The sequence below is a fragment of the Platalea leucorodia genome, assembly GCF_965183815.1.
Source record: "Platalea leucorodia genome assembly, chromosome: 9".
Classification (NCBI taxonomy): Eukaryota; Metazoa; Chordata; class Aves; order Pelecaniformes; family Threskiornithidae; genus Platalea; species Platalea leucorodia.
Genome location: NC_138831.1, coordinates 47,422,573 through 47,566,751, shown reverse-complemented (window position 1 = coordinate 47,566,751; position 144,179 = coordinate 47,422,573). Strand labels below are relative to the sequence as shown.

The 144,179-nt window shown below is 39.7% G+C and overlaps 2 protein-coding genes across 7 annotated transcripts; both read right to left on the bottom strand.

Annotated features, from left to right (window-relative positions):
• Positions 1-37,308: 37,308 nt before the first annotated feature.
• On the bottom strand, positions 37,309-91,881 carry LRRC28 (leucine rich repeat containing 28). Of its 6 annotated transcripts, none has more exons than XM_082322399.1 (10): positions 91,815-91,881; positions 88,810-89,038; positions 84,164-84,204; positions 81,473-81,510; positions 80,572-80,709; positions 57,857-58,084; positions 51,298-51,400; positions 47,527-47,702; positions 44,737-44,896; positions 37,309-41,790 (listed from the first exon to the last, which is right to left on the bottom strand). In XM_082322399.1, the coding sequence occupies exons 2-10, from the start codon at positions 88,975-88,977 to the stop codon at positions 41,718-41,720; spliced, it is 1,125 nt and encodes a 374-aa protein (XP_082178525.1). In that variant the 5' UTR covers positions 88,978-89,038; positions 91,815-91,881; the 3' UTR covers positions 37,309-41,717. The 6 variants fall into 6 exon arrangements, with proteins under 6 accessions (XP_082178525.1, XP_082178526.1, XP_082178527.1 ...); XM_082322400.1 differs by having other exon boundaries at positions 57,857-58,063; XM_082322401.1 differs by lacking the exon at positions 47,527-47,702.
• Positions 91,882-118,876: 26,995 nt separating this feature from the next.
• SYNM (synemin) lies at positions 118,877-142,877 on the bottom strand. The gene is made up of 4 exons (XM_082321777.1): positions 142,000-142,877; positions 135,706-135,830; positions 127,946-128,019; positions 118,877-126,425 (listed from the first exon to the last, which is right to left on the bottom strand). The coding sequence occupies exons 1-4, from the start codon at positions 142,783-142,785 to the stop codon at positions 122,611-122,613; spliced, it is 4,800 nt and encodes a 1,599-aa protein (XP_082177903.1). The 5' UTR covers positions 142,786-142,877; the 3' UTR covers positions 118,877-122,610.
• Positions 142,878-144,179: the final 1,302 nt, after the last annotated feature.

The window sequence follows — 144,179 nt, the reverse complement described above, 5'->3', positions numbered from 1 at the left end:
TGCTCTTACAGACATGGTTTTCATCTTCCTCCTCAACCAGAGTATACATGCTTTCTTCAGAAGAAAATAAATGTTATGTACTTAGCCTTAATATTAACCTTAAAACTTCAGCTATTACAGTTGATGTTTATTCTGCATCTAGTACCAAATTACGCACACAAGCATAATTTGGGGATCACTGAAGGAAGAAAATCTAAACCACAGCTCTTGTTAATTCAAGACCAAGCACTTCTGTTTGTATCAACATGAAGTAACCACGAATATAAGAACTGTAGCTAATACTGTTTTCCTCTCATCGTCTTAGTGACCTGAAAGGTTCCTTCAGAGCATTATTATTTAAGAAGTGGTTCAATGGAAGAGTAACTAGTTTTAGAGTGTATACTACAAGAGTCAGAATTGAGGGACCTAGCAATAGCAAGGAAAGCAAAGCCATTTCCCCAGCACCGTTTCTATACCCTACCACCAGTTGTTTCTTTTTTCCCGGTGCACATTTTTGCTCCTCCATCATCAAGATTGAAATTATCATTCCGTTACATTGCTATAAATTTGGACCAGTTCCATGGACTGCTGATAGTCATTGCCTCCAAATGCCCCAGGGATGCGTGTTATACTGCGTGCTCTTGTGTGGCTCCTTCTAAACAATGTATAGCTGATCCCTTTCTTCATGCCAGCTTGCTCGTGAGCCATGCGGCGGTGTAACGGTTCCAACTTCCTTCTGCGTCCTGAAGATTTTGGCTCGAGTCTTGCTTGTTTGCCATGAGAGGCTTCCAAAATAAGAAACACATTCACTCCTGCTCCCTTCTTTTCACATGGTTACATTTAAGTCTTTCTTTTAGCGCTTTCCTCTCATCGCAAGGCTGGGAGTATCTGATGTCTTACTGCTCATGGAAAATATAATTTATGTACTGTCCCAAAGATTTGCTCGCATTTGAGCTTTTCTCAACTGATCTGACTTTATAGCCTATAGCTTTAGGTGCATCTGATGATTCCCTTTTTTCCCCCTCATTGTTTTGGTTCGTTAGTTTTAGCACTGCTGACACAAACAGTGCATTTCAAAAGGCATCTTTCCTGTGGGCTCTGTTTACTCATTAATGGGGCTAAGTGTCATCTGAAGTCCTGGGTGACAGCTCGCTTTGCTTTAGATTGTGGCATTCCCCTGTGTGATTTATTGCATCTGAAAGAAAGCACAGTTACATCTGTAGGAAAGTGAAGAAGAGTCATGGGAAAAGGGGAGTTGTCGGAGTTCTGGCTGCGAGGGGGACTGGGGAACTTGACATTTAGGTTCCTGCACAAGATGTAATTTCCAGCTGAATAGCTCAGGCACTTACACAGCTTCACTTTGGCCCCAGCTGTGCGCTAAGTGCAACCGACATCTCTCTTAAAAGCCGCTCACAGCAACCTGACTTGATGTGACTGTTTTGTTTTCAGTAAAAGGCAGAGGAAAAAGTTGCTTTAGTAAAGTAAGTGATAGCCCACACGAACTGGATTGGAATATTTCATCCAGGCCACTCAGAAGTGAACCAAAGTAGCTGGGAAAATGGCAGATGAATCTGACAGCTTGCAAATAAAGTTTTACTGGAAACATTGCACGCTGAGTCGATGCTTCTGGTACTGAGTTATTGGTACAACCCCAGTTCTTTCCAATTAATCACATTTTCCTCAGTTTGGGATTAATCAACATGTCATTTAGATGTATTCTCAGACAATAAACAATATGATATGGATGTCAAACTATTTCAGGTCAGACTGTTTTCTATTTTTAGCTTATCTATTCTGTTATAGGACTAATGCCTCAAATTCAGAAAAGGCAAGCATTACAAGGTACGAGCAAAATCCTGACTCCATGGAGGAGGGTCAGCGAGAGTTGTGCCATTGACCCTACTAGGGCCAGGATTTCACCTGATGGATCTGTTTTAATTAAAGCCTCTTCCTGGTCAAATTGTTGTTCTGTCCTCAGTAACTGAGAGAGTTACTCAAATTCCTGCTTTTAAAATGCTTTAATGTTCCAGAAAGGTTGCAGATGGGGGAACAGAAGAGCAGGAGAGGGTGGCTACATGTTTTGAGTGAAAGGTAAAAGAGGTCCCCAATTCACTGCACCATGATACTGCCTAGTACACAGTACATTCTTAGTTTTTGCTGTGGATCCTTAATATCTTTATGTATCATTCTAAGATAACCACAACTGAATTTTGTGTATGTACTTACATATAAACATACTCTTGTATTATACATAGCATGTGTACGTATGCACATATATGTACACACACTGCTTCCTTCATTAATGTTAAATACTAATACATGGTGAAATTTCTTAAGCGAAGCAATCTTCAAAATTAAGACAATAAAAAATTTTAGGAAGAAAAAACCAGCAAAGATATCCATCCAAAATGGAGACAGCCTTTCTTCTTAGTTAAAAGTTGGACTGCCCAAACACATTTTATGTGCCTGCACACCTTCACAGCTCAGTGTGGACAATCAGGGGTCACATTATGCAGCTCCTGCAGAAACTCACAGAGCCAGTGAAGGCTGAATTCAAACCCTCCCTGTCCATAACGAGTCACTGCCATCCAAAACAGAAGAGAAACTCTGGGTATGCCTACAACAGGGATAGCCAACTGGAGGCCCACAGAATTTGGATCAAGCCCACAAAGCAGTTTTCTTTGGCCGCGGAGAAGCTGGCTGGCTCTGCGGCCGACCACGTGGTGTTGCTCTTTGTGCTTGGGGCAGGACGCAGTCAGTTGTGCCTGCCTGATCCTCACGGGGTCAGCTAACCTGCCCTAACTGATAATAAAAAGGGCTTTCCAAATCCCATGCAAGTTGGCTATCCGTGTCTACATGCTTTCCTGCATGCAGACGAAAACTTGCTTTACTCGTGGTCTGAGCTGGCCAGAGCCCTGAGCCCAAGCTAATATCCTGCCTCTCAGCAGGCCACAGTAATTTGGGCATGTAGCACATTAGCTGCAGCTACATGGCTTCTGGTTCTCCTGGAGAGCGGCCAGAGTAAGCTCGTATCTGCCTTCAAACGACCATGTAGACATCGCTTATGTAGCTGGTAGTCAGAAGACCTATGACAGGAGTGGAAAAATACTGCTCCTGCACGGTGGAAAGCAGGAGCGTAGCTTGTGCTTTACAATCTCTCAGTGCCTTTTCCAAGTCCCGGGGATCTTTACTTCTCACCAAGATTGCAGAGCCTGACTAGTTAGGCCTAAAAGTCAGCAAGTTCTTCCGCCTCTGCCAGTGTAGTCCAAACATACAAATGCCCATGCACCAGATCACAAAGTACCTGCCTACTTGCGATTCGATCACTCTCAAAACCGTGCCTAATTTCTCCTATTAAGTTGCCTAATTTCTCCTATTAAGTTTCCTAATTTCCAGGCTATCATTCCTTTTTAAACTGCCCCATTGATTTAGTAGCATCTTTAAAAAGAGCATTAAAATTATTCCCCCTCTGCAGCACTGCTCTGGTTCATTAATTACTTCACATTACCAACATAAAACTTGTAAAGCAAAAGAAAATTGCAGCACTGACTCTCGCAACTGCTATCACATTTTCTGATCCCAGAGTCGGGGACTGGCTGTACTCTGCAGTTACAGCCCCTGCCCTCAACGCTCGCTGCACAAACACACTCGCAGTCATTCGCTGCTTTGAAAATAATTACAACACCACATTGTGTATTAGGGCTCTTTACACTTCGCTCATAAGAAATCTCTTTCAAGCTGTAACAATCTGAGTGCAAATCAGCTTTTAGGGTCATTTTGGATTCTTTTTAGACATTTTCTTTCTCTACTGTCAGAGGAGGAAAAAAACCACGTGGCCCTCTGGTCCCGTTCTTCAGCCATGCAGAATTACTCTCCTGTGTACACAAGCAATAAAAAGGTATCTTTTCTTTTAGAACTCTGCAGATACTGCAGAATAAGTGATGGCTCTCCTCAGCTGTTAAGCATGACGAGCCGGACAGGAGATAACAAGCATCAGAACCACACGCCAATTGATTGTACTTAGCTTTAATCCACAGTGGAGGTGGGTGATACCTCTCCCAGGTGGCATGCTACGAAATCGGGCTCCCAGGAGTTTCTGTGCCTCGTTGGGAGCAGCAGCGCTGAGAGCACTGGAGCCTTGACCCTGCGGTGGAGGGAAGACAAACAGATATTGAACACTCCGGTGCGTAGCCTGGCTGTAGGAGCTGAACCGCTGCTCCGCATCCAGCCCATGCACCAGGGGATTCCTCCTCCAGCTGCGGCTCTGCAGAAACGCCAGCCGCTCCGGCTGCGCTTGCCAGGGTTCACCTTTGCCCCTCACTTCAGTTTCCCATGGTCTCCAGCTTCTTCCCTTTTACATCTCACTCTCAAACCGGGGAGCTTGCAGAGTAAAGTTGAGTATCAATTGACTATTCCTCAGTGTTAGCAAAAAGGGAACAGCGGGGTGATCATCTTCCCAATGAGTCAGTGCTTCTTGCTGGAGGATGCATGACTCACCAGTCCCCACACCGGCTGCCTCCCTCCCCCCTTGCTCTGCCTCACCTCCAGCCTCTCCTATTCCAAATCCCACCTTTACAAAAATCATCCTTATTCCTTAGTCCTTCCTGCCATCACCTTCTTTGCTCTAATAGGCTTGGGGACAGGGAAAACTTAACAGTACTCCTGGTTTCATGTTAGAAAGAAGTGCTATTTGTTTTCACCGCTCAGGTAGATGTCTCCTGGCCCCTCTGGACATGGACGCAAGCTGTGCCGCCACAAACTTGTCTGCAAAGTGACTCTCAAGTGAGGCCTATTAGAAACAGCGATTCCCTGCTCCAACACATTTGTTCTGGGCCACAGGTAAGATCCCAGTATTCTTCAGCTCCCCCCCGCCCCGTTATGATTTCTCAGGGGTATTTCTGTTACAAACCCACTCCACTAAGTAGTTACGAACCTGGATTAAGGAGAAGCTGTAAGTGCTGATTGAACCAAGAGAAGACTCAATGAGCCAGTGTTAGAAATCAAGGAACAGAACACTTTTCCCCCCCATCAGTTCCAGTGCAATGGTGTTCACTTTTTGCTTCCTGACTTTTACAGGGGCCTAGTTATTCTCATCTTACCCACTGGGCTAATTTTCCTCCCAGAAACAAAGTAGTGGCTGCTCGGGATCACACCAGGAAGCAGTCAGGAAGCAAAAAAGCCCCTGGATTTTATGCCATAGGAGGGACAACTGGCTGTAATGCAGAAATGGTGACAGGAGAAGCTAGTGGCCTTTACAAAGGGAAGAAAGTGGGGTTTTTTTTTACCTTTTGGGACCTCCAGAAAATAACAAGATACAACTTTTGGAAATACAAGCTCTTGGATTAATGTTGGGTGCCAGATTTGCAACACAAACATACCGACTCCAACCCAAGCAGGGCTCCAGTTAGCAGCCACCAGCAGCGAGTGTCCCTTCCATCTGCTGGGTGGGGTGGGAGGGAGAGCCCTTACCCCTTTGCGGTGGGGTCTGTAACGGATGTGCTCACCTGGAAAGAGGTCCAGAGAGAGTTCAAGCTCTGCTTGGGACCCCTAGGTGTGACTGCCATGCAGACAGTAACTGCAACATTTGCTGGGTAACGGAGGTGATCTCACCACAGGGAGGGTCTTGCCCTGCCTCAGCCCACGCTGTGTTTTCCCAAGAAAAGACGCAGCTCAGCATCCCGTACTCTTCAGAACATAATATCTTTTGCTGGCAATAATCACATGTTGCCATCCTTAAGAGCAAGACTTGACATTAGCCAGCCAGACCTGGTTTCTCTAGAAAATCACCAGAAAACAGTTAAAAAAAAAAAAAAAAGCCCAGCACATTTGTGTGACTTTGCAGTGAAACTTTGCAATAACCTGAGCTGGACTGCTGACGCCAGTTCCAGCGCATACCCCAACACCAGACAGGATGGACCCTGATGGTGGGGGACCCATAAGAGGACAAAAGCCACAAGATCACCTCATCCAACCCCAAAGCTGGACAGTGGTTGCATGGAGAGGGCATCTGGTGGATAGAGTGATTCAGAGAAAATTCCTTTTTAAAACTGTCCCTGCCCAATGGAAATGCCAAACGGGTAGCAATTCTGCTTGCTTCTCCCTTGCAGTGAAATCTTTTGCCTGGAGCTGATTGGGATTAGCTAGTTACAGGGCAGCATGCATGACACATCTTTGCCACAGCTTGAGTGAACAGAGAGTGCGCTCCTTGGGGCAATCCCTGCCTCTCCCTCCGTCTTGTACAACGCCACGCACACCAAATAAGGCACGGTATAAATAACAGCTCTGTCTCCCTCCTGTTCTAAAATGCAAGCAATTTAAAACAGAAGCCTTTCTTACAGGGAAGAGCAGAAAGCTAGTGTTTTGAAGCCACTTTCTTCACTTGTTAACATTAAGCCCAGCCTTCTGCTCATAAATAATGCATATGGCCTCTTTTTCCTCAATTACACAGTAGCGTCAGATTCCACACTCTGCCTTCCCAGAGTCACTTTCTGTCTCTTCTGGAGACAGCAAGGCCCACTTGGATGTCTGCAGCAGCCACAGACTCATTAGACTTGAAGAGGATCCTTTCCATACACCAGTTAAAAGATACACAACCCCTTTGTCTTGGAGTTTTAGTAGTTGCCCTTTGCTGGACTGAAATGCTGGGTGCCAATGTGTTTACAGTAAATAGGTTTTGCCTTATCCCAGCATTCGTGGCGCATATTCTAAATACACTCCAGGATGCAAAGATGAGCTGGGCAAGAGGGTTGCTGCATAGCTCCTGAGCTGGAGCGCACACAGCTGAGAGGAGAGTGAGTAAGACAATGCTCCTGCAGGCCTGGCAGGGATGCAGAAAAATCAGGGGAATTCAGTTTGTCAGGTGAGTCAAAGATGTGAAAACAAAAGAAAACAACCCCTCTTCCTCTCCTGCCCACCATCATTTTTGATTAATTTAAACTTCACTTGTTGAGATGAGAAGCCAAGATTTCTGCTTTGCTATCAACAGCTTGCTGTCTATAGGTACTGACTCATTACAGAGAGGCTGCCTGCTTTTATGCCTTAAACTAGGCAGCCAGAAAATTTTAGACTGAAATATTGCATGTTATAGATTGACAACATTTAAAACCTAGATGGCCAAGCTACTGATATAATTTCCATACTCATTAACCATGACATCTCCAGTTCTCCCCCACAGCATTCTGTCAGATTCAGCCGGACCAAGAACCTGTCTTAGCTGCCAGAAATCATTTCTTTACTCCTCCATGGATTGGCATCGCCTGAATGTACTCTTACCCCTCAGAGCAAAAGTTTATAGAAATCTCTTTCCCATTTCCCAGCTGTGCATCTTGCCTTCCCTGCACACACACACGGTCTATTAGCTGTCCGCAGCTATGCCCGTCTAGCTGGCAAGCTGCCTGTTCACAAGCTGCTCCAACAATTGCCCTTGAGCATAAGCCAGTGCCAAGTCCCCTCTCAGGAGTTCATGCTCTGTGCTAGCACTAACACGATCGTACTGGATGGCTTCGCCCCGCGCACTGCTGACAACGACCTCTCACGGACCCCAGGTTTGCTGATGGCAATGAGCTCCTGAGCATTTTCCAGGCTAATATTTGCCAGGTTGTATTGTCACAGCCGTCTCACAGACCAGCAATCTGTCAATAGCAGAGTCAGGCTTACAAATGCAGTGTGACACAAGAATCTAGGACTCTTGTAGTTCTTGGTATGAAAGACTGTTTCACGCCTGATGTGACACTGGAGAACAAGCACAGCCACAGAGGCAATAGGTGGGTGCTGGTCTGGCCCAGGAAACCTTATGTGGGCATTTTGAAAGGGAAGAAGTTTAACTGGTGGGCGTTAAAAGGGTGAGCGGCAGCATTTCCAAATAACTTTTCTCACAAGGAGAGGAACTTTACCCACTAACACATCCCGTCTGTGAATGGGAAGCAGCTTCCCAGGCTCCTGCACGCAGCCAGCGTGAATGGCAGAGCATCAGAGGGTGGGTCACCCTCAGTGCTTCACAGCTGAAGTACCATTTGCTTTGTTAAAAACACCCATATGGACTGAGAAAGAAAAGAAAGGAAGAAAAATAACTCTGTAGCGCCAGCCTAGGGTATTCACCTGTAACAGGGCACAACTAAATTCTGGTCCTGACACTGCAAGTGTATGATTGTTGCTACCAAGTGCAACAGCGTCAACAGGAAAAAAATGTTCTCACCCACCTTGTATCTCTCGGGAGAACAAATCATCTCAGCCTGTACAGTCAGCATCGCCACAACACGTGCACCAGGCTATCAGGATGCTTGAGGTGAAGCTCTCGCTAGTGCTGTGTTGCCTCACAAGGCATGTTCCCTGGCATAAGAGGAGCAATATATTAATGGCGCATATCACGTACCATTGATAACTGCTGGCCATCCCACACACGGGCTCATCGTAGGTCAAATTACTTTTGCCGGTGTCAACGTACTCTGCTCATGTTCAACAGGAAATAGTAAAAAGATGCTTTGCTTTACATTCTAAAGCTGGAAAGATGAAAATACATGTACATCTTAAAAATTTTGCTTAAAATATGAAGCCGGTCCAAATGCTTCAGATTGAAGCTGCTCAAAGGAACAAAGAAGAAGTCTTTCCGACAGACTCGGAACCCAGTCAGGAACAATGGGGCTTAGATTTAAAACACAACCCAGAACTGAGTTCTTGCAGTTCCTGGAAAATATGAGTACTGGACTGGTGCATTTTTTTATTCACTATTATTATCTCCCATAGACATTCATCCTGATCTTAACATCTTTATTGTCCACATAGAGCAAGTTTCCTCTCAAACAGAAATGAATGTTCCAGTAAATTTCCTTAGACGAAAACATAAAAATCAAACAAAAAAGGACCCCTTTATAACTTTTTAAAAAACACACACTTTATGTTGTGATTCAAAGTGCTCTTTGTTTCAGTAAGTATAAATACTGAATTTTACAAAGAAAAAAAGCAAAAGTGAGAGAAAGAAAACTTCTGTCATACACGGGTTAAATAACAATTGCAGTCTTAGTTCCAGACTGATTACACTGAGAGGCAAATACTAGGTAAAGTCAGGGTTGTTATTTTGCCTCAAGGACAACAGATCTTTGTCCTGAACCCTGCAGTCAATACCTATAAATATTCTGAACGTTGTCATGAAATTTTGAAAAACCTCTCTATCAGGGACACAAATATAAGACCTTCTGCTTCAAAATTATAGCAGAGTTAAGTTCGAAGCTACAATTCACTTCTTAGAAATGTAAGACAATCATTTTGCGTGCTATTCATCTGATGTAAAAGATGGTTTTGTCTGCATTAGTCTTAAATCCTTTTAGCTGAACTCGTTAGCAATGGAGAGAGGAAGAGGAGCATTATCTTAAAGCCCTCTGCATGCCACCCTCTATGGGGAAGGTTAGACCCTCTCCCAGAAAGAGAGCAATGGCCAGCACACGCGTCCAGGTAAGGGCTCCTGCCCCTGGCTGAGCGGGGAGCGCGGGCACCTCTGAGCCCCCCTGCCTCATCTTTAAATGCGACTCAATACATCAGCCCTCCTGCAAAAATGTTGTGTGACCTCTGGTGAGAGATGCAGTATAAATCCCCATGAACATTTCCTTTTATTATCAGTAAATACTCTTGGATTGGTTGAAATTGTTCCTGCCACTGATAGCACTGATCTCTGAAGAGATAAACATGAGCTGATTGATGACTTGTCTGCAGGATCTATTTCAACCACCCTCAGGCAGGATATTTTCCATGCGGGTAATAATAAATCTTACTATTGAATGTCATCAAATGAAAGCAAATTATGGTAAAAATAGGCACAGTTATGTATTTCTTATTATATAATATTAAGGAAGATTTTTCAAAGATCGGAGGAGCTTTCATTTGCATGCATGGTTTTTGGTAATGTAATCCTTTTGCTTACTTTTAATATATCTTTTTTAAAAGCCTTGTACAGTCAAGCAATGGAAAGAGACTATCTCCTCAAAATAGCCTGTCATGTAGTCAGGCCTGGAAGATAAGTTTCTCATCATGACTGAGACCGAATAAGAACAACGTCCATTCTCAACAGATACCAGGGCTGCCTTTTACTACCACTTTTTACATGATATTTTCAGGTATCACTAGTACTATTTTATACGTTTTATTTGCAAAGGAAGCAAATGGCATCCTTTCTTGTCAGTTAATAGAAAAGGTTTGAGGGGAGAACTGTCACTCACTCTTACTGCTCCCAATTCTTTTCTAAAAATGATTGTAGTGTTCCAGGGAAAAGTTCTACCTTCATAATGAGAACAGCATTGAAAATGCTCATGCCACATTATTTGTGCCAAGCTCAGAAATAAAGATCTAAGCAACTTTCTAGGACCTGTTACATACAATAAAGCCAATGCTTTGTACCAGGGTGGCTGTGCTGCAGAGGAAGGAAAATGTGCAAATCCAAATCTCACATTCAGGATGTAAGCATAAAAAAAAAAAAGAGCTGTGAAGACAAGATTACAGGTGGTCCACTTACCAGATGTTGTATTTCACCATTGTATTATCTGCACAGTATCAAAAAATCTTTGTCCCCAAGTGCAATAAACCAGACAGAGAAAATGCGGAGATACAGGAAAAGGACTAGAGAGAAAAACTAATCTGAGGCAGCATTTTCCTGCTATCTCTGTCCTCAGTCTGTGGAGGCCAGGGAGAGTTTGGGATACAGAGCTTGGGGAGAAAAGTGACAGTGAAAGAAACAACTTCTGGGAGAAGCAACAACTTGGTAGATATGCCCTGTGTGATCTCTCCTTTATGCAAAACCTACTGCTCAATTCTGGGTATAATTTGTGCAGAGCAAAGATGGTGAGGAAGAAAAGAGCAGGAGAATACAACAGAGATGGGAGAGCTGTGTAACTTGAAGGGAACATACAGCTCCTTAGGGATCGGATAATCTGTTGGATATGGCCAGCAAGGCAGGTGGATGATTTTATGAAGACTGAGGAAAGCCAGGCAGGAGTTTGGAGGCCACGGAAGAAGGGACTGGTAATGCCAAAATGTGACATAAACATGGATCTCATGAATGGAACAGCAATTCATTGCATAGTCAATTTGGCATTAATTTGGGGGTGTAGAGCACATGATTAATACAAGAAACAACAAAAACAAATCAGCCTGGAGAAAAGGATAGCAATTCTTGTGATTTCATCGGCCTTCAGGCTGCCATGGGAAGTCTTCCTTTCGACAGTTGAAATGGGGCCTGTTTGCTTTTGATATGAGCCTGAATACCCAGATCAAAATTTCTAGTCTTTCTTGTTATAATTCAAGTACTGCTTTAGCATTCAGGTGATTTCTAGCACCATGAACGTAAGTTGAGCTCCCTTAGAAGGGGACATTTTGCTCCTTAAACTGGTTTGAGCCTACAGACTGCCATCAGAAGGAACACAGACTACACTAGGTGAGCTTAGAGTCCTGTTACTAAAGAGCATCATGTGCTGTAGCTCGAAAGAAGGCACTAAATTAACCCCCTAAGGCAGATTCTCCTCTGCTATTTAGTCATTAGCTTTGTGCACCTGGATCGTAAGAGAGAACCTTCACGTTTGTAATAGAGCTGAGAGAACCTTCACAAAACTCTCCATGGACCACAAAAAACCTCTTAGATATAAAACTGTCCACGGGGAAGATAAAAAGACACCATCTGAAAGGGTGGAGAAGAGAGGTGCTAAGTTCTCTTAGATATCAAGACCACCTTCTATTTATATATATATTGAATCAACAAGCATCGGTGTTTTCCAGGACTGAGCTCATCATACATACTCCTCGTGGGACAGGATTGAGGAAAGCTATCTTTCACCTTGAGCTCGCTGGGAAACTTGCAGTGTGAACAAGATCTGGCCATGCTCAGTTCTTTCTGGGCAGCACAGCCGGAGGCGAAAGCAACTTTCAGATCTCTCAGATTTTGCTTGGACTTCCATATCTTGGAAAGCAAACCCAGGTCCTCCAGACAAGCCTGCTCCCTCTCCGTCTGTCACCATTCACTCACCTCATACAAGTCCAGACAAAACCATGCAAGTACAGTACCCATACCCAGGCACAGCTGCTCTCTATGGCCACATGGGCATGGCAGTAGCTCTGTGATGATACATGGTGCTGAATATCCAGGGACAACTACAGACCAGAAAGCCTTCATGAGACTAGAGAGCCTCAGTGAGGCGGTCAGAGGCATCCTGGTCTAGATAGTCCTATTCTAGACAAGACAAAGCTACTGAAAAACTTTGGCACTGCACAATTGGATTTGAAACCCACCCCAGCTGTGAGCTTCCAGGCAAACCCATCAAATATTTCTTCTTCAGCACATCTGACTAATGCAAGCTGTAAGGTCACCTCTGCTACTAGCTTGTGGCTGAGAGACAGAGGCACTTTTCAGAAGCCTTCAGCATGCGATCTACAAGAAGGGAAGAAATAAAAGACTTTGGTTTATTAGCTTGTTATTCTCCAATCCCAGCCATTACAGGACAGGCGCTATGTTTATGATGGATTCATTCAGAGAACATTTTCTCCCTGCCCACGTAATTGTGCTTCAGACTGAAGCCAAAGCTGTATGGGGGGTTATAAAAGCTGCAAACATTTTTCAGTACCATGTACAACTCGGTGCTTCAAAAATGCATACAAGGAGATGAGCCAGCAATGAGGAGTTGGCTTAGCCTGTAGGAAACTACATCCAGTTCCTCATTGTACCACAATGTTCTCCTATAGCTTCAGCAAGCCCCACATTGCAAGGTACAACTGTAAGAACGGGCAGAAAATTCAGAAGCATTCACACAATCTGCCATTTACTCTTCCAACAAGCAACTTCTGTGTTCTTGGAAGGGTTTATTTTAGCCTCAGCCTGAATAAAATATGGCATTACTCCCTGACCATTTCTGAGCAGCCCTCCAGCATCACTGACACGTACCCGGTTTCCATGTATCACTGTCACCATTTCACCTGCAGTCCATAGCACATCGACCTCATCTCTAATACACATGTATAGTCAAAATCACTGTGCCCACAGGGACCAATTTATTTTTCCATCACCTGTAGCTTCCTTCATTTTATGCAGGAAGAAGCTGGCAGCTTCTAACAAGGAGTGTTATGAATAGCGCGGTAACGCCTTTCTTCATCCCTGTTAAATTTCTCATTTCATCTTGTGAAGTCAAACCCTGGTTTCTGCAAAGTCCCTAAAACAACCTACATTGATTATAATTGGATCTGCAGTTGGACTGCATGTATTTTATCTCCAGTTTTGCAGATTCCCTGCCTACTACTGTTGTCTTCCTACATTTAGATATTTATCCCACTGCCCTAGAGGTTGTTCTGGCAGCTGGAGGTTGTAACAGTCCTGACACAATACACAGGAGAGGTCCCTTCAGTACAAAAGTTTCCTTTCATTCCTGTTTGTACGTGAATTATGGCTTTTGCCTTGTCCCTATATGCATTATCATCCTCTCTCCCTCATTAGGAGCTGAGCATTCAGACAACTGCCAAACTGCAGGGAAAAAGCATGGTGCACAGAATAGAATCCAGTACCTTTGGGTGGATTGTGATTTGTATTCTGTGTTATAGAAGCCAGTAAAAACAAGCCAAAATATCAATTTATGACTTCGGTCAGACCATTTGCATACAATTTGAGAGCACAGTAATTCTGCATTCATGTCTTATGTTGGTGGCGTGTAAGGAATAATACAACAGAATAACACTCAATGAACACTCACCACAACAGGCAAAGCTGCAAATTCCACTAAGATGGATCAAGTCACGGCTGTTGAGGATCGCTTAAGTATGCAGACACCTTTGTGAACTCTATGACAAATTCAGTCTCTTCTCTTCAACTAAAAACAAGAGCCAAGCAAGTTTCATTGGTATGAATACTTCTTACATTTCTGTTACTTTCATTTGTAACGACCAATGCGCATTTCACACTGGGCTTCAGAAGGACAGACGCTGCTGCCCAGCTTCACACCCTTGGCACTATGCTGTCGATAAGTAACTGAGGTCACTTTACAGATGAAACAGTGCCATTATGGACCAGGACACTCTATACATGTTGCTTCACCATGCTGTATTGAAAACCACAACTTTAGAGAGGACCACGGATTTGTTCCCATGTATTTTATACTGCTTTGTCGCAAATGTATCACAACAGTGCTTCATACGGGTTTCTTATTGCTAATGCATCCCCTCATGGGATTATCTAAGTGCTCTTGGTACAAACCCTCTGATAAGCCTTGGAAGCAGCCAGCAGCACATCTAGTGCTATCAGCAACGCGTTATGAAAGGAATGTCATGGCAAAGCGCTGCCGAGTCACAAGACAAAAACCACCCTGGTGTTTACAGCAGGGTAGGGAATACGACATTAAAATAAAAGCATGACAAGGGAAGAGTGAACACTTTGGGGTGGAAAAATATCCAAACCACCTCTAAGCTCCTGGTTCCTTTGTCATCGAGTCAGTACGTTACAGAGAAGATTTGTTTGGAGTGACAGGCTTTTTGTGAAGCTTTATCTTGGCCTTTAGCAGACAGAACTGACAACCCTGAAGTGGCAAAAACCACTTGCCAAGTGCCACATTCAGCGAACAAAGGAACACAACACCATGCACCGAACAGCAAACTATCAGCTCCCAGGGGGAAGTGTCATTTTCACATCCAGTTTGCTACACCAGAGTGGGAGAGAAGCTCCAACTGTTTTGAATTCATGTGTCAAGTCAATCACAGGAACAGATAATATTGGAGTTATATAAAATTTCGGAAGGAACCCCCACCCACCACCTGTAACACTCACTCGCCACTGTCAGAACAGCTCTGTAACTGAAGACAGCACTAAAGAGAAGTCGTCCTCACAGCTTTCTGCAAAGCAGATGATGGGATCATTACAATTCATTTTACATATGAACTAAGGCAGAGAATAAGTGTTTATTTTTGTTCCTAACAGAACAGTATCTAAAAGTCTCCACTGGACTCTGACTGTAAGTGTTAGTTGCTTGGTTTAAGTTTAAAAAACTTTGCACCCAATCCTAGAAACCTGAATTTTCAACAGACTCTGCAGGATCTGCATGGAAGGAGGGAAGGAAGGAAGGAAGGAAATACTAGCTGTCTGCCCTACAGATTTTGCTCCAGCCCTTTTTGCTGCAAGGCCTTGCTGTCCCCCCTAGGGAAATCAAATCAGATCTGTCTAGTTTCCGCCAAGTACCTTAACCAAGTCCCTCCAAATGGAGTGATTTTTGTTCATGTACACAGACAGTATTGCTGGCAGAGCTGGGAAGCGAGAAGTCAAAAGCTATGTTCAGGAGGAGAGTGGGTCCGAGGACCGGCAGCCTCCGTACCAGCAGGCAGGGATGGTCTCAGACTTTCTGCTGAGTGCTGTAATGCAACGAGCTCACTCCTGCCCACACCTCATCCAGCCAAACAGCATTAACAAGAGCTTGGGCATGCACTCAGGAGCTGAGTCTCTCCAACTTTTCTCCCACAGAGAATTAGGAGCTTGCACTAGGGTAATTCCTGAGCCCAGGCAGGAGAGCTTAATGTGAATGGTACCTAACAGCGTTGATACCAGGCACAGACCCATGGTCAGTGCAGAAACTCAGGGCCTCCTGATGCTGTAAGTCTTACCCCTCGATCCTCCCAGCAGCCCTCCTGTCCTCCTTTGTACGCAATTCAGTGCTAAAATCCACGGACTCGAGTTTTACACTCTGCTGTGTCGCAGTACACCAAGGAGGAATCACACCTGCCCTGATTTCCCCATCCACCATTACCCAAATTAAAGCTACGCCAGCCCTGTCCTCTTTCACAACCACTGTGTGAGAGCAAAGAGAGAAAACCACAAGGGGAACAGATGCTGTGGTTTGAAGAAAAAGAGAGAGAGAAAAAGATATCATTGCTCTCTGAAAGCATCCAGAAATGTTTCTATTCAATTCATTCAGGCCTACACAAGATCAGGGAGAGCACAGGACTACTGTGAGGAAAATCTAGGTCACATATGATCACAGCAGCACAGCTGCCATAATCTCAATGGCCATGTGAAGCGAGGACTGCAGCAAGGACCTCTCTTTGCTGATGAGGGCTTTTTTTTTTTCTTTCAGTCCAGTTTTACAATTTCCCCTCATTAAGGTGTATTTTCCGGCAGGGCTGTGAGTACATTGGGTCTTCAATTGGGGTGAAGGATTTAGCTATAAATCCCAAAGATGATTCAGTAAGTGGAATTTCTGTAGGATCGTTTAAATAGTTTATAGGCTGCCAGGCAGGATTTTAACCTTCTAACAGTGACAGGAACAGTGTTACTTTCCTGCTCTTTTGAATGCCAACACATTTCTTAGTTCTCTTTGTTTCATATCTGTTGTGGAAAGATACACATTGCTCCCATTTTCATTAAGGAAACAGGAATCTTATGCTATTTTAAAACACCTGTGAAAACTTCTTGAAATTCTCACATTTGGTGCTCTCTTTTTGTTAAATACACAGGTCAGACCCTGTGGTCCCTTCCCACCTTTCAAACAGAAAAAAAAAAAGAAAAAAGAAAAAAAAAAAGAACTAGGACAACGTAGCCCCAAACCATTACCGTTTTTCTTTATATTTAAACAGACCCTCTGTCACCCTCCCTTCTCCCCTTCTCTACACCTGAATAAAACCAGGATCTAAAGCCCAAATACTGAACACTCCTGCAATTCAGAAGATTAGAGGGAAAGGACAAATGTTCATGGGTGCCATGAAGTTAAGCCAAGCATCTTGGAGCAGCATTCATTGAGGAGCTCTGCCAAAACTCCTTGCACAGGCAGCTGCGGCAGGAGCAGCTGCGCGGCTGGGGAGCAGGAGGAAGCGATACACGGCACGAGGCAGGAAAATCATGCACAGAGGGATCCTTTCGGTGGAAGCAAGGATGTTATAGATAAAGCATTAATAAGGATATGTTCCCCAAAACAAGAAGCCCAGAGAGCAGAGCAACAGGATATCAAATCACCTAACTGCGCAGCGACTGACTCACGCCTATTGTTAGACCTGGCCATTTGTCTCCCAAGGTTTTCTAAGCCTGATGCTGCTGCAGCCCTTTCCAGGCCCTGGGACCACTACAACTGCTTCCAAGCTTAGGGGAAGAGCGGTGACACTTGGGGCTTAGGGCAAGGACTCACTCCCTTGAGTCATGGCTGCTAATTATATACCTTAGTATGTGTTGAAAAGACAGACATTTTAATGCACGGCAGTTGCAAGAGCAAGGACTTATCTCAGTATCTTAGGTAATATGCCTGTTACCAGGGTCTACAAGAAGTAATGTCCCCGCTAGAATATTAAAAAAATCTGATCCTGGCCTGAGATCTTGTGTGCTAGCTGACCCTGGCAGCACGGCCCCTCTGCCCTGGGTCAATCTGCCCCTGGGGAAATTTGGGACGGATTCCAGTCATCCTTCGGAGGCGGCATCGGCCTCTCTGAGATTTGGGGGGCCTGGATGAAACGGACTGTTAATCTGTTCCAATGACTCTTACATGCTCAGATTTTGCAAGTAGCTGAGGAGTGCTGTGCCGATGCGTTAGCTGGTTTGAATTCAGAATTCTAATCAGATGAACTAAGTAACTTTCAATCTAATTAGGAGAACAGTAGGGTTTGTTCTTAATCCACAACCATTTAATCTTCCGACTCATTAGTTGTGCACAGGCTTTATGAATATGTATAGCTGGAAAGAAAAAAAATGCTTTGACCTTGATGAGAATGATAACACACATATAAAGTAGGTGTGCACTCACCTTTCATCACACTGGCTTTATTATGTAGATTCAACAATTCCTATTGCTCTGAATCAGGCTATCGAGAGTTATAGGCAATCCTGCAGCCAATTAGGCATCAGAGTTCTGATGAACCATGGAACCTGTAATGATTAGCACAGTATTTACAGGCAAGCTGCCTCCTACCAATCTGCATGCAAATAAAAATATATCTGTTTTAGAAGGCTGTACCAGGCAATATAACTAGCGCACCAACAACTGGGTTGAGGAAGAGAGGAAATACCTTCAAAGACAAAAGATTCAGAGCACTAAATAGGATTTTGTTCAGGATCTTGAATATATTGTTTCAATACATCGGTGTCATTCCTGCAGTCGCTTATGAAAAACTATTCATACAATTTTTTGAAGAATTTAATTTTACCTACAAAAATATTCAGCCACACTATTTCTAGTATAGAATGAAGATCTCTACTACCAAGAATATTTCCTCAGTTTACGAAATTATTCCATACCCCTCAGAAAAATAAACTCATGGGCAAATTCTCTGATTTTCCACTAATTTCCTGATTTATACTTTATTTCTCCTTTTATTGAAATGAATGGGGGCCCTTCCTTTGACTGCAATAGGAGCAGGATTGCAGAAGCCATCTTTCCTTCGGTCTGTTTTGCTCCTCTTGCATGCAATTACAAAATCTCCCCAAATTGACCTTAACACCTGTCCACACTTTCTGCAATGATAGTTGCATAGCTCCTGCTGAAGTTAGTGGGAATTAGGCCCAAGTACCTGATGCATTTTGGGCACTACACCTGGAAAATATTTCAATACGCAACATTTGTGAAGCACAGACACTGGTTTAGGCTGGAGACAGCCCTAAAGATCAGGGGCTAGAAAAAAAAATCTGCCTCAGGTATCTAAGTGGGACTGTTGTGTAGCTGTTGCTGCAAATCTCCCTCTGGGAGCCGTAACAAAGCTGGGGAGGGGATCAGAGAAAAGCTGGCTCCTGTTCCCTTACTCATTTGAGTTTTCATTCTAGAGGAGACCAAGCTGTCCCATCAGAGCGGTCCAGAGGCAGGGAACGGGGAAAACTAAAGAACAAAGCAAGGGAAGGGACCCTAAAGCCCAGTCAGACAAGAAAGATCCCAAGAAGGACCCCAAATCCCAAGAAGAATCATGTCAGGGGACTGCAGTTTCCTCTTGCTTGCAACAGCTGTGAGGATGAGAAGAAAAATGTGAATCTCTGCTATGTGAATAACCAGGCAAAATCCAGCTAAAATGGGGAGTGCAAGGCAAAGAAGTCAGATGACGCTGTAGACTGACTGGCAGAAGAAAAACAAAGGCTATATTTACTTTGGTTTTCTTCTCCTGTTGAGCCATTCTGTTTCTAGCCGTTTGCTGGCTTCATTGTTATTTTAAAAGCCTCCATGGACCAAAAATTCAACTTGCGTCCCCAGCTTGTGACGTGAGACACTGCAGAAGTGACTTCTTCCCTCAGCAATGAAGCAAATGCCGGCAGAGAAGAGGGCTCTTTCACTGCAGAGACAGCGTTGCCCTTAAGTGAACCAGCATCTACACGTGCAAAGCCTTCACCCCAAGTGGGGAAGACCTTTTAACTTGACTCTGCCAGCATCAAGGGGATTAAGGGTACCATTTAACTCAGTCCAGCTTCTCAGCTAACAGTATCCTTGCACGCACCTCCACTGCTCTTTTGCAGCACTGGGCAAGTTCACTTGAGCCTGCTCTTAAGGCTTTTATCTTTAAAGCCAATGTAGATAAAAAGTTTAGCAGGCCATGGAGATGCAACCTAAAGCTGCCCCTCTAAAGTAACAGGCTCCAGCTGCACAAGGGAACAGCAATAGCCAGTGCCCCATGAGGTCCAGTGCTTTCCCTAAGGGATCGTAGCCAGTGCTGTCCCTGTTGAGCTCGACCTGCCATGTCCACAGCAGAGCAGGATTTGTGCACCTAGCAGCATCCCAAACCCCCAGCTTCTGTAGAGAAGTTGCTCACAAACACCATCGGTCTCCAAAGGATGGTTTGTGCTGGGGTGAAATGAAACAAGTCCAGTTGTTGCGTTTCTTTTTCCCTGTGGAGCAGGTTCAGGCCAAAGAAATTTAACCGCTACTCAGCTGTTTTCTGCTGACATCGCTTGCATTCCTCTCTCTTCTCAAATAACATTTGGAACTCCCTGCCAGATAGTGCAATTTGATATATGCCCTGATGATAGAGGGTGGAGGGGAAGAAAGTACGTTGGTTAATATTTTTCCATTACAAATCTAAACGGCCCAATCTACAGTTTAATCTGCAATAAAAACAGCAATTTCTGAAGGCTGGGTTACTGACTCGGGGCCAACACTTGTACCTGAAACCTTTATACGCAGATTAGTTTTAAGAGGTTGTGATAAAATTACTATCAATAGTATTTCCAAGCTACAGCTTTTGAAACCACCCAATGAATTTTAAGCCCCAGACTCTTGGATCTCAAGACCAGATTTATTGTGCTCAGAGCCATTCAGCTGGCACTCAATCACAGAACCAAAATCCTTATTCAACCCCGATGAGATTTTCCTTCCCAGGTACCTCTGAGATCCTTCAGTATTGGAACGGATGGTTTGCCTTCCATGAACCCAAGTCTCAGTGGGTGCCACCAACCGAGGAAAAAGCCGGCATTTACCACACAAGGGTTTTCCTATACTAATGGCAGGAAATACCACAAATACCAGGATGAAATAAAAGTCCACAGCCCCTCCAAATGCCACATGAATTAGCAAGGTAAGGGCTTAGAATTTCTGGTATTTAGAAGTCAATGCTCCTCTATGTGTTTGGAAATTCAGGAGTTTATTACTGACTCTTATCCACAAATATAAATATGCTTATTTTTGCCTCCTGATCACAACAGTAGTGCTCTCAGAGTTATTATACTTCAGACATACACAACAGGGATGATCACGTCAGGAAAAGAAGAAAACACTGTTTTGGCTGTGCCCCTGCTCTGCAAAAGAGGCAAAAAAAGTCCTTTCCTTTCAGCTGGGAGTGAACCATGCTGGGATACTTGGCTCCATTTACTTTACCATCTCCCTGTGCTTCTCTCCCAGGGCTGCGAGAACTGAAACACGATGAGAAATTTTACTCCGCTGTCAGCTGGCCTGAGGACAAGGAGGACAGATCTCTCTGAGGAAAGACAGTTCCCAAGGGGCTCACAACCAAGAAGTATTTCAGCTGCCCTGCTGTAAAAGCCTCGCTCTCCCCATAAGCACGGCTGCGGCTACTGGACGTGCAGCTGGAGCACAGCCCCTGCGAGCTGCACAGACAAGGGAGGGACAGAGAGAGGACGAGCTCCCGGATGGACAGACAGCCCCTTTCATTCCTCACACCCATGTGTTAGTGACTATTTGTCTAGCTGTTTGTCCTAGGAGATGAAGTCTGAACCCTGGTGCAAGCACCGAAAGCATAAATGTCCTCAGGCTAAACAAAACCAAGTAAATCTCAGGCCAGAGCAAGTTTCCACTTTTTATATTACTTCAAGATTTATCACCTAATCTAAATTATACTATCACCAATCTAATTTATTCTGCGATCATCTCTCACTCAGGGTGTCCAGGGGCCAAATATCACTGGAGTGTGACAGAATGTGCCAGCAATGAGTCCTGGGTCCACCCTGTCCCTTTACAGGTCCCTCAGGGCTCCTACTCACACTGCCAGAGACTGCTAGGCTAACCTGATACAGACATTGCTTCATTCCAAGCAGTCACTAAAACATCTCTTTGTAAGGGATTTCCAAAGTATATTTATCCCAAGGTGTTCTCCAGTCCTTCACCCCTACGGGGACATTCTTTGGGGCAGCCAATATTCAGTTCTCTCTAAGCCTTACAGGGAGGAGGCGAGTTAGCTGGCTTGGGGCTTCTATGAATAAATCAGCTTTTAGAGGGGATGAAAGAAAAACATGACAGAATTTGGTCCTCCTCATTCAAAAGACCTTATCTAGCAGCAGAGGGAGTGAGTAGGGCAGATTCACCTTCAACATGATAATCTCTTGCTAGCTCTCCTTACAGCATTCCCAGCTTCTGCCCTTCACTGGATGCTGAGCATGAATGTGGGAATGAATCACTGCTGATCTTGGCAAAATACCAGTCTCCCTCCCTTTGCTCCAGCTTGGAATAATCCCAATTTTCCAAATGGCTTCAGTGAATCCAGGATTTAAGTTCAGCTATTAAAAAGTAGCGGGAACCCATAAATCACAGGCTTTATATCAGTGAGCTCTTTGATGCGTTTAAAACAATTACTGGGAAATATATGATCTTCCTAAAAATAACTATTTACGTGAACACCAGGAGAGAAGCTACTGTCAAAACATAATACATGGACAATCTAATCTCCACCCCTCAAACCCAAAGGCAGGCACAAGGACTGTCTTCTTTACTCTTTTTTGCTGCTCACAACTGTATTAGAATTGATAATATGCTGAAATGGCACATGCTTACAATGATGTTAGAGCAGTATAAAAATTATACAGTAAATTAATGTATGCCTGCTTTCAAGTCCAAGAGGGTGGAGATCACCAGCCCATAGGAGGTAATTTTTTCACCCATCATATTGCTCACAAAATGGCTTGTGATTACAAACTTTGACACTAGGCTTGTTTCAATGGTGGCATTTCACTCCTGCCACTGATAGGAGTGCTAGGAACAGACAGAAAGAGCTAATCCAGAAACAGGTCAAAGAAGAAAGCGGATTAATTCACTTTGCAGTCCACACCTTGCTAGGAATTTTCACCAGCAAAACTTTTCCAGCCTGCAGCTGACAACGTTGATCTGTCATGGGAATATACAGTTTTCAGGTTTTGCTGATGTTGTTTTCAGGTTTCCACTATTGCTATTGGTATGGCACTAGAGCATGACAGAGTTTGTGTAGCACACGGATGTGGTTCCCGTAACAGCCTAAATGGGCGTTGCCATCTCTGCTGCACATGTGGTGACAAAATCTTGTACTAATTAAGATTCAGAGGAGAGAACCGGCTTTAAACCATTGTGTCACAAATGCCTTACTGAAGAGGTTAGAGCACACCTACATCTGACCTGAGTTAGGAAGGATCAGGAAACCAGGCACCAGAAGTACATTAGCTCCAGGCCACAGGAAGCACCTGTGCTGCTGGGGCACCAGATGCCTACTCAATAAAGCATCTGCAGTGGCAACAGAAACACGTACCCTCTCTGCTGTCACCAGTTCTTTTGCAACAAGACAGGACCAACACACAACTTCCACCATCGAGGCGATTTCTGTCATTAAACCCAACAAACCTGTAGCTCAGCCATGAATGCTCTGAAAACTAACTCTTTAGTGGTGGTGTACGATGGAGCAGAGCTGGTCTGGGGAACCTATAGAGCAAATCCGTGCTGTCCTGTGGATTCTCCAGTATGCAAACCCACACTGAAAGAAATATACTGCCTCGTGGATGCTGGGACCACTGAGACACTCCAGCCTGGCAAGGCAGGCTCCTTTTCTGCAATGGTTAGAGCAGGCTGGAACAGGAAGAGGGAGCTCTTCCACTGTCCCCTGCAGAAACCCAAAGACAAGGACATTCCTGAGTTTTGTCCTCTCCTTCCCCATCTCTTGTTTTTGCTCTCAATCCCTTCACCTTCTTCTGCTGCTACTTGCATCACCCCTTCCCCAATGAAGGGCACGAGGCTCATCAGCTAGCAGTGCTGGAATCCAGCAGTTTGCACTTCTGAGCCTCCCTTATCACACCTTCCCAAGGCTACGCTTGCTCTATGGTCCTGCTGGCAAGAAGCTACCAGAGAAAACAAACACACATTTACCCTGCTGGGGGGGCATCCAGCTCCAAATAAAGACAAAGCTGGGACATACAGTATTGAAAACCTTTGGGCTTGGCTTCCTTATGCATCTAACTTTTGACTGTATGCTCTGTCTGCACAAGATTAGCGTTATTGGTACAACCCACTCAGGAAATCTATGAAAAAGATTCAGTCACGGCAGCATGATGAGGGAAGATGTCTTGATTTAAGAACACAGACATTACTAGAAAGAGGGGAAAAAAAAAAAAAATAAAAGGGTCCCTTACTGTTCTGACATATCAAAAGGAGACTAATGAACCACCAGTTCATAGAACGACCCTGCTCTTCATTTCAGAGCCAGGCTGGCCTTTTGTGTTAAGGACACTGAATAACAAGAGCAAGAACAAACAGAAAGAACCCTTTCCCCCTGCCCAAAGTAAATTTTGAAATGAAATCATTTAAAAACTACACCCTTCTGCCCTACTTTAAGGTCCACATAAGAACAGATGAAAAGTTTTGTTCCATTGGCAAAACTGAATCAAGGCTTTTGATCCTCAAAGATCTCTTAATCGCTTTGCACATCAATTCTTTTCATTATTTCAAACATACTTGAAGACAGCTACTTTTTTTTCTCTCTCTTTTTTTTAAAAAAAAAAAAAAAAAAAGAAAAAAAACTTTTCTGTGTTTGGGCCATTTCCCTGCCAACTGTGGCAGTATGGCAGACAGCTGTTGGTTCTTTATTCACTCTAAGTTTCAACATATATACACGTTGATCTGCATTAATAAAGTCTAAAAAACCATGATCCTTGCCACCAATTGTGCTAGCTCACAATATCCACCTCTTCACCCTTCTGGCGCTTAAGAAGAGTTCCAAGGAAGATTATATGCTTCTGGTTAAAAAAAGAAAGTAGTTGTTGGTGGGGTGGCTGTTGGGTTTTTTTTAAAAGCTTGACTCAGAATTGGAATCTCCAGCACATCAAACTGAACTTAAATCAAGGTTTCTCCAAAATGTCATGGCTCTGCAATTCCAATAAGTCAAATCCAGCACTAAATCACCAATTCTTAAACAAAACAGGCATAGAATTTGCAATAAACCTGACCATCTTAGCATCCCTGTGAGATGAGTGCTTAACTGGACTCAGAGTTTTCCAGCAAATAGGTACGGTGTCCTTTGGTTTTTTATTAAAAAAAATGCTCCCGGTTTTTGGCTGACTGACCAACTGCAAGGGCAGAGACACTTTCTGAAATGAAGACTGTTCTCTGTCTGTGCAAGACTTTGCAACAAGCAGGCTCCCAAAAATTATAATATAAATTATAGACAGGAGAGATAGGAGGTGGAGTCAGAGTTAGCCGGCTCACAAGCTATCAAGGGGGATGGATAACATCAAAACCAAACTCCACCTGGAAAGCTACATGTAGGCAGCAGAGCAGAGCAACAGTTTAATGCGTTCAGAGCCTGAGGCATTGTTTAGCAAGTGGGTGGATGCTTTTTGAGCCAGCTTCATCTACCCAAATGTGTCAAAGCCATTGTAAACTGCCTTGTTAAATTCTGGTCACAAAAAAATCCAGAGCTGAGGAGGGCCAGCAACAGAAGGTTTCTGGCTGCACCAACACAGAACAGGCGTATGCCTTGTCACACTACATGATGCAAGTAATAAAGGCAAGCTGCTCTGCAGACAACCTTTCCCATTCAGTCCAGTCAATACAACCAGCCTGAGACCCTCCGGCGGTGTGAGGGGACACTGTCTCCACGTGATCTGGGCTATCAGTCAGGCTCCTCCATGTTTCCTTGTCATTAACAAGGGGAAAGACAGTCTTTCTGGTAGGTGTCAAAAGATGCGACTTGAATTTCTGCCTGCTGCATGTAGCTGTGAAACAGCCCAGCCTCTCTGAGCCTCCTCTGCCTTGCCTACTCTCTTTTTCCTGCATTTATCCCCTAAAGGCAGGGGAAGTCTCTGTCTGTAAATAAATATGGTACCTAGCACCACACTGTTTGTACTGATACTCAGGCTTTCAGATTCAGCCACAGTAAAACAACATTTAGAACCTGGTCATTTATTCCACTGTACCAGATGAGTCAGATGAAACACAGCTGAGACCACACCAGCCATCACTGCCCCGCAAACCGCTTCATCGGCATTGAACAGAGACAAAAAACCCCAGATCTCCGTCTGACAACTTTCCTCCCTGCAGGCTTGTGGGTATCTCACAGGCAAAGAGCGGTCCCCAACACCGAGCCCACGCAGACCTCACAGGGACTGTACACGTCCACACAGCAAAAGGAGAAAGCAGACCTGGGAAGATGAGCTTTCTCCTCATCAATTTTTAGGAGCAAACCACTGCCCAACATAACAAGCATGTTTTGCAGCGTTCGCCAGAGCACAAAGCTTGACAAGAGAGGACTAAAAGGAAACCAGGGATTCTAGCCACCTCCCAACTAGCTTTCCATAACAGCAATGCCAGACATGGGTTGGCAGCTAGCGTGTGGCAAGAGAGAACTGCTCCTCAGAGCCTCCCCGAGGACACACACAGCTTCCTCACCTACACAGGCTCAGGGCTTGCTCGCTGTAGGTGGCTGCCACTTTGCAACACCTTCCTGCAGCTCAATGCCACATCTGCCACAAACCACAGCCGAGTTCTGCATTTCACATGCATTTCTCTATGTTGCACCTACTAGTGTCTTGCTGCCTGCAGAGTAATTACCAGCTCTGCCCTTCCCAGAGTACGTTGTAACATTAAACCTTATTTTACTTGGCAGCTAGAACTCACTTTTCAAGCAGCTGTGAGAAAAAGACCCCTCAACTGATGCAAATAAACATGGTTTTATTTTTAATTTGTAAATTAAAACAAACAACTGGTGTTCCAGGCTGTGCAGTCCACATCCATCTCAATACAACCCCACACAGGGCAACAGAGACCTGGCCTCTCCGATGCTCTATGAGAGGCCTGGTTTTACCCTTAGTATCACACATTGATAAGGATAGAAAACTTCAGAAGCACCTCTGACTCCTTTTTGCTTACCCCCGCAGGAAATCTGAGGCCAGCTGTGCAGACTACAGCTTCTACTGAAACAGAAGTCTAGCAGGAGGTGGGAATTAAACCTAGAGCACAGGTTTAGCCTACAGAGAACAGAAACTATGGAATAGATCTGACTAGTTTTTGTCCATGGTCTTATCCCTCATGGTGAGGGCAGGCTTGTAAAGACCACATTTGGGAGCTAACTCACAGCAAGAGCAGTTGGCTGTTTCCCCAAGAATAGCTGGTCTGAATGCACAGTGAAGTTTTATCCTAGGTAGCCTAGTTGCCAATGGCAGTGGTCTTATTCCTAACAAACTTAAACCCATTGAAGCCTAGCACTAAAATGCAAGTTTGTGATGACCTCACCTAGCACGGGTTTTTGGAAACACACAAGCAATGACAGAGAGACTGATGAAGTGGCTGCAAGCCTGGCGTCACCGAGTTGCCACTTCACACAGAGCTACAGTAATAGGAGCAGTAGCAGCAGATGGAGGAGGATTGCTCAAATGGCAGAGCCGGTCCTTCCTTTGGAGACATACGGCTGTAGAAACAGATAAAAACAACCAGGGAGGAGGTTTGAGGAGAGCAGTCCTGGAACGCATGTGAGAAACAAACGCAAGGCTGAGCAGTGTCTCTGTATCTTTTGTTGTTCCTGGCATGGCAGTAGATTGGATATACAGGTTCTTTTTCAAGTAGAACTAAGTTTAAATGAAACACCTGATGAGCAAATATTTCAAACTACATCCTCAGGATAGAGGAGATAGCCAAAAGCCTGGGTTCTACAGTCTCTAGCACGTTACAGGTCTCTGCCACAAAGTAAATCCCAAAAGGTGAAGATGCACTAAGAATGCACAAAGCTGCCAATCTAGATGTGCCCACACTTGCTGCTGTACTACAGAAAGATGCCAAGAGCAGAGCTGTTTGAGTTAGAAAGGCATGCAGGCAGGCAATGAAAGAACTTTAAATTTGTGCTAAGTTCCCTTAGCATATAAACTGTATATGCTGTACATATATACACATATTATATATATAAAATATATATATTTTAATATATATAAAAATACATATATATATCTCAAAACATAGAATAGCAAAGGCACAAGGACCTGGACTCAGGAGCACTTGGCTCAGTTTATATCCCTCCCACAGGCTTTCTATAAAGGTTTAGGAAACCTAGTGCCCATCTCTTCCTTTGGCTTGAGTTGTTACATTTATAGAACAAAAATGGTTATTCTTCACCTGTTTCTGGTTAGAATCCACTTGCATCAGCATTTGTATCAATGGAGCAGTTCAGACCACTAATTTCTCTGTAAGCTAAATATTGCTACTAGCGCCACTGGAGAATGGCGAGGGGTTGCCATTCTACAATTGCTCTTTGATATCGTATTGGATTACTGTGACGGGGGGAAAGAAGAGAAAATCACATTGCAAATTCACAAGCTTAGGATATCGTATTCTGAAGCCGATCTGTGCAACTGGATGGATTAGAAAGCTTTGCTGTGGAGTTTGCAGGCCAGAGTTTTCATTAGTCCCTCCTGCAGATGCTTTAACACAGCAGAAGATTGTTTCCAGTACCTCTGCCCACCAGCTTTTCCCAATTCAGCCCATTGCTTGTGGGAGATTTGTGCAAGAAGCCAATCTGCTATCCTAATGCAACTCAAAGCCAACTCCTTCAGCACAAAAAACACAGTCAGAGCAAATTTCATATCTGCTTTCCCAAGGTCCCTTCTCTCAAACAAATAAACAAACAAAAAAAAAGTTTGTTTTTCTAGAGCTTGGGTTAAAAAGCCAGTCTTGGAAATGTACTGAGTGGAGCAATCCTCCAGCACCACCCAAAACTAGCCAGCAAATGAAAGCTCGCCAAGGCTGTTAATTTGACGGCTGGGGGGGAAACGAAACCTATTGCTACCATCTGCACAAAGGAAACAGAGGCAAAGAAAAACCCTGCTGTGTGAGCAGAAAGAAAGGTTCAGCATAGCAGAGACAACACAAACCATATGAGACACTTGTTAAACCCCCTTCCTGCTTTTTTCTCCACCACTAAATGCTGCAGGACAATGATCAATCTATTCAATAGAAGCTTAAAACAAGACCCTCAGGACTGTCAGTGGTGCAGGTCTCTGTTTTCTTACAGATTCTGGCACATTAAGGCCCTGCTCCCTGGTAAATCTTTAAGACAACATGAATAGTTTGCATACTCTGAGCCCCACAGATGGTTTGGATCTAAAAGACCTTGTGCAGACTGCAGTGGTCATGAAACCCATCCTCACAGCTAGAATTTGGGATGCATCACATTTTTACTGCTGTTTGTACTGCTCAGTTTGTGAACCAGAATAAATAAATGAGCTTTCAAAAAAGACAGGCAGTTTGAAAAGAGCTCGATCTACTGTGAGCCCTTTATTCAGCTAATTTTACCCCAAAGGCCACTGCGGCTATAGCGTGTGCTATTTCACAGGTGAAGAAAACATCTCTCTCCATAATCCTCCTGCCATGGTGGGGGTTAATCTGCAATCAGCTCTATCTTTGGAGCTGGCCCCTCCAGCTGCACCAACATCTCGGGCTGGAAAGCTGGCAAGAATACCTTGGTAGTGCACCAGGAGGCTCTGGGAATTTCATTACTTTTTCCACTCACCCAGCGTGTCTCCGGAAGGCCATCTACGGAAGAGAACAGAACTAGCGTGTTGCCGCCCAACCCTCTGGAGTTTCTCCTTTCACACCCACTGCCAAAGCACAAACACCCTCACCCTAGGCCAGATTCTGATCATCTTTATACCAGCAAAAAAGAAAATCCAGTAATATTAACTACAGACTCTTGCTGCAACATCTACTGACCAGCAATTCAGAGGGGGCAAAGCCCTTCCTCCCACTTCCAGCAGTGCTGAGCACTGATTCTCCCTTGCCTCAAACTGAAGTTATAAGAAAAAAACCCATCCCAGTGCTGTCCATGGAGCAGCATGGCTGGCATCCCCCCTCCCAGACTGGGCAGTGACTCCGGTACATGTCTAGGCTTGTTGCAGCCTGCCTCTCAGCTGACGCTCGCGATGGTGCTGTGGCAGTCCTGCCTCTGCGCTTTTCACTTCAGCTTTGAAAGAAGCTGCAATTTGCAGAGCTGGCAGGGGCAAGGGGTAAAGAATTTATCTGCTCTGCAGTTCATTTTAGAGAGGGCACACACAAAATGCAGTTCAGCTGGATTCACTCATCTCCTCATCTGAGCAGATGTGAGGATATCCGGTGACCTTGCTGAAAACAGACTCACCTGGAGAGATTCAGAGGTTTGTACCAAAATCAGAGTTGTTCCGAAGAGCAGTTTTCACTTGGTGATTGCAAAATTCTCCTTGCAAGCAAAAAATCCTTCTGCAAATAACAGACCACCAGCGGGGTCTCGCACACAGAGACACATCTCACATAGAACTTCTGTAGGTGCCTAAAACAGGAAGAAAAGGTGGAAGACCCAGGAGTCCTGACTCCAGTGCCTGATAAAGACCATTCCCTCATGTGTCACCTTTTCAGTATGTTCACAAGACCTGTGGGAGCTAGGGGACAACAAGGCAAACATCCTGCCCTAGGCATCAGAACACCACTTTGCACACTCATGAGGGGATCACGGTTTGGTGTAATACTGTACCCTACTTTAGACCTATTGTCCAGGAGAGAAGTGGCACCAAACCCCAGGGGCTGCCATTGCATGAGCAGTCACAGCGGTGTGCCCTGAGATGACGGACAGCTGTGGTGTAAGCAAACCGCTCTCGGCAGGACTGTCTAACTCCAACTTAAAATTGAGCTTCTGTTTCAAGTCAGATTTTCCCCTGATGTGCCTCATCCTGCCCAGAGACAAAAATAGAGAAAGTGAGAAAACAGACCTTTATTACCAACTGCAGTCCCCACTGCCCAGCAACCAGCTCTACACTCCATGTTAGCCTTGCAGAAAGAGAAAATAATAAAACCCAACAACCCGCACTACCCACAAAATAAAATATAGACAGCGTAAGCCTTTATGCAGCTCAGGCAGCAATCACCATCTGTCTGCAAGCTGAGCAGAGGAGAGCGGCAGTCCTTGTCCTAGACACTGTCTAACCTCTGCTCCTGCTCTGAACGTGCTTCAGCGGTGCTGATGCAGGAGGTGAGCATGCTGCAGTCCGAATCGTGGCATTAGGTAAGCCGGGGCTGCGGGGTCAGCTCTCCTGTCTGTCCTGCTGAACAGGATGATCCCTTTCCAGGATTCCTCATTTCTTACCACTTACACATAGTGGACCATTTGTAATTTTTTTTTTTTTTCCTATTGGAAAAGATAACAAAAGGTAATGGATAGATTGATGACTATAATGAAATAGTTACATCAGGGTTAAATTGCCAGCCTGTATGCAGTTGCGGTGGGGAACATGAGAAGGACTGCAGCCTGCTGTTGGCATTGCCTACCATAATTACCCCTAACCAAATCATGGTTACACCCTGTTCTGTACAACACTTTCGATTTCCAGATTCAAACACATCTCAGACAGATATGGGGTCTGTTTCTATCCCTCCTGATGTCTATAGCGAGACTTCAAGGGTCCAACGTCCACACAGGACTGCTTCTGCACACTTGGTATTTAACAAATGATTTGGATGAGCCAAGGTAAATAGGCAATGCAGACACCATGGAAAGCAAAGGAGCAGTTTGAACTGAAGGAGCACATTATGCCTTCTCATTATTTTATACGGAACACGTTAGCCCTGAGGGAAAAGAGCGAGGAGACAAATCCCAAGTCATTATAAAAAGGCCTGGTCTCTATTGAGGGATATACGAATACCTCCCCAGTCCACCAGAGATACCCACCTTCTCCCCCCATTCACAGACTTCAGTGAGGAAGGGCAAAAACGTCTTTAACTGTCTCCTATCCTTTCTTATCTCCTACGTCTGTCTGCCCTGCAACAGCCCAGGGGGACCGTTCCCATTCCCAGGGCCGCACTGCAGCCTCTGACCCTGCGGTTCCCTGGATGCAGCGGGGAAGCAAGTGAATAAACGTGAGAGCAGCACTGCTCCCCTCTCCGCAAGCCCCTCGGGACAGACCAGCACCCCGCTCCTAGACGGTCGCTGTGACGCTGGAGCCCCAGAGTCTGGGCTCCGAGGAGCACGTTCAACCTCTGGCATATAACCCTGCAATACGATCTCCATCGTTTCCACGTGGGGCATCCCTTTCCGCCTCCTATGCTGCCTAGCACGGGCACCAGCTTAACCCACCTGCTGTAAGCTGTTAGTCGGTCAAGCGTACTCCGCTAACATGAAATTTATACGCAGTTTCTGGGATGCTAAGAGGCCGTCACAACCCTGCCTGCCTAGAGTAGGCACGATTTGTGGGAAGAAAGCCTTCTGAAGCTGCTGCAATGACAGGCTACAGCCTAGTCAAGCATTAACCCCCAGGACTACTCCCAAAACCAGCAGTAACAATCCAGTTAGGAATTTGAAAGCCAGCGAGGATCTCCCCACAAACAGGCCAGCCCTTTGGCAGATGGGGGCAGGACGGCCAGGGCGGCACACAAACACGAGCTCTCATAACGCCATAAAGAGCTTCTGTTTCCCGACACTGCAACAGAGGGAAGGCGGAGGCAGAGAGAAAAGCAGCAGTCTCAGGCCACGTGGCAGGTCAAACCACCGCCCAGTTTGTTGGCATCCTCTAAAGTTTAAATATTCTTTGAGCCAGCAGTGAATCATCCCTGGCAGGTAAGAATGATGTTAATTTATGACATGCCAAGTGCAAGCAGATCTTTTGGTGTCAGCCCAACGGTTTTAGTCTTATTAACACACGGCGACGGCTCAGGTTGCAGCTGTGCACATTAAACTCTGGCAAGTGGCATTTTAAACAATGACAAACTTCAGAACAATCACTCCACACATGGAGCCAGGCCAGGCAAAACTGAAGGGTGGCAGAATAAAGGTCAGGAGGGTAACCTGTTTGTCTGGGAGAGGAACAGGTGGCCCGCTTGGGTTGCTACAGGGTCTTTAAACTGTCTGAAGGACACAGTCATGGATCATTTTAACCCATTAAGCTGCTTAAGCCTTCCCTTACACTGGTTTGAACTTCAGGAGGGTATTAAATCTTAAAGAGCTTAGTAATACATCTTCAGGAAAGCTCTCCCCTGTGCTTACGCATTCACGGTGCACATGCTGCACTGTGGAAGCGCACATCTTTCCTTTGACAGCAAGGCCCCTCTGGCAGCTGAAGCAGATCCATGCAGCTAAGAAGCAGTAAGCTTTAAACTAAAGCATTGCACCAGAGCAGCAAGGCACATTGGGAAACAGACAACAAGGGGGAGCACGTTACCGTCACCACCATGCTGCTCCACAGGCCCGAGGACACTGTGCTTTTCCCAGCCAGAGGAGGAAGACAGGTCGGAGAGGAAAGCATCTAATCAGTGCCTCCCTCACCAGCCTCCCAAGGGACACAGAGCTAACGGCGGTTACCGAGACCCCGCGGCAGCCTTGGCTTGTGTCTAGGGAACTCAAATCACATCCAGCAAGGAGGGCTCTGCATAAGAGAGGGACTTCCGAGTGCAGTTTCTTACCTTGACACCTGGGCAGCGCAAAGTCAGTCCAAACCATTCCTGCCAGTTGTGTTTTCATCAGAAAATGTGATGGTGGAGACGTAAAAGACATTTTCATGGCAGAAAACTTAAATATTCCAAGCCATGTTTCAAAGCTGTATTTCTCAATTTGAAATATTATATCAAAATAATTTTTTTGAAGTGTCAAAAGACAGATGTTTCAGAATAAAACAGTAGAATAAGATCTGACATATAACAATGTTTTCCAATGCAGTCCTTCCAAACCAATTGTTTTCAGAATTTTTATATTCCCCCCCCAATTTTATCCTTGCAAGCGGAGTTTTATTTTCCAACCAGGTACTTCCCAAAAGAAAGAATTTTAAACAATAAATCAGGTCTTGTTAAATGAATACAAGGATTTAGCTACACATGAGATCTGATCCAGAACCGAGCAGGGTATAAATTTATGAAGAAGTAGTTATTTCAGATTTAAATACCAGGTGTGTGGATGTACTTATTCCCAAATGAAATTAAAGGAATTAAATTCTTTAACAACAAGGCACTATTATTCTGGAATAGGAGCATCCACATATGAAATTAATCAAGAATAGCTAAAGCCACAGTAAGGTCTCAGGCTACTGACTGTAAATGAAAACAGTAAATTCATTCTCCCTCTTGCAGCTTCTTGCTACATAACACACTAGACCCCCCCCTGGATAAACGTTCCTGTAAGTAAAAGACTAGTCCCAGCATGTCTGTGAACACCTCATGATAATACTTCAATGAGATGGACTGGAATCAATATTTTTCATCTTTGCAGCCTGGGGCCAGAGAGCTGCGAGCTGGGCAGGGATGTCAGACAGCGTGCCACCCGACAGGGCAGGGAGGGGAACCCGCTCAGCACTGACCTGGAAAAAAATCTCTAGCTAGTAGGTATCAGTTCCTGCACCATTTGAGCTTCCTTGAGGGAGGAAGGAAAAAGGAGATAATTAAACAGAGGTTTACAATTCAAACCTTCTCCCAAGTATCCTTACAGGAATCAGACAAAAGTTTGGCTGCAGTTTAGACAGAGCTATTGGAGAAATTTGAGCCCCCATGTTTCATCATGGATGCTTTAGAGCCAGTGTTAGATACTGCTAGATCTAAAAATCTGATATGAAGTACTGATTTAATATAAATGAATCCATTAATTTCAGTCTATTCATCTGCAGCCAGAACAGAATGCATATTTGTGATCTAGATAATTTTACAGAAACGTGATTAGGTGCTTTTGCCTGATGAAGAACAAACCTGTGTCACTGTGCAGGTAACACACTGCTTTAATATTAGTGAAAATGGGACCACAGCAAGAGTTTGTGTAGTGACTAGAGAACGGAGCATCGTTTTCTAGTCAGGAGTGAGGACCGAGAGGAAGGAAGGGCTGTTATTTGTACTATACTATATATACTATATAGTATATATACTATATAGTATATATACTATATACTATATATACTATATACTATACAGGAAGAGAAAGAAGAGGTATTACACTGTGAGAGTAATGAGCGTATCAGTAAAAGTATAACACCAATCTTAATTTGACAAAGATGTAAGACACAAACTAACTCCTTATTGTGGCAGTTACTCGGTTTTCATAGGAACAAAGATATAGAACAGTAAGGTGTGAATATACAGAATAATTAATCCTGGTACTTTTAGACATGGGGTTCTCTACTGCCTGGACAACTTGCTGTTTTTCATCCTACTTTAAAAAGAGCACTTACCTAGAATTCATACAGGAGACCTTGACAGCCCTATTCCAAGCTAGGCTTTCTGAAGAAAATTAAAGCTGTTTTTCTTGGTAACTCTTCTCTTCACGTATCATCTACATTGATTTGGCTTTTTGCAAAATGAAATTAGAGAGCCAACAGAGACAAGGCAAAAGCAAAGGCAGCCAAATTCAAGTCCATGCTCAGACTGTTTCGAAACTTCAGTGCCAGCGAAGCAATCACAGTTATCACAAACTGACCCACGAATATTCAGCTTGATTCTTCTAATGGCTTAAACAATAAAAATCAATGGTTAGAGCTCTAAAGTATAAAGGAAACCTAAAAAGATTGATATAATAGTTACAAGTGCAGAATTACAGGAGTCAGAAAGTCGACCAACAAAAGCAGAATGGGGCATATTTGACACCACCATTAGTTAATACTCGACCCAGAAGAAACATTGGTTATCTTTTTAAATATTGTTTCATAAGATCTAGGCAATGTTGTCAGCATCTTTGGACCATTTCTCCGTTCTATCATGAATTATGTGCCCTAGCAGTTTCTCATTCTTAACACAAAACGCTAGCTTTCCAGTGGACCTTACCTGCACCAAAATGGAATTTTTTTGCTTTCTACTAGAATAGCTTGATTTGCTGTTGTAATAGTGCACTTAAGAGAATATTCATAGTACCAATCAATAAACAAACTCAGTATTGCATTTTTCATTACAGGAAAGCTTTCTCAATTGATCTGAAGAAAAAACTAAACCTCCTAACTTCATGACGTTCACAGAAAATGACAGCAGAACACCTTCAAGGCGCTGGTCCTCATAGCGCGGTTGTAGTCATATTTAGCAACAGAACAGGAATCCATGACTGACAGCTTTCTTTGACAGAAAGAGCCAGTCAATATTTACATTCCTCATGAACATACAAAAGAGCATCAGGGTACTTGAGAAATTAGCCCTTGATTGCCACTTGGAAGGCATCATCAGAAAGTCAAATCACTTCAGCACCTCTGACAACAGAACTGCTTTCATTCTTGAGACTCAAGATCTCTCACAGATGTGTCAAGGTCTTTTGCCTGGGAGCGGGGGGGAGATGTCTGAAGGGCATAACGGGTGCTGAAAAAGCATGCTATGAGGCTTTTATTATTTAAAACGTCAAAAGATAAAGAAAGCATTCGGTCAACTCTTGCTCTCTTTCTTGCTGAAGTAGCAGACAGAAATCTGATAGTTATAAATGGCCGCTCCCAGGCTCCTGAGCCAGCTACAGGGAATACCGGTAGGATTTTTCAGTGCAGAATAGAGAGTGCTCTACTGTAATATTAAGTGATTACTGAAGTTGGGGGATGCAGATGCAGTGGTTCAATTCAGTTCTCAAGTTCCCAAAATGTCACCACATAGAAGAGCCCTAAATCTTGGCTTAGAAGTCACAAAACATCCAGTGCCTTTCCAAGCGAGATCTCAGCTCCTCTCATTTCCTGCATACAATAGCATTATTCAGCCACTGAAGTTTCCACTTAGCTTGCATTTATGCCAAGTACTTTTAATTGCAAAGGAAAAGGATGTTAAGCTCTCCCATTTGTTTCTTTCTAATTCATAAGGGACACAGCAGTGGTTGGTAAAAGTTATAGGTTAAGGGTTGTTCTCCCCCCCATCTCACTTATTAAGGGACTTGCATCCTCCTCCTGCTGCCTGGCAAACAGAGGCTACCTACATTGCAAGGGGAGGGAAATTTATGTTGTCATTTGTAAAATACTGAAAAGGCAAGTCATTGTAAACGTACTAGCAAAGAAGCATCAGGGAAGTTTGAATGGCATCTGAACCCTTCAAGGCATCCATTATAACTGATGTTCAGAGTCACCTTGACCAACACAGGTCTCATTTAAGAATGGATATGCTAGTATTCACCCAATACACATACAATAATTCAGACAGCATCCAACTCCAAAGAACTCATCAGAACAGATACAGAGTAGCAGCTTTGAAGCAAAATGCTGCACAGTAAGGAGTGAAATAACTGGGAAAACAGATGCTTAATTTCTACTTATTTTTGGCAACCTTGTTCCTATGATATCTGTTAGATGAGGGGAAAAAAAGCTGCTGAATGCTGCTTAGTAAATAATACATGAACGACAGCCACATTTATGGACTATCAGGGTGGCACTTAATACAGCCCTATTGAAAGTTATTTTTCTTTGATCAATCCATACAAGGGTCTAAAGTAACGCTTCCATATGGTTTTGTTCCTATTGTGCAAGATCTGGTGAACTACATTGTCTGAGACAAAGGGATTAAGTGAACTGAAGTGGTGTTTTGGGCTTGGTAGTGTTTTAAGAAGTGTCTTCAGCCCACCTCTTCAGCCGTGGGACAAGAGACTTATTAGCTAATTACTATGCAAATGAACTGAATGTAAATTAAATGCTACATCCTAACATAGCTTAATAGCCCCAGGAGCAAGAATTTAGTTAACTTTAATGGACTGTAATTCTATCCAAAAATATAGTTTATTAACAAGCACATACAATAAATTGCACCACTAACTTTAAATAAAACATCTAGCAAGCTCACCTTCACACTAAGTGACATTTGGTTAATACAGAGCAAAAAAGCAATACACATATGCTTCCAACAGACATAGAACAAACTCAGTTGCAATCCAAGTTCAAGTTGTAATCCAAAGAAGGGCACATAAAAGCAAAAGCAATGAAGACTTCACATGAGCCTTGCCATTTCTTTCCACCAGACCTTTGGTCTCCTACAAAACAGGTCTGTAATACAAAAAGTAATAAAAACTCTGGATTCAATTTACTCAGTCTCTTCCATCACAAGTTAACTATAACATTTTGCAACAACGTGAGTAGTTTTAAGAGGGAGGTAAGAGGCAAAGATAGTTATGTCTTGGAATTACACAAGTTCAGCTGCAGATAGAGAGGCTGCCTAGCAGCAGGCATGGACTTCAGTGTCATTGTCCCAGTTTTTGCGAGAAATACAAAGACGATAAAACACGTTCTTCTCTCTCATAAATTAAAACTTGATCCATCCTCCACTGACATCAAGGCAAAAGTTCTTCTGTTATCAGTGGTACCCTGATGGGGCCACAGTGGCCTTCAAAAAAAGGTCCTCCTCTCTAGTGAAAGGTTTGTCACTCTCCAGTCTTCAACTTGGCTGCGATGTCAGTAAAACCTGACACGCTGCTACCACACGGGTGTTACAACAGTCTCATCCTCCCTTCATGCCAGAAAAAGGGATTCAGCAGAATTCGATATGTAAGAATTGAAGCCAACTTGGCAATAAACAGCTCCGCTCTGCTCAGTGTAAGACCTTAACCTCACCGCAACGAAGTAAATAGAAGGTTTGTAATGAACTTCAATAAGAGCCCAAGAGAAGCATCAGGCCAAAACAGAAAAATACGCACTTCTTGATAGTAGACCTTGTTCTTCTCACAGGAAAGGACATTTGTATTTCTGATCCTCTGGGGGAGTAACAGGAAGGTTCCCAAGAACAGTGCTCCAAATGTAACAGTGTCCACGGTAAAACCGCTCAAGTAGTATTTTTTAACTAAGCCAGAGGTTCCTCGGTCTTCTTTGTGGCAGAACAAAAAGTTACCTCTATAAGCAGTAGGGTCCCAATTTTATTAACATGGTGCCTGTTATCACAACATAAGCAAAAATTATGGCTGTGCTCCCTAATCACATTAGGAGTTAATCTTTACTCAGAAAAAATTTATAGCCATATCAATGGGTTAAAGCCTTATTTTCTCTCATTTCTCTCCTGTACCTTTCTCTTTATAACACCTAGAAAAAAAAAAAAAAAAAATCACAGAAACTTCTGCTCCTACTCTAAGCAGAGAGCTAAGACCTACTTTTATGACAAAAAGCCCTTTAAAAATGGTCAATTTTTTCAACTGCTGGAACTAGATTTTTTGCAGTACAAGGAAAAATTTACCTCAATGTGAACTAACCTGACGAACAAGAGCAAGCAATCAAAAATTACCTAGAAATAAACGCATTAAAGAGAAGTCCAAGTATTGTGAAACCTTGTATTGAAAAACAAGTGATGCACAGTTCAATCAGCAACAAGCTCCCTCTCCCCTCTGCAACTTGCATAGCTGGCTCTCATGTTAGCTGGTTATGAAATACTCTTACAGTAGAACAACTTTAGAAAAATTTGGACAAGTGAGAATGGAGTTATTTTAATGTAGAACAATATCACCCAAAGATACAGATGAATGCAAACACTGTTTGTATCAAAAAAACATCAGAGAAACATGAATTTAAGCGGCATTTTCAGTCTACATATTGGCTTTCCTCTTCCTTGTTTTACAAAAATAGGGTATGACATTTCAGCTTCAATTGCGTGTTTAAGTCATTTATTCATTGAACATTCCATTCTTGAAATATCATCTATTAAAGTGTTAGTTAAGATTCATCCTCCTTATAGAACAGACTAAATTTCTTCTGAACCGCACTTGTAGACAATAATAAAGAGACTGATATGAACTCAATAAAAAAAATAATTGGATTATGGGAAGAAGAAAGAAAAAAAATTAAATAATAATAAAAAAAAATATCAAGCTCCACTCTTACTGACTCCTAATGAAACAAATGCCGATGCCTTGTAGCTGATCAAAAGATTTAACTCCAAAATAATATTTACAGACTGAATTCAGAAATAAACTGTGTTTTAGAGTCTATAAGTTGGTATAAAAAGAGGACAAATAAACTTCCAACAAAACATCTCCTTCAAAAACAGAGGAAGCCACAGTAAAAATAATACTGAAAATTCATGATCAGAGTATTGTATCAAAAATTAATATTTATAACACTACTGTAGTTCTCTTATCATCCATTTAAAAAAAAAAAAAGGACTCTGTACTACACTTGCACATTTCTGATATAGGTATAATTGTACATGGGCAATTTACATCTCAACTGTGTAGAACTGAAGGAAAAGAAAAAAGCTGAAGATTCATTTTGCTGCTTCAGCGGTAAACCCCGCTGGGTGGGAAGGCCTGTTGGGGATACCAACATTGAAACAAATCAGTGAAATGACAAAGTCTGAAATCTAATAGTACAAAGTCTGTTTGGACATGGCTCTTTCCCCTACTGCAAAGCAGATTTAATAAATGGGATTTATTTTAGAAAGTTTCACAATTCTTAAACAGTAGATGATACTTGCATTCCTGAAGGATTAAGTTCTACATTTCTTAATGCTAATTCAACTCTCTAAAACCAACCCAATAAAACCAGCAGAGCTTTTACAAGTGACATGCAGAACCTAAAAATTCCACCCTCAAAAACTGCCTTTTTGGTACTCTCTTAAGCTCTTAAGATACTCTATTTATTGAAGAGATGCCAGGAATCCTGCAGCAGGAACAAATGCTTCTTTGGCAAAAGGAAAACATTTTAATGCCTCCTCCCTTCAAAGTATGCACACCTCACCACAACATATGCTAATATACAACCAAATAAGTCCCTTTATCTTGCCATTTTTATAACAAACTGTTTCATTCATATCTATTTCAGCTTGTAACTACCTACTGCACAGAGTAGCACACTGTGCTAAATCAACAAGTACTTCATACCAAAGAAATAGAAAGTAAAAAAAAAAACCCCACATCATATTAAAAAAATAATTATATATTCCAAAACAAGTCAAGAGGGGCTAATTTTGTATAAACTGTTTCAGTGTAAAATTAAAACTTTTAAGTCATGCAGGCATTTTGGGCCTTTTTCCCATCCTTTGTCCTTTATTTAAAATTAACAAGATCTAGCAAAAAAGAATTCCCACAAATATGATAGTGAGTGGAAATTTGCGCTAAATCTGCCATTAATATATCAAAACAAATGTTACAGCCCTTCTGTGAAGATATCTATGTATGCATATATACCTATGCATGGAGATACACATATGTTCCCCCGGATTTCCAGCCTTCTCCGAGGCACACACTCCACTGACACACTTTCACAAATCAGCCAAATGCTGAATCTAGAAAAAGATGAAGACCAACTCTTTGCAGATCTATAGTCTGCAATTGTAAAAATATAATAAATATAGATAAATATTTACTATCATATTACTAGTTTTCTTCAAGTGAAATTGATACTTAAAGTCATCTTCTTCCTGAAGAACTCAAAGAAGCAAAAGGGGAAGTGTTTTTAAAAATAAAGAACTCGAGCAATGAAAATAAAGAAAACACACCCTCAAACATGCTGGAGCAAGACCACTTAGTGCAGGCATCAGTACCAGCCTTCTTTACTGAAACAGGATCTTTAGTCTCCAGTCATATCCTAGTTACTCCAATTAAATCAGTGTGGCTTCTAATGATACCAGAAAGAAAGAACTGCTTTTAATATGTGGATTTAAATACCACAGTTAACTGTCAAAGACTTGGTATACAACTGGGATAACTCTGCTGGGGAAAATATTAAGATGAGAAGCTAAATTCTGTGGGAAAGTCACTGGGATCCATCAAAGGTTTCTGTAGGCTTAGATCTACACACTTGAATCCAGCTGTAGGGGTGAAGAGGATGGGGGGGTGAGTAAGTTAAAACTCATTTGTCATAACTGAACCTTTTTTTTTTTTCCTGTTAGAGGAATGAAAACTGCCTCAAATGATGCAATGGGTCAACCTGAAGACAGCCACATTTAAAAAATACTGGAAATCCTGAAGTCAGAGCTTGTGAATTTGTTTGGTTTGTATGCTGTCTTGGAGCGGAGAGAAGTTAATACTTTTAAAAGCTTAGTATTTACACTTCCGAAAAGTTTCTGCAGTTCATCCAAATTTGATAGGGCAGGATTTAAGTGCCTCTTAGTGTTCCCGACTGGGCACTTCTGCTGCTTTGGCACACAGGCGCACACACACACAGTATTCCAGTACCAATGGGATACGACGTCTAATGCAGCTTTAAACTGGCAGCACTCCTGAGTAGTTTTAAATGTTTATCAACTCAGTAGGTCAAAAGTCTGCAGACACTGGGTGGAGCAGCAGTATGCCACAAAACTAACAGTTGTCCTCCTAGAAAAAAAAAGAAAGGGGGGGAACAGTTGTCAGTAAAGATTAAAGCTCCTGACCCCATTCAACAGCAGACAATATGCTGGTTTGTAAAATACAGGATTAGCTGATCTCGACACTTCAGAAAAAGAAGGTTCATTTGCTCTATATGAGTCCCTGATACAAAGGCAGGGAAACACTGCAGGGGTTCTCAAAACCTTCCTGGTTTCTTATGTATTCAGTTTAAAGAAGCAGCATGTGGTTTTTCTTTCTGTGGAGGGTGTGGCTGGGTGTTATAGCCAGTAGGTTTAACAGCTAAAAGGAAAATAGCTGGGTAATTCTTTGCTTCAGCTTTGCTCATGTGTTTCTTAAATTACTGCTTGTAGGCATGAAATAACTGAAGTCCAGTGTCCTCCTTTGGTTCAGCCGAGTGAACAAACTGGGCCCAGATCTTCAGAAAGGGTGATCGGCAGGCAGCGCGGTCGCCTTGTGCCAGGTACTACAGCAGGGGTGGCAACATGAAAGCATGATGCTAGCCTCACTGTGACCCTCCTCCTGCCCCCATCCTGGCAGGGACCTAGATATCTGCTTTAAAAATGTTAAGATCTGTTTTTTACTAATCCGGAAATCACACTTTACCCAGTGCTCATGTCATCTGTGCTTTTTCAGATACAGAAATCCAGTTCAACACTCAACTATCCTTTCCTATAAGAGGATACAGAATGTGATACGGAAATCCCAACAGAAGTTACTGGCATGGATGTGGCATGTGCTAATCAGTGCTGTTCAAACATTCAGGATCCCTACCCTGTCTGTTTTCATGGTCACTGTAAGCTCTTTAGAACAGAAACCCTGTCCTTCACGTCTTTCTAAACCAGCTATCACACCTCTACAATTCCACATAATCTCACCATGTCAAGTGCACGAGCTACAGAGATAAGGATGACAGGCTACCCTGTTGAGATCTTATTTTCTGTGGATTTACATCAAATGTCAGCTACTTAAGACTATTCATTAAGGCATTTTGCAGAACACAGTACATTCTTGTCTAAGGGAAGGAACGATAACCATTGTTTAAACAAGTGAAAACCATGCAAATATGTATTTTCAATTAATATATTTTAGAATGTTAATATAGTGTTCTTCCAAAATAGCCTTAAAGTATGTTTTTGCCTAGTCGTAACTTTAATAATTCCTAAAGGTGTCTACTGATATGTCTATCATCTCGTAACTAAGTTCCACAATGAGCAATGCTTAGCAATTAATTAGAAAGTAGAGCGCTCTACTCTAGTCCAAACTCTCCCATTGTTGGATTATTTCAGGTAATATAAGGATTTAGTGACCAGCAAGTAGTTTTCTATCACTTTCTTAGAAAATTATACTGTTCAGTGCTTGAAAGAAATCCTTTATAGCATGATTATAACATCTTATGCCACTCTGAATATTAAGACTGTAATGTGGAAGCAATTTATTTTACTCAACATGAAATCCATTGAATTTCAAAATATGACTGAAGTGTAACAGAAGGGCACGTTGAAGTATGCAATCTCTACAATCAGATCTTTCTAAGAAAGATGACTTTTCCAAAATAGCATTTATGCAGCCTTCTGGCTGCTGTCCAGATTTGGCATACCTAAGTTGTTTTCATTTCATAAAGTTGAATTGCTTACAAATCAGATACCTCTTATGCCACAAACTCACAGCAAAATAACCTGTGATACAGCTGTGGAAAAAATAGGTACCATCAACCTGAATCACCAAATAGTGTCTTTTCTTCTTAAAGATCTTCCTATTGAAAAGCAGTTTCTTATTTTTATGGAAGATAACTATCAAATCAATGGATTTCAGCAGGACAAGAACTAAGTGGCATTCTTGCTCATTATATATACCAACAAGTAATTTCAGAAACATTCATTTTTAAAGCACCTTTCTTTTCTGCCCCCCACCTTTAGGCATATGCTTTATAACTAAGCGCTTGACTTGATTTCTCTAAAAAGAACCTGAACATCACATTTGCTTGTTTAACTCCAAGTGACTTTTCTTTAAGGCTTCTTTATTAGGTTTCAAACAATACTGTACTTTTGTCCAAGTAGAACCAGTTGAAATTTCTCTGATGATAACTTTTGCATTGCAGAAAGCAGATTCATTGATATTATGGCTCATAGTAGGCTACAGTATCAACTCAGACTAATAGGGGTTAGGGAAAGAATCACTGCAATGCAATCAGTGCTCACCTTAAAGACATTTTAAATCTTTATCTACACGAGGGTAATATTCCCTGAACCATATCCCAGTTTTGAGTCCCTTCTATGACTGTACTGTCCAAGTCAGGAAGTCTGTGTAGGTTTGCCTACTTGACTTGTGAATCCTGCAGACACATTCTCAACTGCTACAACCATAAAAACTGAAATATTTTTAAAAAGATGTATTGCTATGAAATGTACGTTACAATGCAGAACGCTTCCACAGCATATCTCAAGTTAATTAGCATGGAAAGAAAAACAAGAGCATTTTACCACAGAACATTTTAATTAAGCTCCGGCTTTAGAGCTTTTTTCCATCTTTAATCCTACCGCACTTTTATTTGGTGGTGGCATTCTCCTGAAGTCAGGGTTGAGACCATCAGGGGAAGCATTGGTGTTGGGTAGTATTTCCGTCAAGGCACAGAAGTGCCATGCATGTGCTGCATTACCACAAACAAGTCAATCCCATCATATCAAAACCCTTCACTGTACTACAGCAGTCTGAAACAGGCAAGTGTGGTAGCCCTTGTTAAACAGTCTAACAGCAGTATTCTGGTTGTCTTGTAAATAAAAGATTTGTCAGCTTTTACGTTCAATCATAGGACAGGGGCTTTAGATCTGAAAGGCTGCTAAGTTAAAAAAAAATAAAATCCTTAAGAATATGCTTTGTTCCATAAGGTGTTTTTCTTCCTAAATGAAACCCCAGTGTAATTTCCTGTATAATTACCCTTGATGCAATCCTGCCATTGGAGTTTCCCTCAAGGGAAAGAGCTTTGGGTAGACAATGGTAAACATAGGCTGGCTGCAGCGGTGGCAGTGTCCCAAGGGACAGTGCAGCAATTCCAAGAGGCTTTTGGGTAGCGAGATTGGAGTCAGAAAGTTCAAATCTAGAGAAGAAAAGAAGCAAAAAAGGCTTGTAACAAAACAATTGCATGATAAAGTCAAACACAACAAGCATGATCCATGAACAATTTGGAAAATCAGCTGTCTCACGTTCTTAAGACTTTGTCAAAAGAACAGCAAGGTAACACAAATTACCACAATCAGGGTGAAGCACACAGTGCTTTCCATGTATAAGTTCAAAAAGTTAAAGTTATACATCTAAGTTTAGCATCTATAGGCATAAGATTAACTGGGCCCAAATACCCAGGTGAAAATATTATAGCTCAAGCAAATAATAAAAACCAGTAATATACCATAAAGCATTTTTAGACACAAAAATGATCTAAACAGGTATTTGGTAATGAATAACAATACAAAATTCTGAAAAGGATATCAGCAGTATTTTACTAAAATATTTCAGCAACCAATCCAGCAGGATAGCTAAGCTCACTAAAAAGCCCAAACTCTACCATCAGCAAAAAGGGATCTAAAATATTTAGAATTACTTGAAATACAATCCAGCCCAGCATAATTCTCACAGGTCCAACCGAAGAGACCACTCTAAAAAGATCAATACATTCATAATCTCTTAAGGGTGCCCCCACAGTTTACAAGATGCCATCGTTTTCACCAAAAGGGACTCCAGGGTCATTTCATGGGAAAGAGCAATCATTTTCTCAGGCCTGGCCCAAGCCACATAGCGTTTTATAATTTAAAACCAGCATGCTAATCTCCATCTAGAAACTGAGAGACAGCCAAGACAGGTGAATGAGTTTAGGTGCTGAGTAATCAAGACAAGATGCAGTACCTGATAAATCAGTTTTGCGATATCACACTAGTTTCAGCTTTCAAACACTAAGGTTTAACCCCATACACAATGTACCACAACAGCATCAATTGAGATGACAAGCATGACGAATAGTACATTTGCGTCAGAAGGAAAAGGTCACATTCTGTAGCCAAACAAAGATTGAGGAAAAGTAGTCCAGTCGCTTCTGTCGTACTTACCTAGCAGCTGCCTAGGATTTAATAGCACCCTTGAAACTGCAAATTTAGGCAGTGATCGATCAAATCTGCTACTTTAATCATATGCGCCACCTGCTTCCCCAGCACACCATTATCTTACACTTGTCTGAACTATGTATTACTCCTGCCTCACTGAAATGTGGGTGTTGTGGGTGGGTAATGCACATAGTCTTTAATGAGGTCAGTCAGAATAAGATATATATATGTGTGTGTGTATATGTATACATAAATGTATAAAAAGACTACACAATACTTCTAGTTTGCTACACTGTAGGCAAGATAGTTAAAAAAAAAGGTTTCACCATCTTTTTCAGGTTCTGCACCTCGGCTGCAACTAGATATAATCCCCACAGCCTTGTAAAAGCCATCTACAAACCCTTTCTTAAACTGATTTTGCAGTGCTATCTTGCTATTCTGAAACCCAACTTCACCAGCATTTTCAGGAACCACATTCACAGTCATATTCCAGAAATCATTGTGCAAGTCACAACGGGGTGAGAAAAGTAGTTACTGCTGATTTAAAAGATCTCGTACCTGATGCTCTCAAACTTCTTTTCAAAGACTAGAATTTTGCAAATCAAAATGAAACGGCATTCGTCATTGTGTAATTTTGGTGCAGCTGATATCCTGATACTAAACAACTAAAAACCTCCCCCTCTTCCCTCCATATGCAGAAACACAAAAAATACACAACTGCAAACTGCAAATTAATGTCCTCTATGTCAGTAAATACATTCTCCACAAAGCAGTGCCTTTTCGTATGAGCACAGGCTTGTATGGTTATCCCACCCCTCAACATGAAGCTTCTTCCCTACAGCATATTTGCTGCAGACCTCCTTGTATACTTTTCCTGGCAAAGCAATAGTTTAGCAGTTATGATTTACTCCAGTGGCCATGGTACAAGTGACCCCTTATCATAAACCCTCTAATTTTTCCATCGTAACTCTCCACCCTTCTGCTTTCTACTTTCACCTCTAAAGCTGACGAATTCCCAAGGTGCCATGAATGGGGGAGAATCACAATACATCCAGATCTGACAAAATCTGAATCTGCAGGATATCATTAGATATTGCCAACTCATGTGATTGCATGATGCATAACCAGATGAGCCAAGGGCCACTTTACAGCAAAGAGTCTGAATTAGGGCAGAAGTAAAACAGCTCAGCTGTCACGCTGTACTGAAATGGCCAAGGGCTGCTAGCATTTCTTTTGCCTTATGTATAACAAGTCTGCCAGTTTAGGAGTGTGCTGCCTGGCAAGAAGTTGCATTGTTGGCTGATGCATCTAATCTTGCCTCGGGAACTGTATTTCTCATCTCCTATTTCCATTAAAGAGTTTCTCCTGCAAAAAGCGTCCTTCTTTATGCAGTCCTCAAGAAAGAAACCATTTGTAAGCACTACTCAACCTTAAAAATAGTCTTTGGATCTCTGTTTTTTGATATTGGACATTTTCATTCTAATACAGCATTTCAAACATAATTCGATTAAATTAATCTTTGAAAATATTAATCCTTGCACAGCTCTTTGAAGAGCTATTTGAAATGTTCCTATCACTGCCAGAAAAGCACTTCCACTCTTTCTGTAATCTGAAGAATGCACAAATTTCATACCTTTTAAAAACCTGTAGTAGGTGTTATAGAGGGTCCTCATGGCCAGTTCTTGCAAAGGCAGCACATGATCTGTTTCTGTCCCTATAGATTTCACCTCTGCTGGCAGGAACACAGTTAGCTGGCCCGATGAAAAAGAGAGCAGTTTCACCTCTGAAACTTGAATTGGAGAACCACAACTAGAAGGACAGAAGACATTTAGAAAGTGGTGAGAACAAAAATAGTGAAAGTAACTTTATGGGGAAACCCAGATGAACAACCCAAAGTATGCCTGATACTGTTCTTCAGTTCAGCATCCTTTGAGGATTCCTTGCGGAGTGCCATACATGTTGACACATGTTTTCTATAGATCCCCGCCTTCTGTGGCGTGCTAGTCATGGGACATCTGGAGGTCTTTGCTTATCAAATAACATTCAAAACCTGGAGAAATGAGAACACAGTCCCAAGGAGGTGAACCAAGTGCACTACGTGTCCCTTACACTGCCAACACGCTAATCTCTCTTAGGCTCTGAATGCCGTTACTACTAAGTATTTTACATAAGGGAGCAGTTTCATACCGAACAGTTGGCTTCCTGTGCCTTGGATCAACCAGTTGGGAATGGTATTGGATTTCTCAGCTATAATATGTGAGGCAAACTACAACCACCGAAAATATCATTTAAGTGCCACTGGGTGATTCTGTACCTTTCTCCAACCACAGAGCTCCCTTGAGGGTGCAGGAGCGTGAGTGAAGGAAAAATGAAAAGAACAGCCTAAGCTGTAGTGGGTAGATACCCTAGTGAGTCTACTAGCCTTGTCCTTCCCAAATCATAGAAAGAAAAGGAAGGTTATTTGGATCCAGAGAAACTTAGCTTGTAGTAAAAATAATAACTCTTTACATGATCCCTGTTGCAAGCTATCATACCAAAGAGACACGCATAGGAAAATTCTACTAAGAGGCTGGGGAAGTCAAGAGGGGAATCGGAATTGTTTATGACAACTTAAATTTGAAGCCAAGAGCAACTTGTTAGGGCCAGTCCTAACAAATGGAACAGAAACACAAATTTGTCAGCCTTCCCAGATATTGGACCTAAAACTGAGGTAACTACGCTCAACCTTATCAGATGTGAAAGAAGTCTCATAGTACTTCTCTGATAACAAAGAATCTCATCTCCTCTGATTAAAGGAAAAACAGCCCAGAGAAACAAGCAAAAAAGAGCAGCATCAAACAGTCAATAAGCCTCTTGTTAAATATTTAATACTTTCCCACAAACCATTAACGGCGTTAAAATATAATTGGAAATTCAGAGATCTGGTATTCCAACAATCCATTCCCCAGTAATCCATACCCAATGAATTAGCTATCACAACAAATGAATCTAGAATGTTGTATTTTGAAGCTGATTAACCCCTAACCGACCTAGCTGGAAGACACACCCATAAACTCACTACAGTTTCTGCAGTTCAGAGCTGCGCCATTTGGTCTACTTTACGTAGAGGGTGAGGCTATTAATGCCTGACCACAACACTGGAAAAGGTAAACAAGCAAAACAGACCATCAAGAGGAATAATCTAAGAGATATACACCCTTAAATCAGGATGGATTAGGGAATGAATCTCAACCTGCGAGTAATACTGGGTGCAAGAACAAAGAATTAAAAAAAACCCTACACAAAATCCATGGAGGTTAAAAAAGTGGAATAGAGGATGGTCTAACTAGCTGGAAAAAAATGGAGCTGCAGAAGAACCCTGGGGAATAAATAACTGGGGAAAAAAAGCTGTGACCACCTATTGGCTGCCTTCAACAAGACTGACAGCCACCTAGCTGGAGACTATGAAATCCAATCTGCAAAAAATAAGATCAAAATTTATTTTGAGTGCTGAGATCATCACCTCTTACATAAAAGACTTTTTCAGTCAGTCTGACTGCAGGATTCCCAGACAGAGATTCATTACTTGCACAATGCAATTTACATTCTATTTTCAGAAATCTAGCTTTATGTTAGTAACAGCAGCATGTCCGATTTTATTCTCCAGTGGATGACCAGACAGACCACTAAAGCCTGGATCTTCAACTCTCGCCTGACCCATGAAAACCTTGCATTGGTTACTAATGCCTTTTTGGAAAGAACACAGAAATTCTTCACGTGACCATTATTACAGGATTTTAACATCACTCAGCACATTATCAAATAAAACCTTTGGTTTCTTAATAATATGCATAAGTGCTCTTACCTATGTTGAAAATTTTCCTTAAAAATAATCTATGATGTTTCAAGATGGTTTCAGAACATAAAGACAAATATCTGTTTGGTACACAAATACAAATATTATTTTGCTTACTAAGTTTTTTTTTTTAAACTCTTCATTATTAAGGAAAAAAATTATTATAATTTTTTTATTCCACAGAAACATTACAAGAATTAATTTCATTGCGACACTTGCAACTTTTTTGGTCTCTTCTATACTAGATTTATAACAGTCTCCATCAGAGATACTAGCAGCTAGCCTCACCAGCAGCGTACATGTAACGACAGCAAAAAGAACTGATATCATCTTCACAAAAAGTCAATGCAAAGATAAAATTATTTTGACCCGAGTATAAAATAAGGACTTAAATTGTTAAAAAACCCAAAGACGTGGTTGTTTAAAATCACCTGAAATAGGCAGGACAATTGGACCAATCTTGTTGGTACATTTCCTGCATTGTCACTAGTGGGTTTTGGTCACAATCAATACAGTTCTATTACCTTTAGGGTCAATTTAATGTCTGTCTTACAATTTACAATCAGTTCTGAAAGATCAAAGGCTAGAAAAAAATTTTCCTGAAAAACAAAATTAGTAGAAACTTGAGACTGCACACAGTTCAGCAGAATTATAATCCAACTGCAAGTATTTAAATATCACACAACCAGCTGACACGGGAATATTAGAAAAACCTTAAAATGCCAAGACTCAGCATATCGCATATTGCAGTAGAGTGCAGGCTGTTAGAGAGGGAATTTATATTTAATGCAAGATTTGCTGAGAGCGAGCATACCAGAAATTTATAATTAGATGGTAATGGGGACAATCCTCTTCTGATCAGTTTTACACCAGTAAGGCTCCATTCATCAGTGGTGCTGATCCTAATTTATGCTAGTGTCAGTGCAGAAAGAATTAAGCTAGTGTCCTAGACAGGCCACTTTTTCTCACATCCTAACCACAAACATGAGACAACCTAGAATATTTTTAAAATGCACATGTAAAAATATACCTGTCAATCCATAATTCCTAAAAAAAGTTACCTATTTTAGTTAGTAGGTACCAAGACCTACAAGAAGTTGATACTGGGAGGTAAAGCAAGTGACGCAGCTGCATGTGACATTCCAAGATATGGCCCATAACTTACAGAAATGCGAGAACTTAAGAACTAGATAGATGCTGTAACACATTGAAAAACATTTTGTTCATTCTTTAGTTCTGGAAATTCAGTGAAGCCTACATTTTTGGCCAACCTTTAAATGCAGCTAGGATTCAGCTTTAGGCCTTACATTATCATTAAAAATTCCTTCAGAATAACTGCATGTCTGTTATGGCTTAATACTAAAATATTGAAAGTCAGTAATTAACACAGAAGATTTATTACAAAAATGAAACACAACTGGGAGCTGCAGTAATCTCCTCAAAGTAACATCAATTCTGAATCAATCACACACACACACAAAAGAAATCAGTGGTATCATACAGGCAGATATTTATGAGAAATTTCATAAGGAACAGGTATGTAAGACATCTGAATTAATTCATACTTACCCACTGCAACCAATGACTTTATTATACAGATAAGATGGGAGGCCTTTCAGATGAATATTGTTATCCACATAAACATATTGTAGCTCCCGAGAACGACCTAAATCTGGGTTTAGAAAACAAGAAAAGAGTCAGAGAGAGAAGAGATGACATAATGACAGTTATAAGCAAAGCAATTCTCTTTAATTATAAATAAGCTAATCGGACTCAATGTAAGCAAACATAAATTAATCCTTCTCAGTTGTAAAATTTCAGCCAATGATTTTATTATGGATGAGCTGAAAAGCTGTTTAGAGAACAGCATTTAAAATTACTAAAACAAAACAAAACTCATTTTCAGTAGCCCTAAAAATCCCATTATAAATAATTAAATTTTAACATTGATAAACTCTGAAGTCAGTTTGAAGAGGCAAAGGGACAATTGATTTCAAATCTACAGTGCATACTTCAAGTTCATAAGGTCAAACCTGCTTTCATTAACTGGCCTCATGCCACTGAAATCCTAGCTTCCCTATGTTTGGTAAAGTGGTAAAGACATAAACAAGAATGTGGTCTGTCCCACTCTCTCCTTTCTCCAAGAAGAGATACTTGTTTGATTACATTAGCCATAACCAAATACAACCAGTCATCATTCAGAAACAAATCTGTGTGATGTGGTAAATTACAGAACACAAGAAAATATATAAGCATTAAAGTGCAGAATATTATACAACAAGAGCTGTGCCTACAAGTAAATGATCAATACATGTGAAAGTGTGCTTCTTACATTGTTTCTCTTAAAATATTCATGGCTGGCAGTCAAAAGAAGCAAGTACAGCATGTTTAAGCAATACCTTCACAGGCTAGAAATATATTAACATACCTCCAGATAGAAGCATACAGGTATGGAATAATTTTATTTTGTTTAGAAAATTAAAGTTGGGAAAATGGAGCAAAATTAAAAGGGAAAGTTTAGGCTTCTAGGAATAATTCTCGGAAACAAGAATTTTGCCTATCAGCAAGAGCTAGTCAGTGGTAAAACTGTCTGCTATCAAAAGAAATGAAAAACATGCTAATGTGAGACATTTAAGAAGACAAATCAAGCAGTGAACTAAAAAGAATAGTCTAAAAGAGTTTTGAACTGGCAAGGAAGCTGACACGTAGGATCATCTGGGCAGCCCCTTTCATCTGTAGGTCCTATGCCATTCGAGATACTGGGTTAGGAAAAGACATATGCGTTCAATACAAAGCACAAACCAAGAGAACAATGTTTGAAAGCCTCTCTGCCTGGAAGGGGATAGCTGCAACCCAGATGAATTGCATTATGAAAAAATATTAAAAAAAAAAATCTGTATGCCTCTCAACTTTTTAAACTTTTATGAGTGTGTTATAGAAACTAAGCAAGATAAACAAGCATTTGGCTGAATCAGCCACATTGCAAGACAATAATAATATCGACTAATTCTGACTTCCTATCTTTATCAACTGTCAATTACCTGCTTGGCTTAAAGATAAGGACAACCAGAGGAATTAGCCTAGCTTCTGTCCCTTTTGTGATCGTGGCCAAGAACAGAATAAAAATTAAAACAATCTCCATGATATTTCTATTCAGAAAGTCTATTTGGAATAATCACCTCTTATCATTCCCTTCTACGACAATAGGTAATACAATCCCTTCTTTATTATTGAATAGTTTTATTGTACACAAGAGCTCTGGACACCACTTAATGCAGATAAAGCAAACGATATTTTGAGTGATCCCCACCCCAAATGTTTGGCCATCTTAAAGTATACTGAATGTCTTCAGCTGTCACCCACTTAAATGGCAGCTGTAAGCACCAGAAACCTTAAAAGCTCAGGCTGAGGAGGAGCTTCAGAGGGTGCACATTATCAAATCTTTGATATAAAGAACAAGTGATGATCGCAACAGAAAATTAATAGATTCCTTTTCTGAAATAAAAATGTTAACATAAAACCCCTGAGTTTTGGGTTTTTTTTTTTCTTTTAATACAGCCCTTGCCCTGCAACAGTCTATGGAGGTTTCAGGGACCATAATCTGGTATTTGTTCAAACCGGAGCCACTGGACATCAGGGGACACGCTCAACCATCACATGCTGCTTTGACCCTGTCCCAAAGACATTCTAGGTCGCAGAGCTATCTGCTGCATCCATCCACTGTCCTGCCCCAAGAAGCGAGTACAAATATCTCCACTGACTGATGGGCACTGCTGTGAGATGCTGCTGTGCATCATTATGAGCTAACACCTCAAAAAGATGATTTATTTTGGCTCAGTATTGCAGGGCTGAAAATAGTTTAGTAAAGTTCTGGGATATTTTTAGATGAAACAAAAACATTGTTACCTACAATGAATAAAAATATTGCAATACCAAGGCACTATAACACCATAAAATATTGTAAGGCTGGAAAAGAATTAGCCAATAAAATTTAAAGCGGATAGCACGTGCATGGCACACCTAATGCGGAGAGAATTTCGCCTCATGATGCAGAAGCCAATTATACTAAGAAGAGCAGAAAACTATGGGTTGCTGGGGTAGCTTGAGTGTGCTACTGTTTAACTTATTAATTTGGAGAATAGAAGAAAATTTTTAGAAGAGGCTCATCTTGCTCATTTCTACACAGATGTATGCAAATGGGCTGAAAATCAGGCAAGTCAAAAAAAGCCCTAAAGCTGTTCTTTTCATATGCATTGAGGGGGGAGTTAGGCTGCATCTCATCTCTTCCCTCTGTCTTTATCTTATGCTATGTTTAGATTCTAAGTTCTGAGTTGACTGCATTTCCTAGGTAATTAAAGCAAATTTTTGGATGTTAGACAAAATATCTCAGTAGGAAAAATTCAATTCCCAAAGCCAAATAGCCTGTAACTATAAATGTTCCTTTGATATAGTTTCTTTGCATTAAATAACCAAGCATCTTCTAGTCCCCAAAAGATTTTTTTTTCCAGTTTCAAACACTGTCCATAAAGTTTAAATTTAAATAAATCATCACTTTAAAAACCTCTTTGTATTCCATCCTCATTAATTTTTATGTCTTATATCAGTCAACAAATATTGTTAAAAGTTCTCTAAAAAACACGCTTCTGAAGAACTTTGTAAAATAAGGAAGCTGTCCGTCTATGAAAAGGCTAAAGCTACAAAGAAGGTTTTCATGTGGCTTTTGCAAGCACTGTACTGTGTCTAAAACATTTCCACTTTCCTCCTTCCAGGCTCCCAGATCAAAGACCTTTCTCCCAGAAATGACCAAATGCCATGAGTCCTGAACAAACCCCAATTCTAATTTTTTTCTTTTTCCTTTTTTTCTTTTTCTCCCTTTTCTTTTTTTTTTTTTTTTTTTAACCTCAGGGCCCTGGCATATGCATTCCACATGGCTGAAGATGGAACAAAAGCTCTTGTGTGTCTGCACTGATGCTCTTTTAACCATACTATGAGGGCAAGGACACAAAAGCAGCATATACTGAGGTAGAATAAGACCTTTGTTTACTGTGCACTGATAATTACTAGACCCATTTTCTAAACAAAAAGTGCACATAAAGCCTCAATAAAGTGATATAACACTGAATATTTGCTGTCATAACATCCCCTGTACTGCCAGTACACTTGAGAATTTATGGCCTATTTTAATTATATTTGTACTTTATTACATAAATCATTTTCATTTTTGCCATGTCATCAGACTCAAATTTCTGCTTGCAATGGAATTTGTTTTCAGGCATTGGAGCATTTGCTAATGGTAAAATTGTAAAGTTAAATTTCTTTCAAAGGATAATTTATATTGTAAGTACATTGATATAAAATGATCAGTAGTTCCATCTGCCATTCAAGAACAAAATTTCTAAGACCATTTATTAGGGCAGCATGAAAGGTACCCTGACAATAACAAGGCTGTCCAGAATGCAGTTTCCAGTTCAATTTACACACACAATTTGTTGGGTTTGTTTGTTTGTTTGTTTGTTTGTTTAATATATTTATTAGGAAGGCCCAAAGACTCAGATCCATGCAGTCTTGTTTCTTTGAATATAAACTGGAATATTCAATAGCTGAAAAATAACAACTTTTTAAAAATACTGGCATATCCAAGAATTAAGTGTATTCTGCAAACAAATGACTAATTCATTATTGTTTACCCATCTGCTTGTTAACGTACCAGTTCAGAAAGTCCGAGAATGGCATCAGGTATTTTTATTGTATTTTGTAAAATTCATTAATAGTGTTATATTTTTTTTCTTAAGATGCATGTGTCCACAAACTTAAAAGAACGTACAGGACAAAAAACTACATAGTACCTATCCCGCAGTGCTGTGAAAGTACTGTGCTACTGCTGGAATAAATCTTACACCTATCAATCTAGGAACAGGAAAATGCAGATTTCCATTACACTTAACAAAGAGGCTCTACTGGCAGCTACAAGGGACATACTTAGATGAGGAAGAATGGATTCCTTGGCATAGTAGATGTCAACCACCATATGTAATAAATAAAGTAAATCACACTTCAAAAAGCATTAAGCAATATGTTCCAAACATATTTCTAACATGGACATGTCTAATAAAAAAGAGAAAAAAAATTCTGTCAGGAGCTGACTAAAATGTCCGCTTTTCAACTCAACTCCCTAATTGAAAAAAATTGTTTGACAATTCTTGCTTGAATATCACTTGTAGATATTTCTACAGTATCTTTCATTGTTATTTAACGTCCTCACCCAGTCATTAACTAGTAAAGTGACGTCGGATATAAGAATGCATACAAAAAAAACTTAGCCAACATGTGCAGCTAGCAGAAATAATGCTACAATTATGCCTTAACTTCAGTAATACTCCAAGAAAAATATTTTCCTATACACCAGAAGACAGATATAATCTTTTTGCTTTTCAATGCACTAACTCTCCCTTCTACTTTATTTCATCACATCTTGACCACTCTGAAGCCCAATTCTTCAGAGGAAGGATTAACCATTTACATTTATACTGTGCTGCTTTTCCTCTGAACTCTAGGATTTATGATTCAGTTTCATATCCACAGATAGCAAATTATCTCCAAATGTTCACCAGTGAGTTACTATGAAGAATTACTGAACAAGGTCAATTGACAGTCTTTGATGTTTCCCGTTATTTTAAAAGTTCCTTTTGAATGTTTTGAATTTGAGTCTAAAAATAAAGAAAAAAGAAGGTGTGTCATTATATTAGAGATTTATTTCCTCCTTTTGAACTTAAAACACTTCAGCAGATCTATGGCTCATCCAGGTCATAGCTCACTCACAGATAAGCTACTAGTGCAAAAGTAGCGAAAAATTTTACCCTTTAATATTTCACGTCTCATCTTACTAAGCAGCACCTTATTTTTGTGAAATTAAAAAGATTCAACTTCTTGTCTCATGAAATGGAGTTAGAAATATTTGCCAAAAATAGGGGAAGTTACTTTGCTTGTTTTAGTTAGTACCGTGGAATCTGGATGATGCATCCTGGAACTCGTTTTCTCATTTATATAATGACATATGTTGGGCCATAACTAAAGCTAATGTCTGGAGACATTATTTGCACTTATTTTCCAGTAATATAAACTAAGGTGCTAAGAAAATCAGAAAGATCATAAGCTTCTTTAAAGACTAACTTGCTAGTACTGAGAGAAATTAAGTTAAACCTATACAATGTAATTAATTTAGAAATCATCATCTCATTTTTAGCCACCTCAATTTTCAGCTTCTTTTCAATGTGATTATCATAACTTCATCTGCACCTAATTAGCACCAAACTCTGATTGTATTCTAGAAAAACTACTAATGGCTATTCAAATGACATGACAGATCTGCATGCGTGTCTGTATTTCAGCAGAGATTAGCCCGTGGCAGGGCTAAAAAGTAACACACATGTGGAAGCGGACTTGCTTTTCACAAACAGAATATACAGTCCCCACTTACTGACAACACAACTACTTCCCACAACAAACCACCACACACTGACTCCACCTCCTACTCGTAAAGACCTGCTTTGACACTTCCAAACTTCAAAAGGGTTGAGAGAAAGGCAGATAAATTCTTTCCTGTGCTACCACCGTGGAAGTTTTGATGGTTGCCTATACACAGCACAAACTAAACCTTTGCTAGATTATGCAGTACTGACATTCCTAATGATGAAAAATAATTTCTGTGGAGTTACTGGGATTCCATAGCAAGTTTTAAACCCTAGCTGAAGAATCTTAGTTAAATCATCAGATCCAGCAAACAGAAACAGATCATTACCCAAAGTGGTGGAACTCAGATTACATAGTACTATATTTAAACACAACATCATTTAAACTTTTTTCCCCCTCAGTTAGCTAAAAATAAAGCAAATTTGATAGCTGACCTATTGCTTTAAAACAGACATGAAACCTTAACCTGCATTTTTTTTTCATTAAGATATTTTCCAACAATATGATCACTGGGACAACTCCATAAACAGAGTTTGTAGGGACCACCAAAGAAAATCACTTGTTGCCTTTTTTTTTTTTTTCTTTTGGGGACAGAAAGTTTGTTTTCCTGTCTCTTGTCTGACCCGCCCCCCCCAACCCAATGACGGTGGTGACTCACCAAGCGGCAAAAATGCAAGGCGGTTTCCAGCCATGGAGAGCTCATTGAGGCTTGGTAGTTGGCACAGGTGGCGGGGAACATACCACAGGTGGTTTCGGTCTGCGGTCAAGTACTGCAGCGAAAGGCACATATGCAGCCTTTCAGGTAAGGTTATCAACCGATTGGTTGAAATGTCCAGCGTTTGCAGCTCCCTCAGGTCTCCAACCTCTACAATCCAAACAGGAGGCACTGAGAATTATTAATGTAACTATTTTTGCAAACAAGACCACAAAAAAAAATCTCACATAGATCGAAAACAAAGATCATCAGTTAGCTGTGCTGATTTTCTCTTAAGATACCATTCTATCAATCCGTGTTCAGAACTGATACCAATAATCTCTATCATCTTCATATTTCAAATCTTTTTGATGAGGAACAGTTATCAGTTAGGCAGTATGTTTAAATATGAGATCTCTCAAAAATATCAAGCAGTTTCCTGGTCCTAAATCAGAACTAGGGAAAAAAAAAAAAAACAAAAAAAAAACAAAAACCAAAAAACAAACAACCAAAACCCAAACCAAAACACATTACATAGCTTGCTGGTATTGAGGGTGTTTTGCATGACCCCAAACTCATGCAAATTCAAATTAATTTTTTTTTTTTTTAAAAACATTTGAGGATGCAATCCTTATATCCATCTTACTCAAGATTCTCTTGCAATGAGACTTACAAATACATGCACAGCACTTCTTGCTTAGTGACAGTCTTTCACCAAGCATGCTTAGGAACAACAGCTCTGTCTTATAATACAATTCAAAAGACCTAGTTTAAATTAGAAAAGAAATTTCTTAATAACCTGCAAGTTATATTGTTATGTTATATTGTAGGAAGATATTACAGTAAGTTCTAACCTATAGTTGCACTAATTACAGCTTCTAGAGATTTTCTTTTTTATCATTTTAAGAATTTTAAAAGTACATTTTGTGTTTTAAACAGTATTGTGTAATTTTTTTTATGTAGGTAACAAATGAAGTTCTTAAAAGTCTGCAAGATGTGATCACACAAGTAGCCTCACTTGTGCAACAGTGTTGTTCCTTGTGTCTGGCCTGGGCGACCAGGATACACTTCTCTAAGGACTGACTGACAAATATATTAAGCAGCTCTACAAGTTCTCTCATTGTTTATTTAGTTATTCTTTTACAGTTACTCTAAGAACTGGATAATTCTATAAATTCTTTTCCCCAAACATGGGGAAACTGTAAACAGTTTTGCTTTGTTGTTAAATACTTTACAGCAGTGGAACCAACTCATGGAGTGCTTGGTGCCCCCAATTCTTACTGCAATTCTCAGCATCCTGCAGAACCAAATGTACTTTGCTCTCGGCTGAATGAAACCAGCTCTTGCATCTGATAGCTGCTAAAACAAGATTCACTAGAATTTTCTACACTGAAAACACCAGGCGATCTACACAATCCACAATCTGCACAATTTACAGCTCTATCACCCAGATTTTTTCAAAAAAGATATAAATAGGGTAACACTGTTTAAGTTAAAGCTAAACAGAACCTGTTGTGCCCTTAAGCTCTCTCTACAGCAGGAGCTAGAAAATTCGCTGTTCCCTGAGCTCTGAGGTAGCACCTTGTATACTACACCCAAAGAAGAAAACAAAACATTAGGTTAAATTTCAAGCTGTCTTCTACACAATGGGAAAAAGAAATGGCAAATGTGAAGCTGACCTTGGGAAAAACTGCTATAAATGTTACTTTCAAGACTGAAAACGTGAAAAGGAAAAAAAGGGAAGTTATAATTCAGTGTTAGAGATTTTCACAAAGTACTAATTTAACAAAATGTGTGTGCACATTTGAAAGGAACTTCTGCCTGCTGCAAGCAATCCCAGTATTAACTACAATTAAAAAAAAAAAAAAAATCAACAACATACTATATGTATCCTTTTATAAAATATTACTGACAGAAGCAGCTGCTATACGCAGATGACCACATTCTTCAATCCTCTTAGTTTTGATGTCAACAAGAATCATAAGCTTTATTTAAGAAGGTTTATTACAAGATTGAAAATGAATGGCAAAAGTGAAATAATCACTACTAAATAGCAAAAGACTACTGTGCAAAAGAACTGCAGTAGAACTCATTTTTAAAGAGTTTTATATTCATCACAAACAAAGCCATATGCTTGAAAACAGTGACAGGAAAAGAGCCACCTACATTCGGCCAAACCACTGACCACATGCAGTCAATAATAGGCCTAGCTATTTTCATGCACTAACCTTTTTCTCTGCCACTAAAAACAGTTTTCTAATTCAGTTTAGGTCCAAAATCCCATAAATGTTACGGTTGGCAAAGCTGGCAGAGTTTCAAAGGCATTGCTAGAATGATATGTTTCAAATCTAAGAGGAAATAAAAGTATTCTCACTTTATCCTTCATCCAGAAAAACACATACTTGCCCAGAAATTCATCCTCTCTACCTTAATCTTCCAATGCATACCAGATGTAAACATCCACTTTCAACATACAGTGCCATATGTTACAGAAACACCCACCGACCCATGATGAAGTTAAAAAGTAAACCAAACAGCTTAAAGTGCTATCAGATTAAAGATACAACCCCCAGACTCCCCACCATATAGTGCTGAAAGCTCATTTTGAAGAACATCCTCAGACATTTACTAACGACACTAAATTGGTTTCAATCTCATTAAAGCAAAGGAAAACAATAAAGAGGAATAACACAAAATATAAACAGTCCATTAATACTTTTCCAAGCTTTTCGTTACTAAATACTATAATCCATGCTTTAAAAATCTTGCAACATAAATACCGAAGGATGCCTTGGCTAACAAACACAGTGAAAGACGTACAAATCTCTCTCTTGCTACCACCTCATCAAGGACTAAGACACATATGAGAGGTGGACTTCGGAAATTCCAGGCAGACCCAGAAAAGAAAATGGCTATTCCCAAATAAAAAGAACTGACAAAGAAGGGACTTTTATTCAGAGATCCCCCCCCCCGCCCCCAAGGATGAGAAAGAGAAGAGCATTATACATCACCATTAAACCACATTGAGGAGTTCCAATTACATTTAAATGAAATTCATAAATGTATAATTTAAAATTTATATTAGCTCTAGGATTAACACTATCAAAATCAACATGGCAGAGCACTGAGCCCCATTTTGATATCAGAAGCCAGAAAAAAAAATCCTCAGCAGCTTTGCTAAGCCCCTAACTCAGAAAGACCCGAGTCCAAACGTGAAGTTCCTGTGCCAGTTCTCGGACCCAAGTGTTTCAGCCGTGTCCATCTGCACAGATTACTGCCTTCGCATGTAGCCAGGCAATTCTGTGGCTTGGCCATATGGTACAAATGTGTTCGTGGCGTAGTACACACAAAGTGGCTGACAGACTGTAAATCCACACACTACCTTACTTCACAGAAACTTAAATGCAGGCTTATAGCCAGAGTCCTGCCTACAGCCTTCTGAAGGTAGTTTCAGTGACACAGACGTACACATAAGTATTCTAAAACTGCCAGTGAGTGAGTAACTAATTCATCTTTTTCATCCTTGATAATATGAAGATTCAGAAGTGATTACTGTAGCTCTAAAAAGCCGCCTTTGCATGAATGGCAATAGCTTTCCTCACCACCTGGAGAAAGGGACAAGTGAACTGTCATCGTATGCGTTTGGGTTTTCAAAAGAAAAACTGCCAAAGAGGTTGGTTTCTCAACACAAAGAGAAAAGAAACATCAGCATACCTTTTTTTTGTAAAAAAAGAAAGTGAAACCTTGAAAGAATTTCAGGGAATGTCCAAAATTATTGACATTCTAACAAAACTGATTGTATTTGTATAAACATACCTAGCATCAGGAAAAAAGAAAAAAATCTATTTCTGATTCAGGTGGTTTAAATGCCAGTTTTTTAAATTAATTCCCATGGTTTTACATGAACAAAAAAAAACCCATCTGGAAGTAAGCAGCCTATACAACATATAGTAATTGCCAAAGGCAATTCAAACTTCCTTAACCTTCTGGGGGTACAGGCCTCACCAGCTGCCTAACTCAAAAATAACTAACAGATTTATTTACATTTCAAGAGCAATCCCACCTTTCCCTGTTGGGCCATAACCCAAAATTTCATCCAAAGATACATGAAACACATTCACAATTGGATTTCAGTGTATGGAAGGCATGGATTTACTTTAAAATCAAATGCTAGCTGAGTCTTTCCATCCAAGTTAAGGCAAAAAAGGGACAGGAAAGGGCTACAGACCTACCTGCATGAGAATGCACCTCAAAGCAGGATATTAAGAGAAAGCAGAGAACCTACAAGGAATGGAAAAAGGGACTGATCAGCAAAGAGAGCTGGCACTTAGCGGTCACGCTGCAGAAGCTAAATGAAAACTGCCAGAAGGCCAGGAAAATGGGAACTCACAGACAAACAAAAGGTTTCTCAACAAGAAATAAAGAGCAAGAAATGAAAAACTAGTGTCAACAAGGGGTAGGAATTAGGAGGACAGACCAAATATTAAATTAGCTTTTTTCTTCATTTTTTCCTGTAAGAATAATGCTGTGTATGAGGACAGAGACCGAATACCTCATGGGAACAAGGACAAAGCACTGAAAATTACCACATCCATTACTAAAATGAAATGAGGCTGCTTAAAAAATTTCCATCCCAGAATACTGAAAAAATGGGTTATATATCAAAATTGCAAGCTCTGGCGCGAGGATTCTCAATGAATAAGACATTTTCTGGGATAGCAGCCTAGGGCTGGAGAAGAAATGTAGAACCTGTGTTCAAAAAAGCCCTGTTAACGTGAACTCAGCGCTCTTCAGTATCTTACAACTGTTCTAAGGGGAAAGAGCAACCAAGAGTAGCTAATGACTGGAACATAAATAGAAAGCAGAATGAAAATGCAACCCAGATCTTCCAAATGTAAATCTTGTTATATTGGCTTATCTTTCTTTGATGAAATTTCTTGGTTAATGATAACACGTGAGTGTCACATCTCACGGCAAATTATTGGGATGGAGAAAACATTACTACTGGTGGTGTTCCTCAAGGGTCTACTTGTTTAGAACTTCCATTTTCTACCTTGGTTAAAAAAAAAAAAAAAAAACTAGGTTTTGGTTTGCTGTCGACACAAGCATTTAAAGTACTGCTAATATGATGGAGAAGCAAATTATCATACAGGAAGAAAAGCAAGAACTTTTAGACTTAAGTGACTGAAATGGAATGAAAAAGAACAGAAAATAAGCATGATATTAAGGCCTGCAAGTCAGGCCTCTGCTTGAAACACTGAAGGAAGAGAAGGACTGGCTACACTGGTACACCACCTAAGGATAATGAGCCACCAGTGAAAATAACTAATGCAACTTCTATACATAGCCAGCACTGTACTGAGAGCAAGAAAGTATGTTAATATACCTTTGTATTGTAGGCAATAATGATGATCTTGCTATTATCGTACAAACATCATCCCTCTCTGTCCTGGGAGAAAGAAAGTTGGTTGCTTCAGGAAAGAAATAGAAGGTGCTAGAAGTGGCTACCATACTTCACCCTCGAAATAATATTTTAATCAACTTCTGTGAACCTGAGTACAAGATGCATCTTCCTATTAGACCTGTAAAACCAAGCAACAGCGAGTAAAAAGTGTTTGAAGTCTTTCATACCTACAAAGCTTATTACCTGTCCCATTAGAAAAAAATGCAAGTCTCTACACATGTCTGTGAATTTGAATCGTGATACTATTATCAGTTTAAAACTGTAATGGACAGGAAATATAAGTTTAAATCACTAAGAGCTTGATGGAAAAGATCTCCTTTAGATCTGCTCTGGGATGTCTCAGGAGGACTTAAATAGATTTTAAGATGGTTAAAACAAATTAAATAGCCTATTATATATTACATTACACTTACTGTCCTACCATGCAGCTCACATTTCATAGCATATAAAAATTAAATTTTCTAGTGCAAATTGGCACTTTTGATAGACCTGTGCCATCTTCAAACAAGGAAGTTTGACCATAACTGAAAATTGGCATCATTAGATTTAAGGACAAAGAAAGGAAGAGGCAAATTGAATCACATTTACATTTTGACACTGCTGTATGCAGATCTGTTACTGTATTGTTAGTGAGAGAGCTTGAAAAATGTTCTGTTTCTCAAGCCTAACAGACCTGAAGATGATTTTTTCCTTGTATTTTTCCCATGCAGGCTAATATTTGCTCAGTATTTTAAGGGGAAAAAAAAAAAGAGGGACTGGAACAGACATTGTGATACTGCAGCAACTATTTTATGAATAACCTGTTTTTAAATAAGGTGCTGAATATGCGTTCAACCCCATAAAAATTCTATTAAAAAAAGTCTCTATCCCAGCTGATCAAACTTGAATCTATTACCTTTAAAGCAATACTTATGATTGCATTTCACACACGTATCCTGGCTGGAAAGAACAGGGAAAAAGATTTTCTGGGGCAGGATGCTCTTTGTGAATGGACATAGTCATGTAAGTAACACCTCAAAGATGATCCCAATTCTCAGTTTCACCTACTTCAGCCATAAACTATATTGACTCTTCTCCAAAACATTTAAGAAGCAGACAGAACCCAAAACCAAGTGAAAAATACATAATTCTACTGCACATACCCACATAGAATCTTTTTTTCTCAACCTTGCTAAATGTCACACACAAATTTAGTACCAAGCCTTATTTACTTTGTACCATCGTTCACAAGCAAAGGTAAGAAAAGTGGCTTTCTAAAGTCCAATCTTGCTAAACAGTAATTTTAGTTCAAAGTTGCTGAAAACAGACATTAGGCATGAGGGTCTCATTAAGTCAAACTCCTCTAAAGGTCAGTGGTTCCCCATCTTTTACCATAATTAAGATTCAGGTAACAAAACTGGCAGCCTTCTGTATTTCATGGGTCCAGCACTCTCTGCTTTCCTCAGCATCAGCACTGAAGCACCAGACAGAGAGCACAGATCCAGAGTGGTTATTAGGTTGTGCTCCGTATTTCCCCTCAATCAGGTTTGGAATTCCATTTTCTTCCATAATTTGATGGTCTCAATGAGAATAGTTAGAACAAGAGAGGATAAAAATCCCAGAAATTAACATACATGAGAACAGTGGAAAAGGTGGGTGAAAGGGCAAGAGGGATAGGGAGGGAAAAAATTGTTTATGCACAAAGGTAACTCAAGGCCATGAAACGATCAGGTTTGCTGGTTTTTGGTTTGGGGTTTTTTGTTTGTTTGGTCGTGGTTTTTTTTTTTTTTTTTTTTTTTTTTTTTAAAGAAGACAACCGATCCTTTCATTTTGTTCTAGTGTACTCTACCTAGTACTTTACTGCTCCACAGCAGGGTACTATTGCCACACAAATAAGTAATAGATGTTAAATTAATATATTAATATTACTCTATGGTTTTGCTAAATAATGTCCCAAATGTTGGATAGAGGAGCCAAAATGAAGTGTGAAGAGACAGAATGGTACTTTGTCAAGTATATTGCATGAAAAATTCTGCTAGCACCTTACAGAGAAGTCTCTTACTGAGGAACTGATGTATTTTTGCTGTTGTTCTTCCTTTGAGGAGCAGCTGTTTTTCTTTTTCTGGGTGTTCCTGGGTGGTATGAACATAAACAAATGTGACATGAATAAAGCATGAGACCTGTTATGTTTCTCTTGTTTTGTTTATGTCTTACCATCTTTACTGCTGCACATTATCTACAATTCACTGTACACTAATATCACTACGTGGAAGGGCGAGGGGGTGGAGGGTGGGGGGAAGCCTTCCAGAAAAACTTTGTGCATAAAATAAAGAGCTAATAATTTGAACTCAAGATGCCAGCCAGCTAGAGATGGCTACTTAAGTACCCTGCTTTGATTAAGTGCAACAAACCAGTAATTGCCTAAAATTAAGGGGAAACAAGATGAGCATCCTAAGGAGAGATTAAGGACAGCTCAGGAAGCCACAGAGACAGGGCCAGTCCTGGCTATAAATTCGAGGACAGCTTTTTCCTTTCTTCTTCAAAGGAAAAACTTCAGATCAACACAACGGACTGGCCTCTCTGACAAACATAGATGAGTAGCTCCTAACCTGTTACCACACTAGTGTCTAAATAATCCAAGCAAAGACCTATCTGTTGTGACTGTTGCTATCAACTGTTTCCAACCAACTGGAAACAGACACATCTTTCTTCCTTTTCTTGAGGTTAGTGGGGTTCTTTTTTTTTTTTTTTCCTTCCTCTCCAAGAAGTAACAAAATGCATTAAAAAAAGCAATAAGTCCAGGTTAGATTTTAATCTTTCAGTGGAAAAGTATTACGCTATATCAAGCCAAGTTACGCTGACTTATCTTACTATTGGGAGATACCAAAGAACCCCCTTCTCTGAAGGTAAACTCTGTCTCCATAACGAAAAAACGCAACTACAAATTTCAGTGGGATGAGGGAAAGGAAAAGAATCAAAGGAAGATCTTCAGTTCGGCACCACGGTTACGGTCGTGTAGTCGCCATATTTGTTTTTCAAAGGAATGCTAATGGATGGGATTGTCTTAACTGAAGCCCTGTGAAAATAAGAGTTCTTCCAGGCCACTGGAAGTTACTACAAATTGCAACAGTAATTACAGGGGAGGGCCTGGCTAAACATTCACAGGAAATATTCCCACTATAATAGAGGTGTATCTTTCTCAAATGTAAACTACGGATGCAGATGCCCTTCTTCTAGCAGCAGTAACAGGAGCCTCTCTTGCTCCTCCTCCCTTGCCCAGTCAGTGTCTGTGTGGCCACCCCGCAGAACAGCTAATTCACCAGTTGAGAAGGGTAGGCAGGAGCTACCAGAACGATGTGGCAACTACTGAGAAAATGGTATGGACCAAATACTAACAGTTTCTAAGATTATCACCGAAAAAGATGACATCTGACTTCAAACAAGACTAGCAATGTCCTGATTTTCAAAACACTGAGAGCAACTGCAAGCCTTACCTTAATCAGTGGAAGATACTGCTGTTTAGTGTTCCAAATCAGCACAAAGTAGACAAGTAAGGCTTGCAATTATACTCCAAACGCCCCACTCAGTCACTCCGAATTACATTCCTTTAGCTACACAAATAAGTAGTCTTAGTCCATAAAGCTCTCAAACATTAAATAATTACCAACTGGAGTATACTTGCAGTTGCTCGGTATCAAAGCCTTCCATAAAGAATGAGAATTTAATGCAGATTTGGACAATGCTAAGTTAAACACAGGTCTTTATTTTAAATACCACTGCAATAAAATTAAAATAACGGAAATACAGGTATCAAACTCTGTGTGTGTGACATGAACCACAGGAAAGTTAATCTCACATAATACCTCCAGTTCTACACATTGTCTTTAAAGGCTTTTTCCATTTAGATTTAGTGTCAGTAAATGATGCATTTTATTTTGCCTCTGTTTATTTAATAGACTAGCTGAGTAAAAACAAGGATGTCGATGACAAGCAGTATTTTAACTCTCTCACAATGATATGTAGAAAAGAAAATTATATTTGGCCAGCAAGGTCAAAATGGAAATCGATACATTCTAAGATTCTTCTATTGCACAGCACTAACAATTTGTGTTTGCTCATTTTCAAAGACTGAATGACTTTGTTCTCCAAGCTTCCCTGAACACTCAAGTCCTACTAGTAAATTGCATTTGCTTAATGCACAAGTAAAATCAACTACCCGTTAATATAGCTAATCACTGTACATACGTTACAGAGAGCTTAGGGAAAGAAAAAAAAAAAAAAAACAAGGGAACCAAAGAGACAAAAGTACATTCATAGATAACTTCATAAATAAAGACTTATGAGTTTAACAGGAAAACAAGTTAACTTTTAACACCCAAGCCTAAAAATTACAAAAGCTAATAAGCTTCAAGAGCTATTTTTTTCTTGTCACAAATTACAGTTTGGTGCAACAAAAAAGAAACTCAAAAGTTTCAAATTAGTAAGGTTTTACATGAAAAATGAGTAGCAAATTATTTTAGTTTAGTTAACACGTAATTTTCTTCTGAAAAGTAAATAGCTGAATAGGCTCTATGAACTAACAGCTACTGAATTTCACAGACAAGTTTGCAGCCATGTGCTGTTGTAGCAGATACACACTGTTTAACTTTTACCAACCTCGTTATGGTGGTGAGGAATACAATGAACTGCAGTTTTCAGCATTTATTTATTTATTTTAAAGCAATGTCAGTAAAGGCAGTAAGCATGGACATAATCCTCCTGAAAAGCTGATTTTGCTTGTCTGGCTTACTTCGTCTTTGCTTAGGACCCTCCTGAAATAAGTCAGTGCAGCAAAACAAAGTTAGAGCCCTTTGGCAGTACAGCATACTGAAATCAGTAAGGCATTTCTAATGTAAACCCGGAATTTGCAAAGCAGTTACTACTACCATTTCCTTTTTCACACATTTACAAACCAATGAAAAATTTCAGAGAAAAAAGACCCACAGTTTAATATCTGTTCAAAGCTGAGGTTCTTTGAAACCCTGACTAAACGCTATTGAACAGATTGTCTGTATTAAAGAAGTTTTCATACTGCAGAAACACAAACACCATTTGTATATGAAACACATCTTTCTCAGCATACATCCAGCTCTCCATCTCAGAGGTTTAGTCTCAGCCTTGTCAATACACATCTGTCTTCACCCATATGAACAGCTATTGGCAAATGTTTATGAGAGAGGCCCTGAGCATCTCAAAACCCCCTTTAAGTTCAGTTTTGGTTTTGGGTAACAGTTCTAAAAAGAAAGACTTTTACAAGTGTTTTAAAGAGCATCTGTTCTGGAGTTTCAGAAGTGAACTTCATATATATCACATGCGCCTTGAACCAGGCAATCAGTAAAGTCAGATCTTTACTATCAGAATCATTAGCAGAAGAATTCAGTGCTGACAGATGAGTTACAAATCAACTTTTTCTGAAATTCCTTTACTTAGGAAGCTAGTTTGATATTAGGCACGATATGATCATCCAGTTTAATTTCTCGGAATGCATTAACTCTCAATAATAAGTGATGATTTTTATAAGAACAGTCAAAGGAAAGAGACTTACTAGAAGTCCCGTATTCTTCCTCTCATAAAGTAAAGACAGGCTAATACATGCATTGCGCAAGAAGGAGAATCCACCTCATGACAGCCCCAAGCTATGTTGCTCAGAACATGACTTTTGCCAGCCATAACATGGAAAAACCCTTGTATCGAATTCCAAAGTAGAGGCTTTGCTGTGTTTTCAGTAGAAGATTCAGCATGTTGAGGGAAGAAGTTCCAAAAGGAGGGGAATGACACCTTCAAAAAGGTTTCAGTAACTTATGTGAACTTTATTTTAATATAGTTTTTTTTCTTATATAAGAATAAAGTTGAAAAATCATAGAGATTCCTTTTTGGTTTAGATATTTTTCAAGATTACAAAAGCAAACACCCACCCCCCCAAAATCTTAACATAGATCTGAGCATTCTACCATAATAAACACAAGAGCGATTACATTCATTTTCAACAGTACTGAAGACAGTTTTACAGCAAATCAGGCAGACAAGCAATGCAGCATCATACCTTCTCAGTTACGAAGATTATCAGAGATGCCACCAAGAATCCGGAGGGCAGGAGTGGATTTGCCAGAGCTATGAACGGAGTAATGATCTGTAGTGCTTTAGAGTTCACGCAGATAATACATAAAATTAAAGCAACTAGGTATGTTTAGCTTTTATAGTTATGTAAATGTATCTGAAAAGCTGTAAAGACTAACACCTTCAAATACTCAGAGCAAGACTACAATACAGAATTACATACCTACAAAATTAAATTCCCAGTAGTCTGCTTTTCTACATCTTAGATTCAACTCCCCAGGAAGAAGACTGACCAAAAGCAACCAAAGACCCTCCACTTCTCCTTCCTCTCCTCTGCTACACAGTCAATAAGCTCACATAAAACAAACACCACAAATGGAATAATTACTGAATTCAAACACAACTGTGGCCACTTCCAGAGTTATTTTTCTCTGTGGCACAACGAGTCCTCTTCATAAATCTCGAACCCAAGTTTTCAAACAATCAAAACATAAAAAACAAATAATTCTATTTGACCTCCATTATCTAGGTCTGTGTGCCAGGTCTAATCAGTTCTCACAAGCACATTCCACTTTTTAAAAACAGACTGTAGAAATACATTTTTCAAACTAAAAGGAACAGAATGCATTGTTTTGATGCTACAGCCTGAAGCCCTTTATCTGAGTTTTATCAAAGTAAACTCTATCACTGATCAAAGCAGCAATGACAACTTAATGTTCTTTAAAGTTATATATTGCTGCATAAACTTCCCACTTTTGTCTCGTGGCCTCCGGCTCAGCATGTCATTGGGAGTATATGCAAAGGTCAAGAGACTTTCTTTCAGAAGCCCTCTGTTCCCAAGTGGCAGCTCTAACGATTGCAGGAGTAGAGTAGATTAATTCCATCAGGGCTCTGTTCTTATATACCCTAAAATTCAGGTTGTCATTTCTTCAGTCAGATGTTTGAAACACTACTTTGTACATTACTGTATGAACTATTTGTATGTGGTAGTAGCATTTCTATGCTGCCCTATTACTGACTTCATTATCGTCTAAAGACCTCTTCTCACTCTAGTATTGAAATCTGTATTTCGTTTTAAATTTCTTTCCATTTAATATTTTGCATATGTCATGTGACTGGCTGACTTTAAGCAAAGTTTGGAAGTTACTTGGACATGCAAGACCAAAAAAATATTTTTTTTTAATCTGTATTTTAACAATTTACTGAGAAATCTCAAATTGAATTTACTAGAAAAAGATTATGCAATTTTATGTTTAATGAAACGTGTTGAAATGAGTTGTACTTAAGACTTCTTATTTAATAAAAAGCCATAAGAACATGCAACATAACTACCATGCTTCTACAATTATATTTAAGATCTCCAACATCTCCATAAAGTTTTAAGCTTCAGATGAATGCTTGTCATGATTACTTAAAGCACTCTCCAAAATTCCTGTCCACCCCCCACAGACAAGAGGAAAAACCCTGGAGAAACAAGGCTTACAGTGACTTGAGAAATCAAGGACTGCCAAACAGAAGCGTGAGCCAGGATTCAAGAGGCAGTACCAAATCTCTTAACAATAGAGAATCCAGTTAGATCTGCTCCCATACGCTCAGGAATGCGCAAATCGCCCAAGTACCTCAACATCAGAAGCAGCACTCAAACTCCTTTATCTTGGCACAACTCCTTTATTTCCTACCTAAAAGCCCTTGAGGAGGACAGCTACCAGGGGGAAAGCCCATGGCCGAGAGCTTAGAAAACATACGTGTTCCTGCAAAGATTTTGATTTTCACAAGTGGAATACTGTAAAGCCAGAAGCACAACAGGCTTGAGAGCACCACTGGTAATAATTAGGTTGGCTCTTCTCTCCTCTGTCCTGATTTCACCTAAACCTCACCAGGTTTCTTACTAACTCCTTTACAGAGAAGGAAAGGAACAGTAGGGAAAAAAAAACCAAAACAAAAACCAAACAAAGTATGGGGCTGGTGGGGCCAGATTCTGCAAGTTTGATGTATGATGACTTTCACAAGGATGCCACATGGAATAGTAGGGAACAAATGGCAACACTGGCCCATTCTCAGAAACTAGTTTCAAAGCACTAAAAACTAAAAATATCTGGGATGCTTCAGAGGAAATAAAAAATGAAAATAAAAAATTGGGCAACAGCAGGTCACAGGCAGCCTTACACTAACATATTCTTACCCTCTAAAATTATGTTTGTTCTACCAGGAACACAATATAATAAAAAAGTGTTTTAGTGATTAGAACTCACATGGTGTCATTCTGAGAGATGTCTCTGTCCAGACACGTGATGCCGCCATAACTTTCACTAAGATTCAGTGGCCAGTAAGAATTATCACATACAAAGGGAACCTTTACAGGTCAATCTCTGCCCAGATCATATGAAGAATTCAAATGAAATTAACATGGTCTGAAACACTGACGTACAGCACCCTTCTCTCAGACACTCTTGGATCCATTCATGAACTCGGTAATCATACGAGCACACTGTTCATGTTTTAAATACAGTCAAACCCCGACCAGGCAGAGATTTTTCAAATTAAAGCATCACCAAAACCAAAGTAGGGACCTAAGAAAAAGTGTGATTGATCCAAAATAATTATCATCTTGCTAAAATACATAAGAAAGGAGAAAAAAATTGAAATCAGTAAAGTTAAGTTACAATTTTGAGTGACTTTTCAATATTGTAAAACTAGTATTAGAAAACTCAAGCACGTCGTCATTAGGCTTTTCTTCAGTAGGATCTTAGCCTTCAATTTATTGACATGAAACCTCAATGCCAGTTTCAGTTTGTCCCTGATCACTTTTCCAGGTACATAATGACCACAGAAGTTGTTTTAAGATTTATGTTTTATAAAATTGCAGGTACATGGAAATATGATGCACTGAGCCGTATCACAATTTCTTTTTTTAACTAAAAATATGCTCATTAAAATAGCTTAATTTCAAAATACTTTTTCCAGTGATTGTGCTAAATTACAATAGCAAATTCTAAGATGGAATTTTCTAGTCTAATAAGCCTAGTACACAAAGCAATATTTGAATACGTAATTTAAATGTTACAATGAAAGACACTGATGGCTTCTCCCAACTGTTTCCTATTAGTTTTCAGATTAATGAATTACAACACATACATACTTAGCACATGCATTTTTGAGAACCTGCTGTGCAGCACCATGAGGAATACCACAGGCCATTGTTGAAAGAGATAGTTTTGTTGGGTTTTTTTGTTTCTTAACGTCATTTCTGCTACAGTTACGGGAAATATTTCAGTTCCAGTACGCCCAATAGAAGCCTATCTGGAAGAAGTGTTGGAACAAAAGCATACGTTAGAAGAACATTTTAAGCTTAAAATATAGCTCTAGAATTTTTCTGACTATATGTTTATACTACTATTTTTGCTACCAGCATCCAGTGATATTATGAACCTTCCGTGGTATACTAAAAAATGTTGTATGATACTAACAAAGAAGCTTTCAAAAGCCCCTCAACAGGGGGGGAAGTGGAAAAAAACAACTGTAAGAAGGGGCAAGCAGACAAATAGAGAATAGTGAGCAGCTCTGTATACACAGATGATTCATTCTGACACAGTACACAGGTGAGGGTATAAAGGAAAAACTTCAGTTAATGAAAGTTTCCAGGAATTTAATGGAATTTTTTTATTCTCTGTCTTTACTTCCCTCCCCATAAATTTAAAGCACTCAGAAATACTAGTAGTCCTCCTGAGAATTTAACCCAAACCAAATGTTTGAGCAAGGTAGACTCTGTTATAGAATCTCACACAACCAACATCCTTTAATTAAATAGGTACCACTGTGTTTGGACATGACGAAAGCTAATCTGTAAGGAATACCACTTGTACAATATACTACCCAGTGCTCTGGCCACCTCTATTTAGGTCACAAAGTCCAATGACAGTCAGTAACCATCCACATTGCCATTTTGTTTCTAACGCTTCAGAGAAGACTCTCTGCTATAATTTCCTAGGGGAAATTTTTCTTATAAAACATTTCAGTCCTTACAGGCTGTCAGGACAGGGCTGTATTGGAGTTTATGTAAGATCAAAACATGTAATAATCTTTTCCTCCTAGAAATCCAAAGAATGTCTTAAAGATGCTATCAGGTATTTTTATTGTGCTTCTACATTAATACAGCATAAATACTGAAGCCTTACTAATCCTGATGTGAAAAAAACAATACAGTAACAGGCAAGTGTGGGTAAGTTTTGCATCGATTTAGATTAAAAAAAAATATATTTGTTGTTGTTGAACATAAGACCTAATGTAAACCTTAATATGCTGACTCTTGGTTTTATACAGTAAACTGAATCTAGAAACAAATTAATAAACAGAGCATATATTTTAGAGATCTGTGCAAAGAAAACACTTATTTTTAATAATTAGGCATCAACCTACTTCAAGGAAAACAACATATTATGATAGTAATTAAAAGATATTTTTATTTAGGAGTCCATGCTCCTTTAAATAGTCACATACTTACAGAGTGCAAAGCTCATGTAACCTAATCTATGTTTTCCTCAAATCCCCACAAGTCCATTTACTTAAAAACACCACACTCCTGGATGGGTGCCTGGCGTACCAAACCTGTCCCGTTGTGCATATTTTTATACATGTTACTAAATTAGGAAAGCAGAGTGGACTAAGGTTATGCCAATGCTGAAAAAAGAACAGGGTCTGCATCAGTTTGAGCCTTTGCTTTTAAAGTCACAATCATTATAAAAAAAATTTTGAACTTTATTAAGTATCAAAGTGATCTATCCTAATAAGATACAGTAATAAAAACAAAAGGGAAATATGGGGGGGGGGGGGGGGGGGAGCCAAAGTTATCCCCCCCCCCCCCCCCCCCCCATTTTGAAGGCTCTAAATCAAAATAAAGAAAACAAGTTTAAAAAATTAGTTAGGACTACATATTTTAATGCCAGGGTCTAGAATAAGAATAGAATTATTGGCATGCTGTACCCATGATCTGTGGAAATCTACTGTGAAAAAGAGGTAAGGAAGAAGTTGGGTTTATATGCCTTTAATTAAGATTTACTGAAATACCTTATATTTAGCTCTATTCAGAATTACTAAGTTGGGTATTCAAGAAGTCTTTACCAGTGAAACACTGGTATGAATAGTAAATACAGATATTGTACTTTACAGCAACTTAAAAAAAAGTGAGAGAAATGAATATGCAGTTTTCATGTCTCGGAGTTTCTCTTGCCCCCAATTAGCAAAGCAAATTCCTAAGCAAAACAGACTTAGCAATAATCAATTAACATTGAGGGTTACTTTATAAATAGACAAAACAGTAATCAACAATTTTAGTTCAATTTATAATTTTAATAACGATTGAACCCTTCTTGTCATTACCACTGGAGCTACTTATGCAAGAGAAAATGAGCTAGTATCTATCTGTAAGTGACATTTTTCAAAATTCATCTTCATGAACTCTTCCAGCCTTCTGGAAGCACAAGCTGTTTCAGTTACAAAAACTCACTGGTCTTACCACTATTAATTTCCTATTAACTTAGAGGATTATTAATTATAGAGAGATAATTATTAATTTCCTAATAATGGGTGGAAAGACTCAATCCTCCCCAATATTAAATATGATCAACCTCAAAAGGTGTGGTCTTAACAAATGGAATGGGAACACCCAAGTTCTATTTCTGGCTAACACTGACTCCTGCTGTGGCCTGGAGCAAATCACTTCTGTTAAAAACACTTTTTTTCCATTCCGTAAAATGAGGATAACACTCCCTTATCAGCTTCACAGGATCTTTCTCAAATGCTTTGAAGATGAAGTTTTATAAGCCTACAAATGTATTTTAATGAGGCTTAAACTGACTATATTTCTAAAACAATTTGCCTTAAAAAGGAAAAGGATTTGAACAGAAATGAAATGAAGAGCATATATGCTATTAACCTCCCCTAAATATTATTGCAGTTTGCACTTTAAAAATACCAAACGCAGATGAATAAGTTTTCCTTTGGATTCTACCTAAATGAAGCAAAATGGCAACAACTGGATGCAATACGCAGAAGTCTCCAGAGACAACACGGAAACATCAATTTGAAAGGGAAGCCACGCATTTCCTTATATGGGGAAGAAAGGGCATTTGCTAAACCTGCCTTTGACTCTTGCAGAGATCTGTACCCCCCTTCAGCAACAGCAACTGCTGGTGCTCCCCAGTCACCTGCACTTTCACTTTACAGATTGAAGAAACAGCATTGCACAGTTTACATGAAGTCTGGTATTCTTTGACTGCCTTTTTTTTTTTTTTTTCCTGATCAATGTGCTCAACTCTTGGTTTTTAAAGTTCCCTGACAACAAATACAAATGGAAACTTGGTCTAGCCCATGTAAAGGCAACTGCTGATATATATTTTTTTTCCCCTCCTTGAAGGGAACTTTGCCAAAAGATGGGCTGGGATCATAAACCATACCTTGTTCTTTGTTTAATTACTTAGCTTTTGCTCTTGACTTGGCAAAACATTAAGCTTTTCATTTTAGTAAATCTATAATTAACTCCAACATGTGCTGAGTAAACATAACCTCATTTTTAATTAAATCTTAGAACAAGATGCTGCAACTTGCCATTTCTAAGAAGAAGTATTTCTCAAGTAACGTGCAATAAAAAAATTTAATCCTTGTCAAATATGAAACTTAAGTCCAACTTTGAGTATAACCCACCCTCTTTTAAGTCATCTGTTGTCCAGCCGTGCATTCACTAACTACAAGACCAAAATGTAAACCTGAAGAGCCATCACTTCACATCAAAAGTTTCCAAGGCTAAAGTCAAATCAAATCTAAATGGTAAGACAGCAAAACTGAGATATAGCCTTGGCTTTGGGACTCCTGAAGAATAATTTTTCTAGTACATCTCACTGGAATTTTTTTTTTTTTTTGCAAACAATGCAATAATTATTACACAAAGGGAAAATAAACAATTTATCAAGAATAAAATGAGTATGAAATCATATGCATTATAAACATAAGAAAAAAATGGAACTTTCCAATTAATCATTCATAAGTGAAAAGATTCAGAAAATTTACTTCTGACAGCACATTCATATATAACTAACTCTACAATTCTAAATTAAAATGAGACATCAATTCTCTGAATAAAGAGAAATCTCTAAAAAAATAAAGTTAAGCTACTAGGAAAACATAATGTCAACTCTGTAAATGAAGCTTACACATGAACTAATGTAATATTATGAAATAACCATCTTTTGTTTATGCTGCAACTCTAAGATTTTTTTCAAATAAGAGCTCTGGTGTTACATATTTCCAAATGGCCCTCAAGAATTTAGATTATTTAAGTGCTACAGTTAAGTAGTAGAAAACTTCACAAAACTTTACTTCATGTTCAAGAATTACATGTACCAGAGCCAAATAAAAGAACCAAGAAATTGTTAAAGACAGAAGCTGCAAGATTTACAGTTTGCAGAACAAAAAAATGCTGCGCATTTCAATGAAAAAAAAAAAAGGCACTCAAGAGAACTTTAGAATATTAAATTTCCTCTTACTTATCTGCAACTCTTTCAATCAGCTCTCACCTCAAAGACTTAGTCTCTCAGTTAGCGATTCTGATTACCACAGAATCTAGATACTGATGACTCTGCATTAGGCAGAAGCTCGTCCACTTATTAACCTTATCCAGAGTATATTCAAAACGTGACTTCAAGAGGATTTCACAAAGCACTTTCTTCCAGCCATTTTATATTATATTTCAATTTCAACATGCTTATTCTGGACAAATTTTTCCCTTCTCATCAAGTTCAGTTTAGTCATCTTTCAACAATTCTCACAACAATCTAATGATGCGTGACGGAAGTCCCATTGTTTCAGTGGTAGTGTGCAATTAAACAAAGCGCCTTGAGGCCAGAGTACGTGACACTGATTTGGCAGTGTTTGCTAAGCACAAAGGTGGCATTATCATTTACACTACAACAGTACCACAGCATAGAAAGTGCTTTCTAATCTCCCAGGAACACAATTTCCATGCTTCACCTCATGCCCTTTTTCCCCTCATCAGTCCTGTATTGCCTGATCTCTACAGGAAACTAAGGCTTACGTATTCATGCTGTCTGCATGTATTTTCATCATTCTCCCCACCTCCTCCCTTAAAGTGACTTTTTAAAGCTAGTTGGACAATCATGACCAAACCTGAGAAGAGAGGTCTTCATTATTAAATTCTCACAAGCTTTATGAAAACAGGTACTTAGAGACTAAAATCTTGCCCACCACATTGAAGATAAACCGCAGCACAGGCTCAACCTTTATTAGAGTCTGAAGAACGTCTACAATCAGACTACGATGTCTACAAATGACCATAAATGTCTACAATCTACATAAATCTTTATAGGGCTTCACTATGCATATTATTTCAATTGTTATAAAATTAGAGTTATGCTAGATTTCTATAAGGGAAATCTTAAATACTAAAAGTGAACATTAAGAGCACAATTGTGGAACAAAGATATTAAAAATGGATAATGAATCAACATATGCTATTAATTGCATTGTTTCTTTCCATTCTTAATCACAATTAAGGAAGACACAACAGTGAATCAGTCTTAAAATATAAAATGCAATAGAAGAGTGCAAGTGTTCAGACACTTAATGGCAAACATTTACCCTCCAACTGTTCTGCAGTTGTAAAAAAGAGATTTTTATTTTAGCAGTTTATTAAGGATATTGCTAAGAGTATCCTCCTAGATATCCATGTAGTTTCAACAAAAACTGAGATTACTTATAACACCAGACACTGGGAAGGGAGAGACAAGAGGAATGATAGGGCAACAACCCCGAAGTACGCTTTTTATGTGATGACATCATTATGCTGCAAGTTGGCCTATCTGGTTACACAAGGCGAACACTGATCAGCCTTTCTTAACTGGATCCTCTGCTGTGATAAAACAGTTCACTGCCATTTGTGTGATATGTGCAGGCCTAAGTCAGGAAGAAAACGATAGTTTTGGGAAGTTACTTCCATAAACGACCATCACCTATATCTGAAAGCTATTTTTTAAGGCAGCTCTTTAAATTCTGCACAAACTGCACTAGTAGAAGCTAAATTATATCTTAAATCGTTACTTATTATAAATTAGGAGCAATTAAGAGCTGTCTTTCCCTAACAATGCATTGCAATCACATCTCATCCTAGTTCATTTTATTAACTTTGCTAGTTTTCCTGACAGAACACTATTTAACACTATTATGAATATTCATGCTACCAATATAAAGATAAAACAATTCATCAAAATGTACTATTTTGCTGTATTTTTTCAATTGTTGAACATAAATGTTATTTTCAAACTCAAAGATTTTGTTATAGAGTCATCTTTGAAATCTTCACAATTTTACAAGGAAAAGCTATGAAAATATGCTTGGAAGCCCTCTTCAGGAAGTGTCATGGTTAGGGAACACTCAATGCAGTAGATTAACTCTCCAGTGGGTAAACTCTCCAGTGTAAGTGAAAGATTAATCTTGCTTGGACCGATAACACTCAAGTTGTATGACATCCAGTCATGTTGATAGTGACAGCATCTGAACAGACTGGATTAGTAATGATAGCAGTAACGGCCTACGTATGAACTGATGCTACACTACCAGCAAAAACGGAAAGACCAGACACCACTGGCTTCTCCAATTCAAAAGTAGGCAACAGTACATTATTCTAAGCATGCAAAATTTTCATGCACACAAAACTAAACGCACTTAGGGACAAAGCTCAGTACCAAATTGTGTAAACTTCAGGAGAAATTAAATGCAGCGTGCCTATGCAGCCGATACCAGTTCCTAATCAAATGTGGTAGACTCGAAATCAACTCTTCAGTAATGTAAATTATCCTTTTGAAAGTCTTTTTTGGAACCTTTTTAAGTTAATGTGTGAAGTTTTGCAGAAAATGTGTCACTTTTTCTTTGAACAAGTCTTTCTTTCATGGTACAGCACCATAAGGTAAGTTATCTTTGAGGAACATAAAGCACACTCAAGTCACTCCTTTCTTTTGAATATAGGACATCTGAAAATTGATGAAAATTTTATTGGCCTTGGGTCATAATGTTTAAGAGGTTTATCTAATTTCATTCCAGAGCATTTACATAGTCATATAAACTTTTTTTTCTTTCTAACCATAATCATCCTTTGACTTATTCTTATTAAGCTTATTATACCTAGAAAAGTACAAGGAAAGGACAGCTAGATTTCTGCACCCAAAACTTTAAGGAGCAATTCCAGCATATTTCTTGAGAATAAGCAATGTGAACTTAGAAACACATGAAGGTCACATTGAGAAGTTAGTTAAAATTACAGCCAAAAGCTAATCCTGTTAGATTAAGTTAGACCAGCTTTTTGAAATGCTGGCCTTCGGTTTTTATCATCTCTGCAGATGAGAAAATGCAAATATGCCATAGAAAGATTAAAAAATAATAATAAAAAATATTTTAAAATCAGCATCTTGAAAGATATAAGAGTGATGGAAGAAGAATAATCAGTTATGTCTGCTTATCAAAGTATTTAGAAGGCAAAAAAACCCCACACTCAAAATCTGCCTGTGGCCAACTTTTTCTGACTTTGTGTCATGTTTACTTTGAATAAATTTTCCTTTTTTATTATAAACTAGCACGACAAACATTTGTTATTTACTGTCATAGTGAGGCAGAACTGCCATAGGCAAACCTACTAGACATGTCTTTTTAGAAAATACAAGAATGGGGCTGTTGGGTGAAAAGAAAGGAAGGAAGGCCTGGAATCCTTTATATTCTGGAAAATAGGAAGAAACGTCATTTTATCATAATGACAGTTGTCATTGGCATTTTGTATCTTCTCAAGGAAGTTCAATTTTTTCTTGATACAGTGGCAAAGACTGTTAGATACATTTTTTTCCCCACTTCAGAAGCATCTTTCAGGGCTTTTCTTTACCTTAAGTACATACAGCGTGGCTTTTTTCTAACTACAGAGCATGTTTAGTACAATACATACAATAGCAATCCCTGCCTAGTCTTTAAATGCAAGTTGTACCATGTTTCAACTGTAAGATACGAATAAACCTAGAGCAGATCACTATGTAAATTAAGTTCACAAGGAATTTGTCATTGCTGTAATCCCTCACACATTTGTACTTACCTGCAGGTAAATATTTCAGCTGGTTGTTAGCCAAGCGAAGATGACGTAAGGATCTCAGACGGCCAATCTCTGGACACACAATTTCGAGGGCATTATCACTTAGGTCCAGAAACTGCAGTTTAACGAGGGAGCCAATGGCTTGTGAGAGAACAGATTAAAACATGAATGTGACCCAACAGTAATGTTAAAATCTTAATAGGACTATGAGAGGATAAAAAGCCACAGTACCTAACACCTATGTCTGAGCAGATTTTGACTTATTAAAGCCGGTTTCACAACTGAATGACATACATAGTTTGTGGAAATGCTTGTCTATCTAACAAACAGTACTGCTGGCAGTGAGACAGGGAGGAAAAAAATAGCGATGCACAGAATACTCGCATTTTTAGATTTTCCTCAGACAATTCTGCTCCGAAATCACATTTTCCATTCCTTTGCTTTGAGTCTATCCAATTTATATATTCAAAAATAGTTTAATGTACTTTCCTGAAGTTAGGCACACAACTCTACAATTAAGACAAGGAAGGAAAGCTAGTACAGGATCTTGATAATTTAGGTTTCAAATCTGTCATGATCTAAACCAGCAGAGTATTCTATGGGGTAACTGGCTGAAAGCAGAAGACACTCTGGATTTTTGTTTCTGTAGATGAGTGCCATTTAGCCTTTTCACTTTCTGCAATTAGAACTGAAGCAAACAGCATTTATGTGCATTTGAGAATTCATTAAAAGAATTTAACATAGCATAAGCAAGGATATTATCAACTAAGAGCTACACTGGTGTATTTTGTATGAAAATCTTTAATGTTTTATGGGAAAATAAAGGAAAAATAGGCCTCTTCAAAGAAGAAAAATGAATATTTTATGATTCCTGACACTTATTGTGAGCTGGTAGATTACTTACCTTCAGGTACAACAACTATGTTATTTGAATGAAGGTACCTGGGGGGAGGAGAAAAAAAAGCAGAGGACACCACCTGTTACCCTCAAGGACTTCTGCTACATAATCAGTTTGCAAAATATCCAATTTCAGACTGAAAGAGCACCCTCAAAGCCATTCCTCTCTATGACCACAAAAGCTGTGGAAACTGTATAAACTGGCAATGGATAGGTACTTAAGTTTCATTTAGACTATTAAATGATTAACATAAAAATAAGAGAATGACATACAATTATTTAAAATAAAACATTCATAGTTACAATAATAATGGACTTTAGTTTTGAGAGTCATAAGAGGAAAACAAAAAGAAAAAAGAATAAAGTAGAGTGAATAACGAGAATGGACCATATTTGATCACCAGGTTATTCCACACTAAATGCTGGGCAAGAAAAGAAAAAAGCCCAAACCCACACGAGTTATATAATTACAAACATTCTCCCCTGCACATAAACTCTTATACCTTTACTGACTGAAGAAACAAGCACATGATCTACTCACTGCAAGTGGGTTTTTAAGACCTAGAGCACATTTTTCAAAAGAAAAACCCCAATCTTACACATGGTCATTTAGGTAGTTCATGAGGGTGACCAGATGTCTCACTAAGAATATTCAGCACCCTCCGCTGGAGCACTTCCAGTACTACAAGTAACATAAAAACTATTCTTAGATTAACAAAATCTTCAAATATTGATATCTAATTGTAAAGGTATACTGAGTACTCAATGTCTAATCGCTTAGGCACACATGGAAATTATTTGCACAGCATATTATTTCCCATTCTATTCTAACATCATTTCCAAAAGTAGGAGCCTGTCTTTTCGGGGAGATAGAGGCAGAACAAAGAAAAAGACATAAGAATATTTCAACTGCATGGAGCACCTGAGCCTTCTCTTTTTCTTTAAAAATTGCAGACATTTAAAGTTTACTAAAAATGTAACAAACATAAGGATTGCAGATATGTTTGTAGAAATCCTTATATATGCCTCAGGATGAGAATTCTCCTACTCATTTCAGCTGCAGCTCCTGAAAATACTTGTGAACTATTTCACTCAAGCTAAAAAAAAAGTATATTATGAGGATCGACACCTAGTATCCCAGCATGAGGGACATGATATACAAAGAAGCACAGACGATAGTGAAGTTTTTAAAAATATATAGTGAAATTGCTACGGATGTACCTTTCAGGAAAATGAAAATCAGTTAAGTTTGTCTTTCAAAATTTAAAGCTACTGTAACAAATTATTCTTTAAATAAATCTTTATTTTGTGGTATCTTCTCTGTCAACAAAACCTCTCTTACTGTCTGATCAAAAATTGACTTGTACTATTAGAGCTATAGAAACCACAGGCCCACTGCAGTTCTCTCTAGACCACCAGAATTTGTGGGATAATGGCGGTATAACTAAGCTTGCTGAACCCTAAATAATTAGGTTTGACTCCTACAATTCAGTGTTTGTAGGAGATTATTTTAAGCTGTAATTTATACAGGTTTTCCTAAAGGCACGATCAGATAACATGGAGATTTCCTCATGCCCCATGGCACATCATTAAATACTAAGTATATCAAATACAAAAATATTTATTTTACTGCTTCAGAGCATAAACATACTCTCAAGACTCGGGCATGATGAGACAAGACTGTGTCTTAAGCAAGCTGGAGACTGCAGTGACCTACAAAACAATTCAATTATACTGCGGTCGCGTGTACCAGAAAGGTGTGGTTTCAAGGGCCAAATTAAGATGACAACATCAGACAGCTGAATGCATTAGACTACTCAGATATACACCTCCTCCTGTTTGGAGCTTTCCATTAAATAAACAGAATCAATGGTCCATCAGGTACTCAACTGAAAGTGAGCCAAATGAGTTACAAGGGGAAAAGATGATCTCTCTTTTAACCCCTCTGATACCAATCCTACCATACAAGGAAATCATAATTTTACAAGAAGAAAAGGGGAGGAAAGAAGACATTGACTCAAGGGCTTACAGCTTAAAATTAATTGCCAAAATAATACCGTTCATGTGACATCCATTCTTTGGACAAGATTGGATAAACTACTCTGCCTACAGCAATCATCATTAAATAGTTACTACCCCTACTTGCTCGTTCCTGCTCCTGTGTGACAATCTGTGACTTGGTTCCAAAAAAAACTTATTACTACAATCAGCAAGACTGAGATTCATAATACCCCTGGTAGCTGGGGTGGAAATGAGCAACCAGGGGTGGGCTGGAGGCAGTAACCTGTTACTCTGGCTCTGTCACAACCATCTGACCGTTGCATTTGGAGGTTCCAGTGCTTTATCAGGGTGACAACAGTCTACACAGGAGTTCAGGGGTAAGTATTTTTTCCCTTAGCAACACAGACATTTGTATAACAGTTCTTGTTATACAATAAACAAGAAATTATTAAAAATATTAACATGGGACTGAATACATCTGGATAGACCTCCTCTAAAAAAAAAAAAAAAGAAAAAGAAAAAAAAAGAAAAAGAAAAAAAGAAGAAAAACCCAACAACAAATGACCCTTTCTTGCCCTCCAAGAAAACCCTTCACACTTAAAAGGTAGGTTATGTGCAAGCAATACATTCTAGAATTATTTTAAGATAAGATGGATCAGCATAATAAAGATATATTAGAACTCCTACACAAACTCACAATTCCACGAGGTTTGGAAGCTTCTGTGCAAGGTTTTCTGGCTGAAAAAGAGTTAGAGATTTTTTAGGTTTCAAAACAAAAAACAGACACACACATATTGTGTACCCAACTCATTTTAATAACCATACTAAAATATGGCAGCAGCTAGTCACAGAAAAAATGGCAACAAGGAGCTTGTATGCAATACCCTATTTCCACATCCCTGCACTTTCTCCATCAGTGCAATCTGGGATATATCAAGGGTGAGCAATTCACTACTGAAACAGAACTACAGCCTAGAAGTGACATTAACGTGTTGTCAACCAAACAGTAGTCAGACTTCTGATGCTGAAAAGATGGATTACCAAAACCTCACTTTTGAAAATATATTCAAATAATTGAGTTAGTTGAAGCCAAGAGACTGCTAAGAAGCTGCAGCCTTTACAGACTTAAAGCAGAATAACTATACAAGATGTCTAACCATAATGTATTTTATTTTATAATGCTGTTAAACTGGGAAATGACCTACAAACTTTGTGCAGCTTAATCAATTACCACCAAGCCAAAAGTGCTGAATCCATCAAACTAGATTACCATATTTACATATTAACATGCATATCATTTTCTAACTGCTAACTGATCTCTAGCTGCAATTCTGTTTCTTGATGGCATTTATAACCATGAACATACATCACAAAATCAGCTTCACAAGTTTCAGATGTCACGTTGGTAACCGTACTCAAAATTATTCAAGGTTAAGACAGCTTTATTGCTTAAGAAATCTACTTTAAACATAGATATGTTTTATTGAAATAAGTTTTTACAATACACTTATATGCAGAAACAAATGAATTTTAAAGGCAGCTCGATCACATGGTCAATTTCCTGTTAAAAAAACCTAGCAATTTTCACTGTCATGTAAATTTAAGGTATATTATTATCTAAAATACTTAACTTTGTGTTCATCAATTTATTATGAAGGAATATGCTAACCTGAAAAAGTAATGTCGTAATATTCTTATGTAGCAAACATGCCACATCCTAGATCTGAGTACGAAAAATAGTTTGTTTTTAACTATGGAGCAGCAAATGACGGCTGAATAACTGAATCCGTTGACGTCAAGACCCAAGAAACAGGCTGTAACTAATCAGTTGTTGCCACCTACTGGAAGGTTTGCTACAGTACATTTATCTTCTGCCAACACAGAATTTTATTTCGTCAAAGAGAAAAGCTTAAGTTGGGAAAATATGCAAGGGCTGCAACAAGCTCAAGCACAAAAAATTCAAGCTTTTTTTTAAAAAATGAAGAGGGAATGTGAAAAAACAAATTCACTGTCATCCTACACCCTTTATTAGAATAAGGATACTAACCTGAATCACAGACTATTCTCACATTATACATAAAGGTTATACTCTTACTCTTGCTTAAACTGGTTCATATTGTAAGAGAGAGAAACTCAGGAGAGAGACAACTTTACAGTTTAGCAAGTCTATAATAGAAATTCTGCTTATCTTCTTGAGTACCACAATAACAATGGGTCTGAATCAAAGCTGTTCAATACAACACCCTACAATGAAATTAAGATTAAAAAAACCATTCATGCTCTATCAATTGAGAGGCAGAACTAACTCTGGTCTCTATTGGTGACATGACAACAATGGTGATAAATGAATCATAAATTCTGCCACCAGTTTAGTGAAGCTTGCCTTACCCTCACACCCACTGGACATTTTTTAAAAAGTGAACCTGCTGATCTGTCTGAACAGGACAGCATTGCATATTCTGAGTTAGTAAATTAAGAACAATTGTTCTTTGATATGGCTAGATCATGCTTCTGACAGTGCCATCAAGGCAAACACGTACTTTCTTTTAATAAATGGGGAAATAGGATTACTGGAAGGCTAATGTTATCAGTCAAACATTAAATGAGAAGTTGGAAGACCTGATGCTGGGATACAGGTGTGCTATATAGCTTCTTGATCCATTCATTATGTTACAGCCCTCTCTCATTTCCATCTTGCCAATGAAGACTAAGATGAAATTATTTTTAGGCAAGGTATATGTAAATTCTGTCAGCATAGCTATTCCAGATGTTTTCATAGGAGCCATCTGTCACGGACTAGAATCATCTTAGAAGAGCAAAGAACAAAAGCTGATTTAGTCAACGTTTTTCAGGACTCTGAAGGAATGAACTGCTGGGACAAAAGTACCACCTAACTTTAAAGAAATATGTTGCAGATTTAGTTTTGATGATTGTTAATAATCCATATGCAATTTAAAGTATTTATTGATGAGCTAATGCTCATCATCTTGCAGACTCAAAGGAGCACAAGGCTGAAAGAGACATCTTCCTTCAGTAACCTATTTGTTTTCAACTATTCTCAGATGACATCCTCCCCCCCGCAAGGTAACTAACTTACTATTTCTTTACTGAAAGTGAGAGTATTACTTGTCCTACCAGCAGTGGACATAAAAATTATTATGAAAATACTGCTTTGTAAAAATACTGATGATTTCTGCTCTGCCCCATTCCTCCTCTTCTATTTTTTTTTTTTTTTCCCTCTCTGTCTTCTCTTTTTGCAAAAGGAATTAACCTAGATCTCTCAACCTTCTCTCACAGGTCATGTTCTCTAAAAATCCCATGTTGCTGCTTTCTAGGTTCTTTCCAATTTACTTACCTAGGTTGTTCATAAGCATGAAACCCCTGACTCAATCTTTGCTCCAGCTTACGCTTTAACAGTATCCAATAATTATTCCCTTCTGCTTTTAACTCAGATTGTGAAATTTTCTATGTTCCAAAAAGACATCTGCCTTTTTTTGTAACACACTGCTGACTTGTTCTATTTTGGTCCACTACAACTTCCAACATCTATTCTGCTGAACAGATGCTCAGTGAATGAGACCCAATTTTGTTTGCCTCGTTCTTAGCTATACTGCTATGCACTTGAATGAGATTCCACCAAGTCACATTATGAGCAAGTTATCCTGATCGTTTTGAATCCTAATGCTCTACTTCACACTGTTTCCAAGTCATTTTGCCTAGGTACGATCTACATTTTAAGTATTTTTTCAGTTCCTTTATCCCAGGCCTCAGTTACAATACCAAAGAGTATTGGGGAAGAGCTGCCTCTCTCATTTGATACATCTTCTTTTGACAGTAACCATGGGTAATTACTCTTCTGCCATCTTACACATCTATTGGCTCGTAGTATTAACAGATCTTGAGAGGAAAATAGAACTAAACCGTTACTTGCAAGACTCTGTTTTGGTTGCTATTTTATAATTGCTTTGAGAAAAACAAAATCAAGCTCTAACACATACATGCAGAAAAGTGATATGCAAAACTCTCCTTATCATTGTTTCATCTTTTAAGCAGTGCAAACTTCATGAACCTTACACCACTAAATAATCACTGAATTTCACAAAGTATCAACACAGAACTGTTTATAGTCTTCGGTTAATTTTTAAAGCAGCTTTAATTTGTAACCATGAATCCTATCCTCCCATTAAATTATTAAGCAAAGGACTTGCCCGAAAACAACATGTGCCAAAATAATCCTCTACAGTAGGTGCAAACTTAAGTGACTCATTCAAGACGAAGAAAAGGCATAAAAGCTTCAGAATGCTTCCAGCTTTTGGCCCATGAAGTGAAACCGTTATTGAGGATTTCTAATTTATCATCATCAAAGCTTTAAACACTATTCCTTAAACTGGAGTACTGGATTTTTTCTAGGAAGCACTGAAAAACATGTAATTTTGGTGAATTTTAAGTAGTCAGGCCCTCTAGCTCCTCTGCCCTGGCTATTATTTTACCTGTCATACCATGGAAGAGCCCAAGGAAAAAAAAAAAAAACCACACACCAACAAAAACAACTGAATTACTTGGAGACTTGAGCCTATTGACAGTGGCAAGTTTTGACTCTCTATAGTCTTACCAGCTCAGAATGTCTCACACGGTTATTTAACTATCCCACACTGAATTCTGAGGTGACAACATTCATTCAGGATGAGAATTTGTTCAGTTCACGAAAACAAAAAAACAAACAAAAAACAAAAACAAAACAAAACAAAAAAAAAACCAAAAAAACCAAAACAAGACAAAACCACAACAGAAAAATCCCACAACCCTGAAATTAACTGTTTGTTCTCCTCTGGACAGCAGCCCATAGACACAAGTTTCCACCGGCACCTTAATAGCAAGCTTGGAATTAGACCCTGGGATTGATGATGCCTTTAAAATAAGGCACACACCAAGGTAAAAGCTCTTTAGCCTAATGAAGGCATGTAGACTAGACTGCGTAGTATCACCTAACAGTAGAAAGGCCTGACCACTGAGGTAAGCAAAATTTATAGCAGTTAAAAAACAGCAACCAAACAAAAAACAAACAACAAACCTCACAAGAAAACCCCCAGCAGATCTTCACAGAGCTTCAAAAGGGTAACCAGAACACGTCATAAACTTTCATTTATTATACTCTACATTACCTATGCAAGTTCAAACATAATACAACCAAATACTCATATTTCACAATAGATGACATAATTCAGGATTAGATTTGCTATAAGATTATTATTATTTTTTAAAATTATCTTGTTTTTTCTGTTCCAAAAATCAGAATTCCTAAACATACAGACAGTAAACATTACAATAAAGAGGTTGTCGTACCAATGTGGTCAGGGAATTTCTTTTCATATAAAGTCTCTCCAAGTACTGCAGCCCCTCATCTTTCAGTAACTCCAAAGGAAAGTGATGGAGATTTCGGTAATTTAAGAACAAGTTCTTGTGCCTTTCCAGCTTTGCCTCAGAGATTGTTTTACACAGTTCTGATGCCATGACTAATCCTGTTCCAAGCACCACATCTAATGCATTGCATCTTCTGAAAGCAGACCCATTTCTAGGGGACAAAAAGAGCAAAAAAAACCCCATTACCAAGGTGTAAGCCATGCGTTCTGTTGTGGAAAGAGTTAATTATTACATATTATCTGATAATTTATCTGAACACACTTGTTCCAGTTAATACAGACATAAAGTACCCAGAACATCCACACCATAAGATATAGTCAAAGTCTTACTTCTAACATTTTCTGGATGAAGTTTTAGCATGTTTTCAGACCGGCAATAACAAGATCTTAAGGTACAAATAATGTTTTTTTCAATTCATTTTCCATGAACCTTTCAGATAATTTTGTCAAAGTTGCCACCACAAGAGAAAAAAAAAAACCAAAAAAAAACCAACCCACACCTCTCTCTACTAACCATTATCGACGTCCTACATCTATTCTGTGAAGTGTGCTAAAAGAAGAATCCACAGATTAGAAAAATGCACAATTTAGTAGAGGACTTCTTATCTTCAGATGACTAAAATACCTTCATGTAGCTTTTAAGCCAGAATGACAAAATGCAACGAAAGTTTGTTAAGCTTTCCCATATAAAACTACCAGAAGAATTTATCAGTTGGAAGAGATGTTGGGGATGGACAGCCAGTAAGGCCATTTTAAAATAATAAACGAATACATGAGAAATCTGAAACTTACAGCACGAAAATTTATTAAGAGCTAGATGTGACAGGAGATTTTCAGCTCTTTACTAAAAATAAAACCAGAAAGAACGAAATGTCAAGCTTTAACTGACAATTTCAAAACCAGAAAACAAAAGTATGAAGAAAAACTAAAAATTAACTCGTATCTGAAACCAGACTTTATTTAGCTTGTTTTTCATGTATAACCAAAATTCTAATTAGTATGTTGTCTAGATTTAGATTACACCACCAATGCTACATCTTTTCAACTGTCTCAGAATTCAGGAGAACATAATAAATCCAGACTATTTATTAATTTAAAGTTACCAGTTTGCTACAGACTCGTGTGTATAAATTAATTTCCATTAACAAAGGGCAAGGAATCGTAACTGCTTTCCACCAATAACATTTTCTATTTTAGTTTGTTTCTTTACTGAAGGAGAGATTTCTAATCATAACAGATATTAGAAGTGAAGGTACTGAGTTACAAACAAGAATCTTATCTGATTCTAAGGTAGTCATTGTAAACAAAACTCCTTACCCAGCTGAAGACTGATAACTGGACCATACAAGTAAATCAAACTACTTTATCAGTTTCAGTAATTCCCTTGATTTGCAGATAAGCAGCTTTTACCAGTCACCTATGTCCTTCTGGAAGAATACAGTATTTATTTTCTTAGAGTCCCATAAGCACGACTCATCGCAACTTAGATGTAATATCCTGCACACCTTTTCTAGTTTTGAGTTATGCCCAATTCAAGCCATGCTAAGATCAGTTCTGTAAGCAAATGATTACCCTGCTGAGAATCCTATATAAGATTAGAAAGTATCAGTCCAACTTTGGTTCAACAGTATTCGTATGAGAAGAACCATCGCTGTAACAGTTGCCTTCATTAGCTATCTTAAGGAGCCAGGGTACACACACTGCTGGCCGTGGGTACTAGCAACACTAAAGCTCCCTTAGCTCAACAGATAAAGGAAATTAAGCCACTACAATTCCAAACTCCACATCTGTGATCAGCATTAAAATAATTCAAGAAAAAGCATCAGAATTTTTAATGTGCATAGTCTGAGAGTATTTGAGCAGTAACTGCTACAATTCACAAAATGGTAACGGAAACTTCATCTTTCCCTGAAATATTCTTTTAAATGAAAAGCTGCAAAGTCACAAAACACATACATAAATATCCAACAGCTTTCCAATTTGTCCAGAAATGCTTTTTAGGTGTTCCGCACCTGTGGACTTCTCTTCAGAGTTTTGACTCCATATAGCAACTGGATCACATTTAGCCATGGCACACATGAACACAGAGACATGGAAGTCCACAAATGCAAAGTCCAGTCATTACCTGCTCTATTTTGGCTCTTACTTCAAAACCCTCCTACTCCCTTCCACCACCATCCAAACTTCTTCTCTTTCTCTCTAAATACTCTCTTTCCAGGGATGAGATACAGCACTACCAAAAAGGAACAGACACAATCACAGTCTTTAAGGAAAGGAAAAAGGGAGGATGAGGACAGATATACCCAGTGATGATGGCCCTGTGAGGAGTCAGGTCATCCAGGGGAGAAAACCACCGTTTCACAGAGGATGGAGAAGACAGAAATAAGCCCTCACTGAGCACACGACAGGCGAAGGCGTGCGAAGGGGTGACACCGGGAGGCTCAGGAGACCCCCAGCCCCGGGGGCCGAACCCAGCCGAACTGGGGCTTCCTGGGGGGACGGAGCGCACACGGACGGATGAAAACTTGGAGGAGCCGCAGGGCACAAGAGAAGGAGGCTCTGAGGTGGGGCTGCACGGAGCCGCCCTGCTCCGTGAGCCCTGGGAACCGGGGGAGGCCGGTCTGTCACGGTGGGTGCGAGGGAACCGGCCTGTCCTGGCTGTGTGTGGGGGGAGGCCGCCACGGGCGGAGGCCTCTGAGGGCTGAGGAGGCGGCGGGAGGCCGCCCCCAGGGCTGAAGTGCGGGCCGGAGGGGAGCAGGGAGGACGGGGCCTCGGCCCGGGGAAGGCTCACAGCCCCGCAGGGAGAAGGCGCCGTGCCCGCGCGCTCCGGTGGGCAGACAGCAGGGGGCAGAGCAGCGGAGGCTCCCACACGCCCACCCTCAGAACCCGATCCGCCCTGTCCCGCTCCCCGCGGGGAGAGTCACTCACCGGCACCGGTGCCGCCGGAGCGGGGAGCGGCGACGGGCTGGGCTGGGCTGGGCTGGGCTCCGCTCGGCGCCGCCGCCGGCCCAAGCACCCGGGGGCGGAGCGGGCCGCGGCCGCGCGAGACCGCCACGGCCACACGACTCTCGCGAGACGCCGCCCTGCCGCAGCACCGCCCTGCCTCGCGCCCCGCCACAACACCGCCCCCTCACCACCCGCACCCGCCGCTCACCCAATCACAAGGCACCTCACCGCCCAACATCCAATCACAAGTTCCCCCTCTCTCCCAGCCTCCTGCCCCCGTCAGCCAATGGGAGGGCGCCCCACCTCAGCGCCTCGTCCGCCTGCTGCTGCGGCCTGGGGTCGGGCGCGAAGGCCGGGCTGGCGCGGGCGCAGGGCGCGTCCTCCCCTCCCCTCCCCTCCCCTGGCTCTCCTTGGGGCAACGCGTAGGCTGAGCTTGCCTTCCCGGCTGCTTACGCAGTTCCCGGTGCTAACAACAGTTATCCCTGCCTAACAGCTTTTGAAGGAGAGCGTCATTTGCAGGTAGAAGTTGTGGTTGCCTGAGGCCATCTTCCCTGCCAAATTTTGGTGCAACTAATGCTATCTTTTATTTCTTTGTTAACAGCAGACTGAAGACCCTTAGGCAATCCTGCCTACACCCCCAGCCTGCCCATCATGACCATTTTTACCCATGATAGCTGGCCTGTTGAAACAGGTAAGGGAATTATGGAAGCTCAATTTACCTACATGTTGTTCACCTGATTTTGATTTTACATGTATTCATACATACTGAGATAATCCAATACATAAATCCTATCCTAGGGAAGGTCTTGATTGTGTTACGACAGTAATCTAATGACAGCAAATTCCCTTATACTCAGAATATTTAACATTACTGGGTATTAAAAGTTCTTTGTTGCTGAAGAAGCCCTACCAGCTGCCTAAAAAAGGAATCCCAGCTGCAGAAATCCTCTTTCTAGTTCCCACAGACTAATTAACATAAACTTGTCTTAACAAGATTCGCATACAGGTCTGCAGAAGAACCAAGAAGCTGAATGTAGACGACTAATACCTTGCAGAAGGCATTTCTTCTCTCCTATATATTCACAGAACTTTCACTTGAAGCAAAGCAACATGCAGAAAGAGCTTAAGATTTTTTTCTTGCAGACTCATTTCTCTCTCTTTCAGTTCTAAATAAAGAATAGCAGCCCTTAATTGCTCATTTGTCATTTTCCTGCACTTGAAAGGCAATAATTTATTTTGAGAAATATACTTGCTCAGTCTTACTTGCCACTTGCAGTCTTTTTGGAGTTGTTTTTTCAGATAAATAGATTGGATTTTGTTGAAATAATTTAAGATGAAATAATTTACCCTTCAAAATTCAACATCCTCTATATTTATCATATCATACTGCACACATTATTTCTTACGGTAGTTGATAGTACTTGTCTGTTTTTCTCAGCTGGATGTTAAATTCCAGAAAGTGGCCTGCTTATATACCACTGCGGTTTGAAAAACAGCGATTACATCACACTTCTTAATGTCGCTTTGGTCCCACATTATAAATATCTGAGAAATTAGAAGTTAAGCATACTTCAGACCAAAGTAGAAGCTGAATATGAGCACAGTTAGCAACAGATTCCTCAGAGGGAATGCAATGATGTGTCAAACCAAATGTTCTCCAGGATATTAAGTCATTGATCAGGACAGAAACTGTTCCTGCCTTCTTCCACTGAAGTACAGACAGGAAAGATGAAGCTTTTTTTCTTGGGAGACCTGCTCTTAACAGAGCCAAGATACTTAATGTGTTTCTTTACAAAGATGTTGTAATGTTTTTGGTTTTTTGGTTGAGGATTTTTTTGAGACAGTAACAGGGAGGAGATAAGATTACTGCATTCTGATATTTTTGCGAGGAAACTTGTCTGCTGCTGTTTTTCTGCTCACACCAACAAAGGGACTACAGAGATCAGAGCAATGCTAAAATGTCTTTGGTTCTGCTCTGTCACGGAAACAAATTCAGCTCTTGGGGTGTGCCTTCAGTGATTATATAACATACTGTACACATGGATTCAACATAAACCTCAGGAGCAGTTTAGGATCACTGAAACAATTAAAGGTATTAATGCATATATAGTACTGGGGCTGTCAATATTTCGGTGGGGAGTTTTAAAACTGAGGATTTGAAAGAGTATTTTTTTTAATCTCTTGTTTTCTGAGTGAGAGGGTTCCTACTAGCAGTATTTAAAATGTCTTCTCCCTAGTGATAATAGAGTAATGTATATGATTCCTTCCAGACTGCTTTTCAATTGCCAGAAGAGTCTGTAGAATGAGATGAGCTGTTCTTTGCCAAGACAAACATCCTCACCCACCTCAACTATATTACATTTTTCTTGCTTGTTCCAGAGCAGTAGGAGGTTCATACCTGCTATATAGAGGTAAGTGCCAGTTACCTCGTAGCTTTATCATATCCACAAGAATTTCCAATGTGATTTGAGTGTTCGCACATCACTTTATCTTGTGTCTTTCCTCCTGAAGCAGTCACTCAGGCTTCTCTCTTTATTGCCTCGCGTAGGCTGCAATCGTCACACTCATTCATTCCCAGTATGATTTTTTTTTTTTCTCGACTGATGCCATCACAATCTCCCAGGCTTGTGTCATCAAATTCTGTGCAGTGCTTCTAAAAAGCGCTGCGCTCTCAGATCTGAAAGCTGATCTCTGAAGCTCTGATCCTGCACAGCACAGGTGTACAGTCTTGCCTATGTAGTCACAAGGCTAAAAATGATGAGTAGAGCTGGGGGCATTGGAATCTGATCTTCCATTAAGGAGAGTGCTTGCCTCATGGTTGCCAAGTCATTCCCATCTAACAAGTGAGACCAGTGGGATACCCTTTGCTAAGAAGATTTTTGCTGTTTCTTTACCCTAGTTTAATTCTTAATTTTGTGCTTGTGAGAGCAAGGAACAGAGGGGCTTGACATTTACATCTTGCTCAGAAGGATGACTGATCTTATCTGTGCCTACATAAAGAAACTAATAAAACCTGTTTTCAAGTGCAACTTTGAAGAAGTAGATCTATTTAGGTAGTTTGCAGTTGCCAGTGTCTTGAAGACAGGCCTTCATCAGTTGGTTTACTGGAACAAATCTGGTAACTGGAGCAAATGGGCACAGCTCCACCGGTGATCCCTTGTTTGTGCCAAACCTATACAAGCCAGATGAATGTAGTGTGAATAAAAAGAGATGATGATATGTTACCAGATTTATTACACAAGGTAGCTATTTGAGACTAACCACTTTGGGAAGGTACAATTGGAAATATCTTTGTATATTAAAGCTTTATGCAACCATTTTCTTTTGTTTGCCAAATGAAACATGAAGAAATTATTTTTATTGAGGGTTTTGTGACAAGATTCCTAGCTCTCGATTTCACAGGACTAGGAGATCCAAAGTGTCTTACTGAGCTTTTGAATTTGAGTTCTGAACACTCTGAGGTTCAGCCTCCCAAATAACCCTGGGTGAGTCTTTTCCACCCAGTACTGTGGATACCACTTATATTGAATCATGTGCATTAAATTAGCCTTTGTAAGTTTGGATTATGATCAAAATATTCACTGGGCAATTAAAGGTCAGTTTTTAGCAGCAGGATACTTCAGTGTGACTGATGCATGACAGGAAAAGAGTGTTTCTCCTTTAAGGTCAGATAATTAGCAAGTATTTTTAACCTTCGCTCTTTAGTGTGTTAACTAGCAGTACAAGATGGGCTTTCTTGGACATGACTGTATTCTGAGAATTATAGTGAAGCATAAATCCATCCCTAAACACTAAGCTCATGCAGTCATACCTGGTACAGAGAGGTCCCGTGGGTTGGAGGAATCTTCTAGATGCAAGGAATGAACAGATCAATCCAGTGATCAACAGATGCAGTTTCAGCTTTCTTTAGGTTCTGCTTGCTGAAGGGTTGGTGTGTACTGGAGTGTTAGCATATGACATGCACAAGTGTGGAAGCAGTAGTAACCCAGTGGATGGCCTGGTACATCTGCCAGGTCTCACAGGCAGTGAACCTCTTTTCCATGGTCAGACAGAAGAAAGCTGCTTAACACATGCTTGGGCTGTTGGAAACGGTCTAGGAAAATGGCAGAGCTCTCCCTTACATGGCAGGATTCCAGTATGGGGGCTCAGTGGTTTGTGCTGTCCTTTTCTCTTCTGCTTATCCCTAGAAAATGTACATTGCCTAGAATTTTGAAAGTTCTCATGCAGTTGAGTACACAATTTCATTTTTCAGCTCTTGCAGACACTGAAGATGGCTTTTTCCCTCATCTATGAGCTCTACTGACTTACATTTTTCTTCTAACAAGAGCTGAGGGCCTTGTGTCATCACCAAATTCTGCAAACAGAGACTTTAAGAAGCATACTTCTTACTTTACTGGAGAGACAGTATATACTATGGTGTGATTGTCACTACTAAGAATTTTTTCAGTTTGCATTCTGCTAGAATTTCAAATCTATTACTTCTACTTACCCTTGTTTTCACTTTACAATGGCTACATAATGCGTTTTCAGTATATACAAATTTCATATACACAATGGTACAAGATCACAATCCTAAATTTCGAGAATTTAGGATCTATTCTTTCCATAGGAAGGTTTTTTGCATGACACAAACATTCATTGATTTGTCTCTCATATCGGGTAGAAATAAACTCACTAAAATGTTCTGGTTGTACTGATGGAGAAAGAATCCATTCTCCAGAAAGTCCTGGCTCTTCTTAGGAGGTGTTTCCTACCTTCCAGTTAGTAATTTTGGTGTAGTGACAAAGCTGTCTTATTTGAGTGGGATAAAGTTACAGTGATTCATCACAGTACTGCTAACTTTGATTCCATAAACCTTTTACTTAAAACTCTGGCTTCTGCAGCAGTACCAAAAACTGGAAGGCAGATGGAGCTCCTGCATGCCAAGTGCCAACATACCAGTATTTAATGTTTAGACATCATCCACCTTTGGCTTAAGTCTTTTTATTTTCAGTTTGTTTGTTATTGTATTTGTTAAACTTTAACTGACTCCTTTTTCAATGGCACAGTAATGTTAATGAAAAAGCTAGCTTGAAAGAAAGTTACTTGGGCAGCCTTGTCTGATTCAAATCAGCATTGCTCAAAATAGAAGCTTTTAAAACAGTCTATCGCTAATTTGGACTGAACTTCTTTTTTGAAGGAAATTTCCTGGTAATCACATTGATTATGTTGTGGAGTAGATTTCCTAAGAAGTAATGGAAAGTACTAGTAGTTTGGACAAACTGCAATTTGAATGGAACAACCCTAACACAGAATAAGCGAGCAGTGGATTTTGGCCCTGATCATGCAGCCTCTGCTCATTCTCAGTTCCCACTGATGCAATTAATCTCAACTGGAAAAAGAACAATGCCTCACTGACTGCCCCAGAAACCAAATTCCTCTGTTAATGCACTAAGCAAATATAACAATAGGCAGAATCAACATTTCTGCCTCTGCTCCATCGGGAAATCTCAATATGGGATCACCACAAAGGTAACAAATCAGCTAGCTCTCCATGGCTTGTTCAGTTTTCAGTCCTTCTTTAATGACTGCTAAAGGTGCATGTAGCCCGTATGGAGATATTTTGTGTTACCTCTTGTTGACAAGATAATCAAGGCTTTCAAATGAATTTCAATTAACCAAGTATTATTTTTCAACTTATCAACATTGCTGTATGTCACAAATGCATTCATGAAGAAGATTTTTTTATCTTTTGGAATTCACTTTATGAAACTCCTTAAACTTGACTGATTTGGTTCAATTAAAGCTACTTAGAATACTACCTACAGTTTTGCTTCACTTTCAACCCGAAAAGTAGTAAAACTTAAATAGCAAATTTAGGCAGCGCATGGATGTTTATTAGTTTCAGGCAGCAAATGGCATGAAATGTTCTTTGGTCTATTTTTATATGACCTCAATAATATTATTTTTTACTACCGCCCTCTGCTGTCATTGAGGCTGTATGGTGGTTATTTCTCCATCTTTCTCCCTGGCCCAAGATCTGCTTTCTTTTCATCTTCACTGCGCTACCCTTGAGTTCAACTCACAGATTTGCTGAGTTTGCGATAATTGTCAAAAGATTCCTGAGTATTTCTAATGATTCATTGGATCTAATCAGAGCAAAAGTTGTTATTCATGCCCCTGAAATCAGTGGTTTAAGCTTATTCTGAAGCTGTTCCTGCTTCCAGATACCAAGCTTACTCCAGTTCTTTCATCTGATATGACTATTGCTGCCTGATGTAATTTTCTTTCTCCTCTCTTAGCCATTTATTTTTCTGAGGGAGAGGTCCCATGCTCTTCTGTGTGTCGGAGCAAAGTCATATTTTGGAGGGAGACTCCATATGGTCAGTAAAGCTCCATTGTTCCTATAAATTGACTTAAAAATGTCAATAAAATATTAAAACCTTATACTCTTATCCACACAGTTCCATAATTTTGGTACATGTAAGCTTGAAATAAAAGTGTGCTGCACTTGTTTTTTGGTTACACATAATACACATACTTGAAATAACATATTTCCATATATTTATGAGATGTTTGTATTTCTTATGGAAAAGTTCCAAGTGAGGTGCCAAATACCTTGGTTGTGTAAGAGTGACCGTTTTTGTAATTTTATCCTGCCATTCATATCAGAAGGGTGTTAACTCTGTGGCCTGTTACATTGTGATAGAAATGAGGCAGGTGGTGAGCTATTTTTCATTGCAAGTAAATATAAATAGTGAAGGGGGGAAGTGTGGTGTATACACAGCTCTTTGATTTATGCAAGCATATTGTGGAACCTGTTATAGTGAAGTCAGATATAGAACTCTTCTGTTCCTGAGACCAGTGGGAGATTTGCTTTTAGAGAGCTTGCAGGGTTTCTCCTTTTCACGTAAACCATCCCTCTGGTTACAGCTGGGGTCTGACCTTTCTTTTTATTGAACTCACTAGGAAGAGCTTAAATGTGTGCCTGGATGTTCCACATGTTGGGGAGACAGTCAAGAGACTGCTTCCTGTTAAATGCAGAATCTTTAGTTTTCGAGACCAAACTGGAAGAGTCAAAGATATTTGATTTCTTGTTATGCGCTGTGTATCCTCTCCAAAATTTCTTATGTGAATTCCTGAGCACTTTGTTACTGAGAAGTGTAGCAGTCAAAATTTGGGCTAAAACAGGTAACAAAAGTCAAGACATAATTGGGCTTGAGGAGGCTCTTAGGTAGTGGTGAATTAACAGTCTTGCAGTAGTGACTGCTTAGCATATGTACTTTTTTCAAGTCCTTACCTCCTTCCTAGTTTTGTCGCATTTGCAATACAACATTGATAAAGACCTCTCCAGATTATAAAATTGTGGCATAATACTAGCTACCAACTCCCATTTTCCCTGGTGTAAGGAGTGTTTTGGACAATATGGCATTGTGTCTGGCACCAGCACTGCTCCTAGGGAACTCTTCCAGACCATATGTCTGTAACAGGTTAACATCTATCTGACAAAAGGAGCTAATTTAGCCTCCATTCAAAATCAGAAATGGAGACTCAGAGTAACTTAAACTGACTGTAAGTAGACCCTCACACTGAAACTATTTTTCATTTCTTACCAGTGGCATAGGAAAAAGAGTCATGTGCCTTTTACTCTCTTCCAGGGATTAATACCCCATAATTCTGCGACAGTGAAGTAATTAGGTCTATTAAACCCTTTTAGTGACCTAGTGCTTTTAGCATTGAAGTCACGCTCAATGAGTTCAAGTTTCTTAAATACGCATTGATATGCTTAGAACAGCTATCCTCTAGTGCGCGATTGCGCCTTTATAATGGTAATCCACAGATACATAGAGCTACAAATTAGAGATAGCCCTACCAATACATATTACCAAAGAAGCACAGCCGCAACTTTATTATAATCCTTAAATTAATATTTGTTTCTTTCCTAAAATAGAAGCCAGCCAGCCAACCACATACAAAGCACTTACAAAATTTGGCTGCTGGAGAATACATCCCTGTCAGTGTACCAATGCTGCAGTCCTGTTGTGCAACTGAAAAGGAATTTTCATAGCTGGACTTTTGTTTCTGTCACGTTTTACTCTGCCTTGAATTGGTGGATCAGTAAGCCAGTGTCTCCTCAGTGAATTACTGGGGATCTCTTAGAACAATAGGAAAGAAAACTAATTTAAAATATGCTTTGACCCACCTATTTGTTATTCTGCTGCAAGAATATGTTTCTAATTTAATCAGGGCTACAATCTGTAATTTAAAGTCAAAAGCAATTTTTCCTTTTATTTCATTGGAGAAAAAAAAAAAGATCTGCGTTTACCAATACATTGATGAATATAAATATTTTAGAGCATATACTGGTTTTGTGTATGTTTCTATTATCATTATCAAATGTGTGGTAAAAATCTCTATAAGACTTCTAAGTCCTTGCATTAATCAAATAATAACCTTTTTTGTACTCAGTACCTTAAACACACAAGTATTCAATGATCTTGTACGTGAGCAGGACTATGCCCTACATTAAAGACTACACACAGTTGTAAATGTTTTGAAGAATCGAGATGTAAATAGAGACTTAATTCAGTCTGAATTCTAACTTGAGGAACTTGGTATTGGTAGACAAAGGAAAGACAGCTTCAGGTGGCCCATATGCACCACAGCAGGGACTATTTCCACCCAAAACTTGGCACAACACACAAAAAAACTTCTGTTAATCTCTCCATAGAAGGTCCAATAAAAGACATGTGCATCTCGGAATCTGTTTATGTATTGGTCACTTTTGTATAGTTCCTTAGTCTGATCAGATACCAGTGAACCTTGAAACTGCTACAGCTTCATTCATTACTTCAGCACTGTTGATGATCTGCTCATTTCATGTTTACCCCACTAGTGTTCTTTTGGGATACAAAACTTCTGAGATGATGTCATTACTTTTTTTTTTTCTTTTTAAGTACTGTTATGACTTTAACATTTATTTTTAATTTAACATTTCTTTTTAAGTACTGTATATGACTTTAACATTCTACCCAACAAACAAAGGGACTACTCATTTAATCATTTACTCTCTTGGCAGGTTCCAATTACTTTATGGAAACAAGAATAGAAAATTACTTTTTTTTTTTTTTTTTTTTCCCTTTGCCTATGTAAAGAACAGCTGACCAAGTTCTGCAGGCTAACATAATCTAGGAAAAGAAAGCAAAAATCAGGAAAAGGAGAAGTATAGTTAAAGAAACATGGGCTTGCTCTAGATTTATCAGTTCTCTTCCTGTTCTGTTCTAGTTCCTGAACACTTTGATCAGGCTGCTAAATAGCCATCTGACAGGGATTCTACTTCTAAGCTACAGACACAGAACTTTGCAGAGTATTTCATTAAAATAGACAATCTCCACACCTCTGCTTATATTTTAGAGAGAATTAGGGTAGTGAGAAACCTGATCTAACATTGAAGTTAGTTCTGCTCTGAGCAGGGGGGGGGTGGGCCAGTTGGCCTCTTGAGTTCCCTTGTGGGGATAGTGCTCTTGCTGCTATTATAACTAGTGTGATCATTGCTGTAGCATTAATCAATCCTTGTTACAGATGGAGCAAAACAGCTTTGCACTGAGTAGATGTGGCATTTAAAAAAGCCTTTCAGGCTTTCCCTCTCTGATATCTCAGCGCGGGTGAGATCCTTTCCTTGATTGAAACATCAAATGGTACCCTTGGCAAAACATTTTCTTCCAGTCCCATGATTGTGTGGGTCTATGGGTAGACATGCTTAGCACACTGCTATCAGGAAAAAAAAAAAGGGAAAAAAAGAAAAAAATAATGAATATTTTATATTTCATTTTATTTAGATTTTGAACAAAGTTGTACCTCTAAGACCGAAGGAGAAATTTATACCAGAACTGTTATATGTGTTTTGTATTTTTGAAAAATGGGCATTCTCTGTGTGTATCCTGTCCTTAGAGATGACTAATAAGTAATGTCACTTCTGACCTTCCCAGATTTTACTCTGGAATAAAACATGACATATGTTTTAACATGTACATCTTTAACAATGTACAGTAAAATACAGCAAGGATGGAAGAACTAGAAAATGAAGAATAATAACATAGCCTCATACTGAATGTAGCCATAACTGAGATTGGAAATCAGATAGAGTGAAAGTAATATTTTCCCCCATGTCATAATTTTGGCCTGAGTAACTACTAGTGCCATTGTTCTTGTGAAAGATCTGTCTGTTGGGGTGTTACAGTGACTAAGGTAGTAATTGTCGCTATTCCACATGCTAAAGATAGCAACTCGGGTAGTATATTGGTTTAGGATACTAGTTTAGTATCAGCTTAGAGAGACAGTGCTACCTATGTCATGTAGGCAATTTGTTTGCTTCATCTTCTCCTGGGTGGACAGTTTAGTTTGAGTGAAAGCAATTCCAAGTGACCTCCTGCCTCTCTCTCCAGAAGTGTCCTACCACTAGCAGTTTAAAGTGACTGCCTTTGGCCGGTGGAGACTTCTTAGATAAAGCTCAGTACCTTTTAAAAACCAGATTGCTAATGCATTGCTTATGCTAACAGAAGTGCAAAGAATGCATATAGCTTAGATGAAACCTGTTTCGTTTTGGATTTTTTTGTTGTTGTTTTATCCTAGATCCATTATATCCAAACAGCTATGATGTTTTGTTTTGGTTTTTTTTTAATTTGAAATCATTTCCTTATTCTAGCTTGAGATGGCCAGTGTGATGAGAAATAGGTCGGTCTGGATTTGGAAAACGTGGATAAATGCACCACAGTTTGGCCTCTACTTTATGTTTTAAAAAATCAGTCTAAACAGTCTCAATATACCTTTCAATAAGTGGAGAAAGAGAGGAAACTGGTAAGGTGTTGTGATATTATGACATGGAGAAGCACACTTCTATGGAAGATTTATGTGGTACAGTATGCCAGCATTTAACAGCATATGTCAAGTTCATATGGGTTGATGACAGGGTAAGTTTTATTTTGCTGAAGAGGAGGCTCAGCTCTCAATGACTCGGCCATCCCTGAGGCAGAGAAAACTGTGTCAGTGAAGCAAATTTTTTTTCCTACTTCCATTTGCAGGTGTTACCTCCCTGACTTCTTCACCACACATACATGATTTTCAAAGCAACACGGGGTGAATGGCAAATCCTTTGTGTTTGAAAAATATCCAATCCTTTTCCTTCAGTTCCTTAGGGGAAGGACTGTACTGAAACAACATGAAACAACTACTAAAGATACTTTTCCTTGCTGAAAGACAAAGTCAAGGATCAATGCACAACAGCAACATTGAAAGTTAAGAGCAAAAAGGGAAAGGAGCAAAGTACATAAAAGCATCACAACGTAAGTGCTTGGATGAGTCTCAGTGTTCTGACCTCTGCTGCTGTCATGAAGTGTTTGAGTTTGTTCAATACCTGATAGAGTCCAAAAACACAGAAGGTGTAGCATGTAAAGGGGAATTTCCTTGTTCAGCAAGGATGGAAGTTATGCCGTGAACTAGCAATGAGCATTTGTTGTGAGGCTCTCTTTTAAATTTAGTATTGTGGCTTCATGTTAAGATACATAGGTACATTCCTTCTCCTTCTACAAGGAGATAGTTTTATTTTTCAGTCTTTGGTGTAAATTCTTCAGCACTGTTGAACTGTTTAGTTTCAATATTGGAAGAAGAATATTTTTGCACAGTTTGTGTACTAGTTTAAAAGTACTTTTGAATCTGGCAGATTTAGAAGGTGTACTGGCCTGGCTGAGCTAGGGTTATTTTTCTTCATAGCAGGTCAAAACGTGCTGTGTTTTAGAATTGTGACCAAGACAATACTGGTAACACACTAATGTTTTAGCTATTGCTGAACAGTGTTTGCATAGCATCAAGGCCTCTCGTTTCTCACTCTGCCCCCCCTAGTTGTTACTTCCACCATGGTAAGCAAAAGACACTTGCCTTGGCAGGTTCAGGGCAGTGTGATGCTGATATTGCAGCCACTGTCCTTTATATCAGCAAGGCTTTACTCACTTGGCTTGCTTGATTATGGTGTGTCTCACATTCCTTAATAATCTGTGCAATGGCTTTCTCTTTTCTTCCACTTCTCCTTCATTTATTAAATGATTTTTATCTCGACCCCCAAGTTCTCTTGCTCTTACTCTTCCTTTCCTCTTCCCCCATCCCACTGGAGGTGAGGGCTGTGTGGTGCTTAGCTGCCTATGGGGTTAAACCACAACAGATGGTCTGTAGTAAGTTAAAAGTTATCACTGCTGTTCATGTTGCTAATTTAAGTTTTTCAAAATACTGCTGAGTTTGGGGTTTTTTGTTGTTGTAATAGAAACACTTTCCCATGAACAACAGTAACTCAGGTATGTAACTAAGAAGGAATTTGCTGTTTTCCCCTCTGTTAAACATTTCGGTGACTGTTGCAAAGGAGGTGAGCTCATTTATGACATCTCATAAATGACATGGCAATTTAGTTAATTCAGCAAGTTCATAAGAAGCTGCTTGGTAGTCTAAGGCCCTTTACTTTAGAATGGAAGTTGATTCATATGACTAATAAATGTATTTAGTAGCTAAACGTCTGATACAAAGTCAGCTGAAGGCAATGAGATAAACGATGTTAGTATGCACAGAGCATTGCATTTATAAAGTTTGATTCCCTCTGAAAAGATATTCTTACTGCTGACTTATTTTTTTCTTATCCTATAGAAGGCAATCATATTTGTGTCATTAAGTCAAATATTTGGACTTTTTGCATTTCTTATTTCATTTTGCATGGTACGTTTGATGGAATATTGTTTTTTTCTCAGGGCTTCTTGGTGGTTTTCTGTGCTATGTATTACTCTGTGCCCTCCCTCTGTCTAATCCATGGCTTTTATGAGCAGTATCTAAGTTACCAGATGGAGCTATAGAGAGACTTGAAGTAACATGAACAGCTACTTTGTGACAGGTCATAAAATAATGATAAGGCTTTGCTTTGTGTAACATCAAACTAACCATAAGTTTGAGTAAATTGCTGGACAACTTTGCTGCAACTGAAAACCATTGATCTCGGGGGCAGCACCATCAATTTTTCCCATCTTAACTAATGTCTGTGTAGGATTCTTCGACAACTAGCATGTTGTCCTATTTGATTTTTTTAATTTTCTTGGGATTTTTCAGTTTTATCTTTCCGCCTTAAATTCTGTCTCTGGCACAGAACTTGGCAATATGCAAAAATTGCAAGAATATTGTAACACTACTCAAAAGCTAGTAGTTTTTCTCTATGCTTTTATTTATACAAAGCTAGAATGGGGGAGGATCTTTTTGCAAAAAAGACACTACTCAGTAAAACTGAAATTCAGCTCAATGCAGAGAACTCCGCAGTTTGCTTCATAATATTGCATTCCACATTATAGCTTTAATAGTATGAAATGTCCAGGGGGTTGTACAGACTCTCATCTCTGGAAGTTCAATGAGAGTAAACTCCAGTGAATGTTAGTGCAAGGAAGAAACTATGCTTATTTACTAGGAATTGGTATCAAGGAGGAACCAAGGTAAAATAGGAATTTTGCAGAACTGAGTAAATTACTTTAAAATATTTCTAATACATTTGCTGCAGACAGGGTCACTCAGAGATAAAGATAGGCCCATATCCTTTAACCTTCCTACATGCACTAGCTATCCAGTTCAAGCAGATAAGTTAAATGCAATGTATGGGGAGAAGATAATATTTCCACAGAATTATTTACGCTCAGTATTTCATTGGTTTATAAAAGTGCTGCTAGCAAAGTAGTTTCATGCATATTTTAAATGGCTATTTCAAGTGACCAGAGACAGGAAGGCCATGAAAGATTTGTGGATAGCAAGTTTATAAAAGGAAAATAAATGGAAGGGAAATAAAAACTCTTGCCAGCAGTATTTGACTTCTCCAACCCATGTGATGGACATAAGCAAACTTCTAGCATTTTGTTCATGACACTTAGCCATGTTCCCCACTGTTTTCAGATCCCTCGAACTCTTATTTCCCATCCCTCAATGAAGAGATAAGTTATCTTCAAAAGGCTTAGATATTAAGTCCAGTGAAATTACAGAAGTAAAAACATGCACTAATCAGAAAAGCAAACTTAGTAAGTTTACATTAATTCTACCAGTATTTTAGCCAACAAACCATTTTACTTCCCTTGTTCTTTTCTGTGTATTTGCCTTCTTATTTTCACTTAGCAGTTAGATTATTAGTTTTTCTTTCTTGCTTCAAGAACTTAGGAAGAAACCATGGCAACATCTTCTAAGCAAAAACTTCTCAATTTTTGCTGAGCATTGCAGCAGAGAAAAGAGCTTTGATTATGTCAGGATACTGTAGGCTTGATTCAGCCGCAAGCTCATGGTGAATGGAACAGCAATAACTTTGTCCTCATTTCTCATACCTAGTCTCCTATTGCAGTCTAGAGCTTTCCTGTAGTTGTTGGGGGTTTTTTGGTTGGTTGGTTGGTTGGGTTTTTTTAACAGGGGCTGTCCCCTCATCAGGCAGCACCATACCCCTTCAAATTCTGTTCAGTTCTGACAAATTTGCAGCTCTGGGCAGATCTACCATTGGTTCTATCTGCATTACAATCAGAAGAGGGCTCTTGCTGATGGCTCTGTGTAGCTCCAGCTATTGGCATCCACGCAACCCTTAGGTACAGGGCTTGGGTACAAGTCCTCCTCCATGTCTAACCCTCCGTGGAGAGGCAGGAAGGAACCCATACATGGCCAGTGTGGTCATCAAAGTTTGGGCTCCAGGCTAACATATCAACATAGATAAACCTGGGGTTAGAACCGTATCACTGCTAGGACTCTACAGCTGCACTGAATCTCCAGTGAGGGGACAGTGATAAACATTTTAAAATGGCATACAATCCAAAGTCAAATTCACCAGTGCAACTGATAAGGATAGCAATATTTGATGACTGCAATACCATATAAATTCTAGCTACAGATTACTAGTCAGCTCTTTTCCCAGCAAACTGCAACTGTACATTTAAATTGTCCACTTGAGATTTTTAAGTGCTTTAATTTCCTGGAGCTATTTACAAATCTTAGACCACAGAGAGAACTTCCTTAAAAGGGTAAGAAAAGCCACTGCTCTGATTGCAGCCAGAAAAGTTTCTGCAGTCAGATCGTCCTTCTGTTGTTAGGTTGATAGAAGAAAGAGGGTGAAAAAATTAAAAAAGTTTTGGACTGCATCCTGAAGCACAGATGTCCCATGAACAATCCTTCCCAGAGGTGAGAACTTTCTGCCAAGACTTTTATTGTCAATTCCAAAAGATAGTCAGTTGTAGACGACATTAAAAGGAATGTCCTGACTTTATTAACATTGCTCGTGAGAGGGGATCACACAGGTAAACCAACTCCCAGAGCATTTAGGGCTTATGAAATTGTAATTGAATTGCACCAAAAGCGAATTGATAGCGCACATTTAGGTAGACTACGTTGGCAACTTCACCCGTGCTAAATTTCAGTTCATTTCAGAAGAAGTTTTAATGCTTATATATGCTTGTAGTGGCTGTCTGGGCTGCACGCAAGATGGGCATAGATGACCATTCTGAGGTCACTTATCAAGGTTCTCATGTTATCACTATGACTATTTTTATAAGACTTCCTAATACTCCAAAGACATACAGACCACAAATAATCATCTTCCCTAAGCCTTTAGAATATAAGTACATTTTCTCCCAGTTCCAAGTTTTATAGGCTGTATTGGGTAGCTGCTCATAACTGGTTTAGATGACTGCAGAAACAGCTATATTGGACAAATTTGTTTTCATTACAACTCTTCTGGATGCACAATTGATTTGGAGAGGGAAAGGCAATGGATTACAGTTATCTTGTAGTTATTTTCTACTACTGTGGCCTACAAAATGATGATAACCTGAGGCAGACTACCCTTACCAGGGCAGCCAGTGTCAGCTGCTGTCAGACTTTTATAACAACGCTTCTCCCCAGCACTGAAAAGCATTCAAGACATTTGCCTTTTGTTTATAGCTCTTTCCATAAATGATATTAATCTGAAGTAGCTTGTGAGGCAGAGAATACTTCAGTGTAAACCTTCAAAGGGTGATACCAGAAACAGAGCTGCACACAGGCAGCCTTGTTTGGAATTGTTTCCCTCTTTGCTTTTCAGTGCTTGAGCCCCTTCCAGACTGTGTTCTTTAAAGAGCATTTGAATACAGAGTCTGCACAAAACAGCAGGCACCAGACAGAGAGACATTTCTTTAACTCTGCTCTTCTTCCCCAGGTTGCAGTTGTCACAGTTCAGTACAAGGCTAATTGTACTGAATTTCAATAGCAGATTTGGGCCATGTTCACAGTTATTTTGGAATCAGTTCTATTTGCTGTAAGCTTTCCCAATTTATCCTTCTTGCTTATATATGTCATCCCTTATGCTATGCAAAACACATTAGTACTTTCCTTACAATTTATTATATAAATTATGTTACTACAATTTTATGGTACCTTTGATATGACGATCTAAAAATGTTTCATAAACACTACTATACCTCATTAAGCCTGTTGGTTTTTTTAAACTCATTTGAGATGATTAAACTGGGATTCAGAATACTCATGTCATTTTGCTAAAAATGCTCATAGTAAGTAAGCAAGGATTTGGGAATAGAACCCAAATTCTTGTTCACACTTCTGTCTAGAAATATCATTGTATAATACTAGTCTGAGGCAATGATCAGAGGTTTAACATGGATCATGTTCAATGCCATTGGTTTTCAACATTTAATCTCTACCATCACAAGTCAAGCAGGAAAAATATAAATTATTTTTCATGAGAGAACCAGCTATAATGAATTACTTGCTTGTCACTTAATAAAATACATACATATTTAAATCAACAGGAGTATAGTGTTTCATAGGAAGTGTTTATATCATCTCCAAATCAAAACAGCTCAGTGGTTTTGACACTACGGCAGCTCCACTTTTAGTGTATATATCTTGCATGTTCATTTAATAAATTATTATCCCAGTCTTCAATTCCTATATTTGCATTCACAATTTAATTATATGGCCGTTTTGCTGAAAAGAAATAGATACAGATTTAAGTTTTTTGCATTACTGAAAAGCTAATGATGTCGGTTTAGCACAGACCCACTGTCTATCACTAGGATTTTAGTTCAGAGATGTTCAATGATGTTCAAATCAGTCAAACTGAATTTAATTTAGACATCTAACTCCCTCAGGCCTGGTTGGAAAATGTCAGCCTAAAATAGCATGTGCTTGAGTACAACGCACTAGAAAGGCACTTCTGATGTATACATTTGTATGTACAAACAAATGCCACAGAGTATATCGGAATAGCAACTAGCCCTTTCTTCATGGAGCTGAATTGCCATTCACAGAATTAAGATAACTATAAGGAGTTGCAGGAGTAATACTTCCTTCTACTTGCATAGCACCTGAATAAAACGAGAGAAAGAGCTCCTTAACTTCACCAGGTAGTGACTAGTGATCATAGGAAAGATTAAAATAGCTGCCACTGAGGTACCAGTTACAGACTGGCCCAAATGCCAAGGGTTTAGAAAGTGAGCTAATGCTCTAAACAAGACTATATATATTGGGTAACGTATGAGTCAAGAACAGAATTTAATGCTACTCAGTAACAGGAACACAAAAAGCAGTAACAATTTGATTATTTGCTTTTGAACAGGACCAAGTTAAATGTTTCTTAGCTTGATTTTCAGTTAGAAAAATAGGATATCGGATGCACATGCACAAATAATTTAGTTTTGTTTGTAATTCAGCAAATCGAGTGCAAGTTACACATACCTCTTTCAAAGTGTACAAGATCAGTCATTACCTTTCTGCTGCCCCAAACCCTCCTTGGAAGCAAGTGAAAAGCTTGTCTAAAGTGTGCTGAAAGGTAAATAAAGCATTTAACACACCAGAGAAAACATAACATATCCACAATTTTGAGGGCACAGGGACAGCACAGCAGAAAGGAAAAATCCCAAAGCATGTTCTTTAATAGGGCAATTGTTGAGCAAAACCCCGAAGAATTTATATGAGAAATTTCTCTGATTCTTTCACTTAACAGAAAGAAGTCAATAACTGTGTTTTTTCATACTGAGCTCACTTTAAAGATGCATGACAAAAACATTCTAGTAGAAATAAAGAATTCTGCATTATCACCTTGAACTAATGAAATCATTCAATATTCAGAAATTCTTAAATAAATAATTCTTAACTTGTTTCTCTTACTGTGTGTTTGTAGATTTGTTATTAAAAGCTAAACCTGTGGACTTATCCTTTTTTCCATTGAAATAGGTAATTTATACCATTTATACTGAAGAACGGCAAATTGCTTTATTTTTCATTGTTATAAAGAGCTACAATATGTTTCAGTCAGATTCCTAGCAAAGCTGGTTGTAAACAACATTTGAATTAACGATTCAAGTATAGATTTACAATTAAATTAAAATTCAAATAAAATTCAAACAATTCAAAGTAAAATTAGAAACTAGATTATTGGAATTGGATTTTTTTTTTTTTACTAAAAGTTTGTTGAAAAATGTATTTGGGAAAAAATCCTTGTAGCATTAAAGATGTATTCTGTGATATCTTAGATAACTGCTAATGGATGCATTTTTATAGAATTCAAGAAACTGCATTTGGTTTTGTTTAGGTGGCTGGAAGATACTCTCAGAATTCTTCTTTCAAGGAAGCTGAAGGTAATATGGAAAATAATGCTTTAAAAGTGAGGAATTTTCCCGTCTGTTTCTTACAGCCTCAAAAGAAAAAATGCAAAGATCATTACAACAGCATGCCCATCTTTGCTTGTTAACAGAGTTCAACAGTAGCAGTAAGTATCTATACAGTATTTTTTTTGCCATAGTCTTTCCATAGAATACTATAGTTTTCTACTCAGCTTACCGTGAATATCAATAAAGAAAAGACAAAGAGAAACATAGGTAATAATTTGGTCGTCCTCCCACCGAATTAGTTAAATTGCATAGCTAGTACCGACATCAGGTTACGATTGTTAAGAATTTTATTTGCAGTACCTCGATACTAGTTTGCTCATATATTGGTGCTGTTAGCAGCCTCACGCGCTGATGAAAGTAGCAGGCAATGGATTACTTCAGGCTTACTGTGCTATTACTGTGAACAAGAGGAGGTTCTTGAATATATTGTGCAGATTTTCAATGTGCTACGAGAGCTCTTCCACAGGGGAAGATTTCCACAACTATACTTTTGCTTTGTTAGCCACAATTTGCTGCTTCTCTTGTTATTAATAGAGACCTTAGTTGCATTTTTCCACATTCTGTATTTTGCAAATATTAGCACAGGAAATCGACAGGCTTTACAGACAAAAACTGACAAATACATTTGGATTACATTTAAGGATAATAATTACGGTACCAAACTAAAACTCATGGAGGACAATGGCAAGCTCTCCACTCTATTCAGGCGGCTTTGGATGAGGCAGTTTGCAAAAGCAAGTTGGCAGAAACACAGGAAATTATTACCTATCTTAGTTAAATCCCACAAAGTAAACTTTTGGTTGTTATTTTTTTAATGGCTCCCCTGTGTTAAAATAAAGAAATGCCGGTGGCAACACCTGATGTTATCTTGCATATACGGTTTAGATACTCATGTTCTGTGTTAACTAAGAGCATTTTAAGATTAGGCCACATACAGAGAAGATTTGTAATAAGTAGGATTTATTTTCATCTTCTTTCATAACAAAAACTGGAGTTAATTAGCTCATGTAAGAGTTGATATTTTTTCCTCTCTTCTCTGACCACCAGTTCTTAAATGTTTTGGTCACTGTTTCTTTCACAAAAAGCAACTGTGCTGCTGAGAGAAGGGCCAGGAATTAGAATGGCTACACACAGGGATCTTAGCCCAGAAGTAATCAAGACAGACGGGCGCCTACAAGTGACAGAATGGGTAAAAGGGCACACAAATACAGCACACATGAAACCTAAGCAGGTACAACCATTAGCTTAAGAGTTGGCAATGTTATAAAGATGCTTTTCAGATGGGCACTTTATACCCTGGCAGATCTTAATTCTGGCTGACTCTTTGTAATGAACCAGGGTTCTTCATCTGAGTAACAGGAACTTGGCTCATCCAAATCATCCACAGAACAAGGGAAGTGTGAAAGCAAGCAGTGAAGATAAATCCCATATTTGTAGTTGCTGCTGACTGATTCTGCTGGAGAATCTGATGCTGGCATCTGCACTCCGTAACTCATGGAAAAAGTTACACATTTCAGCTCTGCCATCTAATATTAACTTGTATCTAACTTTTTGTCAGCACTTCTGAAAACTTTGCTGTGGTAGGAGGCAGGTACTCTTCTCCATAAGGGACACTGGACTTTATCATGAACTCTGCCGACTTCCCTGCTTTCCCCTGCTGTGAATCATGGCATTGTGGCAACAAGCAGGCATCAGTTAGAACATCACTGTACAGCACGAAGAGACACCAGGTTGCTGCTGGAGCAGCATAAAAGGCTGTTCATCTGCTTGGATCCAGAACTCTCAGACAGCGATACAGTTTAAATAGAAATTTAACCATTACCTGTTTCAGTCTAAGCTGACACTTGACGCTCATGTCTGTGAACTGTAGAAGCTGAAGAAGTTGCACACGTCCCCTTCTGTTGTCCTTGATACAGTGCTACCTAATTGTTGGCAGATAACTGGGGGCAATAATCTCCTCAAGTGACAGAGCCCATCTGCCAGAGCCCTCCTACACTCTTGGGAATTTGGCTGGTGGTTCACAAGCAGTGATAATGGGAGCCTCCCCTCTGCTCTTGCCAGCAGGAAGTGTTCTATTTATGATATCACAAAGTATTTGCTCTGCTTCAAGACAAAAGAAGAGGGATTGTCACAGCTTGCTTTCCAAAAATAATCTTTTCAATCTTATTCTTCTGAAAACAAGTCCTAAAAGGGGATTCACCAGGTTACATTGCTATGGGTTTGATCATCTCTTGCATGAAGTTAATGTCCAGCTTACCATTTACTTTAACGATGTAGGATCAGGGCCCAACCATCAGCCATTCTTTGCAAATCATACCATATTAAAATAACTGCTAAGAAACATGCTTTTTCTTCTCTCCCCAGCTCCCCTAAGCTGAAAGGTATTTGTGCCAGGATAAGAGAGGGATCAGTAAGCCATCAATACATTGAATGGCCTGCCAGCAACTGATTTACATGAAACAATTTTACTTAAATTTAGCAACTCAGTGGAGTGATTTTAATAATGAGCATGTCCTTTGTAAGTTTCCAGAAAAGAGAAAACTAATACATTTATTACAGAACACTGTTTTACCTTATGTTCTGACACAGAATTATATCCACTTAGGAATGCTAGCAAAACAAGTTTGACTTATCTTTTTATTTTTCCCTAGTGTTAATGCACAGTGAAAGTGAATTCCCACACTTAAAATGAGGTTAATCTATTTTCAACTACAAATAAGCAAAACCATATTTGGTGTCACATAAAATAAACAGCACATCTCCAATTTAGATTTTATAACACCAGTTTAACCCATTGCTATGTTATTTACTCTTAATTGAGCCATGGTGCAAAATAAGATGTACAGTTAGTCATTACAGAAAAATTGGGCTGTGTTACATTTCCCTTTAAGGAATTAATGAAATTATTTATGTTTTGTTTATTTTTTTCTGTAAAAGAAAGCAAGAAATTAGCCTGCAGAAATTTATTAAACTTGACCAATTTTTAGAGAAAGATTCTTCAATGAGAATTGTGCAAACTGTTCCTTCATAATAACTATTCTGATGCTGAGTAGCAACGTCTAACAAGAAGACAAAACTTGCAAAACTGAATCCAAGCCACAAAAGTTGCCTGATTCGGGATTCAAAAAGCGAGGCCAGTGGTCTCTTAGCATAGGCTGGTTTTGTGGACTATTTTAACTGTCTATTCTGCATTGTAACAGCAGCTGCAGGGGTAGTTTCCAGCATAGCTGTTTGGAAACCATTCCAATAGAAGTTTTTCCAGATGTAGGTTTGAGTGTGCCAAATGGTCTGGCTCTTCAGTACAAAAAGCAACTTGGAAGTTGAGACTATGGTGCTTTAGCAGTAAGCAGCTTTAATCAATGCTCAGCTCAAAGAACCTGCCTGCTCTGAAAAATTGTAATGGTTCCACAGGGCTTAATTTGGCGAGTGATACAAAAATGTGTCAGAGCCTTCCTTCCCCCTCCCCCCCCAAATTTTTCTTTTTCCCCTCTCAGTAATATAAATTGTCTAATAATGTATATAAAGTTAGAAGGATTTCTGTTAAGGCTTCAGAAAATGGATTTTATACCCATAATACATAAAAAATACCCACTAATGCTGTGTGTTACATATAATTACTTTCTCACACAAGGAAAGGATAGATTACCAGCTATCCAACCAATCAAATTATTTACCTTGCAATGAGATGGTATCTTATGGAATAAATAAATTCTGCAAAAGGTACAACTTACCTATCTTTATAACGTTGCTAGTTCTTAGGTTATAGGAATTCTAAACTTTAACCCTTTCCCTCCTTCAAAGAAACACTGATGTTGAGCAAAGACCGATGTCTATGCATTACAATTATTTGAAGTTTTGTTGAGTACAGTCTACCATTGTAGCTTATTCTATTCTATTACTGTATGTCAGCTGTGAAGTACCTGGGCTGTTTTTAGTGTATCACTTCCTACTGCTGAATTAGAGGAGTAGCTTAAAATACTGAATTGAAAAAGTTACAGCTTTTCAATTCACTCACCTAATCTGGGATTCAGACTATTTTATTCAAGGAGGCTTCACAGGGAGAGGGATACGCATATTCTCTGGGGTTCTGCAGCATATTTTTACAGTGCCAATTTCCAGACCCTCCTTTTCCTCTTCCTACTTTCTCTCTCCCTCTCCAAACCACTGCAGGATCCTTAGATGTACATTATACCATGAACAGTCAGTCAGATGATGAAAAACCATCTGATTTTTCACATGTGGTGCCAGTTATCACATATTAATGTCCATCTCTCAGTTACTGCCACTCAAAGTTTGTGGAGGTGCTTGCAAATAGTTTTAAATATACTGAGTGTTGAAATTAAATCTTGACATTTAGAGTTAGTGGGCTGAAAGCATTCAGATTTCCTCCCACTACAGGAACAAGATCTACCTTTGTATGAAGTATCACTGGCATTTGAAAGATGGATCTCTGAAAACTTGTAAGTTTGTACCTAACTGGTAACAGCAAAATTAAAGGTGAATACTGTAAAGTATTCCATTTAAAACCAACCATAAAACTAGTAATTAAAAAAATCACTTTCTTGTACTGTTTGCTTAAAATTTGGGTGAAGCAGGCTCTGCATAAATAACACCACATTATCTTTGGCTGTGGGTATAATACCCAGCACATGCTGCATTCAACAGGAAAGTATCACATAAGTGAGAATAAATAATCTTACCAGTCTCCCAAGAACAGGAAAGAACCATGTATCTGAAAACATTTGTTTTCTTTTCTAACTGCACGAGTTGATCTGGAAAAGTATATTTTTTCTACAATCTTTACTTTCAGATTTAGTAAATAGAGTCTTAAAACATTGAGCCTCAAAACCCTTTCTCACTCCCCAACTCCCTACAGACTCATATTGTGACCCCAGATTATTCATTCCTTCTAAACATTCTTTGGCTTGCATAAAATTGCTACGATAAATGAGGGAAAAGAAAAACATCAGCTTATAGGTTCAACGGAGAAAACAAAAATATGGTAGTAAGTAATATTGTAACTTACTCATTTTCAGTAACTTATTCATTTTCAGGGTGTTCTTTCCTGGCTTTGGTTGGTAATCTAAGGATTTTAGAGTAATTTCTTTAAAAAATCCTAATGCAAATTTCTAGGCCTCTGCTGCAAGAGCAATTTCCTTTGCCTGGAACAAAATATATAAGCCTTTGCCCAAGCTCTCACCAAAGCCCCTTGCTGAACAGAACCTGGTCTGCACTATCAATGCTAGCTAAGTAATAACCAGTTTTTATATAAATGTTCACCACTGTATAGTCAAAGCTAGCTACAATAATTATACTTTATTTCCTAGTAATGGGATAGCAAAATCAAAGTTACTTTAATCACACTGCTGCCTCAATGCACAGCTCCAGAGGCAATGTTTTTATGAAAGCTGAGAGGTTTAATGAAATTAGCCGTATCCTTACTTAGTTTGACTGTCACAGGGCTAACTGTATTACTCCGAGTAACAGCATTTTTCAATACATCTGTATATACTAGTGGGAAGTAGATGTATTTGAGTTTTCTCTTTATCAGTTTACTCCAGTGAGAGTATAAGAAATGTATATTGTTGAATTATATGTTGTACTACCTTCACCTACAAATCTCATTTGGCACCCACAATAAAAAAAGGATTGATGGCAATTCAAGAAACTACTGACATATTCAGAGCGATTTTTTAATTAGACCGCTTCTTGGCTGAGCATCTTTTTGTATCTTGTTAGATTCTATGTTCCTTTGCACTTCTCAGAGATATTTAGGCCCAAGAGTCACACAAATGCCTGATGGAAAAGACAGATGAGTCAAACTGTTGGAAAGTTCCCAGGGCAGCAGTTCAGATCGCTAACTCTTCAGACTTTTTCCCTCCGCTAAATGTCAGAGGTGTCGCTGACTTAACAGCCATTGGCTGAAGAGATTTGATTATGTGCCACCATCGTCCCTCTGATTAATCAAAGCAGCAAGTGAAAAACAAGAAGAGAATATGTTCACCTTCAATTTTATTCCTAATTCATAGGAAGAAAATCAGTAATTCTCTTGGTTAACTCCTCTGCTTAAGTGATAATAGCAAATAGTGACAGAGGTGGTCATAGAGCATCTCATTGTTTTCACACTGAAAGTGAAGCCAAAATTATGAGAAAAATCAACCAACCAAAAGCAGCAGTTTCCAATTATGAAAAGAATTTGCCTTTTTATAGAGTTGTATGAAATAGCTGGGTATCCTGCAGGCATATGCTCTCTGCAACACAAAATTAAAACAGCAAACAATGTTGACCTGATAATAAACTATAGCCTGTATCTCCCTGCCTGTTTTTCAGGGGCATAAAAAAGCTGACAAAACAAAAATCAAATACGATAGACCAACACACTGAAACATCAACCCACCATGAGTCTCCTCCTGATTGCTGTCCCAAAGCACAACATTACTATCAGGAAATAAGGCCAGTATAACAGGCTTCTCATTCTTAACAAAGACGAACCAATTTGTTCCATTTCTCCTGTCCCTCATGAAGACCCAGTGTCCCTTCTTTGCATGAAATACTGAAAAAAAAAAATAAATTTTCTTGAAGGTAGATCAGTTACATAGATGAGTACAGGAATAAAATTAATACAGGTGAGCATATTTCTTACACTCTCTGTCTTTTCAGAATATTAGTCATTGTCTTTTTATTTCCTTTAGGAAAAAAAGAAAACTTGCTGAAATTCAGTAAAAAAGAAGTAAAAAGATAACATTCAGGCAGACATATCTGCTTGTGGATTAGAAATCAACTTACTAACTTCTTGTATACATCTAGATTTTAGTTTTCTAGTCTATTCAAGGTAATTTTTTTTACTATACAATGAATCACGAAAGTAGAAATTTTAGCTTGTCAGAGGCATTTTGGTTCAAGTATATTGCTTTTCCTACCAGGTCTATAAAACCTGAAGAAAATTCTACCTAGTATTAGGGTTCAGCATCTCTTAACTTCCTCACCTGAAAAAAGGGTCTGTAGTTGAACAAAGTAGGCTTGATTCCAGCTGTAAATTCCTGCCACACCCACTTCACATCGTGATTTGGAAATGAAAACCAAAACCAATACTAGTGGTTTGTGATAACCCAATAGCTGGAGATAACATCTTTCAAAAAACAGAGTTTTCCCTAGCTGAAGAAAAACTTATTATTTTGCTCACATTTAGTTGCATGGATACATCAGGAAAAAACAGTTTTAACTTTGAAACTATTTAAATGTGGAGTATGAATAATCCCCCTTTTTTCCCCATTTAATTTTAAGCACTCCTTTCTAGAATTTAACATTGAGAGACCCCCATATTTTCATTGCATCTTCAGAATGTTATCACAACTGACAAGTGTGTCAAAACCAGGAAACTGAAATCTTAAACAGTGTATTAAACACCAACCCACTGTATGTCCCATTCCTTACTATTCAGAGACACGCTTCAAGTTGCAGAGAAATCAGATCTTCACCATTGACAGTTTAAACAGCAATACTACTTCACTTAGTAGATGAAGGCTGAAAACATGTTTTTTCTGACAGAGGCCGGTTTCAGTGGAAACTATTTTGCTGATCATTTAACCATCCTCAGAATATGCTGTGATTTAGTCAGTGGCTTCAGATACTGTTTTTCCCTGTTTTGCAAGAAATGGGGAACTATGTGTTTTTTGTCAGTGTATGAAAAATGGATGATCTCTTTAGAAAGTCTCACTCTTTCACACAAAAAACTCATTTGGATGATCTCTTCAGAAAGTCTCACTCTTTCACACAAAAAACTCATTATGACCCATTTCTTTAATCAAGAGAAAATTGAGTTAAAGGCATGACATTTTCTTCATTACAAATAAAGTATGTGGTTAAAGAGAAAAATAAACTTCACAGCACACAGAGAGGTACCATTTAAAAAAAATATATATATCCTTTTCCATTAAAGGTCTAAACATGCATAAAAAGGTTTTCTTTGCTAGAAAAGGGTAAAAGCTAAGACTTACCTTGGTCAAATCCCAGGATGCAAGGAAGACTATGATGCTGGCAACGCCAGGAGTTCCACCTTCTGTGTTGTTTTATACTCTGCCTCTCCCACTACCTGCTGTTGAACTCAAGAACCACTGCTTGTCCACCCGTGTTGTTTGTAGTTGCAATAAAGAATATGCTATGTTTTGCCATCATTTCTATTATCAACATGAAAGAGGTATGCCTTTGCTGGAATGAAAAATTATATTCATTCTTTGAACCAAAATTAACTCATCAGTCTGAGAGGCCTTAGAGCAAGATACTTATAGACATGAAGTCCTTTTTCTTTGACAATGCAGCCTTAAAAACACAAGACAGGAAGAAAGAGAAACATCTGCATTGATTTTGATGGTTTAATACTCAAGAGTGAAAAAGTGTAAAATCACAAAGCTTATACCACCACAAAAATGCAGTTTCATTGCAAATGACCAAAACACAAGCTGCCTGCAAAGTTTCACACAGCTGACATCAACAAACCCAGTTTCAACATTCTTACCATCTTTTTAAACACCTGCTATTCACAAACATCAGTCAATACAGAGTTCTAGGTCTCTCACACATCTTTCTTTATATTTTATGCTATATTTGCTTTCTAGACCAGTGGTTTACACATTTGGAAAAAAGTGCCCCACTTCTGATCTATATCAGCATATAAATACATAGTTTTTACCCCCTAAATTACTAATTATATTTTAAAAGCATTTTGTTTAATCCAAACTCAGCAGTAAAGTTCTTATTTGTATTTAATGAAAAGCACAACTTATATGAGTAAGCTTCAGAAGTGCATGCTGACCGAGGTTATATCACCAATCCTTTCAGCCACAGGTTATAACACTTATGCAGAAAGTGATCATATAGGGTGAGTTAGTACATCAGACAGTAGGTTATATTTGCTCGTACTAGCAATGCATATACCTATGGCAGTGATTCTGCAAATGCAACCATTAGGCCTGCAGGATGCAATTGTCCACCTAACTACATTTGGTTGCCTGAAGGTCGTATTATCCAAAAACTATTACTACGTCAAAATGTCTCCGGTTAATGAGAACTAAATGGAAAATGGGCTGCTTACACAAACATTTTCAAAACTGAAACCCTTTTTACATGAGATATCTTTGTTTTCACAGCCTGAAAGTATTCATGCAAAGGAACTGCGCATATCTTTAAATGTTACGCTAATGCCCATTTCCAGTTCCCTATAATAAACTAGCTTTCCAACAGTTGATTGAAATCCTGATCTTAAATAGAACTGAAGAAAGTACATAGAACAAATTTTTCCCTTCAGACAATCAAAATAGAAATACATCTTGGTATAACCTACCACATCTGACAGTGATATGTAATGGAATTTTTAAAGAGCTGTTGTTGCCTCAGTGGAAACAATACTAATGGGTTTGGTTTTTTTCCTCCTTCAGCGCTAAGGCCATCTACATTTTAGGATTCACTTGCTCCTTACTGGTTTATTCCTTCATCTGACATTATAATCTTCTGGGCAGGTGAAGATAAACATAACAGAGTGTTGGTATAGTTGTTCCTAAGGAGCATGTCTGTCAAAGATTCCACAAGGTACCAATAAATGGGTTTGACCTTGTAAGTAGCTTTTTGTTGGTTACAAAACACATTTTCTGCAGATATTCTTATATCTGTTTTACAGAGAATGTTTAAGTTTCAGCTTAGAATAAAACTTCAAGAAAACTAACAGATTTTTTAACTCTGTTGCTTATTACAGACCTGACTTCTTCCTTTATGGAGTTATTTAATACTTGGAGTACATAATCTGATTGCTTGCAGTTAGGTATCTAGCTGGAAAATTCTGGCTTATACACGATTATTAAAATAAATACAGAGATGTTACCATCTTTAAAATCATAGAATCAGGATGATACAGGATGATATTAGAAGTACTACAATTAATAACACCCTATTTATAAATGGAAGCACAAGATCTTTTTTGAGCACCTATGAATAATTTTGAAAAAATATTATCCATTACACAGTGAACAGTATAAATAAGCTTAGCGTACATGCCTTTAGTGCTTCTACACAACTCAGTTTCCTATTCATTTTCCAGCTGTTGGTTACACTTCCAATTTCAACAAATGATTTCATAGTACATGATCGAAAAATATCCCAGTCCTGACTACACTGGTACTCACACTTGTACAAAATGAGGAAAGCGTGTAGAAAAGTTTGCAGTGCAGGCGAACCTCACGAGTTCATCTTTGGAACATTAATAGCTTTGTACAGTTTCAAACTTACTAAGGCACACAACAATTAAACTGTCCCATATCTGAAACAGCATGATATGTCAGTCAGCATGGAGCTTCTCTTTAGCTTTGCATTTACATTCATATTATAAAGCAGCAGTCAGTTTTGAAAAAAATCGAGCTTCTGTTAATATTAAGGAATCTGAAAAGTGACTAGCCATGCCAGACTAAGATAGTTTAACTGGATTCTAATATGGATTAGCACACACAAAACTATGCTTACATAACCACAGGAAAAAAATTCTGAGTCAGCGACCACCGGACTGGCACAAGATAGCCATCCGGATACAGGCCTGTTTCTGCTCTGCAGAGAAGGTGGGAGAGAGTGAGTGCGTGAATGTGCATGTCTGTGTGTGCATGTAAAAATAGCAGCTTCTCGTTTGTGTATCTTATTTCTCCTGTGTGTCCAGTATGGTATCTTCTTACCCCAGTGACAAAATATTTTGGCTGCTATTTTTGCTTCTGCTAGCACTGCACGGTTTAGTACAGTTAGTGGTGCTGGCTTCTGCTCTGAAGTCACTGAATTATAATTGTAAAGTTAAATTATGTCCTTCATTTAACCAATGTGCAATCCAAGTGAAATTAGCTTATTTTCAAGTGATTGAAGTAGAAACCAACTTTGCCCTGAGGCAAATGTTACAATATGAAAAAAGAAGAAAAAAGAAAAAAAGGAAAATTCAAATCCCAGCTTGGGTTTGTAGGGCTAGTAATGGAAAAGGGCATCTTCTCATTTGTAAACAAAGAAAGGATTATCTGGAAATGACTTGACACACAACGATCATAAGTGTCATCAATGCCACTTTTACAAGTTTTCTGCAGAACAGAACACATATTAGCTAATTTCACTGTGTTAAGAAATTAGGCATTATGTAATAATATTTGACACTTCACACTTACCTTTAGCAATACCTAATATCAAGGTAACCCATATACTGCAAAATAAGTTGATGTTATTAATGTACGTAGCCACTGAAGCTGTAAAGAGTTCTCCTTACTTCAGTGGAAATACTATCCAGCCTATTTTTTAAATTTGTTTTCTTTTTAAAGATATTAAATGTACTACTGTCTAACCATAAAAAGTCACTATTTCTCATTAGGAATAGTGTGAGAAATTCTTGCTTCAGTGTTACCTCTTTCTTTTTTGCACTGCACTCTAGGTATATAAATAATACCATTTTTGTCAATTCTTGCTATGCTTAGTTTGATCCTACAGAATTGTATTTATTTTTTATAGCTGTAGTAACTGTATCTTAAAATGTTTTCATTAGGTGTTGCGTGTAAGTACACAGAAATGGAACTGAAAATCAGCTACCTACCACTCTCATTAGTCTTATATTCTGTTATATTTGTGGTTAGTAGCTTAAGATTTAAATAGAATTGCTGAATATTTTAGTAACCAAGTGCAATACAGTATTTAAAAAAAAAAAAAAAAAAAGGAAAAGTCCTATTCAAGCACACGCTTATTAATTGACCTGCTATAAAACAAACAAAAAATATAATCCTCTGAATTCGCCAGTAGCAAATTCCTGTCTTTATGGGTGGAAAAATCTGAAATTATTGGACACAGGTCTCTGAGGTAAAACATATTAATGGCATGATTTCTCCCCAAAATAAAGTTTCCAATAAAGTAAAAAGTGTGCTGAATAGGTGGAGACTTAGATTCAATATTTCTCAGTCCACTATTAATCTAAATAGTTTGAGTGTTTCCCCATCCCTTTTTTTCCTCTTTTTTTTTTTAAAAAAAAAAAAGGATAATCAAAAATATATATAAACAAATTACTAAGTAGACTTCATTAAAGAGTCCTTTCAGAACCACTGTCCATCATTATCATCATCATCTTCCTCCTCATGGTCCAGATAGAGAAGAGCGACTTTCTTTTCATCAGAAATCACTGACCTTTGGTCTACCATTCTTTGCAACTGTACAGTTTTATCAAAAAGTGACTTTTCCACTACCTTTTCAGCATGATCTTGAGAAAAACTGGAGACAACATAGCCTCTTCTTTTATTTTCATTTTCTACAATCTGGTCACTTTCAACTACAGTCCGTGACTGACTAACAGAAGGGTCTTGCTTGTTGGATACGAGCATTGTTGCTTGCTGTTCTCCACTTTTTACTGTAGATATTCCACCCATGTTGGAAACATCCATCTGAAAAGTAAAGGATGTTTCCTTGGGTCCTACTTTAATATGCTTTACAGACCTACTGCTCTCAGATGACTCTTCTGTTTGTGAAAGATCTTCCAGCGTTTCAGAAATAGGTCTTGTAAAGATTATTTGCTCAGCATGAGTTTCTACAGGGCTTATTTTAATGTGCCTGAAAGATCTATTGATATCTGAGCTTCCTTCATTCTCTAAAAGATGTCCTTCTTTGTTAATGAGCTCTGGAGTTTCAGAAAGCGAGCCCTGATATATGATTTGTTCGGTGGTTTTAACTCCCACTTGACCCAGTCTAACATGCTTTATTGAGCCTTCTGAAAGCGTCTGGTCTTCCAGTTCACTGATTTCTGTGTGCGCAGAGACGGGCCCCTGGTAGATGATTTTTTCAGCTGTCATAAACTCTTGGGGACCCAAATGAATGTGTCTGACTGAACTTTCTGTCTGTGAGAAGTCTCCAGTGTCACTGACCTCCACTCTACCAGAGATTGGTCCTTCGAAGATAACTTGCTCAGTATGAATCTCTTTTGGACCTAATCTAAAGTGCCTTATTGATCTGCTGACATCCACAGACCCTTCTGTCTGAGAAAGGCTACCAGAGCTATTGAGCTCCAGAGAGTCTGAAACAGGCCCTTCAAAAGAGACTTCTTCAGTTACTTGCCTTGATCCTACTGTCACATGCCGTGTGGACCTGTTGAAGTCTGTTGAAAACTTATGGGAAAGATTTCCAGAATCAATCTCTTCTACAGTTGTAGTAATAGGGCCTGTATAAATTACTTCTTCTGTGGTTTGGATTTCTTTAGGACCCAGTTTAAAATGCTTCACAGATCGGCTAAATTCTGACGATCCTTCTGTCTGAACAAGATCTTCTGTAGCACTGAGCTCCAGTGTTTCAGAACCAGGCCCTTCATATATGATCTGCTCAAATCTCTGAACTTCTGCTGGACCAACCTTAATATGCCTCATGGATTTGGTCTCATGAGTTGATTGTGGTGACTGAGAGACTTCTCCAAAATCTGCGGTTTCCAAAACCGAACTGTCGTAAATAACTTTTTCAGTGGTATGATACCCTGCACCACCACTCCTCCTCATTGTGGACGAGTTATAGATTTCTTGATCAGCAAAAGGAGTATATTTATCACTGCGGGAAGAAACATCTACTTCTATATTGCTTCTACCATCAACAACTCTCTCCGAGCTCTCTTTTTTCAGGGAGTGCAATGTTGCTTTCCCCTTCTCACTTGCAATTACTTCACCCAGCTGAGCTACATCGAATTCATCAGTATTAAGGGTCTGTGACAGATTGACTTCAGCAACAATTTTCACCAAGCCACCGTCCTCCGTTTGATCAACTCTTTTGATATCAAATTCTACGCTACTAGAGTCAGCTTGATTTTCTTTTGTTAATGCAGACAGCTCTTCTTTCACGCTTTCTGGGAAACTGCCCTCCAACTGCTCCAAAGCTTCCTTCAACTGATGTTTAGGGTCCTTCGTTTCCTTTGATAAAAGCCCTTTTATTGAAGTCTGAAATTCAGGCGGAATTTTAATTTCTTTTTCAATAACAATGGATTCAACATGGGATGTTTCAGCTTTGGGATGCTCCTTTAAAATATGGGCACTTGCTTCCTCCCCTACCACTTGATATGTTTCTTCTGGAGAGCTTACACCTTCATCTCTCTTTCTTTGTGTGCCTTGCAAAAATTCATCTTGCCAAGAATATTTTATAGTTGATTCTTCTTCTATATGAATTTGCCCATATACTGAGTCATCGTCTTTTTCATTAATAATAGGATGATCATCAGGAACAGATACAAAATATTTTTGTTCAATAGGTGAGTCATCTTCCTCAGTTACTTCTTCCACATGAGTGAAACTCTCGTGGCGTTGTTTCTTCTTTTTAACATCTTCATACGTGAACGTTACGGTTTGTTCCTCCTCACCGTAACACCTCTCTCTCTCAGGGAATGTATCTTCCACTTCCTCTACTTCAAAAGGTGTTGAAAAGTCAGTCCTTCCATCAGTGGCGTAATCTAGTGGCTCCTCTACAATCTCAACATTAACAGACATGTTCTTTCTGCCCTCATTTCCTTTCAGGCCATGATATACTATGTCTTCTATCTCCTCTTTGGAAGGAGTTTCCTCAACACCCTCTTGAACCCGTTTTCTAACATCCTGGTTTGATAGACCTCCTACATCAGCTTCATCAGAAATATCTATGTTTTCTTTAACTTGAGATTGCACTGTGATCTCCGTCTTTATTTTCCCATCATCTGGTTGTTCCTTCTTATTAAAATAGGTCACTTTCGTGTCTGTTGATACTTGTGAACTAGAAGACTGTGTAAAACTTTTAAGAATGTCAGCAACAATATTCTCTGCTATATTTTCAGTTGACAGAGCTCCCATTTTGTGACTTCTGTCACCAATTCGCTCTTCATCTTTCAGACTGGATTCTGCTTCCGAAGTACTCACTTTATGAATTTCAGCAGGCTTAGTTACATGGTCATCTGTTGCTCTTCCTATGGAAGTTTTAAAACCTTGTAACCTTATTTCTTTATTACTCTGAGATTCTTTGTCAGGAGCAGGCATTTCAAGACTGATAGGTATCTCAATGACTTCTTTGCTTCTTGATTCCAAGGTCACATTTGTATCTTTTTTGGTTGATTCACTTTTCAAAGTTCTTGCATTAGAAATATCACTCCCTGTTAACTTCTGGTTAATGACTTCCTCGCGGATATATTTTTTCTGCTCAGTCTTCCTTCCAAAATCAACACTTCTTTCATCTATAAAAGGTTTCTCATCTGTTTTCTTTTTCTCCTCCTTTGTTTGTTTCTGTAGCTTATCTTTTTCTTTCAGCAGAGATTTTTGCTCTTCGGTTGGTTTGCTGCCTCCTCTTCTTTCTCTTAGTGTGGTCTGAGTTTCAGTTACGGTTTCTTCATATTTAGATGGTTTAAAATTGGTATTCAGCTCGTAAGTCGGAAATCTAGTGAAGCTTGGTTTTGTTCTTATATTTTCAGGAAGCCCTGGCTTTGTGTCAGGCTTGTGGTCCTTGTCTGATCTTTGTGCTGATTCTTTTGAAAAAGATACTGTGGATGAAGTTGTAACTTCTGTTTTCTTCCTTTCTGGAACTGTCTTTTGCTGTATTTCAGTGTTTTTCCAGCTACTGTAGGCTGGAGTAAACGTTCTTAATTCTTTGCGGTCTGTTACAATGCTTTCATCCTTTGTAACAGTTGTTGAAGGGTGATATATTGAACCAAGTACATCTCTTCCAAAAGTTCTTCCACTAGCTGTTGTCCGTGATCCAGCATGTGTTGATTGAGCTGAATAACGTGCAGAACTGCTAGTATTTGTCACTGGCATTCTATGCCTTGTATCAGTGATCCTGATAGCTGGTGAAGCTTTACTTCTATTTCTTTCTTGGTAAGTAGAGTAAATATCAGTGTAGTTATATGAAGTGTTTATAATATCTGCAAAAAGCACAGGTAACCCAACATTAAAATAATGGCTTGTATCTAAAATAATATAAAATGGAGAGTATGACCTAAGAAATTTCATACTAAATTTTTGAAAGAAGTAATGGCTTCATTTTCTGTGGAGCTTTGTAAAGGCATTCCTGCAGGTCTTGCATGATAATTAAGTCTACGCATAAATTATATTAAAACTGAAAGCAAAGCTTTTTACTACGTTGCAAGTTCATGCTAATTTTACCTGTTGTGAGCTACTGGGTATTGTGGCATTTACTTAAGAATTACACCTTCCGTATTTATATTAATGTTCATTTACATTTACAACTTCGTATTAAATAATGTATGCTAATATCCTAGGCTTGGTTTTCTGCTTCATTAGTCAAAGTGACCTGAAGTTTCTCAGTTCCTATTGAGAATTAACGGCATACCTGCTACCACATACTGGAAATTGAGAACACAAATACAACCCTTCATAGCCACAAGATGCAACAAGGTAGCGAAATAAAGAACCTTTTAGGCTATATCTATACAATTTAGTAAGATCTACCAGGAATCGTTGTCTGGCTCTAAGACCGACCAGCACTGCATGACTCAAATCTCCTACTCCTAAAAAGCTAGCCACATCTCCTCTGACTTTTGGTAGTGTTTCCTGGTCTGCGGTAACCACTGAATATGCCTGAGCATTGTCTGCAGAAGTACTGGCTAGCCCAGATCAGAACTGTGCCAGGGACAGTGCTAACAATTTAACAGCACGGGCAATTCTATGTGAACCTTTCAGCCTAGGCCCTAGGCTGTTTCATTTACTACTACAGACACAGCCTTCAAATCTCTTCTGGGACTACTGTCTATGAAAGTCTGATGACTTTAAGACCACACATTGTTAAACTCAGGAGTATTACTGAGATTAATTCTGTTATTACTAACAACGGCCATAGCAGTCAGATCGAAGGTCCATCTTATCTAGTATCCTTTTCACAGTGACCAACAGTAGATACATAGGGAAGAGTATAAGAACAGGGCAAGTAAATAGTGATACTTCCCTGGTATACTCTCACAGCCTCCAGAGATTTGCAGCTCCTAAGATAGAAATGGTATCTTTATAAGTCTTTGATTTTTCTTTCATTACTCTGCTAAAATTTCTCTTTAAACCCACATAAACTTTTTAACACTCACAATGCCTCATCATGAAGAATTCCATGGTTTTAACTACATGTTTTGTTAAATACCTCTTGCTTTATACTTCAAAACTCTCTTAAGACCTATGGGCATCCAAAAGTTCTTGCACTATTAGAGCTATGAAATGTCACTCCCTACTTACCTTCTCCACTTGAGTCATGATTTTATAAATTATCTCATCTAGAATAGCACTGTGTTGATTTAAAATATTAACACTCAAAACCAATTCAATATTCACTTTGCAATACACTTGTAAAAAGTATTCTTAAGGAATCCTATAACACAATAGTTTCCAGATATATTTAATTTCATTCAACATTCATTTTTTAATATTCATTTTTTACCTTGAGGCAATTTCCCTCTATGCTGATCTCTCCATGTAATAATCCACTGGTTGCTCTCCCCTTCTAACAAAGCTCTGCAAAACACATAAAAAGGCATTCCATTAAAATATTGGGAAGAATAATCATAATATTTAACATTTATAAGTCTTAGAAACTGAAACAATTATCCTGCAGTTGGGTCAGATCCTGAGTGTTTTTCACATCCCATATTTTTATTACTGGGAATGAGAAATCCTTAGCATCTTCCAGACTCTTAGTTTTACGGAATCCAGTTCATGAGAACAATGCAGTCATCTTACAGTAGGTGACAGCAGCAGACACAGTACAGTTTTAGATCAAATCTTCCACATTAGCCAATGTTCTGCTTCCTGACATGGACAAGATCCCCTGATTTCCACTATGGAATCATACAAGCTAGCAAATTTTTCCAGAATTCTGATCTTAGAGTTAGGAGAAAACAAAGCCACACAAAACTTAACAGATATTCAGTAAAGCTTTCTCAGAGAAATACATGGAGATGTTTTATAAAGAAAAGGCAAAAATGAAAAAAAAATGTTTGCAAGCAAATAGTCAGCAGCTTTCCTGCTGGTAATGTAGTACTAAAGGTGGTGTTGCAGCGTGATATATGAGGGAACTGTTACAGCTAGGATTTCTAAGTTCTCTCCTTTTCAAATGAAAATTGAAGGGAAGTGTTACTTCTACTGTTAAACACTGGCTAGTGTTGGAGGAAACAACTTACAGTATTAAAGGAACTATTCTTAGTTCCTATTCAGTCGGAAATCAACACAACATATTTTACAACAAAGGACTAGAAAAATTCTTTGTGACAGAAACTGCTTGGTTTCTTTTAATGACATCTGTTTGTCCCCTCTGTTCCTCAGCCTTCCATTCATTCTTTTTTGCAGTGACTAATAGCTTCCATAGTTCCAGGAACCCAGCACTTCCACAGGACTGTTCTGGCCAAGGCTTCCTCTTGCTGACCAACTAAGACCTCATGTTAGCTCAGCAGCAATTGATCAGAAATGGACAGGGCACCAATTTGCTTACCTTCACATTATGGAAATTATATCACTACAAGCAAATAGCAGAAGCAGGCAACAACCATTGATAATCTGCTTCATAATTTTGTCTACTACCTATTCTTGGTGTGCTGACGCACAGAATGGAGACTCTTGAGTTGCTTGTTCTATGCTGGTGACACACATTAGCTGTTCTTGGAGACACGATACCCAGCTGATTGCGTGAGAACACTGGCTATCCTTCTTTTACGCCAAACTTTGTTCCCTATGCAGCATGCGCGTACAAGGACCACACTCCCTCAGACCCATCTGACAGCAGCCACGGGCTTGTTCTATTCCTGCATAAGGTTACTACCCTACATTTTCTCCTTTCTACAGTGCTGGAAAATACTCCAGGGCTACATTTCCCACAGAGATTAGCACTACTGAGGGGCAAAACATTTTCAGGAGTAATTGCTCTGCGTAAAGAATATTCAAATAGGCACACAGCATACTTTTGTCCTCTCGGCATTGGGGGGGGGGGGGGGGGGGAAGACTAAGTGCATTTTCTAGAATTACTCAACTGCTCTAAAAAAATAAAACAAAATTGTTGGCTTCTTCCATATACCAAATACAAAAAGTAGATATTAGAGCGATCTTATTCAGTCCTAGAAGCTTTAGAGATGGTTATCCAGTAAGACTGAGTCTCAGAATTCCTGATAAATTATCTGGAAATCTTTGTATGCTTTCCTTCCCTCCTGCTGGCTACATGTTTGTACTGTCTGACATAAAATATGCCCAGCCATTATTTTTTTTTTTTAAAAAAAGGGAAAAAAAGCAGTTTGTCCCTTTTCTAATTTTGCAGGGCCACAAGTTATGTTGTCCCCAAAAAAGTGCTCAACTGCAGCATTCTGGTGCAACAGCCTAGAACATCTATGGCAAGTTCTTTCAATATGCAACGGAATGTTATAATCAGTACAGTAACTTTAGTGTTTTTATATTCACGTCTACTTGTGAGATACCAGTTTCATCATTTCCAGTTTTGAAAATGCCAGATGTTTTGCACTGATAACATAGAGCTGCAACATGAAAGTTGTCAAGAGTAAGGCTGGAGGATTACGATAGCCAAGGCTTCTGACTCCCTGGGGGGGGAGTTGAAAGCAATTTGGGATTGTGGTATAAACACATTTCCCGGGCATGTCTGTCAAAATGAACACAGCAGGCATTTTAAATTTCACCTGTAGATTTCACACTTCATATAACTCATCCCTCATCCTTTTGGACATTTTATGCTTCTTTTGGTTTCTGACTGCCTCTTCAGTGCTACATCAGCAAAGTATTATTAGTAAGGTTTTCTTTGCAACCATGGATTTGCCTAGATTCAGAAGAAAAGCCAGGTTAGAATTACCTAACACATTTAGAGGTCACTTTCCCCCTTAAAACAGGCTCAGATGGACACCTTTACTTCTATTTTGTTAGTCAAAAAAAAAAAAAAAAGTAAAAGCAATTTATCTTCCTCCATGTTAAGAGAGGCTTTATAGGAATTAGATTACTTCAGCACATATAGAGAATGTTCCCAAGACCAAACATCTGATCTGATGAAGCTAGCGAGTGCCAAACAAATTGCTCCGATAGACATGCGCTAGAGAAACTGGTGGTGACGTTGCAGAAGCATACCAAGGAGCTGGCAATGAAAGCGTTAACCATGACGAAGGAAACTAGGAATGTGGGTAGTTTGACTAAGGATTTCTGGCTGCTGTTAAAACAACAGTTGTTCAGTTGCTGCAGCAACGTATGAAGTCACTAAAAATAAGTTCCAAGCAGTAACTGTATATGGCAAAGGGCAACAGCACACAGAAAAGCTGGATCTGAAATATTACTACTGACAATACGTTGTATTTGAAAGTGAAAGGCAAAGCTTCATGAGACCTCTATAAGACTGGACAGTGAATCAGTGTTTTTACTCTACACAGTTCATAATACGTATGTGTTCAAGCTTATCAGATAAACAAGAAAATGTTAAACTGACTTTGGCTTAATAAACTAGCAGGAGAAACTGTAGTGTAAAGTACTGAGCACTGGCGTGGAAGCCAGCAAACTCAGATTGTGCTCCTCAGTTTGACCATGGCTTCAGTTTATGCAAGTCATTTTGCTTCTCTGTTCCTTTGCATCCTTTCCTAAGACTAATCATTTAAACTATAACCCCTTCGTGGTGAGGACTGCTTTTAAACTTAAACTGCCTGAAGAATAGGGTGTTAATCTCAGCTGTATGAACTCTTTAAGTATTCACAGTAATAATAAAAAACATTCCTCCGAGCAGCACTCTTCTAAAAAATAACCGTGTCAGCGACTTCCTGGAAATCAGATCCCAAATGGCATATACACACGGTGCGTTAATGCTTAGTTTAAGTGGTGCCAGAAAATATATTCCAACTGCACCTTTAACTCATCTCATTATTAATGTCATTTATCTAAAGTTAGCAGCGACATGCTAGTCAGCCTGAAGCCCCGCAGTGTGCTGCATGACAACAGAAATAACTACTCCATGAAAGCAGGTGGATGAGATAAACCGGTTGGGGCGGGGAGAGAGAAGTTGCCAAAACCAAAAGGATGCAGTGCAAATGTTATCATGGGCATTCAAAACAGCAATGACTTTGTTTCAACTACAGAAACCCAAAATCTCAGATAGGAGCAGTTAGCCAGCAGGCTGTAAAAATTTATCCTCTCTATCCTGGGTATTTGGGAAGGAGTTATAAAAAAACCCCTCTCCAGGAAGTGGAATGGAGGAAGCATTTTTAGGGGTAAACGCCACTCCACATGTTTTTTCCATCACGGGATGGGAGGACAGGGACTGTGTGCATAACAGCAGGTAACTGACTGCATGTTAAATTCCCTGGGTATAGAAAACTTGGAAAGTTCTCAAAATAAAACAAATGCAGGAATAGGACATACTGGATGGTACAAGTTGTAAACAGGAAATAATGAAAATGACTGAAAAAGCTGTGGTGAGTAGCTGAGGAGGCCTTAATGCTGGTGATGATTTCTTGAGACGAAGGCATGGGAAGGGTCGGAAGAAGTGTTGATGGAGGAAACCAACTGAAGGAGGATTGGAAAGTAGGCTTGACAAGTGTATTAAGAGATCCTGACAATGACCATGACAAAAAAGAAAGGGAGGGGAAAAAAAACGAGACAAAAAAAAAAAAAAAAAGAAGCTTTGTAGCCTCCGCTGCCTCAGAATGCAGGGTGGTAATTTAGAACAGAACATTTGCATAACACTAGGATTTCAAAGTAAAATCTTTTACCCTTCAACAACAACATATTTTAGAGAGGGCAGAAAAACTACTTAGCCTATGGCAGAGGCTCTGGGCAGCCTCTGCTATTTAAAGAGAAGCTTCTGATAGCTAAGGAGAAAGGCTTGATAGTAATTCTGATCCTAGGCAGATTTTCTCTCTCCTTTTAAAATGAAGAGTCTTACACAGTGAATAATTCAGCACTTCTCTCTGGAAATAAAACCTAAGCATAGTCTAAGTAGTTGTGGTTTTGCAGGGTTCCAAGAACACAGACCAAAACTGCAAGACACTTGATAAACCTTTACTTCAACACTGGTGAAAAAGGATTGGGAACGAAGATTCCCATGAGGTATAACTTCGTAAAGCCACCTGAGACATGTATTTCACTTCCTGAGCGAGCCTCAGATCCCAGAGCAGGAAGGGTGAGCAGAATCAGAGAGGAAGTACACTTCACCCTTGGGGAAGGGTGTTCCTTGCAATAGTGCTCTTCTTCCCAGTCCAGGAGCAATGTTGACTAAGGGAAACAACTGGCTTTAAAACTAAAACTGTAGGAGTTTTGTAAAACAAAGAGAAAATACAGGGTGGGAGGTACAAAAAAAGCTCCAAGAAGTAGACCACATACCACACCCTTAACTTACAATGCCAGGAGAGGAGGGGGCAAGGCCCTCATGGAAACCTGTCAGTGGAAAGTTCAGGATGTTGAATGAAGTGTGAATAGGTGCCTTTCGTTTCCAGTATGCATAAGCAAGGGTATATGCCAGCATCCTTTGTGAAAACAAACCGAAGCTGGCTTCACATGCCCTGATTACCACAGCTAAAAAGACCTGGGAGAGGAACAGGATTTGAAATGAGCAGTCCAGAATTCTGCTACTAAACAGCTTACTAAGTGGATCCATACTGATTCCCTCTGACAGCAGTGTTGATAAAGGCATACAGGAGGGAAGGCATTATTTTCTTAAGTGAAGGGAGAATAAGAAAAAAAAAGAGGAATAGGTAAAACTCCATAAATGTAAAAACACAAATCAAAACAATCACTTTTCAGCAGCATTAGATAGCCTGTTTTCTGATCTGTAGCAAGGCCCATTTCTCTGTTTCCATCTGTAGAGCTTTTTCAGTAGGTAGATGCTCATTTGTCCACTGAAGTTTGCCTTGCCAAAGCAATCAGCGACACAAGTTGCATTCACTACAATCAGATGAAGAAACACTACAGGTTAAGGAGGCTTCTTAACTGGACAACACACACATGCTGCAGGTGATTCTGAATTGTTCTCCTTTCATTAAGGAGGGCAGGGAATCCTTAGACAAACCAGTAATGCTCAGATAATCAGTGATACGACCTGTGGAGGAGCTCCGGAATTTAATGGGCTTACGAGGTTTTACAGAGCTGAAGCACTGATGGTTCACTTATTCACTAAGAGCGTGTCCAAACAACTAAATATCTGGGCATTATCGTTACTACTTCTGGATAAATACTAATCATCAAAACAATTCTGATAGTTCTGTTATTGTGAAAGTGCTAATCCCATTTTGCAGATGAATAAACCGAGGGAGAAAGTTTAAGTGACAACAATAAAAGTCAACATCAGAGCTGAGATTAAATTTAGAAGAATCATATGTTTTAGCGAAGTTAACAGAATTAATGCACACAGATAAGGATCACAATTGGCTACCATTTCCACAGTTTCTCTTCCAGTAATGCTCCAGACAGTACTGGCTTTCCAAGGATCACAGGGATCCCACTCCACCAACAAACATCCAGGTACTGTTGCTCACCAATTGACTGCAAATTACTTGTCCCACATACAGCTCATTATTTCACCTTGTCCAGAAGCCAGGCTTGGTCTGTACCTCATAGCACACAATACTCGAGGCATCTTGAACAGACCATTTTTGCTCTTTGATGGACTACAAACATCCTTTGCTCACTTGTCTGTTATCAAGCTACTCAGAAGTTACTCTTTTACTCATATTTTCATTATGCAACTACAATTAAATTTCATATTCACCAGTGGATTGCTTTAGTAGACACATTTCACCCGTAATTCAGCTGGTGCCATCTTTATCCAGGCTTAGATGCTTATTGGTTCATAGCGATATTACACACTTAAGACACAGCGTTAACGCTTTAGGACACAGAAGCATATATCATATATAACTGGTAATACCAGTGTCTGTTTATGCAGGTTCAATATGAATAATGCACACAATATAGATGAGCTAATGACTGAGGCATTCTCCTTAAAAAAGAATACGGAAGTAGGCTGACATTTAAAATTTTGCAAATTATTAGTTTGCTCAATAAGAATTCTACTTCTCTGTATTTGAAGATCAATATCTAATGAAATGTATTGAAAATATTGTGTTAGTTGTAGAAAAAAACCATGATCTTTATTATAAAGTAGTATCTTCCTTCAGTTCATAGGTTTTGCTTTGTTCTTTATTTTCCCTTCCAAATCGCTTTTATGCCATGTGCCAACTGATACATCATGATTCTCCAGACAGGGGAATTACTCTGGCTTTTCAACCCCAGAGCAACTAAGTGGCTAGAGAGATACACAGTACTGAAGATTCATTAGCAGAGATGTTGTTTGCTGGTATCTCACACTTGATCCAAACATGTTTCCATCACAAACCAAGGATGGAGAAAGCCAGGATTTACTCAGCCAGACTTTTCTGTTATCTTTTTTTTTTCCTGTTATCTTCACACTATCCTACAACTGAAGCAAGAACGGGGAACTCACTAGTTTTATATTGCAGGTGGACACTAACCAACACATTTAAACAATGAAATGCGCCATGTAAGTTGACAGACAGCAGCTGTAGTACCTCATGTTTAACCGATTGCAGTTTAGGGATACTGGCTCCTCAGCTTGTAATCAAATATTGCGTCAGAAATTCACATCAATTTGATATTAACTTGGCCAGGACCAAGAAGGTTTCTTACATATCACTCCATTTGTACAAAGTTAATAGGGTTCCTATGGATTATATTGGCTTCTCTAACATGTTGTTCTGGGGACAGAGGAACAGAATGAATTACTACCAGAGATAGTTTTGGTCAAGTGATCAAATTCCAGTCACCTCTGCCCACTGGTAATGCTTATCAGTGTTACTAATGAATAACGGTATTTTACTATTCTTACAGTTTTCCCGGAGATCTAAGGCAGCTCCACATGTATTAGCAGCCTTCTGAAGGGGTGTTATCTTCCTTTCACAGGCAGCACAGTCAAGCACAGAATGGCATGGTGACCCATGTCAGAACAAGCCAACGGGGAGCTAAAAACTGATATCAGGGATCCGTTCACTCTATTCTAACAAAACTGCAATACATACAAGGAGTCTTGATCTGAGACTCTAGAAGTAGCTGTCTATATTTTAAATGCTGGGAAGAAGATGAATGGGGCTCCCGTATCTATAAAGAGGGATTTAAATTATCTCCAATTAGACAATTGAGTGTGACCGCAATTCTTACCTGTAGGTTTCAATTTCAAGGATGAGGCCTGCTTTCACCTGCAGTAGTTCTTGGTAGTCCTTCAGGTAATCTGTGATTGACATGGTCAGGAACTGCTTTTCTTCTTCTAGGGCGTCAATTATCCTCTAAACAGAAATATTGATTTTTAGTTTTGAACTAGTATAAAAATCTATACATTTAAGTGCCTAATAATGTAAAACTTTTAATTTAAAAAAAAAAAATCTGAGAGAACAATAAATCAATATGTTCCATCACTTCAAAAACCAGAACAAATCAGCTCTATGACCTCACCATATACAATCTGAAATACATTGTTACTGAAGCGGAGTTTTATGCTAAGATTTCATTTTATGCCTTACTAAGCTAGTTAAATATTTCAGTAAAACTCATTCAGATGCCCTATGCAAAAGTTATCAAGTACACATAGCAAGGAAAATACACTCCTTTATAAACGTGACTTAAATGTGACTCATTTTGTCATTTTAAGAGCACAGATGTACATGCCTAAATCACACTTGAGATCAGGAATTTCGGTGATTGCTTTGCCACGAGAACCTGGCCTATTTCTCTTTATCAGTATTTTCAGTTCCGTAGACATGTGGGTCCAAACCAGTTTTTGGATTCTAACATCTGGAGATACTCATAGTGCCTAGGAGGTGCAGGATGAACCTCCAGCGGTTCCTTCGAGCCAAGTTTTTTACAGTATCTGGACACCTGCTTCATAGTCCACCCAACTTTGTCCTAACTGCTACTCAGATGATATACAAGGGATTGCTCATTTTCATCTTGATAGCTAAATATAACTTTGTACCTTCATGGGGGGGGGGGGGTGTATGGGAGGAGTGTAGTTTATATGACACCCACAAATGACTTGAGAGCGGGAGCACTGATGAGATAGTAGGTAAGGCTTGCCCACCTTTCTTTAACAAGTTTTGGAAACGGAGAAAGGGACTGATGAGCAGAAAAATACCAAAGTCCAAAATGATCTAAATTTGAACATACTCCAAAATACTAAATGGAAGATTAAATACTGAATAACCGCACACAACAGAAAAAGCAATGAAGACTTGTGCAACAGAACATTAAGATTTGATTTAGACGAAGATAACTGACTGTTATGCTCTTGAAAAGAACGTCGCAGAAAGCAAGTGCTTTAATCACTGGTGTTACCTCTCACGTGAGGGGCAAATTACCACGTTCCAGAAAATAAGCCCTCCCCTGATAATTGAGAGGAGCTTGTTCAGTACAGACTCAGAACTAAAAGTATCAGTATTAGCTGTTCAGTGAGGTTCTTAATGGTTTCCTCACTGTGGATAGAATCTGCTAACCCAGATCAATCCTCCTCAGCCAGCAGATTGATGCTAACCGAAATGCTATAGATTACACTTTGTACTGGCGGCTGGCAAGACAGAAATTAAATCTCAGCAAAGGCCTGATTCTATTTTGTTCACATCACTCTGCACTATGCAAGGACCCTGAACTGTCATTTACAGAGCAATATCTCATACACATGTACAACACTGAACAGGAGTCCCTGACCGCATATTTTAGATTGCATCCTAACAAATGCTTTGCAATACAAACTGGAAAATCAAGACACTGACAGTCTAGTTTTAAAAAATTCAAAATACATCATTTATATACAGCAAGTGTTCAAGTATCACAGTATAAGCAATAGCATAAAAATGAAGATAGAGCAGGGGACTCCCCAGATCAGTTAATGCCAGCATGATATGCTAGGCAGAAGTAAGGTTTAAGAACTAAGAATATAAAGTGCTGGCATTTCAAATATTAATAGTCTTTTTTTTTTTTTTAAAGTAAAATTAAAAAGCAAGCTTTATGAAGGAAGCTGCCTGTATCTTCATTTACGTGTGGGTACATCTCTCTATATAACATATGTTCATCTATTTCTTCGTTTGCAGCTGTTGTTAAATGATTACACTGATGTGTTCTTTGACATGACAAACCTTGCCTACAGTCTTCAGTGTACCTTAAAACACCCTTTTTATGGCAGAAGACAAGTCATATCTGCGTATCTGAAAAAGCACTCTCAACCATCCAACAGCCTCACCCAGACGGCAGCGGAGGTACCATCCTGTATGGTCACGCACAGCGGCAAGCAGAACCGCTGACCTTTAGCGGCTCTGAGGCAACAGTCCTGTTCAAGAACTGACACAATGGAAAATCCCAAGACGAGAAGGGAAGAAAAGTGCCAGGCCCTGCCTGCTTTTAAAAGGAAGAGGCTATCAAGCAAGAATGGACAGGGTGTTGACAGAACCAGAGGAGTCAGCAAAAGGAGCAAAAGGCAAGAAAGACTGGATCTCTAGGGGACCAACTCCTAAAGGTGATAAGAGCTCTGATACAAAACATGAAGCGATTCGGGTGTTTGTTGCCTTCCCAATTAAACATAGAGACTAACCTATACATGTGAGTGCATATGTTAAAAAGAGCTTCATAACGCACAGGTCTTGCTCCAGTCCCAGTAGACTCCGTACAGGGAACCTGTACACTGGACTACAGAGTGCGTGGAGCTCTGAGAGACTGGGGATATTCACACCTATCTAAAGACATAGGAACTTCAGTCCCTCACCCCCAGGTTCTGTAGTCTGGGTTTGAAAAGCCACCTAGATTCTACCCGCTAGATTTGGAGAGCACTCAGGATCCCTAAGTTTGCGTTAATGATTACCATAAGGGGCTACATAGCTCAGCCAGCTGTGTAATGGTTCCAAAGGAATTCGTTCCAACAGCAGCAGACATTGTGTAGACTGGATGGCAGACAGCCACTCACCTAGCCCTCCCGTCGCTGATGCTTAAACATAATGCAGAGGACAACGGGTCTGAAGTCCTGTTTCCAAGCATGCCAAAAAAGTACATAAACCACTTTCGCAAAGTTCAGGAGATCGCAAGCTGACGAACTTCTGTTTTGCAAAAGGTAACCTGTATTGTTGCAGCTGTGTTTGCTTCGCACAGGACTTTCTTGGAAAGATTTGTTTCTCAACCACATCAAACCCATGCCCCCCCAAATCCCAGTGATGTCCTGCTAGAACTGAGTAACTGAACAGAAGTGGTTTTCTCTACCCTTCAGATGTTCGTTTCCAGGCAGCAGTGGGAAATTTTAGAAGGGCAGCAGGGGGAAAAGAATTTATTTGGATTGTCCAAGCTGCACCTACTCAGGGAATAAAGAGAGGTTTCCAGGCTCCAGCCCTTTCCATCTGGTACTATTTACCGATCCCATAGCTCATTCAGTGGCTCAGCAGGGGAGGAACTGACACTTTGCGCTTAGCTGGCCAGAAAGTGGTACACAAAAAAATGCACATGACATATTGATATTGTATGTTCGTTTGACAAGATGTTTTCTTCTTCTCTGGAGCTCATAACACCGACGCAGGAACCGATCCTAAACCCACCGCATTAGTGAAAAATATCTGCCTCTCTTCAAAGCAGCAGGATGAGCCACAGCCATTTTTACGTCCAAGAAATACAGGGCTTTCTCAAATCACTGGGAGTTTTTGCCTAAGTATTGTTACAGCACACAGCTAAAACTATGGAAGTAAGAGACCTACTGAGTTCATCCCCTTCGCACCCAGGACCAGGGAAAGTTTTCCAAAGAGCGTATGATTTACAGCTTGCCCGGTTCGGCTAAATTATAACTCCAAATACGTATTTCTATTTAACATTGCTGAAAGCTTTAGCGAGGATAAGGACAGTGCGGGAGGCAAAGATGGACATATAAGGCGACTGGATGATATATGGAAAATATGAATAAATCTAATTGCCATTGCAGCCGCAATGAACAATAATCACTTGACTTAAATCTCTGCATACATATCATTTCTATGTGACACTTTCCAATAAATAAGCATGGAATAGATGCTTTTTAAAGAGTAGTTTAAAGTCCACACTGAACATACTTTCACCAATAAAAGAAACAATGAGGGAGGAAAAAAAAGCTTTGCTCACACGAACAAAACCTGAAACAGCTGCTTCTACACATTCTATCATTTTTTTCCTGGATGTGAGCAAAAGATATTTTATTTCTCACCTACAGTAGACTGGCCGCTGGAAAAGGCCTTTCTCGTTAGAAACCAAACATTTTAAATACAAAACCATCCAGAAGTTACAAACCTTACGATACCATTTTCACCAGAATTGAAATACTATCTAGATACACATTCAAAGATCAGACAGCTCACATGTTTTCAGGGTGGCTATCAAAGCACTTTTTTCTTTTTCTTGTGTTACTAAGATTTGAAACTATTGCTCCTGTCAAATCCAAAGCACACCAAATGCTTGTGAGAGTAAAAAGAGAAGTTTGTTATCTTGGTATCAAAATAATCCATCGCTGAGGACTGGAGCAGGACAGTGCGAGGGCATGCATTGATTTTGATTATCTGACTTCTGCAATGGCTTGCTTTGTCTCCCCTTGCTCTTCTGAATAAAATTCTTTAAAAATACAGCGAGATACAGAGACAACAGACTGGTATAAAACCACCTTGCTGAGGTGAAAGGAGGGTTAGGTATCTGAACACACCCACTCTAACTGGCTTTAGAGAAAAACTAGCACGGATAGTGAGCTGTACAAAATGCTCTTACTAAAATAACACCATATTTAAAGGTTTTCAGTTTGAGCAATGATGATTGAAGATCAATGATGTTTTCATTAGAAATCCCTAATAATAAATACAGACAGCGAGGAGGACGTATTTTGGAAATCAAAGTAACTTTAAATATTAGTAGGCTTATGTACATTTATATAAACTTATACACCTTAAAAATCAGGGGGAAAAGGGGCTTTTTTTCTTCTTTATATTTTCACCTGGCTTTGACTGATGGATAGATTTAATTAATGAAGGATTTACATATAACACGTTCTTCTAAAGCTTTGGAAATATTTACATACATGATTGGAAGAATGAATTGTCCTGTCAAAAATGAAGTTCTAAAAGTTAAAAGCCTTTGATTACTTCTTACGTACCTAACCTGCCTCAGTTCACAGCATCCGCAAACTATGCAACTTGCAAACAACCTAGCAACGTACAAAAACCAGACACGCAGCAACAGGCCCCAGTCCTTTCCCGATTGCCAGCATCTCCATAATCTGCCACGGCTGATGGGCACAATGCGATCATTAGCACACGGGGTTCAGACAAACACCGAGCTCCAGCAGCGTGTTAATAAGAGGTCTAACGATGAACAAAAGAAATGTTGCCCTCAGGAAATCGATGGATGGTCTGGATGATCTAATACGTGTTCTCCACTCTAAATTGGATGAACTGATAGTTTGCTGTTGCGGCATTTGCTGATCTGTCCGCACGCACAGGGTGATTACACATCGTTACACCAAACGTTATTCTGACAGCAAGCAAATTCTCAGCTTCAGATGCTGTAACCCTCTATTTAACACCACCAAACATCCGCCTCGAGCAGACACCAGTCACCTACTTCGTTAAAGTTTTATTTCAAGAAATTCCCACTCTGCTCGCTGCCTGTAGCACAGCAACGAGTCTTCCTGCCTTTAAACAACTAAAAGTTTCCTTCGCTACGCTGGGGCCTACAAGCATCTCTCTAGGCTCAGGGTGCACAGCAGCCTGTGTAAAGCAGGAAGAAAATTCAGATCATTTCTCTGATCAGGACAGGTCAACCTCAAGTTTCAGGCTTAGAGGGGAAGCTTCATGTCCCACCGCACGGGGCCTGGGTTCGCCTGCTCCCAGGGACTGCCCCATGTCCCGCGCGCTCACGCCAAGCCGAGCAGGAGCCCTGGCAAGCCCGCGCGCCAGCTCCACGCTCTTGGGTACTTGCCGAGGGCGGATTGGGAAGGGAGCACCTGTCACCAGGAAGATGTCCTCGGGGTCACCGTCTCCCTTTTGATCCCCACCCTTCGCACCCGGCTCTCCCCAAACGGCGCAGCGGCTCTCAGAGGGACTCCCTGCCCTGCTCAGAGAAGGGCTCAGCAGCAACAGGCTCTTGCTGGGCCACCTCCTCTTCCAACCTGGGGAAACCCTACTGCAGGGGGGCCAAGCGGGGCGAGAAAGCCCCGGCTCACGCAGTCAGAGGGAGTCTTCAGAGGGGCTTAGGCACTGCCTGCAGCAGAGGGAGCAGGAGGGATGGAGTTAGCGTATGAGAGCGGTCGTGGGAATTGGGGCTCCCATCTCACCATGGGCCAGAACTGAAGGGAAAAAGGGGGTGGAGGGTGGAAGGAGACTGGGAGGAGCAGCGAAGCAAGCAGCGGAGGGCGGGCGGAACGGCACGGCTAGCGAGGCCCGGGGGGAGGCCCGGGACCCGGGGGCCACGCACCTGGTACTCCTCCACCTCGGCGCCGTGGCGGTCCTGCAAGGCGAGCAGCTCCTGCTCCAGCCGCTCCCGGAGCCCGCACAGCTCCTGGCCTTGGCGGTGGAGGTCCTCCAGGTGCTGGCGGCACTGCCGGCTCTCCTCCCGCAGCAGCTCCAGGTCCTCCCGGCTCCGCTGCGCCTCCTGCTCCTGCAGCACCTGGATCTGCTCCTGGTAGCGCAGCAGGGTCTCCCGGCAGCTCTGGCTGAGCAGCATCTCGTAGGTCTCCTCCAGCTCCTCCAGGCTCAGCCCGGCCAAGGGGGGCGGCAAGGCGGCCAGGTCCATCCGCAGCTCCCGCACCTCCACGGCCTCCCGCCGCTGCCGCTCCGCCAGGTGCCCGTGCTCGGCCCGCAGCTGCAGCAGCAGCTCCTCCAGGGCCACGCACTCGCCCCGCAGCCGCTCCAGCAGCTCCCGCTGCCCGGCCAGCTCGGGCTCCAGCCGCCGCCGCATCGCCAGCACCTCGGCGCCCAGCAGCTGCAGCTGCTCCAGCTCCCGCCGCAGCCCGTCCCGCTCCAGCTCCGCTTCCAGCTTCGCCCGAGTCAGCTCCTCCAGCTGCATCCGCAGCCAGGCCAGCTCCTGCTCGGGCACCCGGAGCCCCATCAGCTCCTGCTCCCGCAGCTCCGCCAGCTCCCGCGCCAGAAAGCGGTTCTCCTCCTCCAACTCCCGCACGCGGGACACGAAGACCCGCAGCCGGGAGTTGAGCTCCTGCAGCTCCCTCTTCTCGTCCCATCCCGCTTCCCAGCGCCGCCACATCTTGCCCGGGACGCGGGGTCGGGGCCGCGGTGGCCCCCGGGCTACCGGCGCTGCGCAGCTCCCGCTCGCCGCGGGGCTCTGCCCGCCGCCGCCCTCGGGGCGCTGCTGCCGCCGGCCCCGCCCCGCCCCGCCCCGCCCGGCCCCGCCCCCGCGCCCGCACCGCTGCCCTGCGGCGCCCCCTGCCGGCGCATGCCGCCGGCCGGCTTGCTCCGAGGGGGACGCCAGAGCCCCGCTCAGGGAGCAAAGCCCCGCTCAGGCAGCAAAGCCCCGCTTAGGGAGCGCCCAACACCGCTCTCACGACCCCGCTTCCAGTGTGGGGCCGTACCGGCTAAGGCTCAGCCCGCTACCCCATCGCTGCTCCGCGGGAACTGCGTTCCCAGGAGGCATTTGTTCCGTTTGTGATCCATCGGCTGCTGTTACTGTACCGTGACTGGGCTTAAGTTAATATAAAGTGTCAAGTGCCATTTTAGAACGCCACTTTTAAGCTGAGGAAGCCACTGAAATGCCTCCCATTTTGAGCTTGTGTCACAAGTCATAAAATCTTTGCACAGCAGCAAAGCATCCCACCTCCCAGGCTTAACGCGCGGCAGAAGCGCCTGCAGCCAGCACATCCCTGTGCCCGATTCTCCTCTGCCTTATTTTGCACCATATATGGGCTGGATCCAGAGAATTCCTTTCATTGACTGCACTGGAACTGGTTCTGCACGAGCTGCTCAGCAAGGAGGCAGTGAAGCATCACACCCTGTATTATCTACCAAATTAGACAAAAAGACGAGGAGTGACTCATTTCAACCTTTTCCATCTCCCCAGGCATTCTTTCTCTCCCCCTCTCTCACAGACACACACACACATTTAAATTTCACCCAGTGCTGCAGCCTTGGGAATTTTGCAGAGATTTGCTGCTTCGCGTAAGGCAGCCAGCTCTGCACAGCCCCCACCTCTGCACTTACTCCTCAGGACTGCGCCTAACCAAAGCTCACACTGGGAAAGGACCAGAATTTGGCACAAGCCCTGCAAAGCTGGGATCGGGGCACAGCTCTACCACACAAATCTGCTCTGGGCACTGCACCCCCTTCTCTGCTCTGTCTCCCCCATCTCCCTGCTCTCAGAAAGGCCAAATTTTGGCTGCTTCTTTGCTCTCTGCTGAGTAAGTTTCCTTCTAATCTCAATAAAGCCTCCAGGATTTGAGCCCAACCAACACAGATAAATCATTGGCTTTGGCCTAAAAGTCAGCCAATTTAGCTTGGTGGATTTGCTCCGTCAGAGGTCACTGAGAAGCTGAGATTTACTGAAGACACTTGCTTTTTCTTGGCTTTGTGGTCAAAAACAAGTCCCTCGGTGACACTCTAACACCTGCTGTTCTTTTACGAGGGAAACCACTATGCTTCTGGGAA

Coding starts and splice junctions, on each gene's coding strand:
- LRRC28 (XM_082322399.1), bottom strand. CDS start 88,977: ATGGCATCAGAACTGTGTAAAACAATCTCTGAGGCAAAGCTGGAAAGG. Junction 81,511..84,163: donor CTTCCAAACCTCGTGGAATT/GTGAGTTTGTGT, acceptor TCCTCCCCCCAG/GTACCTTCATTCAAATAACA. Junction 51,401..57,856: donor CCTTGCATTTTTGCCGCTTG/GTGAGTCACCAC, acceptor TTCTAAACCCAG/ATTTAGGTCGTTCTCGGGAG.
- SYNM (XM_082321777.1), bottom strand. CDS start 142,785: ATGTGGCGGCGCTGGGAAGCGGGATGGGACGAGAAGAGGGAGCTGCAG. Junction 135,831..141,999: donor CCGAGGTGGAGGAGTACCAG/GTGCGTGGCCCC, acceptor ATTTCTGTTTAG/AGGATAATTGACGCCCTAGA. Junction 126,426..127,945: donor TAGAGGGAAATTGCCTCAAG/GTAAAAAATGAA, acceptor TGCTTTTTGCAG/ATATTATAAACACTTCATAT.